The sequence below is a fragment of the Mustela nivalis genome (genome assembly GCF_964662115.1).
Source record: "Mustela nivalis genome assembly, chromosome: 13".
In the NCBI taxonomy this organism is placed as follows: Eukaryota; Metazoa; Chordata; class Mammalia; order Carnivora; family Mustelidae; genus Mustela; species Mustela nivalis.
Window position 1 is genome coordinate 13,236,442 of NC_139032.1, and position 144,179 is coordinate 13,380,620.

Consider the following 144,179-nt stretch of genomic DNA (forward strand, 5'->3'; position numbering starts at 1 on the left):
CACCTGGGTGGCTGGGTCAGTCAGTTGAGCATCTGACTGTGGCTTTGGCTCAGGTCGTGATCGCACTGTCCTGAGATGGAGCCCCAGGGTGGGTTCTGTGCTCAGTAGGGAGGAGTCTGCTTGTCCCTTTCCTCCTGCTCCTCCCCAATCCTGCTTTCTCTCTTACTTTCTCTCTCTCTTGCAAATAAGTAAATAAAATCTTAAAAAAAAAAATAAAATAAAATGGGGATAGTGACAAGATCCAGCTCACGTCATCTTTTGTTTGTATAATGTAACCCAGTAAAGCCCTTAGTACAGCAGTTGGTATGCAGTAAATGTTCGGTGAATGTTTGCTTTTATAAAAGGATTTTTCCTATACTCGTTTCCAATAACTTTTTTTTTAAGTGTCGAGACTTACCTCTTATGTGAGTCTGTTTAATACAATACTGACCAGGTTTTGTTTTGCAGGTTCCAAAATCCAAAAGACATCCATGGAAGGGCATTGAAAGGTTGCATAATCTACAAAGTATACCCCCAACATCTCCAAAGATGGGAGAAAAAAGAAGTAAGGGAAAATAGAAGTGAGACCAGCAAGAGAGAGAGAGAGAGAGAGAGAGAGTGATAATGGTGATTTTCAACTTAAAAAGGTAAGCAATATTTTAAAATTCTAAAAACTCATATAAATTATAATTATTTTTATTTTGAAAATGGGGGATATGTCAAAGTATATGCTATATTCATGAATTAGAAACCCCCAGAACAGATACTAATTAGGTATGAATTCAGGTGGTCTAAACAATTTAGTTGGTAAAAATTCACTGAGTTTGGGGCATCTGGGTGGCTCAGTGGGTTAAAGCCTCTGCCTTTGGCTCAGATCATGGTCCCAGGGTCTTGAGATTGAGCCCCACATCGGGCTGTCTGCCTAGCAGGGAGCCTGCTTCCCTTCCTCTCTCTCTGCCTGCCTCTCTGCCTACTTGTGATCTATCAAATAAATAAATAAAATCTTAAAAAAAATTTCACTGAGTTCTTCAGTGCCTAATTAAATCAAACCAGTTATTGAGGAAGAAAATTGAATTTCAGCCATGTACTACTAGGCCTTTACTTCAATGTCTAAAGCAGTACATTATATGTGGTTGATTGTGAATATTTATTGCCTGATTAATGTTTACATATTGATTATCTTCAACACTCAAATGTTAGTCATTTTGGTTACATGGAAATAGCAGAGATTCTTGAACTTAGTCAACACAGGTAAGATTGGAAGCTGTTATCTAGAAGATTGGTTTCCAAATTTGACTGTGCATCCCATTTATACAAGCAGTTAAAATAAACACAGATTCCCAGAGCCCCTATAACCTGAGTTAGAATCTGCAGGAGATGGGCCTCTGAAATGTGTCTTTTAGATACGAAGAAACAGCTGAGGGCATGTGATCAGTGTTTGAGAACCACTAGTTCCACTGAATTCAGAAATCTCCTTTGTACTGACTTCTGCAGGGAACCGTGGCTAGTGACTCATTCCCTTTAAAAACACCTCATATTGTTCAATGATTCTTCTAAAACTGAGACCAAATCTGTCTCATTGTTCATCATTCCCACCTTTCAACATAGGAAGATCATTGCTGTGTCATTCCTGTTCATCGATAACCCAAAAGAAGAGTTTAGACATTTTGTACATTGTATTTTCCATCTCCCTCTGCCTTACTCAGGGTTAGAAAATATCACTTTTAAGAGAAAACAATCTGGCTGATGAGGCTAATTAACCTCTGTTGACTATTCTTTACAAGTTCAGCCTCCTCTCAAGACACTGTGGAGATTTCATGTTGCTTCTTTCTCTGAGCGTGACAGACTTTCAATCCATAATCAACAGTCCATCAACAAGTACTTGTTTTTAAGAACTAAGCATATGCCAAAAAAGCACAAAAAAACAAAAACAACAAACCGACCAAAACCCAAAAAACATAACAAGAAACCCCCCACAAAAATACCTAAGCGCATGCCAGGGGCTCTGCTCAGCAATTTACATGCATTAGCTCAATCATTTCTCACAAGAGACCTTCCAGGCAGGTTTTAAAGCTGCTTACATTTCACAGAAAAGAAAACAAAGCCTCAAGATTTTAAGTAGCTTAAGCAAGTAACAGAGACAAGAGTTTGAAAAGGTCTGTTGCAATCTAAAGCCCTTGTTCTAAGCAAGCACACTGTGTCCCTAGGGCTGCCTGACTTCTTCCGATCCCTGATCTTGCCCTCTTCTTTCTGGATGTTTCGATTCTTACTAGCTTCTGGGTCCGTTGCCTGTCCAGAATAGTGGGGCTGCTTAGTTCTTGAAGACGTGCCTGAGAGAGTTTTCCTCTCATACTTAGGACATCTTAATCTCACCCCTTGCCCTCAGAGATCCACTGTGAGGCTCAGACCTTCGGTGCCAGTGGCCCCTCTGAGGTGGAGATCTCATAGGATTCTTGCTCTTTCTCTGCCTTGCCTGAGGCCCATGGACTGTTTTCCTAGGGGAGATCTGCTCTAGCTTCTTTCCCTCCCTCTTTAGATGGTCCTTGTCCTCCTGATCCTACACCCAGTATCCAGAACCTTCTTCCTAAAACCGTGGCTGTGACATAATTTATGGCTGAATATGATACCTTAATTTTCTTTTTTAAAGATTTCATTTATTTATTTAACAGAGATCACAAGTAGGCAGAGAGGCAGGCAGAGAGAGTGGAGGAAGCAGGCTCCCCGCTGAGCAGAGAGCCCGATGCGATGCGGGGCTCAATCCCAGGACCCTGAGATCATGACCTGAGTTGAAGGCAGAGGCTTTAAACCCACTGAGCCACCCAGGCACTCCCAATACCTTAATTTTTATGCTTTTTTGTTGACTGTATCTGTCCATTTGCCTGAGTATTTATAAATATGTTCTCAGATCTGATTTCCTTTCTTTCAGTGTCTTTTAAGTGAAAATTTATTCATGGTTTTATTAACATCAATATAGCATGATATGTTCTAATCTGACAACTGAATTTAAAGCTTCAGGCTATCTGTAAAATGTATTTTCTTGCATGATTAATTCTGAACTATACTATTCTATAACTTTGTTTATTAACAGGGAACATCCAATAAATTTTTTACATATAATTATTTAAAAGTATATTCTAAATCCTATCTAGTTATTTGAATATATATTATAAAATCATGATGAAGGTGATCTTTTTATTTTTGTTTTATTTTATTATTATTTTTAAAAAAGATTTTATTTTTATTTATTTGACAGAGAGAGATCACAAGTAGGCAGAGAGGCAGGTAGAGAGAGAGGAGGAAGCAGGCCCCCTGCTGAGCAGAGAGCCCAATGTGGGGCTCAATCCCAGGACCCTGGGATCATGACCTGAGCTGAAGGCAGAGGCTTTAACCCACTGAGCCACCCAGACACCCCATATTTTTATTTTATTTTTTAAAACATTTTATTTATTTATTTTAGGGAGAGAGGGAAAGAGAGCACAGATGTGAGGGGCAGAAGGAGATGGACAGAGAATATCAAACAGACTCCGTGCTGGTAGTGGAGCATGACACAGGGCTCCATCCCAGGACCCTGGGATCACGACCCGAGCTGAAACCAAGAGTCAGACACTTAACCCACTGAGCCACCCAGGCGCCTCAGACGGTGAGCTTTTTCAGTAACCACTCCTTACTTCATGGGCAGTCCTTGCTTCAAGGTTTCTCTTTATGCTGACTTTTCTTCTTTAACCCTCACATCCTCCCTGTGTGTCCAGCCAAATCAATGCACTCCCCTCCCTGAATCTTTTTTTTCATGATATTCAAGACACCAAAGATGTTCTTATTGTGATTTCCCACTTACTCACATGCTCCTCTCCACGGTTTTTCCGAGAAGCTGGTAGAAAGATGTACAACGCAGCTAAGACCTACGCTTTGCTGTGTGTTTCCCACTGCCTCTCTGTCGTGTGCTCTATTTAGGAATGAGGGTGGTGTGGGAGGCAAAGGTCACAGCCTGGTGGTCCAGGGGCCAGATTGGTTTTGTTTAACGTGCACAGAGCTTTCAAAAATTAGTTGTGAATATCAAAAAATGGGGAGAGTTTTCCTAAAAATGTGATTTCTGGTTTCTCTTGAAGAATCAGAAGGTTTGGTAATTGCTGGGCTCTCCTTTCTCCATGGTAGCACATGCGTGTAGCCAGATACCGGCTTCCCTGCTCTAACCCCAGTGACAGGAGCTGTCCAGGTGCTGGAGGCATTTCAGTTAGTGACCCCGGTCTTTGCTACTCGCAGTCTCCAAGTCTCAATATTAGAATTTTATTTATCTCTGGGATGCATTCTAGATTCTTCCTATTGAAATGTGGTGTCCAGACCAGCATATCTTCCATCACTTGGAAACTTGTTGGAAATGCAGACTCACCAACCTGTTGAATGAGACTCTGCATTTTAGCAAGATTCCCAGGTGACTTATTTGTTCATTAAATGTCATGATTCTAAGAGAACCCTGGGTTCAGCATGGAGTAACTGTCTTCATTATCATTTTACCACTTCCCTGAGAGGGAGAATTCCCATAGTGGTGCTTGAACATGCCTGTTTGGAGGTTTTACCTTCCTACATGTCTGTCTAGTAGGAAGGGCTTTAGGAATCCTATAAAAGGAATTGAAAGTGCCCTATTGTCTCCTTCATTGGTTCTTTTATAAATAAAGGAATGCTGGAGATGGTGGAGAAGAGTGCATTTAACAGGAAGAGTGCTAGAAGGCCTGTGTCTATGCTTATTTGATTTAATTCATTAGTTTTCTTTGCCATCTATTTTTTAAAGATTTTATTTGAGAGAGAGAGAGTATGCAAGAGAGAGATTGGGAGGAGCAGACGGAGAGGGACAAGCAGACTCTGTGCTGCTGAGCAGGGGGCCCAACATGGGGCTCAGTTTCATAACCTGAGATCACGACCCGAGTCAAAATCAGGAGTTGGACGCTTAACCGTCTGAGCCACCCAGGTGCCCCTCTTTGCCATATTTATAAGAGCTTCCAGACTCATTTGGTTAGTTCCAGCTTAGTGATAGCAATAACAAGTGGGCCACCACCTAGAATCTCAGTTTTCTCATCTATAAGATGGGAATAACAGGATTTAACTCATCACATGCAAATGTCGTGTTTAGATCAGTTCCTGGCATATAGTATATGCTCAGTAAATGTTAGCTTGTACTGCTTGTTTAAAAGTGCTTCCTTAGGGGGCGCCTGGGTGGCTCAGTGGATTAAGCCTCTGCCTTCAGCTCAGGTCACGATCCCAGGGTCCTGGGATCGAGCCTCACATTGGGCTCTCTGCTCAGCAGGGAGCCTACTTCCCCCTCTCTCTCTGCCTGCCTCTCTGCCTACTTATGATCTCTCTCTCTCTCTGTCAAATAAATAAATAAAATCTTAAAAAGAAAAGATTACTTATAAAAAAAGAAAAAAAAAATGACCCTTAAAAAAAAAAAAAGTGCTTCCTTAGGCCTTGCTATAAGCACCTTAATTTCGTTATTTAAGGTCCTCCTCCACTGATACTGTAATTCTGCAATCTCTTAGATAATTTTCCCTCTTTTTGATTTACGTTTTGTCAGTAACTTACCACTCAAGAGGTAGAGTAAGATAAAAACACCACAGAAGGCAATCCTTCTCATTCTTCCATTTCTAGCCAAAAAAAGAAAAGGAAAGGGAAGAAGCATCCCACTGTTAAATCTTCCTGTAGAAGAAATAATAAAGTTATATATTTATGCTGGTTATTATGAAGAGGGAAATAACTGCCTAAATTTGTTTTATTTCATTAAGAAAGTATAAATAAATTTAGTTTGTGAAAGAAATAAAAGAATTACTTGTCTTTATAAAAAATTCACCATAATACTTCTCCTAGCTCTGGAGTATTTTAAGTTTAGCTATCTTTTTTTACACCAAATACCAGTTCCTCCCGTACTTTCTTTCCTCAATTATAATTATTTAAAACAAAAAAAATGAAATTGGATTATGTTTCTAGAATAATATCTTGTTAAAAATCCTTTTAACTGTTAGCTTAAAGGAAAATATTTATGTAGGCTTTCTCATAAACTAATGCTTTTATTGCAAATGATCACTTTAATAAAGCATTATATGATAGTTAACAGTAGTTAATACTTCTTAAAGTTAAGGAAAAGAAATAGATTGCCCAAAATTTAATTATCTATGACCTACCTATTTGCCTTCTTGAAGGTTTTTGGGAATTTTCCTAGGTCTGAATTGCTTTAAAGGTTAAGAGCTAATAAAATTTCTGATGTAATGAAATCTGTTATAACTGAAACTAACCAAGCAAGTTCCCAATCCACTAGATTCCAAACAGTTTAAACAGTAAAACTTGTCCAAGTAAACAGACAGGAATTTATCACTTGTGCCCTCTGATGTATGTGGAACTTAAGCTCCTTACTCATGAAATTAATGAGACTAAATCAACACTTAAACTCATTAACTGTAAATCTGGCTAAAGATTTCTATGTTTGCTCTACGACATATGAGTTAGTTCAGATATACCTAGCCTTGTGGACATGTATCGCTTCATTATATAAATTAATTGGTTTTGATTTTAAAAAATACCTTATAATTTTTATAGCAGAACTTGGTGTATTCAGGAAGCAATTTCATTTTTAAAAATAATGTTTATTTCTAAATGAATATATAGTTCCAAATTAATGCATTCTTCTTGAAACAAAACACTTAGAAAATTAAAATCTCCTTTAACCATGTTCCCACCAAAACCAGTGTTTTCCTCAGATGTAACCACATTATAACAATGTTGGAAATCTTTTTTTTAGTTTCTATTTAAATTCCAGTTAACTAACATACAGTGTTATATTAGTTTCATGTGTCCAGTATAGTGATTTAAGACTCCATACAATACCTGGCGCTCCTCACAAGTGCTCTCCTTGTGAAATCACCTGTTTGACCCATCCCTCATCCGCCTCCCATGTGGTCACCATGTTAAACTCTGTTTTCTGGGTTTGCCTTCTCTCTTTTTTCCCCTTTGTTCATTTGTTTTGTTTCTCAATTTCCACATATGCGTGAAATTATACAGTATTTGTCTTTCACTGACTGACGTATTTGGCCTAGCATAATATTCTCTAACTTTATCCATATCATCACAAATTGCAAGATTTCATTCTTATTTTTATGGCTGAGTAATATTCCACGGTGTATGTGTGTGTATGTACACATACATACATATATATCTCACATCTTCTTTTGTCTATCCTTTTTATTTTGTGCATCTTCATAATACACTTGTAACTTGGGAATATGTGTAACATTGCTTTTTGCTTTATTTTTACAAAAAGTTTCATAGCCTGTATATTATTTTTCCCCTTGTATTTTACTTAAAAATATGTTGAAAATCTGGGGGTGCCTGGGTGGCTCAGTGGGTTAAAGCCTCTGCCTTTGGCTCTGGTCATGGTCTGAGGGTCCTTGGATTGAGCCCCAAATCAGGCTCTCCACTCAGCAGGGAGCCTGCTTCCTTCTCTTCCTCTCTGCCTCCCTCTTTGCCTTCTTGTGATCTCTGTCTGTCAAATAAATAAAAAAAATTAAAAAAAAAATGTTGAGGGGCGCCTGGGTGGCTCAGTGGGTTAAGCCTCTGCCTTCGGCTCAGGTCATGATCTCAGGATCCTGGGATCGAGCCCCGCATTGGGCTCTCTGCTCAGCGGGGAGCCTGCTTCCCTTCCTCTCTCTCTGCCTGCTTGTCTGCCTACTTGCGATCTCTGTCAATTAAATAAATAAAATCTTTAAAAATTTTTTTTTAAAATGTTGAAAATCTGTCTCTGTCAATCTTTAAAATGACTTTGTTATTTTTCATTGCTGTATAGTCTTTTTGGTATGTGATAAACCCTAATCCACCCCTTCTTTTTTTTTTTTTTTAATTGTATTTATTTATTTGACAGAGAGAGATCACAGGTAAGCAGAGAGGCAGGCAGAGAGAGAGGAAGGAAAGCAGGCTCCCTGCTGGGCAGAGAGCCCCATGTGGGGCTCCATCCCAGCACCCTGGGATCATGACCCGAGCCGAAGGCAGAGGCTTTAACCCACTCAGCCACCCCGGCACCCCTCTACCCCTTCTCTGGTTGATGAGGAGATAGGTTATTTTTGTTTTTTTATTATTGTGTTGCAGTGTTCATATATGTCCTTGGATATATATGTAAGTTGTTTCTCTATGACAGATCCTAAAAAGTGGAATTGCTTGTCATAGGGTATCTTCAAGTAACATTTTAATAGATGCTTTCAAATTGCTCCTGAAAGTAACTGTTAATTTTCCTACAACCAGCAGAGTATTAGTACTTTTACTGTCATATCCTCATTAATTCTGAGTCAAAGATTTGCAAAATATTTATTACTATCTAAAAACCCAAATTAAAATAACATTATATCTTGGCATATCCAGTTGGCAAAGATGAAACAGTAGATTACTACTGACAAAGTTATTCTGAAAAATGGACTTTTAGCTATAGTGTGGGAAAATGCAAATGGGTATATGTATTAATACATATATCCTATCAGCACAGGTACTCATGCATACACACACACATAATTTGTATCACACCAGCTTTTAAAAAAAAAAGTTAACTTCATGTTTTGAATATTTATTTTTTCACTAAATATATCTTAAGAGTATATTTTTAAAGGTTCTGTGTTACTCAACCATATTTACTCAGTACAATTTATTTAATAATTCCCACATATTTGGATATTTCTCATTGTATTTTTGTTCATGTTTGAATATATTTTTAGGATAAATTTATAGAAGTGGAGCTACTGGGACAAAGACATAAATTTTTTTATTTTATAATTTTATAATTTTTTAATTAACATATAACGTATTATTAGCCCCAGGGGTACAGGTCTGTGAATCTCCAGGTTTACACACTTCACAGCACTCACCATAGCACATACCCTCCCCAATGTCCATAACCCCACCACCCTCTCCCTACCCCCAGCCCCTGGCAACCCTCTGTTTTGTGAAATTAAGAGTCTCCTGTGGTTTGTCTCCCACCCGATCCCATCTTGTTTCATTTATTCTTTTCCTACCCCCACATCCCCCACGTTGCCTCTCAACTTCCTCATATCAGGGAGATCATACGATAATTGTCTTTCTCTGATTGACTTATTTCGCTCAGCATAATACCCTCAAATACCCTCAAGTTCCATCCACGTCGTCGCGATTGGCAAGATTTCACTTATTTAGATGGCTGCATAGTATTCCATTGTATCCACATCTTCTTTATCCATTAATCTGTTGATGGGCATCTATTTTCTTTCTATAGTTTGGCTATTGTGGACATTGCTGCTATAAATATTTGGGTGCACGTGCCCCTTCAGATCACTACATTTGTATCTCTAGGGTAAATACCCAGTGGTGCAATTGCTGGGTAGTAGGGTAGCTCTGTTTTCAACTCTTTGAGGAACCTCCATGCTGTTTTCCAGAGTGGCTGCACCAGCTTGCATTACTAGCAACAGTGTAGGAGGGTTCCCCTTTCTCCACATCCTCACCAGCATCTGTCATTTCCTGACTTGTTAATTTTAGCCATTCTTTTTTTTTTTTTAAGATTTTATTTATTTATTTGACAGACGGAGATCACAGGTAGGCAGAGAGGCAGGCAGAGAGAGAGGAAGGGAAGCAGACTCCCTGCCAAGCAGAGAGCCCTATGTGGGGCTCGATCCCAGGACCCTGGGATCATGACCTGAGCTGAAGGCAGAGGCTTTAACCCACTGAGCCACCCAGGTGCCCCAATTTTAGCCATTCTGACTGGTGTGAGGTGGAAACTCACTGTGGTTTTGATTTGTATTTCCCTGAGGCCAAGTGATGTGGAGCACTTTTCATGGGTCTGTTGGCCATCTGGATGTCTTCTTTGCAGAAATGTCTGTTCATGTCCTCTGCCCATTTCTTGATTAGATTATCTGTTCTTTGGGCATTGAGTTCGATAAGTTCTTTATAGATCTTGGATACTAGCCCTTTATCTGATATGTCATTTGCAAATATCTTCTCCCATTCTGACAGTAAAGACATAATTTTTTTTTTTAAAGTACTATCAGGGGCACCTGGGTGGCTCACTCAGTTAAGTGTTTGTCTTCGGCTCAGGTCATGATCCCAGGGTCCTAGGGTTGAGCTCTGCATTGGGCTTCCTATTTAGCACAGAGCTTGCTTCTCCTGTTCCCTCTGCAGCTCCTCCTGCTTATTCTCTCTCTCTCACTCTTCCCATCAAATAAAGAAACAAAATCTTAAAAAAGAGTAATACCAATTTAGAGCAATAGTGTGGCATATTCATTTTCAAATCCCCAGCACTTAGCTAGCACTTTACCTAGACTATGATAAGCTCTCAGTTAATGGTATTTTTTCATCCAGTCCTTCTGGATATTTTCCTTTTGCTCACATATATTGATGACAAATTTGCCTTTGGCTCTGACGGCCACTATTAAGCAATTAATTTCCTAAAATAAGGTGACATTATCTGATTAGTCAATCCTCAAACATATGTTTATACAGATAAAACTTCTTAGTTATAAATCATGAGGATATTTTCCTTGATATACATGATCTGTATCTTTTTTCCTTTAATGAGAATTTGTTTTTGAGATTCTTTCTAATTGATATCTATAGGAAATAGAAAAAAAAAAATCAGTATGGAGAGTGGGGCCCTGAGAGTGGCCACTAGGTGTCTTAGAGCTTGGGGATGGAAATTTCTATCTGAGATGTTCCAGAAAAGGTGACTGGCCAGGGTGCCTGGGTGGCTTAGTTGATTAAGCATCTGACTCTTGATTTTGGCTGAGGTCATGATCTCGGAATTGTAAGATTGAGCTCCGCGTCAGGTTCCACAGTCGGGGAAGTCTGTTTGAAATTCTCTTTCTCCATCTCTCTCTAGCCCCCTCCACTGATCTCTCTCTCCCTCTCTAAAATAAATAAATAAATAAATCTTAAAAAAAAAAAAAGAAGTGACCTGATATAAAATCATGATACTCCAGTAAATCACAGTATATACATATGATTGCATTGAACATATGAAGTTCAAAAATAGGCAACATGAATGTATAGTGATTGAAGATAGAACAGTGGTTAACTCTGAGGAGGAGGATTGACCTGAGAAGGAGCATGAGAACACATTTCTGGATGCAATGAAAATGTCCTATATTCGATCTGAGTGGTGGACATGTATTTATGCAAACATAAAATTTTACCGAGCTGTACATCTTACATTTGTGCATTGTACTGAATCATACCTTCAGGGATTTATTTGTTTTCTTTCCCCTTCTCAGTAGGGACAAATCATTGGGAACGTTTGCAAGCACTTCTCTGTAATTTAGGAACTTCCTGAATTGTGTTAAGCAGGGGAGTGACATTAATTATTCAATAGATATTTATGCGTTTCTATTATATTACAGATATGTTGATTTCAGTTAAAAAGATCATTCTGGTAGAAGAGTGAAAGTTAGGTTGGCAAAGGTGAGATTGGAAGCCGGGAGAAAGTTAGGAAGGTGTTAGAGTAGTTCAGTTAAGAGACACTAAAGCCTTGAGGGACGGAAGAAACGAAATGAGTGAGAGAAATGTTAGGACAGTATGTTCATTGTCTTAACACTTGTGATCTCTGTGTGAGGGAACAGCTTAGTCCTAACCTTTCTACTTTAGCACTTCACCTAACACCCTACTAAACAATTATCTCTCTGTGTTCTCTCTCACCATACTGTAACTCCTTGAGTGAAAAAATGGCGTCTTGCTATCTCCAGTTCTAACAGGATGCATGGCACATAATTGGTGCCAGATAAAGTTTGCCAATTAATGAGGGATCTTTCATTTTTATTTTATTTTTCAATTTTTTTATTATTGAAATATAGTCAACATGCAATATTAGTTTCAGGTGTATAGCATAGTAATTTGACATTTCTATACATTACTCAGTGCTTACTGCAATCAGTGTGATTACCATCTGTCCCATACACAATTATTACAAGATTATTAACCATATCCCTTATGTTGTCCTTTACACCTCTGTGATTTATTTATTTTGTAACTGGAAGTTTGTACTTTTTAATCACCTTTCCCTGTTTTATGCATTCTCTCCCCTCCCTCCTCTCTGTCAACTACTAGTTTATTCTCTATATTTAAGAGTCTATTTGGGTTTTTTTGTTTGTTAGTTCATTTGTTTTCCTTTTTGGATTCTACATATAAGTGAAAAATATGGTATTTATCTTTCTTTGTCTGACTTATGCCACTTAGCGTAATACCCTCTAGGTCCTTCCATATTGTCACGAATGGCAAGATCTTATTCTTTTTTAGGGCTGAGTAATATTCCACATTGTGTGTGTGTAGCACATCTTCTTTATCCATTCATCTATCGATGGACACTTGTGTTGCTTTTATACCTTGGCAATTGTAAATAATGCTTTAATAAACATAAGGGTGCTTATATCTTTTTCAAATTTCTGTTTTCATTTTCTTTGGGTAAATGCTCAGCAGTGAAATTACTGGATCCTATGGAATTTTCATTTTTAATTTTCAGTATGGAGGAACCTCCATACTGTTCTCTGTAGTGGTTGCACTAATTTATATTCCCACCAACAGTGCACAGGAATTCCCTTTTCTCCATATCCTCACCAACACTCATTATTTCTTGTCTTTTTGGTACTAGCCATTCTGAGTGGTATGAGGTGATATCTCGTTGTGGTTTTGATTTGCATTTCCTTGATGATTAGTGATGTTGAGCATCATTTCCTGTGTCTGGTGGCCATCTGTATGTGTTCTTTGGAAAAATGTCTCTTCAGAACCTCTGCCCATGTTTTAATTGGGTTTTTGCTCTTTTGGTGTTGAGTTGTATAAGTTCTTTATACATTTTGGGTATTAACCTTTTATCAGATATATAATTTGCAAATCTCTTCTCTCATTCAGTAGGCTGTCTTTTTGCTTTGTTGATAACTTCCTTTGCTAGGTAAAAACTTTTCATATGGAAAGTGATATATCTTTGATGGAAGGAAGATCAGGGGAAAGACTCCTGGAGTAGTATGCAGGTAAAAGGCTGTAGAAGGGTAAGTGAAGGATAAGTAGCAAGGACGAGCTATGAGATTGGACAGACTCTCCTTGGGCTGGTACAGGCTCAGTTCCCAGGTGACGTTTAAGGTCAAGGATATGACCAAACCCCAGTTTTTTCCTAAGGGTTGTTTTGCTGTCTTTTTAGGTAGTTCTCCCCTAAAGATTTGAAGGAAGAATTAGCTGGTCTCTAAGACACCACCTTCCAAATGAAATCCTAGAATTTAAGCTAGCTAGAAGTCCAGGGTCTTTAAAGTTGGATAGGCTGGAACACGTTGGGAGAGCTCGGGCAATTCAGGACAGAATTGTCCGCTTCCCTGGTGGTCACCTCTGGAGTAATACAAAGACCTCTTGTGATTTTTAAATAATTCATTTCATCACCCTGTGCCTTGATTTCCTCATTTCTGTTATAAAGGGACCTGATCGTAATATTCTGCAGTTCTATCAGCTCATAAACTTGGCAGCTTTATTGTAGTTCCCCAGTTGTTAGTGAGCAGAAGGAGGAACTCTAAACCCGCAGCTTAGATAAAACATTCTTAGTAGCAGCAAATGACATTTAGTATTTGACCAACCTTGATTTCTTCGCCAAAGTAAGAAGAACGTGTATGATATACGTGGGCTGGTGCCTGTCCTGTGGACATGCAGAAGCACACACTCCAGAGTGCCACTAGTGAGTCACATTTTGGAAGCTTCCCTCTGTTTTCTGGTAGATACTGTGATGAGGAAAAATGTGAAGGGGCATAATTTTAACTTTATGCCAGGACGACAAGAGCAGGGTTCAAAAGTGCTCTAATATTTATGGTAAGAGGAGGGATTTAATTGTGGAAACTCTGTCATCCTGTTCTTTGCTGACGACTAATGCTGAATTATATTCCTTTGGAGCTGGAAAACCCTGCTAGCCACATGTTGGCATCTAGAGCTAGAAAATTCTTTTCTTTTTCTACTTTTCGTTTAGAAGTCTACTATACTTTTTGTGTGCCTTTGACTTCTTTAGCTTAGACAGAACCCCTAATTCATCATTTCCCCATGCTTCACCCTATAAGATGGTTTGAATAGTGTTGCACGCTTAAGTTTGGAGAAAATGTTTATGATACTCACAGAAAATATAAATATACTTCAAAATGTTAAAAGTCATGAGAATTACTGAGTTGTTTTAACCTGATCTGGCCTGAATTTATTTGACTAGCCAGCTGCCTTTTCTTTCAATGTTTCTTAACATCCTTAAGAGCAAGTTGGGATCTGAATAGTATCCCCCTAGTAACCGTAATCGTGATAAAGATGATGATTGCTTATAATTCTTTCTCACTCCTCATTCTGCAAAGCTTGTTTGGGTCCATAGTTAGCTGATAAAAGCCTTCTGATATTTCTGGATAGAAAACATTTTTATTCTCATTTGGGGAGATTCGGGGTCAGAGAGGTTACAAGAGTTCCATAATGTGACACAAGAAGTAAACAGAGATCTGGAACAAAAAACAACCAAGTGTTCTCATTCCTCATGAGGCTTCTTTCTAAGACACCAATTAAATAGAGAGTCTGAACTTCTTTTATGGGAGATGGAGATGTTACAGTTGCATGAGAATATTGTAGTACCGATGAGAGCCTATAGCAATGTAAGATTCTAAACCAACGTTTAGCTATTGCCATTTATTCATTTATTCAATAAGTAGTTACTGGTCTCCTACTCTGTGTCAGATGCTCTACAGTTAACAGCAAAAAACAAGATAAACAACCGCCTGCCATGAAGTATACATTCTACTGAGAGAAAAAGAAAATCGGAAAGTAAATATACACACATGTAAAAAAAAATAAAAAAAATAACATAAAATAACGATAAGAAAATGAACAGGGAAATGTGATAGAGAGTGATGGTGGATAGGAAATATCTAGTAGAGCTCTAGCAGGTGTTATGGGTTGGATGGTGCCCCTCCAAAATTCATGTAAAGTCAGAACCCCTATACCCAGAATGGATTTGAGGTCATGGCAGATGTAGTTCATTAAGATGAGGTCATTAGGGTAATCCTAACCCAATATGACCAGTGTCTTTAGAAAAGGAGAAAGTTGTACACAGAGACGCACACACAGGGAGAATATCATGTGAGGAAGAAAGCAGAGTGCGATGATGCCCATAGAAGCAAGGAGTGCTGGAACCCAGGTTTCCAGGTTTCCAGCAGACCACCCTTACCTGGGGGACAGGCATGGAACAGATTCTTCCTCACAGCCCTCTCAGACGGAGCCAGCCTTGCTGACAACTTGATCTTGGGTATTTAGCCTCCAGAACTGTGAGGCCAGAAGTTTCTGTTGTTTAAGCCGTGCAGTTCGTGCTCCTTGATTGTGGCAGCCCAGGAAAACCGAACCACCAGGAAAGGATGGCATGCTCACGGAAAAAGAATTTAATGAAGGGAAACTAACAATGAGGCTGAAGCATTCCAGGCCCCCAAATAGGAATCAACAATTACACCTGAGCCTTGAGGGATAAGGGAAAGGAGCCATTAGTGGAACCTCATGGGAGTTTATAGCTATGAAAGCAGGCAGCTGTTAGGAACGTTGATAGAGGAACGTGGTGACCACCAACCACCAACCTAGCATGGAGAGAGCCAGGGAAATACATGCCCAGATCCTTCTTTCCTCCTGCCCTCCTGTTTTCCATCATTGCTTCCCATTGACAAAACCCAACGGAGGGACGCCTGGGTGGCTCAGTTGGTTAAGTGTCTGCCTTCAGCTCAGGTCATGATCTCAGGGTCCTGGGATTGAGTCCCACATCAGGCTCCCTGCTTGGCACAGAGCCTGCTTCTCCCTCTCCTGTCTGCTGCTCCCCCTGCTTGTGCTCTCTTTCTCTGTCAAATAAATAAATAAAATCTTAAAGGAGCAAACGAACAATGAAAAGAGAGATCAAGGAATCCTGGCTGATTTATCCCATGAAGGTCAGGTTTCTAGGGAACAGGGTAGAGTAGAGTCGGGTGGATGGTGTATTCAGAGGAACAAATGGGAAATATTTTGCAGTGGTTAGAAATAGTCTTTTGAGGAGATGACATTTGAGCTGAGACTTCAGTGAAACAGAAATCATGGGGAAGTGTGTTCCTGCAAAGGGAACAGCAAGAATAAAATCCTTGAGGTGGGAATGAACTAAGCATACTTGAGAAACAGAAAGACAGCCCGAGGGTGCATGGTATGGGGAGCTCAGGGCAGACGGACATCATCCGCTCAGAGAGGCGGACAATCATTGGAGCATCTAAAGCTTTGTGAAATGATAGTAAGACTTTTCTTGTAAGCGTAATGAGAAGCAAATGGAGAATTTTAAGTTATTGAGACGTTAGGTGAGGATCACTTTAGCTGATCTGTGGAGCCTTGTGGGAGTGTGAACGTTGAAGAAGGATCCCTGGTTAGGAGACAATAGAGGTGGCCAGATGAGACATGATGCTGGCCTGCACAAAGGTGGTAAAAAAAAGGAGGTGGAGAGAAGGGGACAGATTGAGGGCCTCTGTTTAAAATAGGGAAGACATGACTTGTTCTTGCCTTGCCTGTGGGAAGAAAGGAAAAACGAGGAATCAGAATTGATGTCTTGGATTTTTGGCTTGAGCGATTCAGCGGTTATTGTGATATTTACTGATATAGGTAAATGAAGGAACAGCAAATCTGGGAGAAAGACTATGAGTTCTGACTGGGATACGTTACATTTTAAATATTCTATAAACTTCCAAGTAACGATATCAAGTAGCAGCTGGCTATGAGTCCCAATCTCAGGAGGGAATTCAGGGCTGGGAATATAAATTTGATGTGTTATTTGAAGCATGTATATAAGATTGGATAGAATTGCCTACTGCAAGATTATACATAGAGAAGAGATGTCTTTTTCTGGAAATACGAAAAGCTAGAGATTCTGAAACTCATGTCTGCTACGTGACATCTAAAAATACTCAACAACAATAAAGAAAAGAAAACCTTTTGAAATAATCGGATGAGCCCTTTAGGAAACTAATGGAAATCCTCTGAGGTTAGGAATAAAGAGGTTCAGGAGAATCTGGAGATAAATGTTATGGACTGAATATTTGTGTCCCATACCACACCCCAAATTTTTATGTTCAAGCCCTAACCCCCAGCGTGGCTATATTTGGAAATGGGACCTTTGAGGAACTGTGAGGTTATAAGGTTAGTAACTTTGAGGTTAAATGAGGTTAAAATAGGATTCGGGTCTTTATAAGTAGGAAGACACCAGACCTCACTCCCCCCAACACCTGCTCCCACACACAGTTGTTGAGGGAAGGTCCACGTGAAAACATAGTGAGAATGAGGCCATCTACCATCCAGGAAGAGGTTTTTGTTTTGTTTTGTTTCTTTCTTTCTTTCTTTTTTTTTTTTAAACCAGAAACCAAATTTACTAAAATATTGATCTTAGACTTCCAGCCTCTATAATGTGAGAGAATAGGTTGTTTAAGCAACCTACTCGCTGATACTTTGTCCTGGCAGCCTGAGCAGACCAAGACAGTAAGTGAACCCTGACTCCCTTGCATATATTAAAGCCATTGGATGTGGGTGGCTTAGAGCTATGGAGCATAAGGGATATTGGAGGTAGAGTCTTGGGACGTAGGACGTACATTTACCACCTTACATCATAATCACCTTATACAAACCCAGGACATAGAAAGAGTTATGTTCTTGGACAAAGGGTGAACCAGAAAAAGAAAACTCACCTCTCAGAAGCAGACTGCAGTGTTGGCTGTGGCATTATTGGAAGGGGTTGAAAGAAAAATGCCTCCTCTTAAGAATCTTCCATAGATTTGGCTGAATTTATATGATCTCTGTGGTCCTAAGAACTACATGTTAAGAATTGTAGTTTATTTATTTATCTTTTTAAAAGATTTTATTTTTAAGTAATCGCTGTATTCAACATGGGGATCAAACTCATAACCCCGAGATCAAGAGTCACATGCTCCATGGACCAAACCAGCCAGGCACGCCTAGGGATTACAGTTTAAAGTAGACTCTGATGTCCTCAGGCACAGAGCAAAAGCAGCACAAATCCTCCTTGGAGGACTCTTCCTTCATTTCAGACCTCAAAAGCTTCCCGCAAAGTTAAAGCAAACTTAAAATACACGAGGAAACAAGCTACTTTGAATGAGGTTAGCAGAAACAATCTGCAGAACTAGAATTGCAAGATATTTAAATTTGGAATTATTAAACACAGAATCCAAAAGAGTTTTTTATGCTGCTTAACAAAATTAAAGGAAGAAATAAATCAAGAAATAAAAGACAACAAAAATGAGCAAATAGATCGGAGGAAAAAAAGCAAACTGAATATTCAGGAATATAACATGTAATAGTTTATCAGTAAATGTTTGTGGATGCTTGTCATGTATGCATTCCTCTAGCAGTTGGGTTTACTGTGGTGAACAAAATAAGCAAACCTGTTTGACTCTGTGGAACTTATTATCTAGATGGAGAAATAAATTAAATGTAAAACATAGTGTAAGGGTTAAAGGGCATATGATTCAAGCTTAGGTAAGACTTGGTGAAGTAGAAAATAAATCTAAGGAAGTAACAGAGAACGAAGAAATAAAACAAAAATACAACAATGAAATTAAGAAGCAACAGGATTCTGCAGAGAAGTACAAAGATATGAAAAATGTTACAGATTAAGGGATAGGAAGTGTGTAAAAAATAAAGTTACAAAAAGAGATAAGATAGAGAATGTGGGAAGAGCAACTTTCAAAAGTTTATGGTTGATAATTTCAGGAAAGTCGTGGTTTTTCAGATTTCTGTTACAGAAGTGAGATGTTAAAAGTAGCCCAAGAGAAATGACATTTCACAAACAAAGGACGGCATTGACACTGACACTTGACTTCGGAGCAGTAGAGCCCAGATGATGCAGAGGAGTGTCTAAAATGTGCTGAGATAAAATAACCAGCAACCTAGAATGTATATGCAGAAAAACTATATTTCAAGAATGGAGATTGGTGAAGGAACTTGCGGTAAAAGAAAAAATGGAGTTTACCACCACCTCCTCCCAAAAGAAATTTGCCCAAATGAAGTTCGAAAAGATAAATTTCAAGAAGAAGGAAAGTGGTCCCCGTAAGGGTTTGAGATACAGGACACAATAGTGAGCCTCTGCCTTGGGCTCGGGTCATGATCTTGGGGTCCTGGGATTGCGCCCCGCATTGGGCTCTCTGCTCGGCAGGGAGCCTGCTTCCCCCTCTCTTTCTGCCTGCCTCTCAGCCTACTTGTGATCTCTCATTCTCTCTCTCTCTCTCTCTCTCTCTGTGTCAAATAAATAAATAAATCTTTAAAACATGAATAATCCTTAAGTTGTGGAGTTAAAATTAAGATAGAGCGAAAATATAGGGTCACAATTGCATGTGAGGAAGCAAGGTATTTGCAGTTAAAGCATTTCAAAAGCTTTATATTTATGTGAGGTGAGTAAAGACTGTATTTTGTTAAGCTAAGTGTCCATTTATAGTCTAGTGACTAAGAATAGAAATAAGGTGTATATCTTCCAAACCAGTTAAGGGAAAAAATGGACTGAGAAAAAAATACCTATAGTCAGTTTAAATATAAGGAGAAAGGTGGACGGAGAGAGACAGAAACAGAGATAGAGACAGAGGCAGAGAGACAGAGGGAGGTGGGGGACGGAGGGAGAAACAAGCGCAGGAAAAATGAAAGCTTGAAATAAGACGGAAAAATAAATCCAAGTAAGTTAGTAATCACAATAAATGTAAATGGACTTAATTCTACTGTTAAGGATGATAGGTTATCAGGTAGCTTTTAAAAAAAGACATTTCTACATTGTTTATAAGTTATACACTTAAAACATAAGGACAAATAAAGTTAGGAGAAAGAGAATGGAAAAAGATATCAAGGTAGACATAACCGAAAGAAATCCAGTGCGTTTATATGTGTGCCTCACTAGAATTTAAAGAAAAAATATAATACTAGAGATCAAAGAGATTACTATATAATGAGACAGAGTTCAGTTTTTCAGACAAATAGTACTAAATTTGTGTATTTCTAATAATATAGGTTCCAAATACATAAAGTGTATGCAAACTAAAGCAGCGATAGACAAACACATATGCTATTTATTTATTTATTTATTTATTTATTTATTTGACAGTGATCACAAGTAGGCAGAGAGGCAGGCAGAGAGAGAGAAGAAGCAGCAGTCTCCCTGCGGAGCAGAGAGCCCAGTGCGGGGCTCGATCCTAGGACCCTGGGACCATGACCTGAGCCGAAGACAGAGGCTTTAACCCACTGAGCCACCCAGGCACCCCACAAATACATATGTTTGATAGATCAAAAAGAGAAATCACTCTAGATAAAGAGAATTTGAGGAATACCATGAATACTCTTTTTTTTTTTCTTTTTAAGGGAGACGGAGGATGGGGGGAGACATAGAGGAAGAATCTTAAGCAGACTCCACTCCAGCACAGAGCCCGACTCTGAGTGTGATCTCAAGACCTTGAAATCATGACCTGAGTTGAAATCCAGAGTTGGACGCTTAACCAACTGAGCCACCCAGGTGCCCCCACAATAAAGAATCTTGATCTAAAGAACAAATAGGTAGTACTTTGTACTTAGTAATTGGAGAATATATCTCTTTTCAAGAACACCCAGATCATTTTTAAATGTATACGTAGTCATGTATTTATTTTTTTCTCAGATTTTTTAACTTAAATTCTAGCTAGTTAACATACAGTGCAATATTGGTTTCAGGAGTAGAATTTAGTGATTCATCACTTATATACAATACCTGGTGCCTAACATAACAAGTACTCTCCTAATACCCATCATCCAACTAGCCCATCCCCCACACGCCTCCCTCCATCAACCCTCATTTTGTTCTCTGTCATTAAGAGTCTCTTATGGTTTGTTTCCCTCTCTTCCTACAGCCCATCTATTTATCTGTTTGTTTTTTAAATTTCACATATGAGTGAAATCATATGGTGTTTGTCTTTCTTTGAAGACTTATTTCACTTAACATAATACACTCTAGCTCCATCCATGTCATTGCAAATCACCCAGATCATTTTTAAAATGGACTACTTCTTAGACTATAAAGTAAATCTTGATACCCTTCAGAGAATCAGTATCATATAGAACTCATAATTAGAAACAAAGTGCTAACTTAAAAATATGTATTGGAACATTAAAAAATTAGACTTAGAGGGGCTCAGTGGGTTAAAGCCTCTGTCTTCAGCTCAGGTCAGGATCCCAGGGTCCTGGGATCGAGCCCCACATCAGGCTCTCTGCTCAGCAGGGAGCCTGCTTCCTCCTCTCTCTCTGCCTGCCTCTCTGCCTACTTGTGATCTCTGTCAAATAAAAAAAAGAATTAGACTTAGAAATATTTCAAGTATCAAAGAAGGTATTAAAATAGAAACCAGAGCTGACTGGTGTTGAGAATGCTACGTAACTACTGGTCTGCCTTTGAAGCTTTACTTGAGGAAATATATAGCCTAAGCTGGTTTGTTTAGAAAAGAGTAAAGACTGGAAATTAGATAAGAATTCAACTCAAGAAATGGGGAAGAGATTCCTGCCTCATGTTGAGGTCTTTTATCCATTTCAAGTTTATCTTTGTGTATGGTGTGAGAGAATGGTTGAGTTTCATTCTCCTACGTATAACTGTCCAATTTTCCCAGTACCATGCTGTCTTGGTGATCACAGCTTTGAAGTAAAGCTATACTTCAGGCAACGTGGGGCATAAGAAATAGCATGGAGGACATGGGGAGATGGAGAGGAGAAATTGGAAGGGGAGATGAACCATGAGAGACTATGGACTCTGAAAAACAACCTGAGGATTTTGAAGGGGTGGGGAGTGGGAAGTTGGGTGAGCCGGGTGGTGGGTATCATGGAGGGCACGGATTGCATGGAGCACTGGGTGTGGTGCATAAACAACAAATTCTGGTACACTGAAAATAAATTAAAGAAAAAAAAAGAAATGGGGATGAGAAAAACAGAGTAAATCCAAAGAAAGTAGAAGGAAGAAACTGTAAAGATGAGAACAGAAGTTAAATGAAGTAGAAAAGAAAGATACAATGATTCCTTCTTTTTTTTTTTCCCTAAATATTTTATTTATTTATTTGACACAGAGAGAGAGAGAGAGATTATAAGCAGGCAAAGAAACAGGCAGAGAAAGAGACTGGAAGGGAAGCAGGCTCCCCGCTGAGCAGAGAGCCTGATACGGGGGCTTGATCCCAGGACCCTGAGATCATGACCTGAGCCGAAGGCAGAGGCTTAACCCACTGAGCCACCCAGGTGTCCCAATGATCCCTTCTTTAAAAATACTAATGAAAGTGACAGACTTATAACAAAATTATTCAAGCAAAAACAAAATGCAAAGAATAATGGTTTGAGGAATGTGGATTTCTTATCGGAAAACCATAAAAGGCCAGAAGACGGTGAAACAGCATAAAGAACTAAGAGAAAAGAATTGTCAACCCTGAATTCTGCAACCAGAAGAAGGGAATACCCTTCGGGAACTTGTGTTCCTGAAGACATCCTTAGGTGAAAGAAAAGTAAGAGAATTTTTGACCATCAGAGCTGTTCTGGGAGTGTTGAGTTTCTAAGTTATTCAGGGAAATTATACCTGGGAAAACCTTGGATCTTCGTGTGTAAAGGAAGAATAACAGAAATGATAAATGTCTGGGTAAACAGGATAGACTGTTTTTCTTTTCTTAAATCCTTTAAAAGACATGTGACACTTGAAAGCAAAAAATACGACATTACTGGTGGGGTTTTCAATGTAGTACAAATGATGACTTTAATATAAAAAAGAAAGAGTGAAGGAACCAATGTGGTCATAAGGCTTTTACATTTTATTTGGGGTGGCAAAATATTAACTCTAAGAAGATTAAGAAAGTTTGGGTATTATAATAATGATAGCAACTACTGCAACAATTGCACCAAGAGGTATATCCTCTTGGTAATAAATAGAACAAGAAGACAGAAAATCAAGGATATAGAAAACCTGAAGTTCTTTCAAGTGCATGTGGAATATTCACTAAGACCACATAATGATTCATAAAATGAATCCTAAAATTTTTAAAAGAATACAATGCATACAAAGCAGGTTCTCTGTGGATACCTGGGTGGCTCATTTGGTTGACTGGCCAGCCCTTGATTTTGGCTCAGGTCATGATCTCAGGGTCCTGGAATGGAGCCCTGTGTTACACAGTAGGGAGTCTGCTTAAGGATGCTCTCTCTTCCTCACCCTCTGCCCCTCCCCCCCAAAATAAATAAATAAATCTTTAAAAACCAAAAAACTAAAGTAGGTTCTCTGTCCATAATGAAAGTAAATAGACCCACATGTGTGGCCAATAGATTTCTGAAAAAGCTCAAGATAGGATTTTTTTCCCAATAATTGTCAATGAAACAATTGTATATCCATGTGAAAAATTTTTTTGCCTGACCCAAACCTCACACTTTATACAAACATTAACTGAAAATACATTATAGAGCTAAGGCCGTGATCGTATAGTGGTTAGTACTCTGCATTGTGTGTGAAAATACATTTTAGAGCTAAATATAACATGTAAAACTATACATGTTCCAGGAGAAAATTTTTATTTTTGTGAATTAAGAGTTCTTAGATACCAAAAGCGTGATTCATAAAACACTGATAAATTGAACTTCATCAGAACTAAAAACCTTTGGCGTGAAAAAGAGATGTATGCTTTATTATTTCTTTTTTTTTTTTATGTTCAGTTAGCCAGCATACAGTATATCATTAGTTTTCGATGTCATGTTCAATGATTCATTAGTTGTGTATAACACCCAGTGCTTGTCACAACACGTGCCCTCCTCAATACCCACCACCAGGTTACCCCTTACCCCCACTCTTCTCCCTTCTGCAACCCTCAGTCTGTTTCCTAGAGTCCAGAGCCTCTCATGGTTTGTCTCCCTCTCTTATTTCTTCTTAATCAAAACTAAAAACCTTTGTTTTCCTAAGGATGGTTACAAGATAAAATGAAAAGTCATAAACTAGGAGAAGATATTTGTAAATCATATGTCTGAAAAAGGTGTTGTATAAAGAAAATACAAAGAACTCTCAAAAACTCAATGGTAAGAAAACAAACAGCCTGAGTAAACAAACAAACAAACAAACAAAAGCCAAAAAATAAAACCCAAAAAACTAGGCAAAGGATTTGAACAGCTCTTTCCCCAAAGGAAATGTGCAGATGGCAAATAAGCACATGAAAAGATGTTCACCATCATTAGTCATTAGGAAAATGCAAACGGCTGTCTTAATTAGATATCAGATTCACTATTAAAATGACTAAAATAAAAGGAAAAGAAGCCTGACAAAACCAAGTACCGGCAAGGATGCAGAACACCGGAATTCTCATTCATCGCTGGTGGGAATGCAAAGTGGCAGTGTCTTGGGAAAACGGTTTGGCACTTTCGTATAAAAGTAAACATACATTTACCATATGACACAGCCATCTAACTGCTACGCATTTACCGAAGAGAAATGAAAATGTGTGTTTACACAAAAATCTGTACATGAACGTTCATAACACCTTTATTCGTAATTGCCTCACACTGGAACCCATGCAGATGTCCTTCCGTTGGTGAATGGAAACAGACTGCCGTGCACCCATACAGTGGGGTCCTACTCAACTACGGAAAGCAATGTACTATTGATACACAAACAACATAAATGGATTTCTTTTTTTTTTAAAGATTTTATTTATTTGAGATAGAGTGAGAGTGAGCGAGAGGGAGAGAGCGTGGCAGGAGCAGGGGGAGGGGTAGAGGGAGAAGGACAGACACCCTGCTGAGCAGGGGGCCTGATGTGGGACTCAGTCCCAAGACCCTCAGATCGTGACCTGAGCCCCCAGAAGATGCTTCACCAGCTGAGCCATCCAGGTGCCCCAACATAAATGGATTTCAACTGCATAATGCTGAATGATAGAAATCATATCTATAATGCTTTATATTCTTTGGTACCATTTAAATGACCTTCTGGAAAAGGTAAATTTATAGTGCTTGACAGGGCTTAAGGGGGTGGGGACGGACAGATTGAAAAAATAGCACAAGGAAATTTTTCTTCCCTAAGTGATGGTTGCACATACACCTACTTTATTCATAAAATGGTATATATGTGTGTGTTTTCTTAAGAAATATTCTATTTATTTATTTATAGATTTATTTATTTATTTACTTGAGAGAGAGAATAAGTGGGAGGAAGGGCAAAGGGAGAGGAAGAGAGAGAATCTCAAGCAAACTCCCTACTGTGCCCAGAGCTTGACTCAGGGCTGCATCTCGGGACCCTGAGATCATGACCTGAGCCAAAATCAAGAGTCAGATATTTAATCCACTGAGCCATCCAGGTACCCCATCAAATTATTTAAAATTATTTAACTTAAAATTATTTAAACTGAAAAAAAAATAAAATAAAAAAACCTCTTCCCCTCTTTCTCCCATGCCCGGCCCCTCCTCTGGGAACCACCAATCTGTTCTCTGTATCTATGAGCTTGGTAATTCATTCGTTTGTTTACTTTCAGATTCCACCTGTAAGAGTGAGCAAATGCAATTTGTTTTTCTCTCTCTGACTCATCTCTCTTCCCATAAGGCTCTTGAGGTGTATCCATGTTGTTGCAAATGACAAGATTTCATTCTTTTTATTTTGTGGCTGAGTACATATTTCTTTAATAGTGTAACCATCGATGGACACATAGGTTGTTTCCATATCTTGGCTGTTGTAAATAATGCTGCAATGAACATGGGAGTACATGTATCTTTTCTAATTGGTATTTTCAGTTTCTTTGGATAAATACTCAGCAGCGGAATTACTGGATCATATGATGGTTCTACTTTTAATTTCTTTTTGAGAAACTTCTATACCATTTTCCTTAGTGGCTCACCAATTTACAGTCCTATGAACAGCGCACAAGGTATCTTTTTTTCTCCATATCCTCCCCAAAACTTACTACTTATTGTTTTGAGTCTAGCCATTCTGACAGGGGCAAAGTCATTATGGTTTTGAATTGCATTTTCCTGGTGATTAATGATGTACAGCATCATTTCATATACCTGTTGGCTGTGTGTATGTCTTCTTTGGACAAATGTCTTTTTGGATTTTCTGCCCATTTTTTAATCATATTATTTGTTTTTTTGCAATTGAGTTGTATGAGTTCTTTATATGTTTTAGAAATTAACCCTTTAACAGAGAAATGATTGATAGATATTTTATCTATTCAGTAGGTTGCCTTTTTATTTTGTTGGTTGTTTCCTTTGCGGTGTAGAAGCTTTTTAGTTTGATTTTGTCCCACTTGTTTATTTTTGCTGTTGTTGCTTTTGCTTATGGTGCCAGATTTTTAAAATCCTCAAAAAATAAAAATAAAAAGTCATCACCAAGATCTATGTCAAGGAGTTTACCATCTGTGTTTTTTTTTTTTTTTTCTAGGAGTTTTATGGCTTCAGGTCTTAAATTCAAGACCTTAGTTCAATCCGAGGTAATTTTTGTGTATAGTATATAATAGTGGTCTAGTTTAATTTGTGTGTGTGTGTGTGTGTGTGTGTGTGTGTGTGTGTGTGTGTGTAATTTTGGAGAGACTATCCGGTCTTCATTGTATATTCATGGCTCCGTTATTGTAAATTAACTGACCGTATATGTGTGGGTTTATTTCTGGGCTCCTTAGTCTGTTCCATTGATCTGTGTGTCAGTTTTTATTCTAGTATCCTACTGTTTTTCAATGACATTTTAATGACATTCTGGTAAAGGCAAAACTGCAGTGATTGCTGGGATTTGAGGGGGAGGGGAAGGACTGAAGATACAAAAAGATAGCACGAGGAAAATTTTGTGGTAATTATTATAAGACTATCTATTTGCGAATTTCAGTGAATATAAATTTAAAACTGAGTTAAAAAAATTAATAGAAAAGAATCCATGAGTGCTGGCAGGAGAGATACTGAGAGTTAACAGGAACAATAAAGAAGGGGTGGGGCGAATTGTCATTTATTATTTATATGGTAGAATCAGAGAAAACTCTGAGGACGTGACTTTAAGCTGAGCTATGAGGGATGGGGGGAGTTGGCTAGGAGAGAGATAAGGGAAAGAGGATTTCAGCTAGAGGAAATAGTTTATAGAAGTACTTGACAGATTGGGGCGCCTGGGTGGCTCAGTGGGTTAAGCCTCTACCTTCAGCTCAGGTCTAGATCCCAGGGTCCTGGGATGGAGCCCCGCATCAGGGTCCTGAGTGCTCAGTGGGGAGTCTTTTTTCCCTCTCCCTTTATCCCTCCCCACTGCTCCTGCTCTCTCTCTCTCTCAAATAAATGAATAAAAAATCTAAAAAAAAAAAAAAAAAAAAAAGAGAAAAGAACAAAGAAATACTTGACAGGCAAAGGAGCACTTGGATTCTCAGAAGCGAAGAGAAAACCAATGTGGTTGCAGCCCAGAGCACTAGGGCAAGAGAGATGAGAGGAAAGACTTTCAGAGGGAGGCCAAGCCCTGCAGGGCCTTATGGGCCATTTCAGAATTTTGGCTTCTTCCCAAAACACTGAGGTTTTTACTCATATTTAGGAATAGCATGATTAGATTTAGAATTTTGCCTTAAAGTTAGGACTATAGGTTAAGGCCAAATTGGAGATGAGGGCCAGTAGGAGTGGGAAGGTGTGCTTGGTAAAGTGACGAAGCCATCATAAGAGAAAAATGATCTGGGTTCTTTTCCGGCTGTAATTCACACCCTCCTTCTTGGAAAGGTTAGCATTTCTAATAAATTCTTATGTCAATTTCCGATAAATTTTGATGGAATGAAGACTTGTTCTGGGTAGCTAGTGAGTCATGCAGCTATCAGCTGACTGCCAGTGACCTTCAAATAGGCCGTTCTTTCTTTCTGTGTCTAATGTATTCTTTTTTCCTAGAAAATTTCCCTACCAGGAACAAATATCTTAATTGACTTGCAAAGAACAATTTTGTCTCGCTTGCATACAAGATTACAGTAAAATGTTGACACATGTTTATTAAAAAGAAAGATTTTAATGAAGTTTTTTGAAAGCAAAATCAACATCCAAAAATTAATTGCCTTCCTGAATATCATTAGTAAACCACAAATAAACATAAATTCCAAGAGATGCCATTTATAATAGCGATAAAAATAAGAAATTTGGGAATAAATACAACAAACAATATCATTGTGAAGAAATTATAACTTTATTAAAAGTTCATTAGTTTCCCATGACTGCCAAAACAAATTCCCACAAACTTGGTGGCTTAGAACAAGAGAAATTTAGTCTCTCACAGTTTTGTAGGGCAGAAATGCAAAACCAAGATGTTGGCAGGGCCTCCCTTCCTCTGCAGTGTCTAAGGGGTGATCATTCCTTATCTCTTCAAGCTTCTGGCAGCGTTAGGTGTTCCTTGGCTTGTGGCTGAATAACACCAATTTCTGCCCCGACCTTCACATGACCTTCTCTTCTGTGTCTTATGACACTTGCCATTAGATTGAAGGCCAGGGTGAAAGCAAAAACCCTTTTTCCAAACAAGGTCACATTCATAGGTTCCAGGGGTTATGAACTTATCCTTTCGAGGCCATCATTCATCCCCTACAGTAAAGAGCCAAATAAATGGAGGGATATGCCCTGTTCATCCTAATGAAGACAAATGTTCTAATGTCTAATTGATCTTGCCAGATTGATTTTGTATATACTAATTATACTGCCCCGGAATTTTTCAGTGGAACTGATGAACTCATCCTAAAGGGACAAATAGCCAGGATACTCTTTTTTTAAGAAGTTGGTAAAGAGATGAGATTATGACCCGCTAGAAACCAAGATTTACTTGAAAACTATCCTAAGTAAAACTGTCTGGCATTGACACAAAGATTAAAAAACTGACCAATGAAACATAAATTAACCTATAACACATATCAAAAACCTGTTACGTGGAAGATGTGGCATTGCAGATTGGTGGGGAAGGAATGTCTTTTTAGGAAATGTTCCTGGAGCAGTAAGTTACCCACGCCAAAAAGACTGAAATCAGAACCCTACTTCACATGACATCTAAAACATCAATTCCGGGCCTACATGGGAAAGCCAAAGCTGTAACACTATTTGAAGAAAATATAGAAAATTATGACAGAGCAGGAAATGCTTTTTTTTTTTTTTTAAGATTATTTATTTATTTGAGAGAGAGTGTATAAGAGAGAACACAAGCAGTGGGGGGGGGCTGAGGGAGAGGGACAAGCAGGCTCCCTCTGAGCAGGGAGCCCGATGTGGGACTCAATCCCAGGACCCTAGGATCATGATCTGAGCCGAAGGTAGACACTTAACCAACTGAGCCATGCAGGTGCCTCCAGGAAATGATTTTTAAAATTAATTAATTAATTAATTAATTAGACACAGAGAAAGAGGTCACAAGTAGGCAGAGAGGCAGGCAGAGAGAGAGGGGGAAGCAGGCTTCCTGCTGAGCAGAGAGCTCGAAGCGGGGTTCGATCCCAGGACCTTGAGATTATGACCTGGGCCGAAAGCAGAGGCTTAATCCACTGAACCACTCAGGCGCCCCAGGAAATGATTTTCTAAGTAAGAAGGAAAATATGCTGATAATACAAGATAAGAATGATACCTTTGACTACATTAAAATTAAGAATTTTTGCAAATGAAAAGCTATCATAAGGAGAGTAAAAAGACTAGTGAAGACTTTGGAATACTTAAAAGATTGATGGCTGGAGTATATATAGAATTTCTGAAAAAATTAAGGACCAACAAAACATACATATATACATACATATATATTGTATTCTATTACTATATATTATTATATCAGATTCTATTCCAAAATAGAATTGGGCAAGATATGTGGGCAGGCATTCTGAAAGAGGAACTATGAATCTTTGATGAGTGTATGAAAACATGCTCAATCAAGTTAACACCAATGGGGCATCGCTTACACCATCTAGATTAACAAAAGATTAAAAAGTTGTAAAAACTTGTCCTAGTCTCTTGGGCTTGAGGAACAACAAAAACTCTTGTTGGTGGAAATGGATGTTGGTATAAGCATTTTGGATCATAATATGGAATTATCTAGTAAATATCAACTTACATACCCCCTGTTGTTGTGGGGAACGAAGACAGAAGAAAAATTATTACATTTCCTTAATACTTACAGCCCACTACAAGTCCTTGAAACAGAGTGACATTCCTCTGGGGACACAACTGCTTGGGTGTTGATGCTTTGCTAAGGGCAAAAGGCAATCTTAGCCCGACCCCCAGGATCCTCTAGGTCTACTTCAACATATAAAAATTCCTTTGGAAAACTCCCCTGTCAACAACCCTCAAGACACATACTGGCAATCATCCCCCAAACATACGACCCACTAATATCCATCAAACTGTGGACAGCAGACACTGGAATGATCCCAGAAGTGAGCTTTATAATGACAAATAACTAGAAACAGCCCCAACATCTGTTAATTGGAACATGACAAAGATGGAGCCACAGGATTGAAAGGTGGAAAACCATAAATATGACTGATTTACAGCTCCTCTCATAAGCATTGAGAACTCTCTGAGACTTAAGAAAAAAGCACACCTCAGATTAATGAATTCAAGTTTTATGAAGTTTATATTTTAGTTTTATAAAGTTTACAAACAAGCAAAGCTGAAGGACATTTTCCATTTCATAAGTTGGGCAATGGGCAGGACCATGAAAGGCACAAATCTAAGGGGTACCTCAAAATTCAGTAATCAAGATAAATAATATTTTAATGCTATATTTAAAAAAATCAAATTGGCAAACCACAACCCTCTGGCTAGCCATCTGTTTTTTTTTGTTTTTTGTTTTTGTTTTAAATAAGAGTATTTTGGAACCAAGACTGGGATTGCAGTGAGCCCACTGAGGCAGTATTGTACAGGGTCAGATCCTGTATTCATGTAAAATTGTCATATTTGGGTTGCCAAGGGTTTTTTTCACATTAATCTTGATTTAAAAAATACTGCATGAAAATATTATTTATCCTGAGTATTGGGGGTTTTCTTGGTGCCCCTTAAATTTTGCACCCAAATGAGTGCCTCGACTTCCCCACTGTAGTCCTGGTGCTTGTTGGTTTTACTATTATGGTTCATAAATTGCAAAAATGTTATATGTGTTTTTTAAAAAAAATTCTCCAGTATTTCAAAATTTAGAAATTAAATAAAAAATCAACCATAAAGAAGAAAAGAGAGCTAATGAAAGAATTCTCGGGTTTCTTCAAATTTTAGTAATCTGAAAGAGGAGATGTTGCAAGTTAAAGGAACCAAGGAGAAGCCAGCAAATTAGGAGGAAACACAGACTGTGCCCTTTTCCAGGAGTGAAAATATTTGTAGGTCTATTGGTCAAGTCAGCTGCTGCTAAAAATAACTAGAGAATCACCTGTTAAAAATGCACCTTTTCAGTCACATAGACCTTGACTTCAGAAATCTTGCTTAGTTATTACCAGCTGTCAGAAGAAAACACGTTGTACATTTGTGCACATGGAACATAAAATATAATGTAAAATTATGCAAAGGTAGATTTTGGACAATCAAAGGTTTTAGCATTCCGAGTCCTTGACCTAGCACGCTGAGTTCCCGTGAGACTGCCATGCCTTCACCTGTGTGGCGTTGCTGGCTGGCCTCTTCTTTTTAAGCTTCAAGCCTCAGCTCAAGTGCAGTCTATACCTAGTCAGCTTCCTGGAGGTCAGTTTTTCTTCCATTTCCCCAAAACTCATAAAATCTTCTGTTTTTCATAATTGGCCTCTGGAACAGTGTAGGCAAAAAAATGTTGAGGCACGCTAGGGACAGGAGAAAGGGCCAAATTCGAAGTGCGGAGAATAGATACAGATACAGGATCTCGATGACTGAAGACAATGGGGCAAGAGCCCCTGGAGGCAAGAACTTGCGTGACGTCTGAGCTGGTTAGAGCAGAAGTGTTTGAGAATAGGAACCAGTATTTGGAATTTAAAAAAAGGAGAGGGAAGATGGTTATGTAGAGTTCTGAGCACTGTATTCAGATGCTGGACAAGTCAAGCTTTCCTTTCTTCCTCTCTCCCTCCACTTCCTTCCCTCCCTCCCCTTTTCTTCAGCACTTACTGAGTACCTACTGTATGCCAAATGCTGATTTAGACACAGAGGCTGCCGAGACTGAGACATGTCCAGACATGACAGCTTAGGGGTATGCCCATATTTTGTTGATTCTAATTTGTGCATTATATTTTTCACATTCTATCATCTGTGGAATTGGACTATTTCTTACAAGCGTATCGTAGTTCAGTAGCATCTTACTCTATTAGCTCTTTCAGTTTGCAAGTGACTTAGATTTGCTAAAAGACCGGAGAAGCTCTGTGCAATTTTACCTGACAGCCGGATGTTGGTATATATCCTCCTGCACAGCATCTTCTTGGAATCCCAAATAGGGTGACGGGAAACAAGCTCCTTGCTCATCACGATTGCCTCTGTTCATATCACTCCGTCCCTTTACACAGACAGAGTTTGGAGAGGTGAAGTCCTGACCACCACCCGACCACATCTTTCTCTTCTCTCTTTCTTCTACCTCTTCCAGCCTAAACCCAGGAAGAAAAAACATAAGTGGGCTTTTTCTTCCCTTATATCATATTGTCCTTAACCCGATTTAAGACCCATTGTTAAACCATAATGGTATCATTCGTATCTCCTGTACTCTATGGGAGGGACTCTGTACCCTTATTCATAGATATTGACTCTTTACAATGTTTAGTGGGAACACCAGGAATTTAGCAAAACTCATTTGACCACTGTCCTTTGCCCTGAATTTATGTCTCACAAGGGTGAAAGACTCTAACAAACATAAGCTAAGGTAGGAGGTGGGGAGGAATAAAATGTGCAAGTTTAATAGTTGTGAAAATAGGATCCCTTTTTTTTTTTTTTTTTAAAGATTTTATTTACTTATTTGACAGAGAAATCACAAGTAGGCAGAGAGGCAGGCAGAGAGAGAGAGAGAGAGGAGGAAGCAGGCTCCCTGCCGAGCAAAGAGCCCGACGCGGGACTCGATCCCAGGACCCTGAGATCATGACCTGAGCCGAAGGCAGCGGCTTAACCACTGAGCCACCCAGGCGCCCAAATAGGATCCCTTTTGAACTCATTCCTTTTATTCTCTTTTTTTTTTTTTTGTCTTACTGCTTATTGAGAACAATATTAAATATTCCATACTTCAGTGGAAGTACGTATAGGTTTAGCTTAACTATGGTTCCGCCGGCTTTTTTGAGAAAAAAGTCTTAATTGTATTAAGAAAATTAAGCTTCAAGTTTTTATCAAAAAATGATGTTGATTTTTATCAAATACCATTGATTCATATATGAAATCTATCAGAATTATGGTTTTTTTCTCGGATACATTAATACAATACTATGTATTTTCTAAGAGTGAATAATCCTTACATTACTGAAATAAGCATTGTTATATCATTTTATTTTAGTATGTGTTCAATTCTCTGGTATTTTATTTTTGCTTTTTCCATCTATTTAAAGGAAATAATCTACATGGGGTGTGTGTGTGTGTGTGTGTGTGTGTGTGTGTGTGTGTGTTTGCTATTTCAGTCAGGTTTGCTAACATTATGGGAGCTCTTAATATAAATTGGGAAGCTTTACATGTTTTTTTAAGATGCTGTGAAATTTCAAAATTATGCTCTGCCTCTTACAAGATGTATAATTTTGGGCAAGGTGCCTTAGTTGTTTTTAGGTTTCTTTTGTAAAGATTAAATACTCAAGTTTTCCCATGTTTGAAATAAATTTTTATAATTTATATTTATTTATTTTGTATGTATAGTTATAATTATATTTTCCTCTATGAATTTCAGATATGTCCACCAGATGTTTACAAAGAATTTTAAAATTATAACATATAGCAAATCAGTGGTAAATTTTGCATATAAATTTTGCAAGTCTGTTAATAGTAGTTTGTCTTTTTTTATCCTAGCCCCAGGTTAATTTATAAAATATTTACAGATTCTCCAGTATATTAATGTTACATTTTTATCTCTTAAACTGAGTTTGCCAGCTTTATTGTATACATATTATTTCTCCTGGTTTTATTGTCCACAGCTTTTATCTTTTCTTTTACCCTTTTTATTTCTTTATTATCTTCTCCAAGTTCTGGTAAGATTGCTTGGCGTCTGGGTCCTAATTCACTGATTTGCTTGAAACGTGATAATCAGTTTTTCTAATTTTTCAGTCTTTTTCAATGTCAGCTTTTTTTCTGTTCTTAGTTACTGCTTATTCTGTTGTACAATATGCAAAATACTCTTCATCTAATCAGAGAATTTCTGAAGTTGCATTTAGCAAAATTTAATCTCATTACTTAGACCATCACTCAGATTCCTTTTTTGACTTGTGCTCTTTTCATATTTTACCTTATTCAATGAGAGAAGGAGGTCTGAGTTGGTCCAGTGTTGGTGGTTTATGTTCTTTTAGAGATTGTGGGGATTTGAAGTTCTCAGATCAAGTAAGCCTGAGCTTGGCTGGACAGCAGCTCATTCTTTTTCTGACAGAATTGCCTTTATATGGAGAGAGAGCAATGGCAGCCTCTTTGGGCTTTTTTTCATCATGGTAGTCCGTGTTCAGTATAAGATAATTTGGAAGGTCCCCAAGATTCCTTCTCTTTGTGGCTCTGGCATGCAGTGCATTTGCTTGGGGCGGGGTGACTTATATGTGCCCCTTACAAGGTCACCAATGACTTACCATTACTTCTGGCCCTTGCTACTGCAATGAAGGTTATGGTCAGATTTTGCTGAGGTCTCTTTTCATATAATTTCCAGACTGCAAAGAAACCTGGAGTGATAGGCCTTTTCTTCATGGTCTCATCTTTATCATACTTAACAAAGATGCCTTCATTTCTAGTTACTGGCATTGCTATGTTTCTTGTTTATAATATCTATAGGCTAATTTCAAAAGAAAACTTGGATGAAATAAAGGGTAGTTAAATGTATCCTCGAGTCACCATTTTTAGCTGGAAGCCATCTCTGTTGTTCTGAAATCTGGGACAGCTACCAAATTAACACCCACATGTACTAGTAATGGCTGGCAGAGTAGGCAATTGGGGGCAGAAGATTTATGCTCTATACTTATTCCATTTCTAAGTCATCACCTACAAGCAGATGTCTTCCACAAGAACATCAATTCAATGGCCAAGAGTATCTTGAAAAGAGGAAGCCAAGATATTTTTTGTAGTGGTTGGTCTTACAAAATTTTTAATATCTTGAAGTCACCAGATCAATTAAATGTCCAGTTGCATTCTGCAATCTCATCTGTTGCTGCTGTCAAGACCCTTCAGGAACATAGGTGGCTGCCTCTATAATGTCTCTGTTTCACCCCCTGCAAGCCATTTCTTGTTCATAAAGTTTACCTTCCGGTGGGTAGAAATTCAGATCACTCCTCCCATATGTCAGTTTTCTTTTTCTAAATTTAGATTGTCAGCATCCCACTGCACACGCGCATCATACTAAACTAAGGAATTTTGACAAATGTGCCCGAGTTTAATAGTGATATCAAAGTCTCCTTTTAAAACCCTAGAAATACATACATAGCTTATAACTTTACATTTAGGTTCTATTGTCCATAGAGTTTTCTTCAGGTTCTGGATGGATTTCTTCTTACCTGCCCCCAACAACTGTATACTAGACAAGTGCTCAAATTCAGTGAATTAGGAGCAAAACTTCCAGAAGCTCAACATTTGGGCAAAGCCTCAAAATTTCAGCAAGAGGAAGAATGCCAAGATTTTGGTTATTTCTGGGAGTTACACTTGAAGATAAGACACTTGAGCAGAAAATGCTGTTTGTGGCTGCGATTTGGTATAAGCACTACTATGGGGACTCAGTAAAGGAATACCTAATGGTGTGACATGTCGTATGTCCTGTGGAGTGTACCCAGTCTTGCAGGAAGATTGCCAGGGGCTGTTATATGGTTAACATTTCTGAATAAAATCAGCAGCCTTCTAAACTTGTAGGTGACTAAACAAATTTGACCAGAGAAATAGACCATTGGTGCTAATGCTAGAAGTGATTATTACCATTCAGTAAACATGAGCAACTACTATGCGCCAGTCACTGTGTTAAGACCCAAGTATACCAAGATGCATGAGACCTGCCCACCAAAAGGCGAGTCCTTTAGGGAAGAGATTATAGTAAAAAGATGAGCTTATAGAATTCTGTCATTCTACCTATTGGGTTTCATCTAACTCCTTAATAAATATTGATGTTTTAAAATTTTTTATTTTAGAAAATTTCAAACATTCTAAAAGTAGAGAAAATGGTATAATGAGCCTGGTGTATTCATTACGTAGCTTCAAAAATTATTAATACACCGTCAAGCTCTTTTTGCCCATATTCCTTCAACTCTCCCCTCATTGAGGTTATTTTAAAGTCCTGAACATCATATAATTTCCTCTGTAAAAAAGTCCAGTTTGTATCTCCAGAAAATAAGCAGGTTCTCTTTTTTTTAACATACCTACAATACATTATCATTACATGTAAACAAATTTACAATAATTCATCAATATCATCACATCAAACTGATTATGTAAAAAAACTTTTTTAATAGTTTCTTTTTGAATTGCAATCCAAGTAAGGGCCATTGTTTGCCATTAGTTGATGGGTTTTCAAGGTCTCTTTTAAACTATAGGTTCCTCCTACATCTCTTTCTCTATCTCTCTCTTTTTTTTCCTTGAATTTTTTCTTGTTGCTTATTTTATGGCTTCCATAGTTTGGATTTTGTGAATTGTATCCCTATATTAATTTAAAAATATTCCTTTATTTGATGTATTTCCTATAAATTGGCAGATTTAGAAGCTCATTTTAAGTTAAAATTTTTTTCAACACTACTTCATAAATGGCATGTTTTTCCATCATGAGGCAAATAGTGTCTTAGTGTCTGTCTCTCGTTTTGAGACATTCATTGGGGGTTACAAAGTGGTGATACTCTAATTCTATTATTACTTTTTCACTTATTTCTATAAAGAGAAACTTACCCTTATCAACTACTTATTTGGTTATCCTGTAATACAGACTGATAGGAAGGTCAGGAGAGGCTTGATTTTTTTCCCCTGTATTTATTAGATTTCAAAGTAATGACCTTTCCCTGCATTTCCAAAGGTGACCAATTAGTTTAGTTTGAGAATAATTATCAGCTCATAGTTTTAACCATATTAAAGTATTTCTGGCCATTGAATCATGCTCATTGATGCTCAGATCTATTTCAGACCAGCAGGATTTATTTAGGTTGATGGTGGGGTACTTTTTTTTTTTTTTTTTAAGATTTTAAAAAAGCACCAGTAGGGAGTGGGCCAGAGGGAGAGCGGGGAGGAGGCTCCCCACTAAACAAGGAGCCTGATGTGGGACTCGGTCCCAGGGCCCTGGAATCATGACCTGAGCCAAAGGCAGGGGCTCAACCAACTGACCATCCAGGTGCCCCAGTGCCAGGGTACTTTTGACACTGCCCTAGTGGTACTCAATAGCTTCCTTCCTATTTTGAATAATGATGTTCCAGTATTTTTTTACATTTCTTACTCTAGACCCAGGCCTAATCATTTTTCCAAAGAGTTCTGTTGCTTTACGAGAAAAATGATATTTACAGATCACAGTTTGGGCACTAGGGTACTCATTGCTACCAGGTTCGTCATTAGTTCTTTGCTGTTTCAGTGGTTAGAGTTAGGGAATATGTTTGTTTTTTGTTGTTGTTAAGGTAAAACACATCATGAGTTAATACGTATACTATCAATTCTAAGTTAAAACTTGGTTTTTATTTAAGATCATCAAATGTATCTCTGTATCTTCTGGTAATGGCATGCACACAGATTTCAGTTCTCTGTGACACCAGCCTAATTAGATGTTTTATTTTTACCAGTCATTTCAGAAAGCAATTGTAACACTTACCACCTCCAATAAGATTACTGAAAATGGTTGAAGGTTTTCTTCCCCCCCAAAACCCCCCAGGTCTTCTTGTCCTTAGCATGTATCTCTAATGTACCTTCTTTTTTTTTTTTTTAAAGATTTTATTTATTTATTTGACAGAGAGAAAGAGATCAGAAGTAGGCATAGCAGCAGGCAGAGGTGGGGGGTGCTGGAGCAGACTCCCTGCTGGGCAGAGAGCCCGATGTGGGCTTTGATCCCAGGACCCTGATATCATGACCTGAGCTGAAGGCAGAGGCTTACCCCACTGAGCCACCCAGACACCTCTCTAATGTACCTTCTTCAGAATATACAGTTATTGCGGTGCCCGAGTGTCTCAGTCGGTTGAGCATCCAACTCTTGATTTTGGCTCAGGTCATGATCTTGGGGTCCTGGGATTGAGCCTCATGTTGGGCTCTGTGCTCACTGGGGAGCCTGCTTGAGAATTTGCTCTCTCCCTCTCCCTCTGTCCCTCCTCCTGCTCTGTCTCTCTCTTTTTCTCAAATAAATAAGTAAATACCAAAAAGAATATACAAGTATTGTGTTTTAAAGTTCTTTGTTGTAATTTCTCTCTCTATTCTATCAACGATAATACCTACAATGTAGTTAGGTTCATTTGTTTCCTATAACTTTTCAATTCAGAGGTTGCTTTTATTATTTACTTTTGTTTTAATTTTGATGTAAAATATTTAGGTAGTTCTAAATCCAAACACGCAAAACAAGATGTATTTGTAGAAGTTTTCTATTGCTGTCCTCTCTCCCATGTTCCCTCCCTCTTCCTATAACTAGCCATTTAAAAAGCATTTTATCTCATCTTTTAAAAAACATATAATTATATATATATAGTATATTATATGATAACATATATATGAAGTAATAATTTATTGACATTTGGACCCAGCTCAACTATAGATGAATATAGTTGAGTCAAAAACCCACATGGAACTGTTTAAAGCAAGATAATAGGCCCCAAATCAAGTTGCTTATGCTAGGCTTTATATTACCAAATCAAGACTTAGCTTTTGGTTCTCTCAGAAATGGAATCTTATGGTAACTAACTACAAATTAAATAAAAACTTGAAACAGCAACAACAAAAAAGAAAGAAATGGAATCTTAAACCGGAGATTCAGGAATCACTGATCAGCACTAGTCAGGTAATCTGCCTGGTAGACCCATGCCATGCCCTAAAGGAAAAATAGCTTTGTAGTAACTAATCAGCTTTATTGCCTACTAGGACTTCCTTGTTCCTACTCTCTTCTGCCTATAAAACCCTTTATTTTCTATAGCTCCTTGGAGCTCCCTTTTATCCACTAGATTGGATGCTCCACACTTTGAATCAGTCTTTGCTCAAAGTCTTTAAAATTTTAACATGCCTCGGTTTATCTTTAAACAGAAGAACTATCCAGCAGAGCCCTGCCTAAATCCCTATCCCACAGAATCATGAGAAATGATAAATAATTGTCTTAAGTAACTATGTTTTGGAGTGTTTTGTTGTTGTTGAAGATTATACAACATATATCCTGGGGTCAATACTATAATAATTTATAGAGATACGAATATTTATTTTTTTAATGTATATCAGAAAGTGGGTTTTCACTAGATGCAAAGGGTTCACTTCTTAGGTGCATCAGCCAATAAATCAGCCCTATTCCTTTTAGTTTGAGCAAATGGTTTTTATTACTTGCAGCAAGTAAGGAGATGGGGATCTAGCTCTCAAACACTTTCTCCCTATGGGGTTAGTGCGGGAAGCTTTTCTTCAGTGTATTATGCAGTGGAGGCAGGGAACTTGCATATACATTAAGGGACTTATGAATATTTTATTACTTAGGCATCTTGGTTTAATTGTGCATGCCTAGCATATCAACATGCTAATGCATACATTGTATGTTCAAAAAAATAGCGGAAAACCCCACCTGTAGGAGGAAATCTTAGTATCATAATGAGCTAAAGATAACTTCAGGATAACTCAGGGGGCTTTTGCACAGGTTCTCAGCTTCAATCTGGCTCACGTAAGGGGCTATTTGGTGAAACACCTAACTGGGGATCTCCTTCAGTGGAACTGTAAAAAACAACATTGCTTCCCTTCTTTTTTTCCTGTCTCACTCTTTCCTTCTCCTGATTAGCTTTCAGACCTCTGACTTAAGTAACTTCCTATTGCACCCTAGTTAACAGATTTTTAAAAATTTTCCTTTGGGAGTAACTGCTAGGCTAAAAAATCATCATCATTAGGCTGATTAGGCAGGAGGTATTAGTCCCATAATCAATTTCATCACAGAGATACTCTCCATAGAGGGGTACCTCAGTTGCTTAAGCTCAGTTGCTTAAGCCTCCAACTTTTAATTTTGGCCCAGATCATGATCTCAGGGTTGTGAGATCAAGCCCTGCATCGGGCTTCACACTGGTGGTGGAGCCTACTTAAGATTCTCTATCTCTCTCTCCCTCACTTTCCCTTAAAAAAAAAAAAAATACTCTTTATGGAGAAGTAACATGAAAATATACCATTTCCTGCTATAGGGGAGGAAAAAATATTCCCTGTATGCTTCTGAGTCCTTGGCTGAGACCCCTGTAAGAAAAGACAGATTAACAAGAGAAAACTAACACACAGATATATTAGCTTGTATATCTCATGTGTACATTGCAGATATCCAGGGAAACTGGATATCTGGAAACTCCCAAGATGGCCCAAACTACCCCCTTAAATACATTCTTTGGCTAATGACAAAAGGAAGATGGGTGTGTGGAGTGGGGAGGTCTACAATAGGAGGTTAATAGGAAAAGCAGAGTAAACAAGGGTCAGGTTTTTTACATAGATTTAAGTACCTTCTACATTGTTGAGTTTCTTATGATTTAGTCATTCTCTTCCTGCTACAGGGAAAGAGACACCCATGGAGACACAAACAGAGATTTTCTTTATAAATGTAAATTTCATTAAAAAGGGTGACTTCTATTCTCTTTTCAGAGCTTCTGTGCCTGCACTTTCTCAAAATAATCATCTCAAAATAATCCCTATGCCAAAGAGGCATATTCGGGGGTGGCACATTCTGCTACTTTTTACTGAATTTGTTTTATGGCCTAATAGAAATGCTGCTACAGTCTTTGGTTTACAGGCAAATTGGTATGTATGACCCCAGGAACATGATTAGACATCCCCCAAGGTATCATAATACAGGAGTGTTCTTATCATTCATTTAGAACAGATTATTTATTTCTGGCTTTTGGAAGTTCTTATTTAACATGTGTACTCATTTTCTAGGCCTGCTATAACAAATTACTACAAACTGTGTGGTTTAAAATCACACAAATTTATTGCTTTCCCATTCCGGAGGTTTGAAGTCTGAAATGAAGGTGTTGGCAGGGCCATCCTCTCTCTGAAGGCTCTAGAGGAGGATTCTTCCTTGCCTTTCTCTTTGTTTCTGGTCAGCAATCCATGGCATTTTTGGCTTGCAACAGTATCACCTCAAACTCTGCTTCTATCTGCACGTGGCCTTTGTCAGGGAAGAAAACAATTTTCCCTTTACTCTTGTAGGTTCTTGGCTGAAACACCTCTTAATAAAAGAGTTAGCAGAAAAAGAACAAACAAGTGTAATAACACATATACATAAGAGAGACTCAGGAAAACTGAGTAAATCCCAGAAACAGTCCAAGCCACCTCCTTAAATACTATACCTAACTAAAGACAAAAAATTTGGGGGGTAGGAGTGAGGCTAGTTATGGGAGGTAACCAGGAAAACACAGGAAGCAAGGGTATTGTTTTGATGCGGGCAGTGGGGTCTCAGGACCCAGAAGGGGGGTCCTGGAGGATCAGCTAAGAGTGTTCTTGGCTTCACAGAATGGAAAGCAAATGTGAGCCAACAGGAGGTGAAAGCAGAGTTTATTGAAGATAGAGAGTGAACAGATACAGACGGAGCATCTGGGAGACTCAGAAAGGAAAGGAGCATGAGTCTTGTCTTTGTTAAGGACCTGGGGTTTTTGAACTGGAGAAGATGGTCTGTTGTACATGTCCCCTCAGGCATTCAGGAACTGGTTAGAACAAAGAGGAGAGCCCAGGTGTTATTCTTTGGAGTCAGGGGGCCTTGGTATTGAGATGTCTAGTGCTGTTAGTCTGGAATACACATTTGATACCTTCACCAGGTCATTCTCACCTGGTCCTTCCTTAGATATATTCTATTCTAGAGAAGTCATTAACTCCTTGTCCCTTACAAGGAGGATATATGCCATTTCCATTACAAGGCAGTGTAAAGCAGTGTGGGGATGCAGGTCCTAGCAAGAGTAGAAGCAGGAAGAGGAGCAAAAAGCAGATCTTTACGGAGTCCTTCAGTTTCCCTGTCTCAGTGTGCAGATTTCAGTTCTTGCCTTCTCCACTGATGAGTTTCTTGGGATTTGGTCATCCTCCTCTTCCTGGCACGGAGAGGAAGACACCCGTACACATGTACAAATGGAGATTTCCCTCAAAAGTGTGAATTTCCCTTAGGAAAGATTAACTCCCACTTGAGTTTCAGAACTTTTCCTGTGTCTCTGTTTCTTAAAAGTAACCTGCACTAGGTAATCCCTATGCTAATGAGGCTAATGTTGGGCGACATATTTTTCTCTTCTTCACCTTCTCCCTTGTGTCTGTGTTCAATTTTTTTTTTCTCCTAAGGACACCTAAGTAATTGGTTAGGGCCCACTCTAATCCAGTATGATTTTGTCTTGACTTGGTAACATGTGTAAGGACCCTATTTCCAAATAAGGTCACATTCACAGATACTCGGGGTCAGAACTTGAGCATATCTTTTTGGGGCACATAAATTCAATTTGACCCACATCGTGCATTTATTATCTGTATAATATAGAACCTGGAAGTTTGAAATTAACAGGATACCCGGTGAGTGGAAGTACTTAAAACATTTGCCTCTCTTGTGTCTAGGGCAGAATCCCCAAGCCATCTGAGGAATCACAAGGTAATCTTTCAATTATGCAAATACAGGTGCTTCGTTAAAAATGTGTGTGAACAAATATTGCTTGCAAGTTGTTTCATTGGTCTTGTGTGGGTCCCAGGAATTTGCCTATCAAGTTCCCAGATGATTCTTGTGCAAGTGACCTAGGACCACATTTTGAGAATCATTACTTTTATAGAATTTAGATTCCAAAAAAGACTTTTTCAGGGAGGGATATTTCATCACCAACTTTGTTTAGAATCACCAGCTGGTTGTGATAATGAAAGATAAACTGCCTTCTAATCATTTGTATTATCGTTTTAAATGTTTTAGAGACCACAACCCCTCACTGGCAAAGTTGGACTCCTTGCAAAGCTCTGCCCATGGTATGGCATAAAATGAACCGTAATTCTAGGTGTCAATGGAGGATAGAGGATGGGGGGCCCTCTGGAGCAGCTTCAGCCTTCATCTAGGTCAGCAAGAGTATTTCTGGGGCGGTAGACAAGTGTTATCTCTTGAACTTTGTTGGACTGATATAAAACAATGACCCTGTGCCAGAAGCCATGACACTATTGAACTGATGAGAAGTCCTTTTTTTTGTTGTTTATTGTCTGCCTACCACCACCTCCATTTAGTTTGAATAGGCCTTCTTAGACAATATAGACAGAGAAAGTCCCAAGGGGCATACTGGACAGACGACAAATGTAGTAATTAATTAGAAAAAAAAAGGCAAAGCAAGAAAGTGATGTGAGCACAGTGTTGCTGAGTTGGTGGAAAAGGTGATAGTAATGATATATAGAGTATATTAGCCAGGAGCCAGGACACCAATAATGCACTTCCCTGTGTCTGATGAGGTAATTCACACATGAGAAGTATTTAAAGATATTGAATGGCTCCATGGCAGGTCTTTGTAAATGTAGAACCAGGACTCAGCTGCTGTAATCACCAGAGCAACTTTTAAAAAATACTGAAATTTAGGCTTGAACAGATCTACCGAACCAGAATTTTGGACATATGGAGTCTGTGAGTCTGTATTTTTTTAAAAAATATTTTATTTATTTTATTTGAGACAGAGAGAGAGAGAGAGAGAGAGAGAACACACTCTGAGGGGAGGGGCAGAGGAAGAGGAAAAGCAGACTCCACGACAAAGGTCCCAATTCCAACCCTCGCCCCACCCCGAGATCATGACCTGAGCCAAAGGCACATGCTTCACCAACTGAACCACCCAGGGCCCAGAGAATCTGTATTTTTATTTTTATTTATTTATTTTTTAAGATTTTTATTTATTTATTTGACAGATCACAAGTAGGCAGAGAGGCAGGCAGAGAGAGAGGGAAGTAGGCTCCCCACGGAGTGGAGAGCCTGACCTGGGGCTCGATCCCAGGACCTTGGGATCATGACCCGAGCTGAAGGCAGAGGCATTAACCCACTGAGCCACCCAGGCGCCCCAAGAATCTGTATTTTTAAAAAGTGCCTCAGGATGACTCTAACGCTCAGCCAGGATTGGACACCAGTAGTGTGTAATGAGAAATATAAAGGGAATCATTCTCACCCACAGGAGAAGTGATGGGCATCCTGTTCCTCAATGATGTAGTTTTGGAATGTCGGTGGGGTCCGGAGCCGACGGCCACGAAAGAACTCTTGAGACATCTGTGGTCCAAAATGGTGGTTTTGTTAAAGCACGGGGACGGCACCTGTGGGCGGAAAGAGTTGCTGCCCCAGAGTGTGAGGAGCAACTGATTAGAGACCTTGGGGTTGGGGGAAGTAGAGATAAGAGAAGTTCCAAAGGGATTTTCATCTGCTACAGAAGACTCGTGGGATACCAGAGGCCTTGCTATTGTCAAACCAAGGTTGTTTTTCCCTCTAGCAAGGCATTAACACTAAGACAGTTGCGAGCTGCTTGGAAGAAGGTAGTTCTCTGCCCGCCTCAAGTATTTGTCAATGGGCTGCAGGTTATAAGGACTTATTAGCTTTATCTACATTTTCTTCTGCCTTTAGTTTCCCACATCACCCGGCATCCTGGTTGGCGGTCCCAAATTTACCTTCTTTCCTTTGACTCTCCTAACACGAGATCCATAAACCAAAACTGAAAGCAAAAATATGACTGACCTCGTGGCTGTGTATCCTCCCGTTGACGTGCTTGAGAATGTTTCTGGATTCTTGTTGATCTTTGGTAGTCCTGCCAGCACATCCTAAATTAAATAAAGTAGCTACTTCTTCTAGCACGGCATTGGAATGACTCCAGTTAAGAATTGATCTAGTAACAAACAACTTAATTTATGATGGTATAAAAAGCCTCAGCCTCAGAATATCTGTAAAGAGGAAGAATCCAACTGAGATTGAAGTGTGCTGAAAGGAATATTCTCCTCCTTTCTTTGCATGCGGCACACACATGCACACCCACCTCTTGTTTTCATAGATTCTCACAGCCAGAATACTCAGTAAGAAATTGTTTGGGCTTTTAGGCTTCTTGAATAAATAAAATGCCCTGGAACTGTGATAATCTTAAAGGAATGAAGATGCCCCCACAATGATTCAAAGTGTAGAGGCGATCGAGAGAAGACAAAGTCGAGTCCTTTATAAAGACTTTTCACTGTACTGTCCATACTCTGATATCTTTCTAACCTGTAAAAGGGACTCAGTAATGGGAGTCAACCCTCCATTCCTGCTCCTGAGTCACCTGGCCCCCAAACTCCTGAATCAGTTAGGTAAGTTACCTTCAGCTATGAACGATACAGCTTCTCACAGACCAGTGGTTTAAACATGATAGAAACTTATTTATCTCCCACAAGGGAGTTCAAGGCTGGTGTGATGATGCCACCATTTTCATGGACCCTGATTTCTTTCTATTGCTGTGCTATTGTCAAAAATGGGGCTTTTCGCTCATGCTCCAAGTACGTGGCTTCAGGTCCGGGAAGGTCGGTGGTCTGTCTGGCAAGAAGTGAGAGAAGAGTACAACCCCTTTTATGGCCATAATTGAGCCACACTTGTTTGCAAAGAAAGCTAGGATACCTCATCTTTATTCTAGTTGGCCATGGAATTAGCTAAAGTCTGGAGTCTGTTACTAAGGAATGGAACCCATCTCTTTGAGCCCATCTCTTTATAGGCAACCATTGTTATTAGTTTCTTGTGTACCCTTTAAGAGATACTGTATATAAATATACAAGCATACATGCATGCATATATACACACTCCTGCTTTTTTTGTTTTGTTTTTAAACTTGAAGCCTACAAATTACATTTCATTGTTTCTGGTTGTTTGTTTTATGATTTTTTTGTTTCTGTATAAAATAGTTTTAGGAGATCTTCCCATATCTGTCATTATGATTTTGTTTTATCCCTTTTATTTTGTAATTTCTTAATTTTTTAAAGATTTTATTTATGTATTTGACAGAGAGAGATACAGTGAGAGAGGGAACACAAGCAGGGGGAGTGAGAGAGGGAGAAGCAGGCTTCCCACTGAGCAGGCAGCCTGATTTGGGGCTCGATCTGAACCACCCAGGCACCCCTATTTTGTCCCTTTTAAATGACTGGAGAGTTTCCCATGGAAATGATGCACTAACTAAAATCCTACTAGTGGCATTCAATTATGTCTTGGTCTGTTTCTACTATAAATATGCTGCAACGGCTATCATTTTAAGTTTATGTAAACAAGCCAGTAGGATATATTCCTAAAACTGATGGATCTAAATTTGGATGGTTATCAAATTGCCTTACACTTCCCCCAAAAATGTGTGATAATGTTGCAGGATTTCTCTGCCTTTAGTGCCCTCGATTCTTGGTCACGCTACTTTAAAGAATGAAGACATAGACCAGACGGAAGTGGTGGGCAGCACCACAAAGTTTATTGAGCAGTAGTATCAAAGCTCCTGGAGAGGGAGGGGGCCCCTGAGTGGGTTGTCCTTGGAGTTTCTAAGTTAAGGAGTTTTTATGAACTCTTTTGCAGAGCTTTCTTAAGCAATCAAGGCTTTGGTCACATATCTGTCTACTTACTAGGTTAATCTCAACATGCTGATGGCCTTTTTTTGCTGACATCTGGGGACTTATGTCTCAACTGCCCCTTGCCCATGATATTGACAAATGTTTTGTGATTAATTGCCTTATTTTAGGACATTTTGTAGAAGTCACTTCTGCAAAGGCTGCAAAGCAGAATATTAGTGCAATCCTATCTGAGCTGCGAAATAGTATAAGAGTGCTGTTTTATTCTAGCTGTCCTGGTACCATATTTTCTTGTTGGGGATCCTGGCCCTGACCATCTAACTGTCCAACTCACTCCTAGCAATAATGCTACTTCCTAGCATTTTCCTGTATAGTATACTATAAATATGCCCCCTCCACACCCATAGGTGAAACATACTGCCGTGTCGTTTTAGGTACTATTTTCATCTTTTCATTAGTTTTTAAAAACCATTTGTATTTTTTGTTCTGTGAACTGTCTTTATGTTATCCAATCATTTTTTCATCAGAATGTGAATTTTTCATTGGTTTGATCTCTTCAGGTATTGAGGAATTTCTCCTGGTTGGTTACTTCCAATTTCCTTTATGGTATTTTTTTCATGTTTTAATTTGTATGTTTTAAGTATATCAGTAGACTTTTTAATATCTTCTAGCTTTTGTTTTCTGCTTAGTGAGGTCACACCTACTCTACTCTTATCAAAACATTCTCCTTTATTTTCTTCTAGTACATTTATAATTTCATTTGTTAAGGTTTAATTCTTTTCTGTCTGCGATTTGTTTCCTTATAAGTAATAAGGAAGGAATCCAATTTTACTTTTGCCAGATGGTTAACCAGTTGTATTGTACTATTGTTATTTACTGAATAGCCTATCTTCTCTCACTGAATTTAAATGCCACCTTTATCTTATTCTAAGTTCCCATATGTATCTCAGCCTATTTCTGGGACCTTCATTTTGTTCCGTTGGTCTTTCTGTTCAGGTATTGTTACAAATTGTTTCAGGTACTTGGAGATTTATACTGTCATTTCATATACTATATAAACATTAATTTGCCTTTATCATTTATCTTTTTCAGAATTTTCCTAGCTATTTTAGCTTCCTCACTCCCCCAAACCTGGAATCTGCTTGTATAGTGCAAAGAAAAAGTTTATAGAGTTAGTGATGTTGTAAGGATTATAGGCCAAAGTGTTTATTAAAAGAACATAAGGGAAGAAGCAGAGATTAAGTGTGTAAGCTCTGGAGTTGGACTGATCACTTTACTTTCTGACACCGTATCTATAATGTCGACTTTTGGGGCCCATCATTGCACAGGCAGCATTTACTTAGTGCTTCGTAGATGCTAGTTACTGTGATACATCATCATAATAAATGCTCAGTAAGTGTTAGCTACCGTATTATTTAGAGCAGTACCCAGCACTTGGCAAACACATTATACATTTTAGCTCTCTGAAGACATGTTCAGATATAGATTATTTTAAATTTTTAAAAAAGTGGATTTAACATGTAACAATTTCCATCTTCTTTGTGGAACTTGGATCAAAGACACGCAGTGGAAGCGTGGGTATGAGTGTTAGGGAGAGCGATGGGGAGTGGGAAATCAGCACAGGGCAGTGCAGTATAGCATTGTTAAATAGCGGCGAAGGTCTGCTGAGACTGGGTACAATAACCAGCAGCAGCTCCATTCCTACATCATTAAGAAAATTAAATCATTTTCTCTAGCCATCCTCAGCATCCTGGAGGCAAATGTTCGGACTAATCCAGTTTAGAAATTGGAGGATGAATGGGATGTAGAAACAAGGGAATAAGAAAGGATGGCAAAATATAATGGTTGTAACACAAAGTCCCATGGACTCTTACTAAATGGGAAAGGAATTAAATCCAGGAGGGCACAATACAGGGGTCAAGGTGGACAAGAGGAAAAACTGTAGGCTTGACGAAGTATGGAGGGGAGAACACTGATACCTAAAATCTTGAGATGAGTCAGGGCTCAGGAATCCAGCCCTGAGCACAAAAGCTTTACCTCAGATCGAGAATTTAAGAGCTTTCCACTTGTGATGAGCACTGGGTGTTGTATGTCAGTGATGAATCATTAATTCTACGCATGAAACTAATATTACACTGTATATTAACTAACTGGAATTTAAATGAAAATATGCAAAAAAGAGAAAACTTATGTGTAGAAGTGTTAAGAATGAGTTGGACAAAATTAGGTAGTCAGGGCCAGGGTCCCCAACAAGAAAATAGGGTACCAGGACAGCTAGAATAAAACACCATTATTATACTGTTTTGCAGCTCGGATAGGATCGTACTAACATTCTGCTTTGCAGCCTTTGCAGAAGTGACTTCTACAAAATGTCTTAAAATAAGGCAGTTAATCACAAAACATTTGTCAATATCATGGGCAAGGGGCAGTTGAGACATAAGTCCCCAGATGTCAGCAAAAAAAGGCCATCAGCATGTTGACATTGACCTAATAAGTAGACAGATATGTGACCAAAGCCCTGATTGGCAGGACTCATCACATCCTGATTGCTTAACAAAGTTCTGCAAAAGAGATCATAAAAACCCCTCAACTTAGAAACTCCGAGGGCAGCCCTCTTGGGCCCCCTGTCCTCTGTGGGAACTTTATTCTTTTGCTCAATAAGCTTTGCTTTGCTCAGTTGTGATGACCATTGTTCATCTGATCTACCTCTTTATTCTTCGAAGCGGCATGACCAAGAACCACAGGCACTAAAGGCAGAGAAATCCTACAACAGAAGCAGAAAAAAGTTTTTAAGAGCTTTAAAAAAATTAATCTTTAAAGCTCTGTCACTTTCTCTACAGGCACAAAGCCATAAGAATGATCAGCCTGGTTTTCTTTGTTTAGGAGGAGTCATTTATATATAGAACAATTCTGTACTCTGAGTTCTTATTTATGATATGAAACACTCAAAAGACAAAAGTAACACAGGCACAGAAGCTTAAAAAGTGAATGTCTCCCCTTCTCCATTCCTAATTCCCAGGTGTAACCATTCTTAGTTTTTGTGTTCCCCCAAAAGCGTAGCCTAAGACAAGGACTTGGGTGCAGGTATGCTATTCCCACATTCATCAGTAAACAACTTTTGCCAAGACCACCAGGATCTTTAATAAGATGCCTTTAAGTCCAATTTCAAAATCTGTTTTTAGTTCTCTTCCCTTGCTGTCATTTTCTTTGATGTTCATATTATAATGGCTATATTCTGTCCTTCAAGTCACACCGATTTCAGATGTGATTTCAAAAGAATTAGCAAATGTGATGATAGATTCAAAGTCAAATCGTGAGAGAAGAATGAACAGGGTTTGTTTTTCTTGCCCTTTTATTTTTATTATTTTTTTTAACAAAAATGTTTTTTCTAAGCTGTTTGCTCCTGATTTTTCTGGAAGCAAGAAAAAACTCAAAAATGTTTGGCTTGATGTTTGAAGAAGATATCTGCTAATTATAGTTTGCAGGCATGCACAGCAAAATAACATGCATGTGGATTACAGCATTTTGTATTCTCTGCTGACACTGAGTGAAATAGGCTATTATTAGTTGAGAATTATGTGGGCAGGATATAGATTGGGGGATTCTAACAATTAAGTGAAAAGACATTTTTTTTCTTTTTTCAATGCCAGTACATTTTATTGTCTTTCAAAAGCCAGTCTTACTCAATTGAAATTATCTCAGGAGATTTAGGAGTATTTATGCTGAGCTTTTATGAACTCATTTAATTTGGGGGCTTAGATTACAAAAAGCATAGGAGCAAAAGGCATGGGTTCAGTCATCCTGGGTGTCTTAGTCCGTTCAGGCTGCTGTAACAAAATACCACACACTGGGTAGCTTTAAACAACAAACATTTGTTTCTCATAGTTCTGGAGGCAGAGAAGTCCAAAATCAGAGTGCCAGCAGGGTTGAGTTTTGATGAGGGCCCTCTTTCTGGCTTGCAAGCAGCCACCTTCTTGCTACATGCTTCTTCAGTGGAGGGAAAAAGCTCTGCTATGTCTTCTTCCTCTTATAATAGCACTAACCCCATGGGGGTGGCGCTATCCCCTCATGAATTAATTCAAACCCAACTACCCCCCAAAGGCCCACCTCCTAATACCATCGCATTGGGAGTTAGGACTTCAACATATGAATTTGTGTACATAAACGTGTAGATCATAAAACTGGGATAGTTATGTGTTTTGCCACTTATTGCCTGGGTGACCTTGGTCATGACGCTTAACCTTACAGTTTTCTTATCTGTAAAATGGGAGTATTCATTTATAATCTCATTCTCCTATAAGGATGGAAAGGGATAATGTTTTTAAAGTGTTTGCTGTAGTGCCTATTAATTTAGATAGTTATCATTAGGACTCTTTTACAAGTACAAAGTGTCAGTTTTTATAACCCTTTGGTACAGTGGTGTTCGGCTGTGTTGGAAGAGGAGGCTCTCAGTTAGACACAATGGATTGTGAAATTATTACCTGTGTCAGGAAGAACACCTACTTGGAAAGATAATTCATCAGTATTGAATCATCTACATGTGATGGATTTTGAAAAGGTTCAGGGATACCCTGCTAACTGGCCAGCAGGTAGACCAAATTCATGGACTTTGTCTCAGCGGCATTATACTCTAACCCCAGATGAAACTACAGAAATGCTAGAATCTGAGACCTTACGCAAGCTTTTAACTTAGTATCCCTTGGCATCCAAGATTGGAGGGAATGGACAGGCTTCAGATATATCCATGCCAATGGACCTTATCTGCAGAGAAGTCTAGAGTGTCCTCAAAGGGATCTCTGATTCTATAAACTATAAAGGTCTTGGACCATGAAGAAACAGTGTGTTTCACAGCATCCTCCTTAATTAAATTTGCTTTGTCCCCTCCTTTTGGATGAAAAACTTCTATTTCCCTTCCCTAAGAAAAGATTAAATTCTTTTGAAATTCTCAAGATCTAAAATTTGATAAGCTAATATATGTTTTTGGGGGGTGAGGAAAGGAGTTTTAAATTAAGGAACAGAAAAAAAGCTATCAGTAAATTAAAAAATATTGATGGAATGAGAAGCCGCAGTCTTTTTTTTTTTTTTTTTTAGTATCACAATGTAACCTGAATATTACCAGCTCACCAACCAGTGGGCATGGATGAAAAACATTAATAAGGCCTGAACTCAGCTTCCTAATAGCCCTCTCTACCATGTGTGAGGACCTCAGCTCATTTTCAGTTTTTTGGCAAAGTCATGAGATTCTCAACTGTACTCAGGACTAAGTCCACACATGTCCTAATTTTGTATCATTACTCAAGTCCATTGCCACTAGCTGCCATATTGTTGTTCTTTAGCGTAGCTGCTGGGGCTGGGCTCTTCAGTGGGAATGTTGCTTCCTGGCATATCTGCTCGCGACTGCCCCGAGATTCCTGCCAGGGTCACCCTGTGCTGTGCAGACACTGGGGACCTGCTCTTCTCTCTAAGTAGCAATTTGGTACCTAGTATACAGCATGTCTTAGAGTCTTTCATCATTATGCTTTAGCTTTCACTCATAATCCCTGCTTCTCTATAGGTAGCCCCCGAGAGTTGGGATGGAGAGCAGATACTTTTTATCCTTCTGTTCCATATCACTCTCTTCTCTATTCCTGATGAGCATGAAAATGCTCCGTGCCTTGTTTTTGTGTATGTGTTTGAGGGTGAGGTAGGGGATAAGTCCTGCGTACTGAGTGACACATGCAAATAAATCTGTGGGGTTGGGGATTTGAGGAAGTTATGCTCAGCTTAGATATTTCGATCATTTTTACAAATTGATTGATTGATTGATTTTTAAAAGTGGGCTCTGCACCCAACATGGGGCTTGAACTTAGGACCCTGAGGATAAGAGTCATGTGCTCTACCACTTGAGCCAGCTAGGTGCCCCCACTTTTCTTTCTTTTTTTTTTTTTTTAAGATTTATTTTAGAGAGAGAGAGTGCACGTGCATGTGAGAGAGAAAGAGAACTCGAGTGCATGAGGTCGGGGCGGGGGAGGAAAAAGGAGAGGGAGAAAAGCAAATTCTCTGCTGAGTGTGGAGCCTGATTTGAGGCTTGATCCCACAACCCCAAGATCATGGCCCAAGCAGGAATTTAAGTGTCAGACGCCCAACCGACTGAGCCACCCAGGTGCCCCACCCTTCACTTTTTACTATTAGTAATAATAAAACTTTTATTCATTTAGAATACTTCACTTTTATTCTTCACTTAGAATACTTCAGGCTGCAAGTAACAGTATTTTATTTACAGTGTCTTAAGCAATAGTGACACTAGTATCTTCTGCTTCCTAATATGCTCTGGTTGAATATCCAGTGTAAGACGGTTTTATTTACTAGTGTATCCCCAAAGCTTGGAACATCCAGCAATAGTAAGAGCTCAATAAATATTCAGTGAGTGAACAAATGAATGTCTGTGCAATTCTCCTTTCTTTTTCCCTCACAAGCACAAGATGACTGTAGCTGCTATAAGCATTATGTTGTCACATAGCAATGACAAAAAGCAAGAATAAAGGGTTTTGGGAGCAAAGACTCTATCCACATGTACTTTTCCTAGCAGGAGGAAAATCTCCAAGAAGACCTGAGCAAACTTCATATGTTTCAATGCCTAGAAACAGATTACCAGCACACCCCTGGACTAATCACTGTAAGAGAGGTATGGGATTGTCATACTTGACTTAAGCCAGTCTTGATTTCATCTGAGGAGGCTGAGCACTTTATAACCGAAGCAAAATTGGTAGCCAGAAAGGAGTCAAGCTCTGTTGGGTTGTTAACCAACGGTGTCTGCACACTCTTCCTGACTTTTCTAAACCCAGTTTTTATATTTGTTCCATTTCCTCACTTGTAGCACACGTTTGTCACTGGAATAAAGTCATTTGATCACGTCCTCATTTTAAAATCTTCCACTTGATAGGAATGGGAAGAATATCTGATCTCTGTATGATTTAAATGAAGAAAAAGCCCAGCAGTCCAGAGCCTTATTATCCTTAGAATTAGAATTTAGCAAGCGTCGCTAGGTTGGCCTCCATGCCTCCAGACTCTTGCACTAATCCACCTGCTTCACAGCCAACTGCATAATAATTCAGATTCCAGAAATGATAGCTTAATTTTTCTGCCTAAGAATTTCTGCTAGTTGCCACCACGCCTCATAGATGAACTCCTTAGTATCACAAACAACGCTCTTCTCAGTCTTGACTCACCCTATCTTTCCAGCGTCATCCTTAGGTGTTGGTTCTTAGACACCCCACTTTGCCATGACAGGCATTCTCACACATTTGTGTTTCCCTCTTTCTGGAGAATCTTCCCCACTTTGTCTGCCTGGTTGTCTCCATTTTATGAGCTTTCCTTGATGGCTCCAGGAGTCACAGGGGCAAGTATCTGTGGTTGTCAGGTCAATGAATGAGGTAGGGCAGACATAAGGGGAAAAAGTGATATTGATGATTGACCTCAGTATTTTGGAGAGAGTAGGAGGTCGTGGAGACAGGCAGACTGGAGAACATGTACTAAAGAAGGGCATTCACTTTCACCTTCAGCAAATTGTTGCCATCATGGAACGTGGGCCCCTCATTGCCAAATATTCTGACTATTCCAGAGAAGCCAGGAATCAGCATTTTATGGGAAATCTCCCAATTTTATGTATTTAGAGTTTCGATATTTCAGAATATTGTAGGCCTTAACCAAAAACAAGCGATAGAGTGAACTACCAGTTTTCCATCTCTGCCTTAGTCGTGCCCTTCTTGGGGCAACCATAGTATTAGATTGAACCACAGGAAATTGCTGAGTGGCAGTTTCATAGGCTTCAATTTGATACTTTGATCTTCCCAACAGTACAGCATGTAAAACATTGGAGAATGATTATTCGAGAATGGCTTGAGTTGTTTCATAAACCTTGGGTGCAGGATATCAGACTTCTTAAATTTTTGAAATAAAATTAATTTTGGCTTTTCCTTCCCAGAGTCTGCCCCAACCAGCATTGGTATGTATGACATACAGTGTCATTTACTTTTCCATCTTTCATCCCCTTCGCTTTCCTGTGGAGGAAAACACTCCAAATTTACCTAATCTATAGTGTGGGACAAGTCCTGTGATGCTCTGGTCCATTCAGAAGCAGACAGCTCTTTTGCTCTAAGCATATTCTTTCTCTCTGTCCTATTCAGTACCTGGGACATGGCTGTGGCTTTCAAGGATGTGATACCCAGTAAGGAGACATTCCATTTTGTGTGAGAGTGGAAAGAAGGGCCTCACACTGGTAGAACCCTACACTCTCTCCTCATAGTCTTGGGGAGTCCAGCTCTCCGCCAGGTTGGGCCACTGCCCTCTCCTTCAAACTTCAGAGCACTTTCCTTCTCAGACAATCTAAAGTTTTGTATCACAGGGCCAGGATTTTGAAAAGCAAAGAAGGAAGAGGAAAGTGAGTCTTCAAGGGTAGAAACTCACATCCAAGTTTTGAGCCTTCAGTCAAAAAGACATTACACAGTTTGAAGTTGCCTCTTCCATTCTCATACAGCACAAGGATATCAGTAAATCATGGTGCTACCTGTATTTACGCAAAACCCTCCCCGACTTACATTGTATAGCTCACACACTTAGCAGGGTGTCTGGCACATAGTAGACACCCCAAAATTGATCAGCGAATTAGCCTAAATATACCAGTTTTATACTGAGAAAGAAAGGGAAGGAGAGAGAAACAGAGTAGAGAAAGAGTTTAGAGGAGGAGGAAAAGCAGGAGGGAGAGAAATAAATAATTACTGAGTTCTGACTATTATTTCTTGTTATTGTCTTGCATTTCTTGTTACTGCAATTAATCCCACCCTCCCCAAATGAGTACACAGGCATTTTCATCTGCATTTTGTGTGACAGGAAGCTGAAGCTGAGTGAGAGGTTAAGTAAGTTACCCAACATCATGGAGCTTCGTAGTTGCCGAGTTGGGATTAGACCAATACATCTCTCACTCCAGTGTCCTGCCAAGTGCACACCTGTACCAAATATTCCCAACTAATCTGGTGATCCTTGGGACTCTGGTGAAAACTGCCTGCATTTGATGAATTCAAAGTAATATAAAATATCCTCCTGTTGTCTGGCCTGGGGTCCCCACAGAGTGAAATACAGGGAGGTGGAAGCCAACCCTGAGGGCTGGTTTCCACAGTGGCCAAATGTGATGCGGCACATCGCAACTTCCACTTTATTGTCTCTGGGAGAAGTTCCGTGCCCTCAGTTATCAAGTTCTGTGCATTCTTTTGTTTATTTGTTTTTTTCTTTCTTTTTTTTTTGGCATATTTGTTTATTTCTCAATGTGAAAATGTCCTTAATTTGTTAATGTAGCAAACAAATTTCAACTCTGATTGCTATGCAAAAGAACAGAAGATAATCTGCTTTGCAATGAACTTTAAAGTTCAACTGCACACAGGCAACATGCTATATATGAAAAAAATTACTAACCGAACTACAGGTATTAAATATTGAAAAGCGTTAACAGTTTGTTATAATTTATTTTATTTAAGAATCTAGAAAGTTCGCAGCCATCAGCAGTTCTAGTGCAATTTCAGGTGCAATTGGGAATTCAGGAATCTCTGTGGAGCTGTTAGTGTAGCGAACCTTGTTGGTAAGATACATGCATACTTTTTTGATAGCACATGTGAAGGGATCTCTCTAAAATTGACTTCCTTAGTTTCGTTCTCAGCAAACTGACCTGGGCCACTCAACATGGCTTTTATTGTTCCGGATGTTAGTGCATGTTCTCTTTTTACAATAAATTCATGACCATCCGACGATATCAATTTGACATACATGGCATCAGGGCCTTCACACCCACCACAGGTTTTCTCTTCTCCATCCATTATATTCTTATGAAATTCTGTTTTACTTCTATAGGAACTTTGGTAGTTTCCTGGTGAGGCAGGGACACTGTCCTGTTTTCTTCTTCTTCTTTTTTTTTTTAAATTTAAAATCAATTTAATTAACATATAGTATATTATCAGTTTCATAGGCAGAGTTTAGTGACTCATCAGCTGCTTATAACATACAGTGCTCATTACATCAAGTGTCTGGGGGATGCCCATCCCCCAGTTACCCCCTACCCCCAACCCCCTTCCAGCAACCCTCAGTTTGTTTGCTATAGTTAAGAGTCTCTTATGATTTGTCTCCTAGTTCTGTGCATTCTAATGGCTCTGAACACCCTTTTCTAAAGGGGAGTGCTCCCCTGCTACTCTATAAAAATCTTTTTCTGATACGAGGCCTTTTACTAATGCCAGTTGTTTTTTCATTGTAAGCTCCTAAGAGGACTAAGCATCAGGACACTCATGCTGTCCATGAAAAATTACATGTGATTATTCCTCTAGCTGAGAAAGAGTGCCTTGTGTCCCTAGAATATAAAGCTGAATGTTCCAGATGGACAAGAGCTTGTGGGGTTCCACACCACTCAGGGGACAGTTTGTTCCTTTCCTTTGCACTTTCTTTATTTTCAGTCCTCCTGATGTCTCTGCATCTACAGAAACTCCTTTAAAGGATTGCCTACTCCAGCTAAGGCAATTCTCTGTGTCTAAAAGTCTCTGATTAATTTCAGTCCAATAATGGTAGGATTTATTTTCCATAGAACCCAGATTAAGGAGATTGATTTGACACATTACTGGTGTATTAATAGAATATTAGTTCAGTGTTGAAAAAGAAAACCAAAACTGGTGGCATCACAATTCTGGACTTCAAGCTCTATTACAAAGCTGTAATCATCAAGCTCTATTACAAAGACAGTATGGTACTGGCACAAAGACACATAGATCTATGAAACAGAACAGAGAGCCCAGAAATAGACCCTCAACTCTATGGTCAGCTAATCTTTGACAAAGCAGGAAAGAAGAGCCAGTTGGAAAAAAGACAGTCTCTTCAACAAACAGTATTGGGAAATTTGGACAGGTATATACAGAAGAATGAAACTGGACCATTTCCTTACACCATACACAGGAATAGACTAAAAAATGGATGAAAGGCCTAAATATGAGACAGGAATCCATCAAAATTCTAGGAGAAAACACAGGCAGCAACTTCTGTGACCTCGGCTGCAGAAAGTTCTTGCTAGAGATGTCCCCAAAGGCAAGGGAAACAAAGGCAAAAATGACCTATTGGGACTTCATCAAGATAAAAAGCTTCTGCACAGCAAAGGAAATAGTCAACAAAACCAAAAGACAACTGACAGAATGGGAGAAGGTATTTGCAAATGACATATCAGATAAATGGCTACTATCCAAAGTCTATAAAGAACTTATCAAACTCAACATCAAAGAACAAATAATCTGATCAAGAAATGAGCAGAAGACATGAACGGACATTTCTCAAAAAAAGACATCTAAATGGCCAAGGGACCCATGAAAAAATGCTCAATATCGCTTGGCATCAGGGAAATACAAACCAAAACCACAGTGAGATACCACCTCACACCAGTCAGAATGGCTAAAATTAACAAGTCAGGAAACAACAGATGTTGGCAAGGATGCAGAGAAAGGGGAACCCTCCTACACTGTTGGTGGGAATGCAAGCTGGTGCAGCCACTTTGGAAAACAGTATGGAGGTTCTTCAAAAAGTTGAAAATAGAGCTACCCCATGACCCAGCAATTGCACTACTGTGTATTTACCCCAAAGATACAACAAATGTGATCTGAAGGGGCACTTCTACCCCAATGTTTATAGCAGCAGTGTCCACAATAGCCAAACTATGGAAAGAGCCCAGATGTCCATCAACAGATGAATGGATAAAGATGTGGCATATATACACACAATGGGATATTACTCAGCCATCAAAAATTGAAATCTTGCCATTTGCAGTGATGTGGATGGAACTGGAAAGTATTATGCTAAGTGAGATAAGTCAATCAGGGAAAGACAATTATCATATGATCTCACTGATATGTGGAATTTAAGAAACAAAACATAGGATCCTAAGGGGAAGAGAGGAAAAATAAAATGAGACAAAACCAGAGAAGGAGACAAACCATAAGAGTTCCCCATTTTGTTTTAAAGATTTTATTAGTTTATTTGTCAGAGAGAGAGAGAGAGAGAGCGCACAAGCAGGGGAGCGGCAAGCAGAGGGAGAAGCAGGCTTCCCACTAAACGAGCCCAGTGCCAGACACGATCCCAGGGTGATCTGATGCCAGGTGATGACAGAGCCTAAGGCAAATGCCTAACTGACTGAGCCACCCAGGCATCTCCCGTAAGAGAGTCTTAATCACAGGAAACAAACTGAGAGTTGCTGGAGGTGAGTAGAAGGATGGGGTAAGTGGGTGATGGACATTAAGGAGGGCATGTGATGTGATGAGCACTGGGTATTACACAAGACTGATAAATCATAGACCTATACCTCTGAAACCAATAATACATTATATGTTAATTAATTTAAAAATTTTTAAGTGTTAAAAAAAAGACTATCAATTCAACATAACTTACTCAAGCATCCCACAAAACACAGGACTTTTTGAATGCAGACTTCTTAATCTGCATTAACAAACTTAGGCTGCTTATGAAGGAAATCAACCAGAATTAATAAAAACTCGGAATTACAGTTTAATGCACTAGAAAGAACATTTTTTAAAAACTGCATCTAAGAAATAGAATTAATTCAGTCTAAAGTATTTCCAAGTCAAGATTCACCTAAATCTGCTTTTATATGTAGAAGCTGTGGGTCTAAAGTAAGATCACTGATTTATACTTCAAAAGATAATACTACATATTTTAAAAACAGAGGCAGTTCTTCTAAGATGTTGATCTTGAATGTGATATAAATGTGACAAAATCAGAAATTCATACAAATGCAAATCACAACTCCACCAGGCTGAACTGCTTGAAAATATTCAATAGATGACAGTAACAGCTGCTGTGTATTACATGCCCATGCTTCACCAGCAGCATAATCCTAAGAGGCAGTAATTATTATCCTAACTTTTCAGTTAAGTTATGTTGTCTAAGGAGGTTAAACAACTGCCCCAATACCCAATAGCTAGTAAGTAACAGAACCAGAGCTCAGCCTGAGAAAGGCTTAGTTGCAGACCCTTTTGTTCCTAGTGCCCAGTTAATACTGCTAAGAGAGAATTTAAGGGTTGATCTATTCCAATTCTCAAACTTGAGTGATGAGGCTCTCTTTTACAAAAAAACAAACAAAAAAAACCTCACATGGATTCACAGTGTTGGCATAAATTATTTGTATTATAAAAATCTTAAGTAGGTACAAAATGTTCCTTTTATGCCCTTATTTGTTATATAAGCTTAAAGTCAAACTAGATAACAAATTAAATACTAAGCAAATTAAAAAGCCAATAAAATTTTAATTAGTAGCATCAACATGATAGAAGATGCTTGTTTTGCTGAAACTAAATTGCCCAGATTAGTTTTAAAAATACCAAAAAATATCTACTAGTAATGGGGTGTTCATATAAATATAATGTTCAGAATGTTATTAATAATTTCAAGGCAGTGAGAAATGTTCAGATGCCAATTTTAATGGAGTCATTTAAAACTCTGTAAATGATCTTATTTACTTGAAGATAACATTAGCATTCTGCCTTTTTGGAAATCTACATTAAAGAATATCTAATTGAATTATCACTGGAATGTGAAACTAATATTTTCTCATTATGTTAATTGCTACACAAACCTATACTTCAGAAAGCGGATTTGACTAGGGTTCAGCAAGTCTAAAGTATCGCGATGATTTATGATGATGGTTCAATTCTCCATCTACTTTTCTGTTTCAAAGTTTTGGGTACAAGTGAAAGATAGTGTTAGCTCTTATAATATGTAAGCCTTGAGTTTTCAGTGGCCAACCCCAGTACAGTTCACTTCTTGCTCATGTCAATATCTGATCATCCAGCCTTCCACATTTCGCGATTCCTTCCATTTTGTGACCCCACCTGCCTTTTATCCTTAGTGGCCTTTATGTTGAGCTGACAGATGGGGAAAGAGAGCAAAGATTGTATGCACTGGTGGAAAGGTGGGGTAAGTTCTTTCATGGGCCTGACCTGGAAATTGCACACAACTTCTGCCCACATTCTAGTGGTCAGTATAGTCACCTGGCCCCATACAAATCAAGAGAGGCTAGTAAGTATAGTCTAGCTGTGTGTTGAAAAAGGAAAAGGAAACAGAAAACATATAGCAGAATAGTTCTCATTATGAAAAAAAGTCTCTCTCTCTCTCTCTTTTTTTTTTTTAGTGAACCAGAAGTTCTTCCATGAACCAGATCATAAATATGAATACCAGAATAGGTCCTGTAATGATGTAGCAGTGACTAGGTTTCAGGGGCCATCCGTGCGGGATCTACCTAAACTCACACTAATGTTTTAGATGATCCCTGAAATGAAAACATTAAATATAAAAATTGTCTTTGAAAACTCAAAGGCCTCTGAGAAGACATACACAATCCTGAAGGTCCGTAAGTCCTAATTTTAGGATCCATCTCCATAAACGAAATCTCCATCCTAGTCAGGCTGGAGTGCTCCCCCAGGCCTGTTCATTCACCATAATTATTCCTGGCCTTGGGCTTCTGTTTATGCAGCTTAGTGCCTAAAATGCTCTCTTTCTTTCTTTTTTTTTATTAATTAATTTATTTTCAGCATAATAGTATTCATTATTTTTTCACCACACCCAGTGCCCCATGCAATCTGTGCCCTCTATAATACCCACCACCTAGTACCCCAACCTCCCACCCCCCCACCACTTCAAACCCCTCAGATTGTTTTTCAGAGTCCATAGTCTCTCATGATTCACCTCCCCTTCTCTCTAACACACCTTGTCCTCCATGCTATTTGTTATGCTCCACAAATAAGTGAAACCACATGATAATTGACTCTCTCTGCTTGACTTATTTCACTCAGCATAATCTCTTCCAGTCCCGTCCATGTTGCAACAAAAGTTGGGTATTCATCCTTTCTGATGGAGGCATAATACTCCATAGTGTATATGAACCACATATTCCTTATCCATTCGTCCGTTGAAGGACATCTTGGTTCTTTCCATAGTTTGGCGACCGTGGCCATTGCTTTTATAAACATTGGGGTACAGATGGCTCTTCTTTTCACGACATCTGTATCTTTGGGGTAAATACCCAGGAGTGCAATTGCAGGGTCTTAGGGAAGTTCTATTTTTAATTTCTTGAGGAATCTCCACACTGTTCTCCAAAGCGGCTGCACCAACTTGCATTCCCACCAACAGTGTAAGAGGGTTCCTTTTTCTCCACATCCTCTCCAACACATGTTGTTTCCTGTCTTGTTAATTTTGGCCATTCTAACTGGTGTAAGGTGATATTTCAATGTGGTTTTAATTTGAATCTCCCTGAGGGCTAGTGATGATGAACATTTTTTCATGTGTCTGATAGCCATTTGTATGTCTTGATTGGAGAAGTGTCTGTTCATATCTTCTGCTCATTTTTTGATATGATTGCCTGTTTTGTGTGTGTTGAGTTTGAGGAGTTCATTATAGATCCTGGATATCAACCTTTTGTCTGTACTGTCATTTGCAAATATCTTCTCCCATTCCGTGGGTTGCCTCTTTGTTTGTTTGTTTGTTTTTTTTTTGTTTTTTTTTTTTTTTACTGTTTCCTTTGCTGTGCAGAAGCTTTTGATTTTGATGAAGTCCCAAAGTTTATTCTCGTTTTTGTTTCCTTTGCCTTTGGAGACATATCTTGAAAGAATTTGCTGTGGCTGATATCGAAGAGATTACTGCCTATGTTCTCCTCTAGGATTCTGATGGATTCCTGTCTCACATTGAGGTCTTTTATCCATTTTGAGTTTATCTTTGTGTACGGTGTAAGACAATGGTCGAGTTTCATTCTTCTACATATAGCTGCCCAGTTTTCCCAGCACCATTTATTGAAGAGACTTTTTTCCACTGTATATTTTTTCCTGTTTTGTCGAAGATTAATTGGCCATAGAGTTGAGGGTCCATATCTGGGCTCTCTACTCTCTTCCACTGGTCTATGTGTCTGTTTTTATGCCAATACCATGCTGTCTTAGTGATCACAGCTTTGTAGTAAAGCTTGAAATCAGGTAACGTGATGCCTCCAGTTTTATTTTTGTTTTTCAACATTTCCTTAGCAATTTGGGGTCTCTTCTGATTCCATACAAATTTTTGGATTATATGCTCCAACTCTTTGAAGAATACCGGTGGAATTTTGATTGGAATGGCATTAAAAGTATAGATTGCTCTAGGCAGTATAGACATTTTAACAATGGTTATTCTTCCGATCCAAGAGCATGGGATGGTCTTCCATCTTTTTGTGTCTTCTTCAATTTCTTTCATGAGTGTTCTGTAGTTCCTCAAGTACAGATCCTTTACCTCTTTGGTTAGGTTTATTCCCAGGTATCTTATGGTTCTTGGTGCTATAGTAAATGGAATCGATTCTCTAATTTGCCTTTCTGTATTTTCATTGTTAGTGTATAAGAAAGCCACTGATTTCTGCACATTGACTTTGTATCCTGCCACGTTGCTGAATTGCTATATGAGTTCTAGTAGTTTGGGGGTGGAGTCTTTTGGGTTTTCCATATAAAGAATCATGTCACCCGCGAATAGAGAGAGTTTGACTTCTTCATTGCCAATTTGGATACCTTTTATTTCTCTTTGTTGTCTGATTGCTGTTGCTAGGACTTCTAATATTATGTTGAACAAGAGTGGTGAAAGTGGGCATCCTTGTCTTGTTCCTGATCTCAACGGGAAGGCTGCAAGCTTTTTCCCATTGAGGATGATATTTGCTGTGTGTCTTTCATAGATAGATTTGATGAGGTTCAGGATTGTTCCCTCTATCCCTAAACTTCAAAGCGCTTTAATCAGGAATGGATGCTAGATTTTGTCCAATGCTTTTTCTGCATCAATTGAGAGGACCATGTGGCTCTTCTCTCTTCTCATATTAATTTGTTGTATCACATTGATTGGTTTGCGAATGTTGAACCATCCTAGTAGCTCTATTTCTTTCTTTTCAGAAATTGATCTAACTTCTACATGGCTAATGGCCTCACACTTCTGTTAATAAAGTTCTCCAGCCAGGGCACCTGGGTGGATTAAAGCCCCTGCCTTCGGCTCAGGTCATGATCCCAGAGTCCTGGGATCGAGCCCCACATTGGGCTCTCTGCTCGGCAGGGAGCCTGCTTCCTCCTCTCTGCCTGCCTCTTTGCCTACTTGAGATCTCTATCTGTAAAATAAATAAATAAAATCTTTAAAAATAAATAAAGTTCTCCAGCCTTCTCGTTTTCCATGATCTTTGACTTTTTAGAACTCTTATCTTTAAAAAGAACCAAAAATTTATTCATGCCATTATCTAGTTTGTGGATATATGACTTGTCTTATCAAATGATTTCCCAGCCAGAATCTAGAGGAATTTTTCACTCCACAAAGAAATGAGGAAAATAAAGATAGAACACTGTTTTTTTTTTAAAGGTTTAATTAATTTATCTTCCAAGACTTCTTTCCCCTGAGATCATATCTTTTCTATTTTTTAATATTAAAAAATGACTTGTTTTTATAAAATAATGGTTTGAGATATATAGAACAACTCTTTGTCCCTTTCTCCCTGCTTCTCTCTCTCTCTCAGTGAAGAACTTGAACTCAAAGAGGTGAATTAACAACCCTAAGTTTACCTTGTAAATTCAAAATAAAATATATTAGTCAGGATATTGTGGACAACAAGTAACTGGAAACTCAAATGAAACATCTTAAACAATGAAGACACATATGAAGTTGTCTTGAAGAAAGGCTCCTACGTAGGGCTGGATTTATTTATTGGCTCAATGATGACATCGAGGAACCAGATTCTTTCTGTATTTCCTGCTTAGCCATTCTCATTTGGGTAGCTTTGGTTACAAGGTAGCAGTAGTGGTCATAAGCAGACATGGAGTGTTTGACAAAGGGGAGGAGATGGTCTCTCTGAGGTTCTTATGTAAAGGTAAGGTAGGCTTTCTCCGAGGCTATCAGCAGATTTCTCCTTCATCTCATTGGCTGAAAATGTGTCACAGGCTGAGACCCAAGCCAATCACTGCAGCAATGGAAGGGGGGAGTCATGATTGGTTAGGATGTACCACTGAGCTGGGTTAAGGGTTACCTTCCCCCAGGAGTAGAAAACAGAACAAAATTGTGTTCGGTAAACATGGAAGAAGGGGGAGGGGAGAGTGGTTGTCAATAAACAATCACTACGGTCCACATCACAGACTGCTTTTAGGGGTCTTCTTCCTGAACAAGATACTGGCTGAATAAGTAGAAGTAAAAAGATACATGTGGGAGAAAGAGGATATGAATTCAGGCATCAAAAGGAAAATGAATTCCTCATTCCTTTCTTTAGAACCATCAAATAGTTTTATAATTTATGATAATGAGCACTTGTATGTGCAATATAAAAATTCCTCCTTCATTCTTCCTTCTGGTGTTATAAACGAGCTTTATCAAGTCAAACCCCAGAAATATAAGTTTTTATCACAATATTGATTATTTCAACTCTATTTCTACAGAGATGTAGAAATTTTATAAAATGAAAAATGAGATTTTAGGAGCTGCATAGAAAAGCCAAACAATTCCACAGATTTTTTAAAGCAGGACTTTCCCCCAAATATGTCAGAGCAGTATAAATACGTTTAAAACCAATCAACTTCACTAGTAATCAAAGAAATGCAAATTAGCATGGCAAACATCATCACTCGTCAAAGTGACATTTCTTTTTTTTAGGCTTAGTATTAAAAGTTGGTGTGTATGTAAGGAGATAGGTGTTCTTGTATACTGATGGTGGGTTTGTAACTTGGTGTATTTTTTCCTGATTGCCGTTTTAACAATATGTGACAAAGGATTGTTTACTTTCTGTCTCCACCAGATTTTAGGGCCATTGAGTGCCGAAACTATATTTGCTCTCCTCAGTATTCTTCTTGTTCAGACTACTACCTAATAATTCAATAAATGTGTATCTAATATTTATTGATAGTAACCATCTATTGCACTAATAAACAGATGTTTTAAAAAGTAAGCATGACTTTTAACCTGGCATTGAAGTCTCTAGGAATATATATGAAAGAAGTAACTGTTACATACCAAGAATTACCTATAAGCATGTTTATTTTATTGTAGCTGACAGCACTAACAAAAAAAAAATGTCAGTGGAGAAATGATGTTTAACACTAAGGGATTAGATTCTAAATGTTAGCACATTCAGATGACAACAGCTAATAAAAAAAAAATTGCTGGGTGCACCTGGGTGGCTTAGTCGGTTAAGCATCTGCCTTCTGCTTGGGTCATGATCCTAGGGTCCTGGGGTCAGCTCTGTGGCAAGCTCCCTGCTCAGTGGGGAGTCTGCTTCTCTCTCTTATGCTGCCCTTCCCCCTGCTGCTACTCTCTCTTGCTTCCTCTCTCTTACATAAATAAATAAATAAATAAAATCTTTATGAAAATTGTTCAGGGGAGCCTGGGTGGCTCAGTCATTAAGCATCTGCCTTTGGCTCGGTCATGATACCAGGGTCCTGGGATAGAGCCCCATGTCGGGCTCCCTGTTAGGCAGGGAGCCTGCTTTTCCCTCTCCCACTCCCCCTGCTTGTGTTTCCTCTCACTGTGTCTCTCTCTGTCAAATAAATAAATAAAATCTTTAAAAAAAATTGCTGAAGATTATTTAAGAATATTGAGTGCATACATAAATGGATATTATCAAACCAAACAAAATTTCAAAATAACATGATCTCTTGTTAAAAATGCAGAAAACATGCATATGGTTAGAAAAAAATGCTTGAAATACATACCAGAAAATGCAAACAGGTTATTTCATTATGATGGGAATACACCTGATTCTTTTCAGTGTTTTTTTAGAGCTATCATGTATTGCTTTTGTAATAAGGAAGAGAAGAATAAAAGGTTCTTTTGTTCAAGTGAGTAGCTTGAATAAAATAATCTCTATTTGATTATTCCCAATCAAGTGTCATTATTTTATTTAGGTAATGGTGGTGTGATAAGTGTATACACTTTATCAACCAAACTAAGCATAAAGAACCACTTACTGGTATTTTCGTGGGAGAAAATGGGCACAGACTGTGGGATGTTTTTCCCACTGTGATTCCTTCAGCAAAGATACATGTTTTTAAATGATATTTTAAAGATTACCAAAAAGAGTCACAAATGTCTGTGTAAAGTGTGGGCTCACATCCTTTAGTTCTGACCCTCAGAATTCAATGTCTTGTATTTGAAGTTAAGCTTCAACCTCGTATATTTCATACGCAAGAACAGCAGCTTAATGCTTTGCAAAGCTGCTCGCCTGCTTCTCTCTCTGTGCCAGTACCGTTTGGAGAGCAGGACGAGCCCACTTACCAATAGGATAGATGATTCATGTCAATAATTATGAACAACAACAATGCTTTTCTCAAAGCAGTGGATTTACTTTAAAAACGCTAAGCAAAGTGGTATCTTTATGCAAATGAATGATATTACCCGCTGTTGAAGCAGTGGGGTCTTTTCTTGGTTTCCATCAGCGCATATCATTGTTGGTGAGAAATCCGGTGATTCAGAGAACATAAAACATGGCATTTTTTAACATGACACATTTGAGGCGCATAGTATTGGGTGTAAACACGTCGTCCCTAAGACATGATTCAAATTCCCTAACAGGTTTTATATGGTCCACCATGTTTATCAGAAACCTCCAGGTTCTCCATGGTGGATATTTAAATTTTTTCCCCTTTTACCAAGCCTAGGCTTCTGCCATCTGCCCCTTCACACATGACTTCAACACTTGCATTGTTCAGAAAAAGGGAACACACAAGACAGAGAATGACTCTACTTGGCACCACTTAAGCTACAAACTTGCCTACCCTAGGACTTGCCAATCCACTCTCCTTTCGTGGTTAATTCCTCTGTCTGTGCTTTGGATTCTTCCCTGGCCGTCCCATAAATTGCACCCTATCAGTTAGACTCCTTTCCTATGTCTTCAGCTTCTGACTTCAACCATGGGCATTTCAGTATCCTCTTGAATGCTGTATGAACATTAATAAAACTGCACTTCCCATCTACTGAGCATTTCATCTGTACCAGGCACGGGACTAGACGCTTCTAAATCTCTTAACTTACTTTTTTCAGCCCCTCTTTAAGGTCAGTGTTGTTTTCCATATTGTGCAAAGGAGGGAACTGAACTGGAAGTTGAGGCCCTGGCTAAGATTATGCAACAAGTGTACGGCGGAGAGTAGGGGTTCAAACCTAATTCTGTCTGATTGCAAGACTGGGTCTTTTTTTTTTTTTTTTTAAAGATTTTATTTATTTATTTGACAGAGAGAGAGATCACAAGTAGGCAGAGAGGCAGACAGAGAGAGGGGGGGAAGTAGGCTCCCCGCTGAGCAGAGAGTCCGATGTGGGGCTCAATCCCAGGACCCTGGGATCATGACCTGAGCCCAAGGCAGAGGCTTTAACCCACTGAGCCACCCAGGCACCCCTGCAAGACTGTGTCTTAACCGTTTTGTTATTCTGTGTATGTTCGTAATTTCTATCTCATCGTAGACAAACTTCCTGGAAGACTTGTATTCGCTATCTCCACCTCCCACTCGTCAACCCACATGCAGCTTGGTACGTGTCTGATGTCACTGACGCCACTCCAAGCTACGTTAGCAAGTACCTTCTTGTTTCTAAAGCCAAAGAATATTCTGAGCCCCTTTCTGAACACCACTGTAGTAGCTTCTGACTCTGTTGACAGCTCTCTCCTTGTAACATTCTTCTTCCACGGACTCTCATAAAACACCCACTTTGCTCGTTTTTCTGCCATTTAATCAGTCTTTGGGGTTGTGAGTTCTTCTTTTTTTTCCTCTATCCCTTATGTGTTGAAATTCCTCAGATATGTCTTCTTCCTCTTACAAATCCAAATACTTTCATTACAAATACCATCCTGGGGATTTCATCCAGTCTATGGCTTTACCTCTAAGGGCTTCCAAGTCCTGCATTTCTTTCTGGAGCTCAGGTCTCTATCCTGACCTTCAGACCAAATATCTCCAGTCTGTTTGCAACTGACTTGACATGTCCCACAGGCCCAGAAGTGGGGTGGTGACATGTTGGGAGTTTCCTATCTAGATTCAGACCCCTGGGCTTGAATCCTGGCCCACTACCTAGAACCATGTACTTCTGGGCTTTTTTCTCTCTGGGCCTCCATTTCCTTACTTGTACTGAACTGACCACACACACAAACATAATTTTTCTCTTTTTAAGAGAAATTATACAAATGTAAAAAAAAAATGCATAGAAATAAAGACACTATTATACTATTGTAGGTTTTCATAATTATTATGCAGGCCACCTGCCACTTCATCAAATGAGAAAATAAGGTTATAGTCTTTAATATTCCAGGGTCCTATTTGTTATGGAGCAAAAACAAGAAAGGAGAGAGAGAGAGAACTAAAAGAGGAAATGAGGAGGAAGAATGATTGAAATAAAAAAAAAAAGCAAAGAAGTTGTGAATGTTCACAAAATTTTATGCATATTGCTATTCATTAATGGTATCACTCAAAATAATCATAAATTATTCGCTAACAGGGACTGGTTGCATTCAGACAGATCTGTACTCAGGAAAACAATACTCGAGTAGTGTTTCTCAAATCAAGTGATCATCAGAATCACTGCAGAAAATTTAAAATATATGTATGTGGGCTTCTCCCTAGACTTACTGTATCAGAATCTCTGGGGATGGAAGCTAGGAATGTGTGTGTGTGTGTGTGTGTGTGTGTGTGTGTGTGTGTGTGTATAATTTTTTAAATTACGTTATGTTAGTCCCCACACAGTACATCATTAGTTTTTGATATAGTGTTCTATGATTCATTGTCTGCATGTAACACTCAGTGCTCCATGCAATCCGTGCCCTCCTTAATACCCATCACTGGGCTAACCCATCCCCCCACCCCTCCCCTCTGAAAACCTCAGAGTCCATAGTCTCTCATGGTTTGTCTTTTCCTCTGATCTTTTCTGAGAGTATTTTTCTCACTTTGAGCAAACAGTCCGATCAATTCAAGGAGAGCATACAAAGTCAATCCTAGGAAATTTCGCAGGAAAAAAAATTCTCTGTGACCTTAACAATTCAGACTGGCCATCTGCATGGTTCAAAATCATTAGGAAATCTGTCACATTCTAAATTTCCATTTCTTTATGTTTGACTTAGCCTGATCTTTTGGGAACAGCATGATACTTGCTACATTCAATAGGCTGCTTAACTTGGAGTGGAATAAAATTATATGCTTTGAAAAAATAAGCATTTGAGAAACAACCTGAAGGTTTTGGAGGGGAGGAGGGTCCGGGGTTGGGTGAGCCTGGTGGTGGGTATTAAGGAGGGCACATATTGCATGGAGCACTGGGTGTGGTGCATAAACGATGAATTCTGGAACACTGAAAAGAGATCAAATAAAGTAAAATGAAAAAAAAAAAAAAAGCATTTGAACCAGGCTGAATCAAAGCCAGTTGTTAAATTCAAGTTAACTGATGGGAAAAGAAATCTCTTCGAAAAAGAAAATCTGAGAAAAGATAGGAAAGTAAATCTTTCCTGGGAGAATCTACAATAGTCTGTAGATCCAGTCATTCTTTCTTTTCCAGCGAGGGCTTGGAAAGGTGGACATTCTCTCATATAATCTGCCTACATCGTCATGGTGGGGATCAAATGAAATGATGTATGAGACTAAGCCGTGTATGTTCTACTGTTCCATGCCAAAATAAATTGTTAGTGCTCTCAACTCTCCATGACCTCTGAAGTCATTTCCTCCAAAAGAGGTTGGATGGTTTTCCCCATTCAGTTTTTGTTTTGTTTTGTTTAGATTTTTTTTTATTTATTCGATGGAGAGAGACAAAGCGAGAGAGGGAACACAAGCAGGGGGAGTGGGAGAGGGAGAAGCCGGCTTCCCGATGAGCAGGGAACCCAATGCAGGCTTCATTCCCAGGGCCCTGGGATCATGACCTGAGCCAAAGGCAGAGGTTTAATGGCTTAATGACTGAGCCACCAAGGTGCAACCCGCCCCTTCCCACCCCCCCCAAGCCCCCCCCCCCCCGCCATTCAGTTTTTATGTATCTGTTTATCTTCTGCTTCTGGCTTGTCTGTTCTTTTTCTTATCTCTGTGGGACTATAAACTATATATTAGAGAGGACTTTGAATCCTAGCTCAATTCCGTCAACTATTTTACTTGATGATTTCAGCTGACTTCCAGATTTTCCCATTTAGTGGTTTACTGGATTTTTGTCATTAGTTATCCATATCCCCAGAGAAAAGGGACTTCTGATAAATGGAAAATAATTTCATTATTAGGAGACGAACGTGATTGGCATAGAAATGAATAGGTACAATAAATGAGGGTTTATGGCTACTTCTGTCCCTGCCTATTAGCACCATATTATTTTTGATGTATTTACAAGGCTATCTCTAGAACTAAGTGAACGGCGAATGGCCAATGTGCCCATTCATCATTCTGTGTTCTCTTAAATAAGGGCTTCAGATACTGAGGTGGTGGAATGTGGTGGAGTGGATGTGTGTTAGGTGGCTTTCCTTCCATTCTTCTGAAAAATCTGCTTTACGCTGGCGATCTCTTTTCTAATGGTAGTAGTAATAATGATAATAATTTAAAAATAATTACTGTCACTTTTGACTGCTTGGCATGAGCTAGGTATTTTATATCCATTATCTTCACAATGGAAGATAGAAATATATATATATATTACACACACACACACACACACACACACACACACACAATGTTGATATGATTAGAGTGGATTGGTTATTTGCGTTAGGATTTTGACAACTCTATGTAGGAGTTCTTTACCAGTTTTCAAGCCAGCTTTAAACCCTCCTAGGATTCCTGTGAGACAGGCTGGCAGCCAGCATCTTAATTTAAGCAGGGTTTGAGCCTGATTCAGTTTTTTGCCTAGCACCTAACTTATTTTTGGAATGCAATACGTGGTAATAAAAACAAAGCAGTGAGCAATAATACAATCAGAGCAATATAAATTCACTCCTCAGACTGGGTGAGGTCTCATTGGTGTTTCTTAAAAGAAACACCTTTAGACACCTGAAGGGTGTCTGAAGTACGACCTTGATTGGCAACAAGAGATGAAATAAAATTACACCAATTTTAGCTTTCTTTTCATTAAAAAACTCTTCAAGCTTTTAAAAGAATGGGCCGGCAGCCTCTTTCCATGAATAAGCATGTCTGGAGTCGCCACTGATTGTTTCATTCCTGGCGTTTTGGCATTTTTTGCATTTTTGCATTTTGGTCCTGGCATAATGAGCTTGTCTTCCTTACTTTCCCTCCAGACCCTTGGGTATCTTCAAACTGTGTCTGCAGTTCTCAGGCAACATTAATTGCCACCTCCTTTCTTCTAGACCAAGTTAGGACTCACTGGCACATAGGAGGAAGTTAGGGAGTCACAGAAGAAACATTCCTGCTTGGGACCCACTCAGGGCTCATGGTATCTGCTGTGATCTATTTTTCACATCCCATATTCTGGCCTTCAGTCTTACGGCTCCAAATATTGCTAGAGTCCCAGAACTTTCCAGATATAGGGAGACAGATTCATGCTCACTTAGCTTAACAGACTCCATGGAAAACCGAAAATGCTGGAGTTAAATCGTGATAATAAGAAATGTAACTGCCAGAAAGAATCTCTGCTACTGAAGTCTATATGCAAAGCTAAATGTTCATCCTAGCGTTACTTGGTAAGCATGAGAGCAGGGCAGGAGAACTAGCAGAACAAGTTGACTCTTCTAATTATTTGGACCTGGACCAGGACATCTGCTACCCAGATGAGAAAAGCCAAATTCCTGAGCAACTTCTTGCCTTGGAGATGACATGGGGTGACACTAGAAATGTTTCCCTCTTCTCTGACCCCAGAAATATTTCCCCTCCCTACAGATCGCTCAGTCCACTTCACTGAGCAGGCACTAAAAGAAAGATAGTTATACACCAGCCCCTAGAGCACATAGACGCGGAGTTGCCCTAATTTTAATCTTACATTCATATTAGGAACTGATCATTTTTCTGAAATAAGATGCCAAGTAATTTTCTGTTCTTCATCTAGGAAGAGAATAGAGGTGGTAGATCAAAGTAAACAAAAACAAAAACCCAGAGGGGGTGGGGTGTGAGTGGGGGGTGCAGATCCCATATAGATATCTTTCAGTGCCATTTAATGGCACACCTATACAGGTAAGAGCTGTTTTAAAAAGAAGATACTCCCAGGAGGTTTGAATGTTCCGAATATTCATAGCTTAGTGCACTTAAATGAGTAATTTTTTGGTGAGATCTAATGCTTGATTTATAGAAAATGATGATTAAGAACTTTACATAAGAAGAAGCTGTGACCTACAGAGCTGAAGCCACACAGTTGGTTAGAGGCCAAGACAAAATCCACACTTGCTTTCTTAACCCTTGGCCAAAGTTTTTTACATAATTAAGTACAGCTTATTTTTCTCCTATTACCCAGTTGATTATAAACCAAATAAGGAAAGGGAATTCTGGTTTGGGAGAGAGGGAGGTGGAAAGGGGAGCTTTATTTGAGAACGAGACATTGATAGGGACCAGTGGACCTAAAAGGAATCCTGGTGGTAGGCCATAAGGTGCAGGGAACATGATGATGACAAACATCTCCACTTCCGCAAGTTTTCGAGAATTGGTTGGCAGCACCATGCTTTTGGTAGTTTGTTCTACTACTTTAACTACATCAGCTTTGTACAGCACAAAACCCTCATCATCTAGTCCTGGAAGGGAAAGCAGAGCCACAGGAAGTTAATGACGCTAAGACCTGGAGATTCTGGTTAATGGATAACTTTTGAGACTGGGGTAATCTCATTTTGTTTTGTTCTACATTTATTGAGTGGGCCTAACCCAGAGCACACAGAGGAATAGCACAAGGTCCCTGCCCTCAAGAAGCCACAGTCCAACTGAGGAGACCTTCTCTGAAGCAATTCTAGTACCGCATCTAATACCCATTGATCCAAGGGTGTATAAGGCACTGTGATAATGTAGAAATAGAATATAATTCTTGGGGCACCTGGGTGGCTCAGTGGGTTAAAGCCTCTTCCTTCAGCTCAGGTCACGATCCCAGGGTCCTGGGATCGAGCCCCACGTCGGGCTCTCTGCTCCGCAGGGAACCTGCTTTCTCCCCTCTCTCTGCCTGCTTGTGATTTCCCTCTCTATCAAATAAAATCTTTAAAAAAAAAAAAAAGAAAGAAATAGAATATAATTCTATTGGGAGTGGTCAAGGAGGGCTTAAAATTGTCTCCACGCATGGAGTCTAAACTCCTTATTGTGGCATTCTTGAGCTTCCACTTATTCCCTAATTCATCATCATTATTGAGCACCTACTATGGGCTGTTTGCTACAGATAAAAGACAAATTAGAGGGGTTATTTGCCCTGAAGGAACTCACAGTGTGATGCACTTATTCTCAAACCTGACTGCAGTTTAGAATCATGGGAGAGCTTTTAAAATATGAGTACCCACACTCTACTTCCAAATACACAGCTGAACTTGAAAACCACGGGGATAGTGAGTCAGATGTATATGTGAGCAGATGATTAGGTATGATTTTATATGACAAAAGGTCCTAAAGGGTTATAGGAATAACAAAACAGGCATTGAATCCAGGCTCAGGTTGAGGAGAGGGTCCTTGAAGGCTTTCCTGTGAAAATCGTTCTTGCTTAAATTGAGTGGTGAAGGACTAATATAATGTAATGTAGAGTTTACTTAGGCAAAGGACTAAATGTTGCAGGGAGACAAAAGTGCCTGGGTGTTGAAAAGAAACCATAGGCCCCAAATGCAATCACTTATGTTAAGCCCTACCAAGAATTAATACGTAAGTACAGTCTCAGCCTCTTCCATCAGTGGAATTTTAAGCCAATGAGCCTGGAATTTTCCAGATCCGTACTAGAGAGGTAACCTGCATGATGAGATCCTCTAGGAAGTAACCTTACCTGAAACAGTCTTTTCCTTTGCTAGTAACTTCCTTGTCCCATCCAGTTTCTGTCTTTAAAAGCCTTCCATTTCGCACAGCTCCTTGGAGCACCCTTTTGTTTGTTAGGTGGGGTGCTACCCAATTCATGAATTGTTTAATAAAGTCAATTAGATCTTTAAATTTGCTCAGTTGAATTTTTGTTCTTTAATATGGGTAAACACCCAGAGATTTCCCATTTTGTCATTCACCATCCTCACCTCTCATTCCCACTCGTAACCATGGCTCTAGTTGCACCATCTAAACCAGGAGTCAGAACACTACAGTCTGTGAGCCCAATCCAGCCCACCACCTGCTTTTGTAAATAAAGTTTTATTGGCACACAGCCATGTTCATTTGTTCAAGTATCGTCTGTGGCTGCTTTTGTGTTAAAACAGCAGAATCACGTAATTATTTCAAATTTAGAACACTCTCCAAAACTTAGTCTTCAGTAGAGATAATAGCTATTTAACCCTTCTGTGCTTCAGTTTCCTTGGAGTAACAGAACAATAAACACAAAAGCTGCAGCATGTTTTTACGGTGATTTAATAATCAAGTGCTCTGTATGTGGTGGATGCTGTGATTCCTCTTCAGAAGGAGGATTTCTTCTCTCAGGGCTATCTTGGAAGTGATGCCTCAGAAGATAGCACTTGGCTGGCGGCCTTCTGCCATCTTGGAAGAAGAATCACCTCAGGTCATGACTCTTCTGGGACAGCCTTCATCTCATGAGTTATTATTCTGGGAGGAATGAAGAACTGGACCCTTAATCTCCAGTTCGGACCTGAGGGGCCATCTCAGCACCAAAGCTTCCCATGGGTAATGGAAATTCAGCCTTTTCCTGTACCTAAGCCTGTTTTCTTCCACAGGTGTGGATCCCAAGAGCACTCATGAAGCTCCTTCTCAGGATTCGCATCTAGTGACTCCAACCCAAGATGGTAGGCACCGTGATGGGTCACAAGCACAACACTGAGATGGGATTTTGGAGCTGACCACCATCTCCTGGCTGCCGGTGAGGATGCTGTCCATGGTAGGTGGAAATACAGGGGAGACAGTAATCGTAATGACAGTAAATTATCTGGCTCTGCTGATGCCCTGGAAAAAGGTAGCAGAAAGCTGAAATAAATCAACAGTTAAATGCTGAGTGAGAAAGCCAGAGGGCCTCCCTGGAAACACACAAAGAGGCTCTCATCTCTTAAATTGGGAGGAGAAGGGTTCAAAAAGAAGACCAAGGATAGGCGTTTATTGTAAGAACAGTTGAGGCCGGTCTGTAATGCCAGGGTTGGGTGAATGAGCTCCTGACAGAAGGTATGGGTACATCTGTGTTGATGTCCCTTCAGTAATTTTATTTACTCACTTTATTTATTTATTTATTTATGATTTCCTTTATTCATTTGAGAAAAAGAAGGAGAGAGAGGGTGCACATGAGCCAGGGGAGGGGCAGAAGGGGAGGAAGAGGGACGAGCAGACCCCACGTGGGGTGATTCTGTGACCGTGAGATCATGACCTGAGCCAAAATCAAGAGTCAGCCACTGAGGCACCCAGGAGCCACTGTCCCTCCAAGAATTTTAAATCTCCAGGTTACCCTGAGTCCTCTGAGCCTGCACAAATGGACAAATAGGCTACTCGTCCTCTCTGTTAAGCACTAGACACCCACATGCTTGCTTGAATTTAGTCCAGAGGCCTCTCCTTTGCAAGCCATTATGTATTTTATTCAGAATCTCCCCATAGCTGCTCCTGATCACCAGGTTAATTACTGGGGTTAAGTTATGAAATAACTCTGCCAAGGACCTGCTTCGATGGCTAAGGGAGGAAAAGAACTATTACTCCTTGAGTCCAGTTTCAACACCAGTCAACTGGGACATTATGCCTGGGACTGGACTCTGAGGGGGCCTGACAAAGGTGGGTGGGAGATGAATTTGGATACAAGAGAATGTACCAATATGGGAGCATTCTCCTGCAATACAGGTTGTGATGATACCCTTGCAAGGGCCTGAGAGAGGGTGACTCCTAGAATTGTGGAAAAAGCACTGACCCGTGTTAAGTGAGGTAGAAGTGATGGAATTGTCATGACAGCGTTACACAATGAAGAAAGGGAAGAAGGTATTTGGCACCCGCCTTCCTTGCCTGGTTTGATGGTAAATGACTTGGGCAGCAATCTCAGTCTATTTTTTGTTATTGCTGTGTCATTCCAGAGATGTCCAAATCAATCAAGAGGATGCAAAGTGATGTCAGGAATAGTACCCCAAGAGTGTCTCATGGGGACCCAGCAGTCCAGACACACCAAGAGACTGCTGGGCCATTAATGGTTCTGCTGGACCTAAGTAATTATAGCTCCTGGAGTTCCCTCACCTCCCATCACCCCATCCCCAACCAGAACAGTATCCCTGTACCTGACCTCATGGTCCAGATTTGTGCCTCCGACTTATGAGACCCTATCAGGCAGGGCAGCCCTGGATATTTGCACTGGTGAGATAGGGCCTATCATTTCCAAGGACAAAGTGTAACAACAGGAAAGAAAGTCTGATAATCAATTTCAGGAGAACTATTCTCTGATAACAAGAAGTAGTTTTTGCTTAGGAAGCAATCTCTGGGCTTTCATTTTTCTGGCCTCAATCTATATTACCTATTGATTTTCAGGTTCCAGAACATCAGCTATTTACACAAATTCTGTTCTATTTTAAAAATCTGCAGTGGTGTATAGTTTGGATATTAGTTGGACATCCCTTATTTATATGAGCGTTGTATTTGGGAATGTGGAGCCGAGAATGCTTCCTTTTAGATTAACCAAGTGACCTTAGCCCGCATGGAAATTAGTCCCTAGTCCTGTATTTTTTTTTTAAGATTTTATTTATTTATTTGACAGACAGAGATAACAAGTAGGCAGAGAGGCAGGCAGAGGGAGAGGGAGAAGCAGGCTCCCTACTGAGCAGAGAGCCCGATGCGGGGCTCCATCCTAGGACCCTGGGATCATGACATGAGCTGAAGGCAGAGGCTTTAACCCACTGAACCACCCAGGTGCCCCTCTGATCCTGTATTTTTAAATTCTGTGACCTTCTATCATTCTGATTTCCAGTGGATATGGTAGACATTGACTCTGGTTACAATTTAAGGAGATACTTAGGAAAGCTCCCTCATTTCTTCTTATACTAGCTGGCTTCCTAGAAATAGTCTTCCAAACAGTGCTATAAATTTCACTATAATCAATCTATCAATCAATCACTGACATAGTTTATGAATGGGACTCAAAATAGTGCCATGTTGGCGCAAAGTTCAAGACGGAAGCCTGGCGATCCCGCTGTGAGGATGAGACCAATCCCCAGTTCCATTCAGGAATGCGTTACCAGGTTTTGCTTACCATTTAGCATTCTGGTCCTTAGCGCCACACATCGGACTCTCCCTGTGTTTCTCATTTATTGCGTAAGAACTTACCAGATTCTCTCTTTACTCCAAGTCAAGAGTGGATGCCATTGGCGTAACAGGGAGCAGACAGACTGTGAAAAAGAAAATATGTGAAGAGTAAAGGGGAAGAGGCCTCAGCAAATAGGGATACACACCACTTTTTGACTGCAGTAGTTTGCAAAAATGAAAGACCAAATGGGGTGCTAGAAAGAGCCTTGGACTAATTGCCAAACTCTGAGAATCTTTTTAAAGATTTTATGTATTGGGACGCCTGGGTGGCTCAGTTGGTTAAGCAGCTGCCTTCGGCTCAGGTCATGATCCCAGCGTCCTGGGATCGAGTCCCATATCGGGCTCCTTGCTCAGCAGGGAGCCTGCTTCTCCCTCTGCCTGCCATTCTGTCTGCCTGTGCTCACTCTCTCCCCTCTCTCCCTCTGATAAATAAAATCTTTAAAAAAAAAAAAGATTTTATGTATTTATTTGAGAGAGAGAGAGAGAAAGAGAGTGCACACACAATTTGAGGGGAGGGGCAGAGGAAGAAGCAGACTTCCTGCTGAGCAAGGAGCCCAATGTGGGGCTCAGTCCCAGGATATGAATATGCATAAGTAATGTATCAGGAAATGTTTCATCAAATCTTTGAAGGAGAGTTGTAGAAATGTCATGTAAATGACAGTATAATATGGAGAATTCAGAACTGATTGATCCTCTGTATCATTGCTGTTATTTTTTGAGCCCCCATGTTAAAATTTATTAACGAATGGTCAAGGTCAAGCTGGCATGAAGTTCAAGAGGTGAGCCACTGGGCTCTGTCATAGCCCTGACCTATTCATCTCTCTTAGCATCTCTCCCTTGGATCATTGATTTAGTTGGCATATAAAAATCTGTGAATGGCATAAGATGCTAAGAAATTACTGACACATTAGATTAAAACCAACAAGGCAATCATCATTAAAGATAATGTGAAGCCTTGGATTGGGTGCCTGGGTGGCTCAGTGGGTTAAGCCTCTGCCTTGGGCTCAGGTCATGATCTCAGGGTCCTGGGATCGAGTCCCGCATTGGGCTCTCTGCTCAGCAGGGAGCCTGCTTCCTCCTCTCTCTCTGCCTACCTCTCTGCCTACTTGTAATCTCTGTCTGTAAATAAATAAATAAAATCTTAAAAAAATGTTGTTTGCAGTAAAGCTGAGATTTGATCTCAGATTGATATAACTCCAAAGTTCATATCAGGCTCTTAGAGGATATTAGCCACTGAAGGAAACAATGTATGGGTGGGAATGCACTGATATGGGTAAGAGTAGAGAAGTAAATTAACATTTATTAGGCATTTACTATTTGCTAGATATTTAACATGCATTCCCTTGATTAATAATACAATAACTCAATGAAATAGGTGTTATCACATCCCCATTTTCATAGGAGGAAACTGAGGTTCACAGGGCTAAATAACTCACCCAAGATCATCTGATACACAAGTGGTAGAATCGGGATCAGGCTACGCATGTGTTTGATTCAGTGACCGAAGTTGGCCACTATTTCCCCAACTTCGGATACTCCACATGGCACCCATATTGATTTTGCCCCATTTGTAAATCTGTACTGTAATTCACTTATTTTTTTTAAAGTCTCCTTTTTAAAACTTTAACTACAGAACTGTATACAAAACCATAAATGAGAAACCAGCCAAATCTATAAAAGAGAAACCAGCACCCCTTATCATATGCAAGAAGAAGCCACAAACATAAAGACATTAATAGTGTTGGATTCCAGCTAGCTACTGTTGCCTGTGGGAATTTCTGGCTCTGCAGTCTCTCTCTCTTAAAAAAAGGAAATTTTTGAGGTTACTAAACCTTTTCATACTGAGAAGGTCTCCTTGACTTAAGGATTGAAAAATTCAAATAGAAGTAATTATCTCACTATAATTAAACATAATTCAAAGCTGTTTAATGCACTATCTGTGAGATAGCTAAAATAATCTCATGAACCATCATGTAAAGACATCTTACGTTCCACCAGTTGCTCAGATCCAGTACTTTTTTCACCTACTCTTTACGATTCTTTGTAATTGCCTTGAGGAGTAGTGGATGATGAATGTGGTAGAGAGAAAAGGCTTGGGACAATCACCAGCATTTTCAAATCCTGGAAGGCTAAGATGTAGAAAACAGAACTGATTTCTTCTCTTTTGCCCAAGGAAGTCACAGTAGGACAAATTGTGTGACATTTTGAAATGCAACTGTCAGCTCCATATGATATACACTTTGAATATTAAAACTAGCTATAGAAACCACCACTGCTCAAAACATTGAGCTTCTGCCCATGAGACTTGATAGCTGACCATCTTCCAAGTTTGATATTAAAGAGATTATTTTATTTGGGGGATTGGAGTCAACTCTAAGATCCTTTAGAACTTCAAGATCATTTTCAATTCCATCATTCTCTAAGACTCCATGATGCTTTTTGCTGCTTAAAGATCAGTAGACCTCTTCAGATCCTATGGCTGGGTGTTGCCTGGGTGGCTCAGTTGGTTAAGCATCTGCCTTTGGCTTGGGTCATGATCCCAGGGTCCTGGGATCGAGTCCCGTATTGGGCATCTTGCTCGGTGGGGAAACTGCTTCTCCTTCTGCCTTCAGCTCCCCCTGCTTGTGCTCTCTCTCTCTCTCTCTGACAAATATATAAATAAAATCATTAAAAAAAAAAAAAGAAGAAGAAGATTCTATGGCTGAGGATTTTATTCTAGGCAAAGATTTTCAACTTCAGAACTATTTTGGACTGGATAATTCTTTGTTGTTGGGAGGGGGCGCTGTCCTGTACATTGTAGGATGGTTGGCAGCATTCCTGGGCTCTACCCACACTAGAAGTTAGAAGAACCTCCCACTGTGTCTACTGTCCACTATGTCAACCAAAAGTGTCTTGAGACACTGCCAAATGCCCTGTAGGGAGCAGACCACTCTTGGTTAAGGATCACTGCTTGAGACCACTTCTCTCTTTGTATATTTACTCTTCTGAGACAGGAATCAGTAAGAAGTTTTCAGAATATTTATAGCTCATGCATACTTTTACCATTGTGCTTGATGCATCTAACAGACATCTGTTGAGTATCTACAATATGCCAGATGCCACATTAAGCTTTGTGGCTACAGTGGTAAGGGAGACAGACCCGGTCCTCACAGAGCTCGGTGATGGGTGGGTAGGATTCCAGGGGTTGAGGGGAGAAGAAGCAGCCTTGTATGGGGTTTATCATAGTTAACCCATGTGCTTATCTGTTTCCATCATTATCTTGTGAAATTCTTTTTTTTTAAAAAGATTTTATTTATTTATTTGACAGAGAGAGATCACAAGTAGGCAGAGAGGCAGGCATAGAGAGAGGAGGAAGCAGGCTCCCTGCTGAGCAGAGAGCCTGATGCGGGACTTGATCCCAGGACCCTGAGATCATGACCTGAGCCGAAGGCAGCGGCTTAACCCACTGAGCCACCCAGGCGCCCCTATCTTGTGAAATTCTTAAAGGTGAGAACCATATCTTTCTAATCTTTTGATTCCCAGAGCCTAGCTAAATGCCTGGGATATAGTAGGTGCTCTACAAATGTTTGCTGACTTAATGAATGAGAGGGTAGGGGATGGGGTAAGGGTAGGAAGTGGTAACTTACCCAGCACATTGAACAACAACAACAAAATCAACCATATTTATTGATTGGTGGAGGAGAGTTTATATAGGTAAGTTTTTGTTGAGTTTCTGATACATTAATATCATGGCATCTTTTCATGAGTTTCATCATAGGTTGTTTTTAACGAGTATAGCCGCCTATCCTAACACCCCTCGGTATAGGAAAAAAATATGAGCCAGGAATGGCCTGCCATTCCTCTTTCTATTACTCTACCTTAAGATTAACAGGAGGTAAAGTTTTGAGCCTCAGAAATGATCAAGCAGGGCTTTTTGTTGTGGCCCATTTGAACCAGGAATTCTGGTGCATTTGGTCAAACTGCAACTTTACTAGATTTTGTTACCAATTTTAGGATTGCATGAGGGATAGATAAAAACTGTGAAGATTGGGGCGTCTGGGTGGCTCAGTGGGTTAAGCCTCTGCCTGTGGCTCAGGCCATGATCTTAGGGTCCTGGGATCGAGCCCTACATCCGGATCTCTGCTAAGTGGGGAGCCTGCTTCCCCCTCTCTCTCTGCCTGCCTCTCTGCCTACTTCTGATCACTCTCTCTCTCTGTCAGGTAGATAAATAAAACCTTTAAAACAAAACAAAACAAAACTGTGAAGATTAATAATGAGATTGACATTGTAATGCTATGTGTTATAGCATTTGTGATGCAATGTTAAATGTTACAATGTTAATGTTAAATTAATCCATGTCTACTGCACCCAGTTACACTGCCCTCCTCTCTCTGTCTCAGTCTCTCATTGAACATCACAAATGTTCAATGTCTTTTCTCTGAGTCATACTGGCTGAACTCTGACCCAGATCTATGTGTTCATGTCCTTCTAAGGTAAGAGCAGTCTGTAAATAAAAATTAAAAGAGTAGTTCCACTACATACCTCATTTTAATTTTATTTTTTGTTTTTTAAAAGATTTTATTTTTACGGGCGCCTGGGTGGCTCAGTGGGTTAAGCCTCTATCTTCAGCTCAGGTCATGATCCCAGGGACCTGGGATCGAGTCCTGCATTGGGCTCTCTCTCTCCTCTCTCTCTGCCTGCCTCCCTGCCTACTTGTGATCTTTCTCTCTGTGTCAAATAAATAAATAAAATCTTTTTTTTTTTTCAAAGATTTTATTTATTTATTTGACAGAGAGAGATCACAAGTAGGCAGAGAGGCAGACAGAGAGAGAGGAGGAAGCAGGCTCCCTGCAGAGCAGAGAGCCCGATGCGGGACTCGATCCCAGGACCCCGAGATCATGACCCGAGCCGAAGGCAGCGGCCCAACCCACTGAGCCACCCAGGCACCCCAAATAAATAAAATCTTAAATTAAAAAAAAGATTTTATTTTTAAGTAATCTCTACACCCAACATGGGGCTTGAACTTACAACCCTGAGATCAAGAGTTGTGTACTTTTCCAACTGAGTCAGCCAGACGCCCCTATGCACATTATTTTTAAAAGGTCCCTTACACTTGGGATTCTTAGTGTGAGAGCAGGGACCACACCACACTTATTTTTATATCCTGCACAACACATACCATGTTATCTTCCCGGAAGTAGGCACAAACAAATTTTGTTGAGGGAAAAGAAAAAACATGTTATAATTATTTCATGTGCATCATGCATTCTGTTATACTTCAAGATTTATGCATTATATATTTCTAATTCTGTCTGCAGTTATCATTCTACTGAGTTAGGTCAATAACTTTGACTAGAGGAACTGGTACTCATCACACCCTGAAAAGTATCTGCTGTTTTTGCTACGCAGCATCCATTCACCTCCGTCTGGATAACCACCCTCTTCCCTACTCTCAGTTCTTGTGCGTGGTGAGCATGGGACTCAGGTCACGATACCACATTTTCTATCGGCCTGCTACCTGGCTTGTTTGAGAGGAAAAGACATTGGTTCAGAGGGGGGCAAATAAGGCGATGAATTTTTGTTTTTGTTTTCCTGGAATTTGGGAAGCACATTGCTTGGTTTTTCCCTCGCCCGAATTTGAGAGAATATGGAGTCTAGAGTTGTTGCCACCATCTCATAGCCATGAGGACAGAGATCCAGAAAACGGAGGGATGGAGGAGGGAAGAGAGAGAGAGAGGGAGACAGAGAATGAGAGAGAGACTGAGACAGAGAGAGGAGGGCAGCGTAACTGGGTGCAGTAGACATGGATTAATTTGCAGCTAAGCTGTGCCACAAGGTAGCGTGACCATGGTTTTTGTTTGTTTGCTTGTTTGTGGTTGTGTGGTTGTGTGAGACACTCTATTTTGGCTTAAACTGTTTAAGCCAGTCTTCTGCCACTTTCAACTCATAGTTCTACACATGCTCCAAACTCAAATTACATTTTCTTCATTTCATGGACCATTATAGTATTATGTACACTGCATCAGTTTTAATGCTCTGGGAGGAAGGAAATAGATGAATCTGAACTGGGCTTTTATGTATATAATTATCATTAATTCATCTAATATTTACTGAGCCTTTATTATGTGCCATTACCCAAAGAATTCTGAAAACACAAACCAAACTTATAAAAACAGCAGCAAAAATGTTTTTTCCCCCTCCCACTAGGGCTAGCTTTTTTTTTTTTATCATAAATATAATTATTAGTGGCTTTTGTTTGTCATTTGGAAGAGTATTCCATAAAGGATAAATTCTTTCATTTATACATAATATTAAAAATTATCCCTTTAGAGGAAGGAATTTTTAACATTTATAGTTTCTGAAATATGTTTAATTTTATATATCCAAAGAATACTATAAAAATTCCTCAAAACTTCTTGATATCCTTGACAAAAGTTCTTCACGGTCTCCAGAAGAGACCCTATGATCCTCTGGGTCTTACATGTTGATGTGGCATGTTAGATACGTGTAAACTCTTGTAGTTTAAGGCAGAAACATTGACAACTAGTTTCCAAATTACATGTGAAGTCATGTCCATGAGTCTCTACCCTGGTTTTTTATCAACCAACAGTCCTAGGATACTCAAGAAGATAATTCAACAAATTTACAACTGTGTTCCTTCAACACAAAACCCAAAAACCTTTTAAAAACCTTTAAAAAAGGTTTTAATTATTTGAGAGAAAGAGAGAGAGCATGGGGTAGAGAACAGGGAGAGGGACAACTAGACTCTGCGCTGAGCGCAGAGCCATCACAGGCCTCCAACTCAAGACCCTGAGATGATGACCCGACCTGAAACCGAGAGTTGGATGCTTAACTAACTGACTGAGCCACCCAGGCGCCTCTTAAGCTATTTATAGCAATTCACAAAACTTAATAGAATTTGTCCAACTTGAGATAGATTGCATGGGCTAAATAAAATGTTACATCTTGGGGTACCTGGGTGGTTTAGTCAGTTAAGCATCTGTTTTTCAAGGCAGGTCATAATCCTAGGGCCCAGGCATCGAGCTCTGGTGACTGCCTCCCCACTCAGAGGGGAATCTGCTTGTCCCTCTCCCTCTGTGACTCCCTGGCTGATACTTGCTCTCTCTCTCTCTCTCAAATAAATAAATAAATAAAGTCTTTAAAAGATAAAATAAAATGTTACCTTTGTTTTGGGTTTCAATTATATTAACTCAACATGGTGATATTGTACAGTTCATATGGATTAGAAGTTCTGATTGGTAGTCTTTAATTCATGAAAAAATGGGGAAATAATTCACTCAACCTTTACTTATATTATGTATCTCACCTTGATGGATGAAATGTTTTAAAACTTAAGGTGTAAGTAGGAGAAATTTTAAAAAAATGAGTCCTTGAGACTAAAATATTATGGAACCAGAGATAGTATGTGACCTCCTACCTTATAGAAAAAGAAACCAAGACCAGAAGAGGTAGAATGACTTTCCCAAGGCCTCATTGCCTAGTGGCTGTGCTGGATTGGGACCCTGAGATAATAATTCTATCTAGTACTTATACCTTCATATTAAATATTGGATAATAGAGTCCCTGTTAGGGCAGAAATGTAGACAAAGTAACAACAGTCAGTTGTATTTGCTTTGAGCTTGCTTTCGTGGTGGGAGTGTGCATGAAAAATCTTCCTGCACCAATTCATGAAAGAATTGTGTAAGTTACATATGGGCAGGACAGTGTCAGATCAGTGGTGCTTAGCATAATGCCTGTTCTAACTTAGATTTCCAATAAAGGTGGAATGGACAAACAGAAAAAAATATATAGGGGACTAGTGCAATATTCTCATAAAAATCAGCTAAATGAGGACTGAGCCATCTCTCTGTTGCCAGGAAATGCAGAAGTGAGATACAGGATAACTATTGTTGCATAGATAAAGTAGTGTTGTGGGGGGGCAAGAGTGCTCCTTTGATGGGAATGCAAAGCTGCGTTTCCACTTAAGAACTGGAAAATCAAGATCATTATGATTTTCTATCCATCAAGGCTTCCTACTCAGAAGAACACAGTTTTAAAAGGAATGCATTTATCCCATCTCAAATTTTTGGTGTGCTTTTTTTTTTTTTTTTCTTCTCTAAAGCATAACAAGCTTGTCAGAGTTTCCATGGTGAACATGGGGCACCATGGAAACTGATAGATTTAGCTACACAAGAAGAATAAATAAAATAGGCAGGCATTTATTTCCCTGTGCAATGACAACTTCTCTCCTGCCTCGAAGAGCAAAGTGGCTTCTCATCTAACCTGCCTGTCCCGCGTTCTTTGTGCCTCATGAAAACACGAGTTACTCCTTGCATAATGTTATGACCTCTGCCCCGCATCATTTCATTGACCTGCACTGATTGGATTGTTCTCCTTGAGGTCCATTGGTCCTACTTTGGTTTCACTTTGGGGCAGATCTGTGTGTCACTGGCAGCTGTTGGAAAACGATGTACAATGTGAAAGTTGTCAATGACAGCCCACGATGCACCGACATAGACGTGGCAAAATCGAGTGGAAAATTCTTCTCAGTCTATTGTGATGAGACAGTGTGTGAGAGCAACTGGAGTCAAGACCCGGGTCCATCCTATACCAACTAGATAGACAAACCAACCCCCCTGAGCCTCAGTTTCTCCATCTCTGAAATGGTTAAAATATATCCTGTACTTTATAAGATTGTTGTGAGGCTCAGAATAAGATAGTGGAAGAAGAAACCAGTAGTGGTAGAGTTTTGAGACCACTGGCTTCATCTAAAGTAGGGAGAAAGTAAGGAGAAATTTTGAGAAACGAAGCTGTTCAACTTTTCTGTGTATTTGAAAATTTTCATAAGAAAATGTTGGAAAACTAAGTGAAATGAAACTCTTTCTTAACTTTTAGTTCTAATGAATTGATCACCATTAGAACACACCTCTACAGATTTCTTTTCTCACTAAAATCTGTATTTTTCAATACAAGAGAAAAATTCAAGAGAGCCATCACTTGAAGTCCAACATGTATATAAGTCTGTGAGTATCTCCTGTTTGCCAGGCACTGTGTTAAGGGGATACAGAGAAAGAAAGGAAGGAGACGTGGTCCTTAAGTAGAACACAATCTTCTGGTGGAGACAGATAATAAAGGAACAATTTTAGCACCCCACAAGCTCAGAGAAGGAGCATTTAGTACCTGAGAGAGAGAGTGAGGAGGTGTAAAGATGTTCTGGAATGGGTTGGGAATGGGCAATTAAGCTGAAGGATTTAGCCAGGGGAGAGTGGGTAGTGAATTAAGGCAGGCGTGGAGTCAGGTGGCAGAAGGGCACTGCCGGCAGAGATCGTGAGCAAAGCAGGTGCACAGTATGTGGGATACTGGAGGGAGAAGAGCCTGAAGAAGCAGCGAGGGTTTCAGGAAGCCTCCGTACCAAGGAGCGTGTCTTTTCTTTGGAAGGAAGTGATACGTGGGTAGAGCACTGAAAGTGCATACCATTGTTGGATTTCCTTCTGAGAAACTGAGTTGGTGAGGGTTGAAAGGAGCCATTGGTGACGGAATAGGGGTACTAGGAAATAGCAGGGAAATGCACATTGAATATTATCTTCTTAGGTCCTTTCAGTTCTAATATTGCACAGCTATAAAAGTTGGCCAAAGAAAGAGCTGATGAATAGAAACTGTTACTTCCTCGAGACTTTGGAAGCACAGTACATACCACTGGTACATGCTTTGCTGGGTCAGAATAACCCTGCTAACCAGAAGCTGTCTGGTGATGTCCTCGGGCCATGCTTCAAAGGTAAATATAAAAGTGCCACACTCCTACCTTCCTCCAAACTTCGGTGGCCTTGAGAACATTTCCCTGGGGATACCAGGATGGAAGTCGAAACTGTAGGGCTACCAGCGAAGTAAAGGACCAGGATGGAGAACACATGAGAATAGTTGGGAAGCCATGATTTCCTGACACCTGGCTGAGCTGCGGCTACCGGATCCTAAGCGGGGTGCCTACAACTCAGCTGGGAATTGAAGTGGGAGAGAGCACTGCTTGGAAGAGCTAAACCCTGAGGAGTGCTAATGCTATGCTCCCCGGAAGCCCAGGACCATTCCTTCTGTTCAAGATGAACTTTATTTATTTATTTTTAAGATTTTATTTATTTATTTGACAGACAGAGATCATAAGTAGGCAGAGAGGCAGGCAGATAAAGAGAGAAGCAGGCTCCCCACTGAGCAGAGAGCCCGATTTGGGGCTCGATCCCAGGACCCTGAGATCATGACCTGAGCCGAAGGCAGAGGCTTAACTCACTGAGCCACCCAGGCACCCAAGATGAACTTTATTCAAACCGATACAATAATTACTTGTTGCATAAGCCACACATAACAACGTTAACAAACATCCACATTAAATTCCCTAGCAATTCCATTTCCTGTTTGGAAATGATGCCCTGTTTGGATCCACTTTGAAATTCTAGGCTCTATGCCTACAGGTTCTTCATGCTTTTAACCATAGCATAAATGACATTTTAAAAAACTTACCATTTCATCATATGCAATTCCCACCTGGCTACAGAGTTCCCCCATTTTTAACAACTGCATGATACCCTACTGAGTAACTAGATTCTAATGGACTAAACTAGTCTCCACTGTTCGGTCACTCAGGTTGCTTTCGTTAAAAGAGCTTTGGCTGCATCGTTTTAGGGAACCCAGTACCTCTTCTGGAAACATTTAATTGACTCCTTTTAAAAACTAAGACACGTATTTTCTTCACTTTTCACTCTGAGGTCTGTGGGTAGACAAGCCTGGGTCAAGAGGATGTTTTCACTGTTCTGGCCATGGGGACTACAAGGAGGGAGCAAAGTCTGCAGAATCAGGAGGAGATGACAGGGGAAGGGGCTGATGAGGCAACCCCAAGAGGCAAGTGCAATGCTCTCAGCTTCAAGGGCTCCTAATTCTGAGTCCTTGGTAGGGTGACCAGCCACCTCAGTGTGCCTAGGACTGCAGCATTTCCTTGAGGGGAAGGAGCTGAGAATGTAATGAATCATGTATGTAAACTCGCCTTGTGTTGTAGTGGTGACAATTCAGAGAAAGCCTGCTCATGCTCTGAAATGAGAAACCGTTATTCTGTAGGCAGGAGCCAGAAACATAGCTAGCTCAGGTTATTGCTCTGTTCCCCCCCAAAACGATTCATACATTTATTCAGTAAATATGTATGAAACATCAAGCACGTTTCTAGGCACAAGAGCCTGGTCTGTGGTGCTTCCCTTACAGTGTGTGTGTGTGTGTGTGTGTGTGTGTGTGTGTGTGTGTGTGTTTTGAGAGGAGAGAGGCAGAAATAAATGAAAACACATGAAATAAATGAGGAAAAATATGATAACTACGATGGCAGACATAAGATGGATGGATAGAATAAAAATTGGGGGGCTGGGGAGGCTGCTACAAGTTTGGTGGTGGAGGAAGTTTACCCTGAAGGGCTAGTACACTGGAGGCACGTGGGTGATGAGAAGAGCCAGTCCTGTGAAGGTCCACAGGGACCATTAGGGGCTAAAGGAGGGGAATGCGTGAGGCATGAGTGGAAACCAGGTGATCTCCCTGGGGGATCTTCGTAAAGGACTTGGAATGCAGTGCAGGAAGGAATGCCCAACTGGAAGCAGTCTTCACCACCACCCGATCTAAGTGCCATTTTCGCACATGAAGATACAGACTCCAAGGCCACTGCCTTGCCCACAGTCTTGATTCCTCACCCGGGGCTCCTTCCAGCACGCCATGCCACGCTGCCATTCCTAGCCGCTCGGCCGGAGAACTTAATCTTCTCCCCTGGCGCAAGTGGAATTGAAGCAACGAGACTCATTTATTCTAAGTGTGAGAACGATGGGAGATGGAATTATTTGTGGGTGTTGTGGAGGGACACAACGGCCAAAACACTGCCTCAAGCTGGAAGAGAGGGACTTTGAGGTACAGTCCAGCCTCTGCCGGTGGGGCCCCCTCGTAATTCCGTTACGAGATGCTTTCAGAACTCCAGATGAGGACCGATTCTGCAATCCGCAGGAACTGAAAATGAAACTAGTCAGTGAAGCAGGCAGCTCCAACGGGCCTTTCCACCTTTTCCCAAACTTGTGCGTGTTCAGACCTTGAGGGTGCCATAGGTTAAGAAAGTACAAGGTTTGGTCACAAAATAGCCCGAAGTTTGCAAGGCAAGAGAAAGCAGGCAGATGCAACTCTAGGTAAGCCAATCAAGGCTGGCGGAGGAGGCTGGGGGACAGGGAGCAATAGCAAATTTAGTGACCGGCTAAGGTACAGACAGGGCTGGGACCATCCGCTCCTCCTGCCCCTTCCTTTATCTCCCTCTCTTGTCTCCCCTGGGTCGGTCACTCGGCCCCCCGAGGTTAAAAGTACTGCGTTGCGAGCGGTGATTTCGGAAACAAAGAGTTAACCTATCAAAAACTAACACCGGGGTGGAGAGAGAGACCACACCCCGAGGGAGCGCGGAGCCAAGTCACAGGAGAAAAATCCTATTGGCATCGAGGAGGCAGGAAGCCCGCCCCTGGGCGCGGCCTGCAGGGGGCAGGCTGTCGCTCGGGAACGCGGGGGCAGTACGAGGCCTGAGTAGGTGCGCCCCGCAGCCGCCCGCAAGGTGCAGGGACCCCCGCGTCTCACCTCCGCCCCGTGCGCTCTCGCCGGCTCGCGAACCCCGCGCCGCGCTCCACCGCTGACATGTGTGCCGCCCCGATGCCGTCCCTGGCGCACATCTTCCGAGGGACATTCATCCACTCCACCTGGACTAGCCCCATGGAGGTGCTGCGGGATCACCTCCTCGGAGTGAGCGACAGCGGCAAAGTAAGCGGGCGCGGGGTCCGGGCGCACCCCGACGGGCGCGCGGACAGGTGGAAGGAATCGCGCGCGGTGCGCGGCCGAGCCGGGATTTGCTCGGCGCTGAGCGGGAGTCGCGGCTCCGGAGTTGAACTTGAGGGTTTGACTCTCGGAGAACGCCGGGAGAACCCTGGCGCTAGGTTCGTGGGCTGGCCTGGGAGTAACACGTTCCCAGAAGCTGGGAGCTGGGGAGTACGCACTCCCACGGGTGGTTAGACAGCCGTCCAGGCTGCAGTGGAAGGGAGAGCAAGGCTATGCCCTCGCAAATCTTAAGAAATCATTAAGAAACCGAAACTTGGCTTCATTCATCTTTGTGTCTGCGGCGCCTGGCACAGTGCCTGGCACAGGCTAGGCGCTCCGTAAATTTGATTGAATTTATTGTGGAAGAAATAAGAGAGGAGAGGGACACTTGGTTAATGTTGGTTAGCCCGTTCGGCGCACAGAATAAGCAAAGAACTGATTTCATTCACTTGCTCCCTCCACAGACAATGTACCTACGATTCCAGCTAGATAACTTATAATACTAGAAAGGGTAGTCTGCGAGAAATTATCCACGTGCCCCCTGCCTCCCCATAGCCATTTTCCCATTTGCATCAAAGTAAGCAGTTCCATTTCAAGGCTCAACATGTCTTCTATGAGTGTATCTTCTATACTTCTTTTTTCCAAAATCGGGATTTCCACAAACGACCTAGGTGACTTGATGTCTGATATTTACTGTTCATACACACGGTGGTAACAGCATCAGCAGTGGCTTGGCTGGTTTGATAAGTGGAGGCCATTCCATTTTTAGCCGAAAAAAATAAAGATGAGGTTGGGATATTTTTGAGCTTTTTCCCAACTACCAGTCTGGTTAGCAAAAGTACACCTATTTGTGACTTGTCAGCTTGAAGTTACTATTCCTGACTAAAGATGCTTCCCAGTCAGTGACAGTTTTGAATCGTGACTCTTACATTTGGGGATAAGTGAACCCTGTTTTCTTATGGTGCTTAAAAAATATTCTCTCTGTGCATATTCAGGGCGCCTGCTGCTGTGTTTCCAAGGTGATGGAATTCTCAGAGCTCCCCCAAATGGGGAGACTTCAGTAAACCCCCAGACTGTTTAATTATTGCCTTGTGTACTTGACCGTCAAGTTTGGGGGAACCTTAGGCTTGGGGCAAGTCCCAAGAAGCAAAGGAACAGAGACCTCTACACGGGGGAGAAATTAGAGAAGATTGCCTATCACAAGGAGCTGTTCAACTCTTGGGTATCTTTTTTTAAAAATTAATTTCCCATATCCAGAACTTTAATTGGTAAGAAGGCAGGCAAGAGGGTGGGTTTGAAGACTGTCTTCAACCAGTAGAGAGGAGTCAGAAAAGGAAATAATTTATCTAAAAAAAAAAAATTACCTCTTCTGGGGGTTGTACAGAAGGAAGTCATTGTCAGGGAGTCTATTTCCCACTGAGGAGCATACTGAATGAAGTTTTAAATTTAGAAAAATGCCATTCCCTCACAAGATAAAATTAGCTAGGAATTGGATACAAAGGTGAGTTAACCAAGTGCCTTGTAAACCATTGTAATCAGTGAATTGGTAACTGTTGATTTCTCTTCTAGCTGCAAGGCAGTTGATTGTGGACTTCATCTATGTGCCCCATATATTGCAAGATTTGATTTCTCCCATTTTGAAAGTGGGAATGCTTTGCCTTTCTAGTCATTGAGGTAATATTTCTTCAAAAAATGTCAAGATTCTTTTATCAAATGATCTCCCCATAAGATAAATAAGTGTGGAGTCATCATGACGTTTACATTTTTACTGAGCTCCTAAAGCTGTTTGCTCGAGATGATCAGATACATTGAGTGGGTGTTTTTTAAAATGCTGGTTCCTGGGGGGTCGTCCTTGGAGAATGTGAATCTATAGGCCTGGAGTGAGCCCCAGGAAATGGCATTTCAGCAAAGGTCCCAGGAGATTTGGAGGCAGGTAGCGGTGGGCTACATTTTGGGTGACCACAGTGTATATGTTGTGTGTTGGGACCAGTTGTGTGGGGTCTGGGGACCTAGTTCTTCATTTGGAGCTCCCGATTGGGGTTGCGTGAGAGAGAGAGGTGGCATGACCTCCTCTATCCTCTCCTTTTAGACCTCATCTCTCATGTCCTGTAACTTCATTTAGACCCAGAACATGATAATGACCAACTACTTTGAATTCATTAATTAAAGCTCACTCAAAATTAAGTTAGTTTTAAAAATGCTGTGGTCAACCTTTTAGTGTTGGTCTTTTTGAATTCAGAGTTAGTTTTTCCTACTTGAGAGGCATGTACCTTTTAAAAAGAAAGACTTCAGCACGACTAATTTATTTGCAGATACTTAATTAAGTCTGGAGATGCTCTGTGCTCTGATATTACCAAATACTTGATTCTTCCCACATAGAACAGGATCAGGTTGACTTTAAACTTGCCTAAAAGATGCCTTGGGTCTTTTAATGCACACTTAACCTGGAAGCAAGCACGAGGAAGAGACTCATTTTGGGGGTAGTGTCCTGGCGTGGCAGGAGCAAGTCCTATGGAGCTTGGGTTCAAGCTCGGTCTTCACCACTTACTTTTTCCGAGACTGTGAACGAGACTTTTAACTTGCCTGAACCTCCATTTCCTCATCTGTAGAATCAGATTTTCTATTGCTAAATATTAAATGAGATAATTTATGAAAATGCCTGGCACTTAGTGGATACTTAACACAACCCTGTTCATTCTGTCTTCTTCTTTCCTCTGCTCCTAGTGATGTGGTTTTTGAATGTTGGTGTGTTGATGTTGGTGGGGTGAGGTCCAGCACTAACAGCCAAGAAGGAATTCTTGAGATATCTTTGGTGCAAAATAGTGGTTTTATTAAAGCACAGGGACAGGACCCTTTGGCGGGAAGAACTTTTGCCTGCTGTTCCCTACTGCTCTGGGGTTGTGAGAGCAACCCTGGAGTTGGGAGAAGTAAAGATAAGGGAGCTTCTAAAAGGACTTTCATCTGCTAAAGAAGACTCAGGATCCTGGAGGAATATTGCAACCTGCTTATCTCAAGTATTTGTCAATGAGCTGTAGGTTATAAGGACATTTAATTTTATCTACCTTTCCTTCTGCCTTTAATTTCCCACATCACTAGCCAACCCTTAACCTCTTGCTCACTGTTGCTTTTTTTTTTTTTCTTTTTTTTTTTTTTGCGTGTTTCCACATGGTGGCACCATTGCAGACCAACAAGTAGAGAAGAAAGCCATGGTCTGCGAAGCACTATGTGGGAAGAGGGGGCCACAAGATCCAGCTCTGAAGCCTCACAGCTCATCTCACTGGCTGGCTGGGACACAGAGATGCATCTGGGAAGAAAGAGCTAACAAGCATTTATTGACAGATTCCCTAGTACATCATATTTAGTGTCCCACTGGGTCGTTATTCCCACTGATGGATGGGGAAGTTGAGTCGTGTCTTCAGTTCAGGTCATGATCCCAGGGTCCTGGGGTTGAGCCCCACTGGGAAGGGAGTCCACTTCTCCCTCTCCCTCTCCTGCCCCTTCCCCCACTCGTGCTCTCTCTCATCTGCCATCTCTCACTCTCAAATAAATAAAATCTTAAAAAAAAAAAAAGAGGCAGTGTAGTGTGTCAAGAAACAAATTTCTTTTTGTCCTTTTTTCCCCTTGAGTATGGTTGACACACAATGTTACCTTAGTTTTAGGTAAGATATGAACTCTTAAGAATGCTTCTGTCACTTACTACTTATGTGAATTTGATGAAGTTACTTAACATTTCTATTTCCCAGTATCCTCATGTATAAAATACTTAGTATAATCTACCTCATAGGGTTGGGTGGAAAGCTTATGTGAAGTAATGGTTGTGAAGTACATTGATTATGCCTAGTATGTAGCCAGTAGACGTCACGTATGTATGTATGCCCAGTAGACGTCCGTGGTTATCAGCAATGGAGAGGGAGAGAGGTGGACAGGATTGACAGTGACTTAGGTCAAGTCATCGAGATTTGATGACAGAGTAGAGAGATATATGTGACTGTATTGAATCATATGGTGGGACACTCATTTTCCCAGCTTCCTGGTGGTGACATTCTGACATGCGGGGGGTTGGCTAAGAGGCTTCTTGGAAATATTTTTCTCCTTAAGAAATGTGGGAAGAGAAGGTCTTCCTTTCTTGGACACTTTCATGCGAGGAGTGGGGCTGCTGCTGCCGCCATCATTTGAGACTCTGAGGAAAACATTAAGAGAACCTCAGAGACACGTACCTAGTCTGTCTTTGAACATCATCAGATATGTCCATGAATAACATCACTGGACAGTTAACTGTCCCTAGAACTTCCTGCTGCTCATTGCCCTCAGACTTCTGCGTGATAATGAAATGTCTTTTTTATCTACACCTCTGTTAATTGCAGCCCAGGGCACCTCCAATGACTGTACTGCTTTTTTCAAAGAATTGTATTATTTTTCAAAGGACTGTTCACTGCCTTCTGCTTTTCCCATTTCTGTCTTCTTATTGAACCAAAATGTCAGTGCCTTTTCAGGAACTCCTGTCAGTAGTCAAGCCTGTTCGGTTTACCTCTGGGTATCTTTGTATATATAATCCTTTCCATTGTCATTGACCTTGTTTAGCCTTTCATTGTCTCTGGTTAAATGAACAGAGGAGCCCCCTAGTTGTTTGCTGTCCCCCATTCCGATATTGCCTCCTCACGCCTGACGGTTCTGTTATTGGAGCATGGGTAGAATCACATATCTCCTCTGTTATAACCTCCCTCTGGCTCTCTGTTCTCTCTAAGATCCAAATGCCCCTGATGGACTTTCTAGGCATGATGTGATTTGGCCCTAGCCCGCTTTTCTAATACGTCCTCCTTCTCTCTGGCAAATAGGAGGAGGATTCCCATGACTGGTTTACACCACAAGGTATCCATGAGCTGAGGGGTATCTATCCCTGCCAATTTCTCACTGTTTTCCAGCACATCGTGTTCTTTTTTGCCTCCTTTGCGGGTGCCAATCTCAGAGCCTGGAATAGTCCTTCTTTTTATATCCTCCACTCCACCTCTTTTGAAATAAAATCTTGCTTTTCCTTCAAGATACCATTCTGATGTTGTCTTCTCCAGTTTTCCTGGCCATCATCCTTCAGGTGGAATAGGTTACCTTTTGTTCTGCCATAGATGTTGGCATGGATGGTGAAGCCAATGTCTTTCCAGTAGTCAGGAGCATGGCTTCTGGAGTCAGACTATGTGGATCAGAATCTCAGCTCTGCCTCTTACTTGGATGAATTTTCTATCGTAGCTGAGCTGTGACAGCCTCATTTACAAAATGTGGACAACGGCAGCACCTTGAGGGAATGGTAGCACAGACGAGATAGTGTATGTAAAGCATCTGGTACCTAGTAATTGCACAATAAATATTGGTCCCTGCTCTTATTTTTCTTTCACTAAAGTAATTATTGCATATTTACCTTTCATCATGCTGAACTTTATAGAACGTTCTCACTCACTGAGTTGATGTGAAGTTCTTTGACAAATGGGAGGTGAGCTAGAGAGAAGGTAACATACTGTGCATTGGACTCTGACAGATTCTTTGAATATCAACAATCCTGAGATGAGATAGCATCATCATCGTCTTTTTCTTCTTCGTCATCCCTCCTTTACAAATGAAGAATGGAGACTCAGCCGTCACAGCAAGGAAATGCCAAAGCCAAAGCCAAGATCCACACCCCTGCCGGTCTGATTTCCAAGGTCTCTGCTCTGTCCAGGAGTTCCTACTGCCTCCAATCATGAGGAGGACTGAACCTCTATCATCCCCAGGGCCCCTCAGCATTGTCCTATTGTTTCAGTACAAATTAGATGGTCAGTAAGTGTGTTGAATGTGGTGTGTCATACAAAGACTTTCATGTGTCATGTGTAAAAAAAAAAAGACATTTCTAATTCCAGAGATTTTTTTGTCAAATTGAATTGTCGTTGATGCACAATGTTACATTAATTTCAGATGTACAACAGTGATTCTACAAGTCTATATGCTGTGCTCACCACAAGCGTACCTACCATCTGCCACCATCCAACGTGACTACAATAGCACTGACTCTATTTCCTACACGGTACCTTTCATCCCCGTGAATTATTCTTTCCATCACTGGAAGCCTGGATTTCTCACTCTCCTTCACCTGTTTTGCCCATCCCCCTTCCTCCTGTCCTCTGGCAACCATTAGTTTGTTCTCTATATTTATGGGTCTGTTTCTACTTTTTGTTTGTTTATTCATTTGTTTTGTTTTTTAAGTTCCCCGTACAGGTAAAATCCTATGGTATTTGTCTTTCTCTGTCTGACTCATTTCACTTAACATAATAAATACCCTCTAGATACACCCATGTTGTCGCAAATGGCAAGATCGCATTTGTTTTTTAAGTTCGAGTAAGAGTCCGTCATATATTCACACCACATTCGTCCGTTGATGACTGCTGTTGACTCTTGGGCTGCTTCCCTATCGTGGCTGTGGTAAATAATGCTGCAGTAAACATTGGGGTGCATGTATCTTTTTCAAATGAGTGTTTTCATTTTCTTTGGGTAAATACCCAGTAGTAGAATTACTGGATCGTATGGTGGTTCTATTTTTAACTTTTTGCAGAATCTCCATACCGTTTTCCAGAGCAACAACACCAGTTTATATTCCCACCAACAATGCACAGGGGTTCCTTTTTCTCCACGTCCTTGCCACCACCTGTTATTTCTTATCTTTTTGACTCTTGTCATCCTGACAGGTGTAAGATGATTTCCCGGAGAGATTTTTTTTTTTTTGAAAATTTTAAAAGATCTTATTTATTTGAGAGAGAGAATGAGAGAGGGCAAGAGAGAGAGCATTCGAGTGGGGAGGGTCAGAGGGAGAAGCAGACTCCTCGCTGAGCAGGGAACCTGATGCAGGACTCCATCCTGGGACACCAGGATCGTGACCTGAGCCAAAGGCAGTTGCTTGACCACCTGAGCCACCCAGAGAGATTTTTAAAAAGCACAGTTGGACGTATTTGAGGCTTTCGAGCAACACTGCTGGGTGTAAACAGTTTGCTTCCCTTCTGCGTCTCTAACATTTCCTGTTCCTGGAATTTCTCAGCAATCATTTTTTAAGAGTGAGCAATAAAAGGTGATGATCTCTCAGGAGATCTTACCTCACACATGATTTTGACATTGTTTCCTACTTTTTAAAAAGCCATATCCTTTTCCTTTGTGAAGACATTTTTTGGTTAACCTTATTAAATTGATCTATTAATTCTAAATGATAAATCACATTAACTTTAAATTTAACTTCTAACTGAGATCTGGTTTTCAAAGTCTTTCAACTATTATATTAGGCGCTTCTGCTTGTGAAATGCTGATTCCCCCTCGCCCCCCCCCCCGGCATTATTTATTCAGGCACTATTACCTGAAACCATTTCACTGCAAATTACCCTCAAGTCTTTTCTTCCCCTCTTGGCCTGGCTCCATTTGATGCCCTCATGACTCCTGTTTCTATAGTCACAGTGCTCTGTCTCTTCTCAGCCTGTTACTGTTTTGTTTTGTTTTTTAAGATTTTATTTATTTATTTGACAGAGAGAGATCACAAGTAGGCAGACAGGCAGGCAGAGAGAGGTGGGGAAGCAGTCTCCCTGTGGAGCGGAGAGCCCTATGCGGGGCTCGATCCCAGGACCCTGAGATCATGACCTGAGCCGAAGGCGGAGTCTTAATCCACTGAGCTACCCAGGCGCCCCAATGTTACTGTGTTTTTAAAAATTATTTTGACAGAATGAACCTTTTTCAGTAAAAAACCACACCTGAAAACTCAACTGTATCTATCTTAATTTATCAAGAAGCTACTGATTGATGAGTAGTTAAAAAGAAACATCTTGGAGGGTGCCTGGGTGGCTCAGTGGGTTAAGCTGCTGCCTTCGGCTCAAGTCATGATCTCAGGGTCCTGGGATCGAATCCCGCATCGGGCTCTCTGCTCGGCAGGGAGCCTGCTTCCCTCTCTCTCTCTGCCTGCCTCTCTCTCCATCTACTTGTGATCTCTCTCTGTCAAATAAATAAATAAAATCTTAAAAAAAAAATCTTGGAAGGCTAAAGCAATGATATAGTAACTGATTAAAAGTAAGGCTTCTTCTAGACTTATGTATAATGCTCTAGAAATGTTAAAGGCCCAATGTTCCCCAGTAACTGAAATGGACAGAAAAAGGGTATCCTGTGATCACAGCCCCCCTCTATGCACCCACAGCCTTATATACAAAACACATTTCCAGAAGGCAATTTTAATATTACAAACCTAGATAATACTTTTGTAGGGCAGGAGTGGAGAGTTGGGAATGTGGAGGAGAACTTTTATGTTGTACCCCATAACTTTTTGTATTGTTAGTTTTTTGTTTCTGTTTCACTTTTATGATTTAACGTAAAGTTTATGATCTTAGAGTGCACACTTCAGTGTCATTTATGACCATCCCCATGTTCTGCAGCCACATCTTTTCCCTAGGTCCAGAAGGTGTTTGTCACCCCTAAGGGAAACCCATTAACCATGGAGCAGTCACTCCCTACTCTTCCTTTCCCCTCTCAGCAACCACAAATTCGCTTGCTTTCTCTAGGTTTGCGTAGTCCTGATGCTGCATATACATGGACACATACAGCATGTGACCTCTTGTGCCTGACTTTTTCACTGAGTTTAGTGTTTTCAAGGTTCACCCAGGTTGTAGCATGAGGCAAGTGCCATTCCTTTTAATGGCTGAATACTTAACTCTGTGGGTATATTTTGTTTATTCATTTGTTGATGGATGTTTGAATTGTTTCTACCTTTTGCCTACCATCAACAGTTCTGTTATCATAACCACTATCCTTGTGCAAGTTTTAAAAACCAGTTTAGGGGCGCCTGGGTGGCTCAGTTGGTTAAGTGGCTGTCTTCATCTCCGGTCATGATCTCAGGGTCCTAGAATGGAGTCCCGCATCGGGCTTCTTGCTCTGCGGGGAGCCTGCCTCTCCCTCTGCCTGCTGCTCCCCCTGCTTGGGGATGCTCTCTCTCTCTCTCTCTCTCCTCTCTCGCTCTCTGGCAAATAAATAAATAATCTTAAAAAAAAAAAAGAGTTTATTATTTAAAATCTTTTTATGGCTCCCCATTGCTTAACTGTGGAGGGAACCTACCCCTGGCCTCTTTGAGTATTTACGTAACTTTCCATATCGTTTATGCCTTTGTGTTTTTGTTTACATTTCTCCTTCGCCTTCCACCTGCTGGATGGATACACCCTTCAAGACTAGTTTAAGTGTCGCTTCCTCAGTGGTGTCATTGTTATCACTCCAGCCCTCCTGTTCCCAGGCCTAGATAATCTCTTTGTGCCCCACTTTTTGCTTGGCACTTCTTCTTCTTCTTCTTCTTTTTTTTTTTTTTTTCAAAGTATAAACTTAGATTCTGTAGGAAATGCTATATTACCAAAACAGTATCATATCCCCAGCATCCAACCCCCTCCTTTTAAAAAAAAATATTTTATTTATTTATTTGACAGAGAGAGAGAGAGAGATCACAAGTAGGCAGAGAGGCAGGCAGGGGTGGGGGGGAAGCAGGCTTCCTGCCGAGCAGAGAGCCTGCTGCAGGACTCGATCCCAGGACCCTAAGATCATGACCCAAGCCGAAGGCAGCGGCTTAACCCACTGAATCACCCAGGTGCCCCTGCTTGTCACTTTTTTTACAGCTTTCATTTTATCTCTTGAATATCCCCTGTAACCTCACCTGGGAGGCAGAGGCTATGCCTTTATCACTTTCGTATCCACAACTCTTAGCATACGGTAGGCACTCAGATGAATATTTGTTGGATAAATAAATGGTGTTTGGATTTTCTCATCACAAGATAACCAGGTTGGAAAAGTTCACTTTAGGAGTCAGCAAAATGCGCAGCTAGTTAAAAATATCTTCCAAATAACCAATTGTTTGAATAAGAACTCGGGGTTTTTCTAATCTCGACGCTTGATACAACGTATTTGGCCACTGGGAGTTGTAATTAGTTTCATGTCCTAGTGAATAATTAAGAACCTGGAAAAGTAGGTTTTAATTGGAACTCTGAGACCTCATAAAATTCTCAAATGTCTTTAACTCGGACTATGTTAAGGATCTGGAATATTGTAGATTATAGAGACCTGCTTATTCCCTTTGGTTTTATATTGTGGTTTGTGAAGTGTTCACTTCTTCATAAAATGGTAATTTCCTTAAAATATTGCTTGTAAATTGCCACTTACAATTTACAGTCCTGGAACATGGTAGGTCCTCAATGAATAATAGCTCTTATTATCCATCTTCTGTCCCTCCTAGTACCTAGAGTTTTAGCACAAATGGGTATTCGGTAAACGCTTGTGAATAAAAGAAAGGACAGAACAGACCACTGTGCTATGTATCCTATTCCTTTGGGAGCGCAGATGGGGCAGAGGTTTCCCTCCATACTATTCATCTAGAAGTTGTTTTCCTCCTGCCGTGTGTGGAGTCGTCTCATGGAAACCTTAACCCTTTTGGAAGTATAAAGCACAGAAAGAAGCCACTCTAGGTCCCCGGGCAGTAGGACCATGGGAACCTCCCCATGATGCAGCCTGTTGTGGCCTCCCCAGTCCTGTGGGGCTAGTACACTTGGGGCGCGTACAAACCGATAGCTGGTAAGGAAAGAGCAAAGACTTCAAGGAGTTGGGATAAAGGGGGGAGCCAAAGAGAGGCAGCTTTTGCCTTATTTGCGCTCAGAGTCAAAAATCAAATGAGCATGGAAAAGTATAAAATTTCTAGAAGAGAAAGCTGCCGAGTATCATGAAGTGTGAAGCCAGAGGACTTGGTTATTTTAAAGAGAGGCTTCATGAAGGCAACCCTAAGGAAGTGACCTTGGAATTGAGTTTTGAAGGTTCAAAGGGAGATCATTAGGCAAAGAAAGATAGAGGAAAAAACTGTGCAGAGACTCAATGGGGAGAAAGAACTGGGAATGCATTGGCAGAGGCTGGAGAAGGAAGGTTGGTGGAAATAGATGAGGCCAGAGCGAGAAGCATCAGGCTATTGTAGGCTTTTTCATTTATCCCAGGGCAATGCAGTGGGCAGCCAGGGAAGGATATTAGGTTAGGTAGAGGAAGATAGATCGGATTTGCATTGAAAAATGTATATGTAAACAAGGATTGCAGAGTAACAGAGTAAAACTGCAGGTAAACAGACTAGACTGTGGAGAAGGGCAAGAGTCATTGCTAGAGGAGATGAGTTGGAAGTCATTGCAGTGGACCAAAAAAGAGATACATAGGCGGTGGTAGAGTTGGAGAGAAATGGCAGATCTGTGACATAAGAGGGAGGCAAAAATCAGTGAGATTTGGTGACCAGTTGGATAGAAAGGACTAGGGACTATCTTCCCCTGGGTTGCAAGCTTATACAACTGGATGGATGTGTTCCCCATCACTGGTTGAGAGACCAGAAGAAGAGGTCCACCCAGGAAGGGCAGACTCAGAGGTCTGTTACGGTCATGCTCAGTTGGGATGCCCCTGTGACATCCACGTGGACATAGTAGGTGTTGGCTTGTAGGTCTGAAGCTCCGAGCAGATATCTGAGATCTGAGTGGGAGATGTAAAATGTGGAATAAGGGGTGAGAAGAGAACAGGGATATATTAACTGCAGTGGTTGAGTTTGGATTAAAAGAGAATGAGTAGGATGAGAAGAGCAACCCAAGGGTCAGAGGGTAATCATGGGAGGGTTGTGTTATAGAAGGCAAAGGATGGGGGACCACTTCAAGAAGGAGGGAACAGAGCAGGTGGTAGATGTTACAGAAGGAATAATACTGGGAAAATGTGCAATGGATTTAACAACCTGAGGTTATTGTTGACCTTAAGAAAACTTATTTTGCTGAAGAAAGAGGATGACAATCTGCTTGATTTGGGTTTTGGAATGGGCAGAAGATAAGAAAATGCAGATGGTGATCATAGACAACTCTTTTGAGAGAATAAATGTGTAATATTTTTGTTTATCCCACCAGAAAAATAATAGGGTACCTTTACTAGTAATAAAATACAAATAAATCACGTATGTTTTGTTCTCCAATTCTCAGGTTATGTGAGGACTCTTTATACAAATGTCTCACTTCCGTAAGTTATGTAAGCATGCTGGTATTGCCCACTTGCAAATGTTTGAGTAGATGCCAAGGCTTTGGCAAACATGTATATGCCACAGCTTAGAAGTAGCTGCAGCCTACTTAATAATCATTTTACTGTCTTATCTCAGAAATAAAATTTAGCATCTCATTGTTACTGGAAATCTTGGGGGTTCAGACAGTATTTTCATTTTCTAGTGCAGGTTTCTAGGAGTGAAATCATTCTCATGTTAGTAAGATCAAATGGGAGAGGCCTAATTTTTCCTTAGTTTCGAGATCTTTTTTAAATGATTAAACAAAAATAAACAAATGGAATGAGGAAAGACAAAAACCAGATGTTTTCCTTATTTCAAGATGCAGTTTGATTACAGGAAAGCATTTTGGGGCTTCCAGTTTCTCTAACGCCACTGAGAAAACCTCACTCCTTCCTTCCTTCCTGGTGGATTGCTTACAAAAGAAGATTTAATCCAGCTGAGAAAAACAACTATAAATGACTCATGCTAAGAAGGAGAAGGCAGTCCTTACGTGTATGAACACAGCCTTGTGCAATCATTCTCATTTTCCCTCTCTGTCCAGACACTCAAGTAGAAGAAGAAGGAAAATAGGAAAACTTGTGCTCGATTTATGCAAGTTGAAATTAGAATGAGGAGAATTATACCCAGAAACCTGGAGAGGACTGGATGCTTCCAAAATGCCCAGTCATTGGACAGATAGAGTAAGAAGTACAAGGAGAGGATGTAGAGATACAGTAAAGTGACCAATGGCAATAAAACTCACATCAGTTACATTGAGTCCTTTGTTTGGGCTTCTCCATCTTTTTGTCCAGAGCTTGAATACTCTTGTCTCTCATTCTCCCCTATGCATACCTTATCCATCACCTCCCCCTAAAAACAGCCAGATTTTTCTAGTTCTCCCTGATTTTTCCCTTCTGTGAGTTTTCTCAGCTCGGTCTGTAATGCCAATTTGGCCCGTGCAAACATGCTGCCATGCGTTGTTTTCAGTTTCCTATATGCGCCCATATTTTATTTCCTCAGCTAGAAGATAAACTCTTGAAAGGTGAGGATCATTTCTTACAGATCCCGGAATCCTTAGCAGTCTGATGGGCATATATGTGCCTTTCAACAGTGTGTGCTGCCTTGGATTGTTACCCATTGAAATGCATGGCACAATGTGACAAAAGGGAGGTCGAGAAGCATATTTTAAGCAACTTCCTGCCAAATCTTGGGATTTCTCCTCCCCAACTCTGTACGCGGTGATTTGATTGCCAGGCGCCCAGTCACAGGCTCTTGGCATGCACAGATGTGACTTTGACAGATGAACCTGAAGGTGTCTCCGATTTTATTGAGGTTTATGACTGAATTCCAGAAGCTGCGTGTTGGCCTACTAGTTGGTATCACTTGGCGAGCACACGAGCTGCCCTGGTTTGTCAGCACCTGCACCTCAATGTAATTCCCCATCCTGGGCATATATATATATATATATATATATATATATGCATTTGTGTGTGTTTGTGTGTATATATATATATATACATATGTATGTATATATATATATGCAGTAACTCTCATGAAACAGTTGGAAAACAACCCAAACTTGGCATTTTTAGAAAATGTTGGAATGTTCTTGAGAAAACTGATAAGCAAAGGAAGACGGACTGCCATGAAAGTAGTTTCTTTTCACTAGTGGTGCCGCTGCCGTGAGCTCCAAGCTCATCTAGTAAATAGAATGTGCTCAGCAAATATTTGGGGGGTGAATAACCAAGAAAATGATTATTTCTAATAAAGGCAAAAGATTTGTATAGCATTTCTTTTTTTTTTTTAAAGATTTTATTTATTTATTTGACAGAGAGAGGTGACAAGCAGGCAGAGAGTCAGGCAGAGAGAGAGGGGGAAGCAGGCTCCCCGCTGAGCAGAGAGCCCGATGCGGGGCTCGATCCCAGGACCCTGAGATCATGACCTGAGCGGCTTTAACCCACTGAGCCACCCAGGTGCCCCTTGTATAGCATTTCTGATGTATCAGCCACTGGTCTAAGTCTTTGATATATACTAACTAAATCTTTGCAAATCTTTGCAACAACCCTTGAGTACCATTATGTCTCCATTTTTCAGGTGAGGAAACTGAGTCATAACAATTTAAGGGACATTTGTTCAAGGTCACATAGCTGGTAACTAGCAGAGTTAGGATTTAAATCCATATGGTCTAGTTCTTAAGTCTGTACTTTGAGCTGCTCTGGCACCAATGAAAAACTACGCTGTTGCCCAGCTGTGCCGGGGGCGTTGCGGGGTGGGGGGATTCACGGCAGCCTTAGGGCATAGTCAGCACTTTCTGTGGTAAAATTTTTGCTTGCTTTTGGCTTTTTATCGCACAAAAGAAAACTCCTAAGGTGTTCTTACAGTTTGTCAGTGCTCCTTCCAAAGCGATTCTGTGTCCTTTCCGAGATCCACAATTAGCTAATTCTTAACCAGGTTTTCAACAACACTGTTGCGTTGTTACATGTGAGAGCTTTAGAAACAGTGAGTAGTTTGGCCTGGGAGTTGTGGGAAGTAAACTAGGATCAGTTCATAGCCGCCATCCATCTTCACCCAGGAAAGAAATTTGTAAGGCCAGGAGCTGGACTTCTGAGTCTCTTTCATGACTTTGGGAGTTGAGTTTGTGGAGTTCGGAGAAGCTTACAATACGTCGGACATGTGAAACCAGACGTTAGAAATTGATAAACAAACAAAACAAAGCATACAAACACACACACAAAGAACTCCAAAAATCCAAACTAACAAAAAAAGAAATTGAAAAACATTTGGTTTTCCAGGGGAAACTGGGGAAAGCTTTGTGATTAATGTGACCACTGAGACAAAGAAGTTTTCAATTTCACTATATATGATAGAAAAAAATAGAAATTTAAAAAAACGTGGGTTTGAGACCCAGGAATGGTGCCCTACATCTGAACCTCCAGGAGGAGGCAATTTTTATTATTTCTTACAACTGTGTCCCATCCAGGGAGCAAATGGGATGAAGAGAGGGGAGTTGTAAATCAAACAAACAGAAAGAAAGATAAAGCTTTTTTTTCTCCTTAAACTTAGAGAATATGACGTCAAATACCATTCTATAGTTGCCACAAAAATACAACAGGAAAGTTGGATTGGACCCACAGGTTTGACTAATGATGCTGTGTTCATGAAAACACATAATTATCCCAGAGCTCTTGAAATGAACCAGTTGCAGTAGTTTGGGAGGGGGAGGGAATTTGCACATAAGAATTTTAAGGATAGAATTCTTGTTAGCAAAAATGACTCTCCTGGAACTATATAAAGGATACAGCAAGAGGCAAGGAGTATTCATAAAGTCTGAGAACAAACAAAGCTTATTTTTGTCTTCGTCCAGTACAGATCTTTTTCAGACCTTAAAAACCGGACTTTTGTGGAGCTGTGTGTAAAGGGGACTTTATAAAATAATCAGTATTATGGGAAAATATATTAGTCTAGAAGTTAGGATACCTGAACTGGAGAAGGGATTATTCAGACGATTGTGTGTTCATGGGCTAGTCAGTATTCTTTGTGCATCTTCTCTGTGAAATGGGTACAGGGATGTGGTCCTCTCGAAAGGATTTTTATTTTCTTCTTTTGGGAGCTGGGGACCTCTGGGGCTGTTGTGCATTTCATCAGAGCTTACTGCTCACTGCTTCTCTTTCAGACTAGAAAAAAAGACCTTGATGCTTCCCCTCTGTTCTACAAGTGCTACCTAAAAACACTACTTAAAAGGTCTTAGGCAACATATAATTATTTTGTAACTAGAGGGCCCTTTGGAGTATCTTGCCCAGTCCATGGCCATACCGCCCTGAACACGCCCTATCCCGTCTGATCTCGGAAGCTAAGCAGGGCTGGGCCTGGTTAGTACTTGGATGGGAGAGTGTCTTGCCCAGCGGATTTATGGAAACCGGTAGCACTGGTGTTACTTTATACCAGGCAGACTTTGGAGCATTTTACTTGTGTTATCTCATCTAATGCTCATGCCCACTTTATGAGGGAGGTAGTCTTATTGCCATTTTATGGAGGAAACAAAGGTCTAGTGAGATTAAGTAATCAGTTGTCAATGTCAAACAGCTGATAACTGTTGGAACTGGGATTTTAAAAAAATATACCTGGAGAGAAAGTCCACAGACATGATAGGAAATCTCCAGTGCACAAAAGGAGATGGAGTGACTAGAGAGTGTCCTTCCTTGTTCCAGTAGCCTGGACATGGTATTGCCCTCTTCCAATAGGCAACTGGTTTCTGTTTCCAATTTCTTGTTTTGTTTTGTTTTTTAAAGATTTTATTTATTTATTTGACAGACAGAGATCACAAGAAGTAGGCAGAGAGGCAGGCAGAGAGGGGGTGGGGGAAGCAGGTCCCCTGCTGAGTAGAGAGTCTGACTTGGGGCTCCATCCCAGAACCCTGGGATCATGATCTGAGCCGAAGGCAGAGGCCTTAACCCACTGAGCGACCCAGGTGCCCCTCCGTTCCCAATTTCTTATGTATTTCTCTAAAGATCATGTACAAAACATACAAGCTAATATATATGTTATATATTAAAATATTGTTATGTGTTCTTTTCTTTCCCCAGCAAATAGTGGTACCCTAAATGTACTGTTAATGCTTTGTCTTGGACATTTGTTCTGTATTCTGGAAATGATGAGGAAATAGAAACATATTTATTGATTTACTTATTTATTTATATTTTTCACTAGATTACTGGCTTATTGTAAAAGGAAACAACTCAAGAGCAGCCAGATGGGAGAAATACTTAGCGAGGTGTGGGGAAAGGGCATGGAGTGCTCCAGTCTTGAAGCTCTCCAAACTGCACCCCTGTGGGCTTCTGTGAAGGCTCCGTTATGTAGGCAGGATGGGTTAAATCACTGACCATGGGTGTTCTATTTAACTTCCAGCCCCTTTCGCTTCCTGGAAGTCGGGGTGTAAGACTGAAAGCTCTAATCCTCCAGTCATGTGGTTGGTAGAAACGTTTTTCGGTAGATGAGTGACACGTGACCAGAGCTCTCTTTTCGAAGGATAGTCCCTGTGGCCTTAGGGAGCAGAGTGTAGATGGAGATGAGTTTGGAAGCAGGGAGGTTCTTTTTTTTTTTTTTAAGATTTTTTATTTTATTTATTTATTTGACAGAGAGAGAGATCACAAGTAGGCAGAGAGGCAGGCAGAGAGAGAGAGAGGAGGAAGCAGGCTCCCTGCTGAGCAGAGAGCCCGAGCGGGGCTCGATCCCAGGACCCTGAGATCATGACCTGAGCCGAAGGCAGCGGCTTAACCCACTGAGCCACCCAGGTGCCTGGGAGGTTCTTTTTTCAATAATGAACACAGATTCCCACTTCCCCGATTACCATGTAGACAATGTGACCTCCTACTTCTTCCACCTCTAGGGACCTCTGTTCTCTTTCCAGTGCAGCCACGGACCATGGCCTGCCCTGGAATCTTCGAGCTCTGACCAGGACCTGTTGTTCCTCGCCTTGTTTCCAGCCCCAGTTTTCATGGGACAGGGCCTTACCTGATGCTGTGCGGTCTGGCTTTGATAGAAACATAGAAATAAGAAAGCCAGAAAGTCACATTTCTTGAGTTCTTACCCCATGCCTGACGCGTCTCATTCATCATCTCGCTTAATCTTGGGAAGAATTATTCGTTTTCATTTTACAGGTGAGAAACTGAGCCTTACACAAGTTCAGTAACTCATCTAAGGCTTTTCAAATAGTAAGAAGCAGAGCTCGTATGCACACCCAGGTCTTTGTGGATCCTGAGCCTACACACTCAGATGATGCTACCTTTGGGTCTGTTTGGCCTAGGGCAAGGGTTAGAAATAAGGCTGGGGTTAGGATTCACCTTAGGATATACTGGTGTCATCAACCTGATCTCTGCCCTGATGTCCTAGAGATGGCCTGCTCCCAGTTTGCTTTGGGATTCCTGGCTTCTGGGGAGTGGAATGGAGGGTGTGAAGCTCAACCCTGCCCAAGTTCTGTGCACTTGAATTATCGGGTTCAAGTTTAAGAGTCGGCCTTTGTCAACCATCCCTCTATTTTGAAGCCCCCTCCCTCTCTCTTCTTCTTTTTCTGATTCTCTTTTTCCTTCCTTCTAGCCATTTTCCAAATATTTATTTGAGTGTCTTCGTGTGTCTGGTGCTCTGTTTGGTGCCAGGAATCCTAAGGTCTGCGAGCATCAGTGTCTTTTGAGGAGGTTATATATTAATGGAGAGACAGACACCCTCACTTAAAATGACAATGCAGTGAATGAAGAGCTTGTGTGAATTTCCTCTGGCTACTCTAACGAATCAGCTAGACCTGGTAGCCTAAAACAATACACTTTGATTCTCTGACATTTCTGGAGGTCAGAAGTCTGCAGGTAGTTTTACTGGGCCAAAATGAAGGACCCTGTCCCCTCTGAAAGTTCTAAGGAGGAATCTGTTTCTTGCCCTTCCCAGTTTCTAGAGCTGCCTTCCTGCTGTTCTTGGTTCCTGGACCCTCGCTTCATCTTCCAAACCAGCATCTGGCTTCAGTGGTCACCTTGGCTTCTGCTTCTGTGTCAAATCTCTATCTCCCCATTACTAAGGACCCATGATTACATTTAGGACCCACTCTGATCCTCCAGAATAATCTCCCCATGTTATGATTCTTAATTTAGCCACATATGCAGAATCTCTTTTGCTATATAAGATAACATTTACAGGTTACAAGGATTAGGAACCGGCTGTGACTGGCCATTTTTTAGCCCTCCACATTGCTGTTGGCAGATGCATGTAAACAGTGCCAAAGGAGCGCCTTGTCTTGCTTGAGGGCATAGGTCAAAAAGGTTGCAGGGAGTACGCGGTTGACCCTTCACCTGAATTCTAAAAGAGTGGGTGGAAATGAACTTCGATGTCATTACTCCCCAGTTCTGTCTCTCTGTCTTTCCCTTTCCCAGTTTGTTTCCTGGCTCCTTTCACCCTTCTGGGCTCATTAAATCAGCTGTAAACCCTAGGCTTCTCCTGTTGATCCTTTTCCACGATCTTGTCTTTCTTAGATGTCAGCCTCTTGCACAGGGTTCTCATTCACCTCTGTACAGATGACTCCAGTCTCTGTCTCCAGACCTGGATACCATCAGTGCTTCAGTCTTGTGGCCGCCCCTGTTTTAGGGGCAGCTCTGTCGGCAAGTCTTGTTCCTCCACCCTATCTGTTCTCCCTACCCACAAACCAACATCTCCTCCTGGCTTCCATACTTCCATAGTTCTGTCCTTCTGTCCTCGGTCTCTCATCCAGAGTCTTTAGTATATATATATACATGTATATGGACACACACACACACACACACACACACCCCATTTCCTTAACCGTTCCCCCACATCCGTGTACTATCATATTATGTGGGTCCTCTCTTAACATTCTACCCACATCCTGCTACTCTACACTGGCCATTGCCTTCACCCAAATGAACCATTCAAAGGGTAGAGTAAGACTTCTGTCACTAAACTCTTCTCCCAACTTACTTACCATCATTGTTCCATTAATTTTCACATGTGATTCTTGTTAAAGAAAACTTCTAGAGCATGAAGCCTAAACTTAATGTGACATCTCAAGGTTCTCCAGAGTCTAGGCACTACATCACATTCATGTGTTTATCCATCCAGGATTTAGCAATCACCGCTCATATGCTAAGACTGTGGCAGGAAATGGAAGTATGATAACGAGTAAAAACAGACATCTCCACCCTTGTGGAATTTGCCATTTAATGATAAAGACAGATATAAGTATAACATTAATTATGAATACACGTGAGATTATGAATTGCAACTGTAATTAAACCATAGTTCAGGCTTTCATGATGTCTATGATGTGTTGGCCACCATGCTAAACACTTTACGTGCGTTATCTTATTAAATTGCCACAAAGTGTTCATAACTATTATCCCTACTTTATAGATGAGAGAACAGCAGAGAGTTTCAGTAACTTGCTGAAAATTCACGCAACAGGAAAGGACTTAAGCCAGGCAGACTGGTTCTAGATTTTGTCCATTTAGTCACAATGTTGTATTTCCATAAAGAAAAGGTGTCTGGTGCTTTGAGAATCATTAATTGGGGATAGGGATGGGGAATTTGAGGTAGTCAGGAAAGGTGTCCTAAGGAAAGACAACTAAACTGAAATAAGAAAGAGGTATAGAGTTAATCGGGCAAAAGGAAACTAAAGGTGTTTATGCAGAGGGTAGGTTTATGTAAAGGCCCAATGGTGGGGAGAGTAGGGTGCTTCCAGGGTCTGAATGGGGTCAGTGTGGTGGAGCAGAAAGAGTAAGGGAGGTGTAGACAAGGCACTGGATTAGGCTGAAATTGGATTAGGCAACCATCCATCATCACCCTGTAGATCATGTTATAAACTTTTCTTCATCTTAAATGAATTGGGAAGCCATTGAGGGTTTAAGCAGAGGGTAAGAAAGAGATGTGAGAAAAGTTTCTGAATTGTATGCTGAATTGATGAGGTCCCATTCTCTAGAACAGGAACCCTGGAAAGGAACTAGGTTTGGGACTAAGATCATGGATTCCATTTTGGACATGTTGACTTTGAAGTCCCTTGTGAGAAATACTAATGAGCTATCAAGTAAAATGTCAAATACATCAATCTGGAGTTCTTAGAAGTCTAGGTTAGACCTTTAAGTTTGGTTCCTTTATGTATGAAGAGTAGAAAGGCTCAGCACTTGTTTAACTGACCATTTGCACCTGAGAGATGAACTATTGAAAGGCTTCATTCCTACTAAAGAGAACTTAAAGATCTAATTGTGAGGTCTGCATTTATCTTTCTCAGCAGATTTGAATGTGGGGTAATAATCAGGCAGAGTGGGAGGAATTAATTTTAGATTCCTTTTCTACTTTCTACTTTTACAACAGATTACCATTGTATAATCATGTATCCTTCAGTGATAGGAACTAATTTTTGGCAGTTGTGGTTTGGAGCTATTAAAAGAGAAGTGGGGGGGAAAAAAGAAAGAAAGAAAGAAAGGAAAGGAAAGGAAAGGAAAGGAAAGGAAAGGAAAGGAAAGGAAAGGAAAGGTTGTGTGAGCAGGCTTCTCGAGACTGCAACATACCCATAGTGCTTGGATCAAAAATGGATCATCTAGGTTAACTATTGCTGCATCACAGATTGCCTCAAAATGGAGGGGCTTGAAACAACTGTATTATCCTTACAGTATCTTTGGGTTAAGGATTCAGGAGCAGTTCAACTGAAAGACTCAGACTCAGGATCTCTCATGAGGCCTCTGTCAAGATGTTGGCCAAGACGAAAGGCTTGACTCAGGCTGAAGAATCCATTTCCAATGTTCAAGTTGATTTACATTACTATATGCTAGTGCTTACAGTGGTTGGCAGCAATCCATGGCATTTCCACACAAGAGCTTCTCCTAGAGCTACTTCAGTAAACTCATGGCATGGCTGGAGGCTTCCCCCAGAATAACAACCCAAGAGTGAAAGAGCCAGGTGAAAGCTAGAAGGCACATACCATCATACATGCTTCATGCCCAGTGTATCACTAAGTTTGGCCCACTGTAAGGTTGGGAAAGGAGACCAGACTCCACCTTTTGAAGAGAAGAGTGCTGAAGAATCTGTGGACATGTTTTTGAGCCACCACATGGGTGTTTGATATCTGAGTTGTGGAAGGAGCCTCCCCTCTCACCCTGTGTAGAAATTAATTTCTGCTACAACAAACCGAACAGATGGTCAGTCATCCTCTGTGTGGCACTTCCAACTAGGAGAAGTTCACTGTGTTGTGAGTCAGTGACTTCCATTTATACCCACTTTTAATTGTTAGAAGTTTCTTCTATTCATGAAATTGAAAAACTCTGTTGATGAATATTCTATTATTGAAGCTGCTTCAGCTGCTCTGGAGTGACACATTTATGTGATGGTGTATCCATTCTTTGTAAATATGGTAATCTTCTTGGCTTCTTTCTTCTTCGGAGAAATACTGTCATTTCCACTTAGAATTTCCTCTCATGTTTTGATGTCAGGGTTTTCCACAATCTGGTCACCTTCCTGAAAACATCTCAATTCAGTTCATCCCTCCACAACTGCAAACAAGCAACTAGTTCTGTACACAGTGCTTAAAAGGACTTGGCCAAAAAAAGCTGTCCTCACCTGGCACAATAGAGCAAGACTGGGAAAAAATGACTATGAAAACTGAAATCATGCAAAGTAATCTTAAGAATCAATGAGAAGGGACACTTGGGTCACTCAGTCAGTGAAACGACTGATTCCTGTTCTTGGTTCAGTTCCTGATCTCAGGGTTACAAGTTTGAAGTTCCATGTTGGGCCCAGCATGGAGCCTACTTGAAGAAGAAGAAGAAGAAGAAGGAGGAGGAGGAGGAGGAGGAGGGGGAGGGGGAGGGGGAGGGGGGAGGGGAGGGGGGAGGAGGAGGAGGAGAAGAAGAAGAAAGAAGGTGAAGAAGAAGAAGAAGAAGAATCAATGAGAAAATGATGATTATTGAGATCTTTAAAAGCTTTTGTTAAAACCTGAACGATTTTCTTTCCAATCTGAATACATGGGGAAATAAAATAAAAAAAAAAAAAACAGTAAAACAAGTATTCATTTACTACACTCTAATTTAAAACATTAGAAATAGGGAATTACAGTGTTTTATTTCTTCATTAAAAAGCAGTTAGCAAGAGTAGTTTGGACAGTGCTTACGTTTTTCATCTAATTTTATAATTTACTACACAGAGTGGATGTCTTTCGTTTGCCTTGGCAAACTGTCATCCAGCTTCTAGATCAGCTTCCAAGATTTTATCTCTTGAACTCTCAGTGTTATGAAATTTCTCTGAGATATTTCTCTAAGAGTTCCTTTAATAGGAAGTTTTTGCTGGTATCACTTCTTCTAAGACAATCACTGTTCTCCTTTACATTGATACATCCACTCTGCTAATTTCCTCTGGCTGTAGATCTAGAATTTTTCAAATGGTGTTACTGTCAAAATTCCCGTACTCAGCTATTTCTTCTCTAACTCCTTTTGTGTTAGATCCAAATTTCACTTTTGTGCTATGGCTTTTCACTTCTCTACTGAACTTTCATCTGTGTTAGTCAATTCACTCTTTTGATTCTTATTTTTGTAAAATGCCACATGAGTTTATTGCTAGAAGTCAAGGAGGGAACACAACTACACACTTTGCTGTCTGTGTGTGAACTGAGTAACAGATGATAGACCATAGTAACTGCTATTTGAACCACATCGTTGGGGAGCTGGTGTTGTTTAACTAAACTGTGTTATCTGAAATTGATGTGTATCAGATCCATGCAAAGCAAGGGTTGCCTATATTTCTACATATCTGACCTTAGTTAGAATCTGTTTGTATGGGTAGTTATTCCACATTGCTTATTTTGAACTCATGGTCCTTGTGGTTATCAAGTCTCAAACATCTTTACCTTGTGCATTTGATTTTTCTTACATATAAATGTCAGATTCTACTTACATTCTGGTTAAGCTTTCTCCTTTTAGTGTTAGCTTATGGATGTCTTTTTAAAAGTTGATTTTGCTATCTGGGGAATAAATTATCTTTTCCAAGTTGTTATCCTTTTCACATCTAAGCTGTGAAAAAGAACACAGCTGGGGCGAAGCTCAGTGATGTTTCTTGAGATCTCCAGACATGCGTCGGTCATTGTATTAATCAACTCTTTGAATAGAAATATATAACCAGATATGAAATCTCCAACTCTGTCGTCACCCAGTTGCCCTTCTCAGTCTTGTCCAACAAAGCTAACTGGTGCTATCAGATGCCTTTCTGAAATCAAGGCACACTGTGTCAGCAGTTGTCTCCTGAAATACTACTCTGGTTATTGTGTCAAAAATTAACACTACTGACAATACCTGATGTTTACAGAGAGCTTTAACACTTCATAGAGTGTTTTATATATATATCCATTTAAAACTATTTTGTCGGGTGCCTGGGTGGCTCAGTGGGTTAAGCCTCTGCCTTTCGCTTGGGTCACGATCTCGGGGTCCTGGGATCGAGCCCCGCATCGGGCTCTCTGCTCAGCGGGGAGCCTGCTTCTCCCTCTCTCTCTCTGCCTGCTTCTCTGCCTACTTGTGATCTCTGTCTGTCAAATAAATAAATAAAATCTTTAAAAAAAAAACTATTTTGTCTTTTAGGGTCGAAAAATGTGGCACATATATTATTACCACATTTTTGAGAGCAGTAAGTCAGAAAGGGTATGGGATTTGCCTTTTTTCACAGAACTCCTAAATAGCAGAATCTTGATTCTTCAGTATAGTGTTGTTTTTCTAAAAAAAGATTTATTTATTTATTTATTTATTTAAGTTGGAGAGCAGAAGAGGGAGAAGGAGAGAGAGAATCTCAAGCAGACTCCCTGCTGGGCATGGAGCCCAAGTTGAGGCTCAGTCTCCTGAGATCATGAACTGAGCTGAAATCAGGAGCCCAATGCTTGATCCACTGAGCCACCCAGGAACCCTAGTATTTTTTTAACTACCTCAAACTTCTCATATGAGGTGCCTAAGGAAAACAAAGAGAGTCTCTGCAGTGTTTTTCCTTTACTGATTAGACTAGTCTTCCAGTCCTTCCTCCTATAGAATCTGGTACCAGTTTACTAGGAGTACTGGAACAAAGTACTACAAACCAGTTGGTTTAAACAACAGAAATTCATTGTCTCCTAGTCTGGAGACTGAAAGTCTGAAATCACCCTGATATGAGGAAGTGGAGATTGCAACGTTGGAAGTTGGGGGGTAGGAAAGGAATAAATGAAACAAGATGGGATCGGGAGGGAGACAAACCATAAGAGACTCTCAATGTCACAAAACAAACTGAGGGGGGCCAGAGAGAGGGTGGTTAGGTTATGGACATTGGGGAAGGTATGTGCTATGGTGAGTGTTGTGAAGTGTGTAAACCTGGAGATTCACAGACCTGTACCCCTGGGGCTAATAATACATTATATGTTTATAAAAATTTTTTTTAAAAAGTCTGAGATCAAAGTATCAGCAGAGTTTGTTCTTTCTGAGAGATGTGAGGGAAGCATCTGTTCTAAGCCTCTCCCCCGGCTTGTTGATGGCATCTTCTCCCTGTTTTTGTTTTTAAGATTATTTATTTGACAGAGAGAGACACAGGGAGAGAGGGAACACAAGCAGGGGGAGTGGAAGAGGGAGAAGTCGGCTTCCCGCTGACCAGAGAGCCCTATATAGTGCCTAGTCTCAGTGCCCTGGGATCATGACCTGAGCCAAAGGCAGATCCTTAACAACAGAGCCACACAGGCGCTCCCCGACCCATGTTTTTTCCCTTTGTATAAGGACACAATTCCTATTGAATTCAGGCCCATCCTCATGACCTTAATTTTAACTTGATTACCTCTGGAAAGACATTATTTCCAAATACAGTCACATTCTGAGGTTTTGGAGGTTTAGGACTTCAACTTATGAATTTTAGGGAGACTGACTCCAACCTATAACAGGTCCCTAAGCAGATTTCACGTTTAAAAAAAACAAAGGAGTATATTTGTGTGGCCAGTACTTTCGTGCATGCCAGCATTTTCTTATCAGTATTTATGTGCCTGCTACAGTTTGTTGAAATAAACTTTGTAGACTATTGTTTTCACCTTTCAGTTTCCAAAAGAGAAAATGAATGCTTTTCCTAAATTCATGCTCAGGTGTCCGCTTGCTGAATTTGTTTCTGAAGATGTCTTTTGTGAGATAGCAACTGAAATTATTGGGTTGTTTAATGGGTTAATGATTCAAATGTGTTGTGTTTTTTTTTTTTCATTTATTTATTTTCAGCATAACAGTATCATTATTTTTTCACCACACCCAGTGCTCCATGCAATCCGTGCCCTCTATAATACCCACCACCTGGTACCCCGACCTCCCACCCCCCCGCCACTTCAAACCCCTCAGATTGTTTTTCAGAGTCCATAGTCTCTCATGATCACCTCCCCTTCCAGTTTACTCCAAGCCCCTTCTCTCTAACTCCCCATGTCCTCCATGCTTTTTGTTATGCTCCACAAATAAGTGAAACCATATGATAATTGACTCTCTCTGCTTGACTTACTTCACTCAGCATAATCTCTTCCAGTCCCATCCATGTTGCTACAAAAGTTGGGTTTTCATCCTTTCTGATGGAAGCATAATACTCCATAGTGTATATGGACCACATCTTCCTTATCCATTCGTCCATTGAAGGGCATCTTGGTTCTTTCCACAGTTTGGCTACCGTGGCCATTGCTGCTATAAACATTGGGGTACAGATGGCCCTTCTTTTCACTACATCTGTATCTTTGGGGTAAATACCTTGGTTTTGAGATTTGGGGTGAATTCGATTCAATGTTTGATGACAATACTGCCCCTATTCCAGAAACTGATTAAGGCCTCAAGGGATTTTGAATTTAGGAAATGAATAAATTTGGGTGTAACAATTTGTATCCAAAAGCCATTCACAAACTATCAGGGACATGTAGAGGTCATCTCCAATGTTACTGACTGCTTAAAGAGACATATATGATCTCACTTAATTCTTTTTTTAATTTTTAAAAAAGATTTATTTACTTATTTTTTTTTATTTTAGAAAGAGAGAGAGAGTGGGAGTGGGAGAGGGATAGAGACAGAGAAAGAGAGAGAGAGAGAGATTGAGTCCTCAAGCACATTTCCTACTGAGTGTAGAGCTTGACATGGGGTTTGATCCCTGGACCCTGAGGTCATGACCTCAGCCAACGCTAGAGTCCCAAAACAAGTGCCCCAGTATGACTTCACTTTAGATTGCTAGTTTAGGTGCTGTCAATATCAGATCTGTGTCATTCTGTTTTCCCACTGCCTCTACCCTACTCACAGTGTTTCCTGTTGGTGATTTGAGTGTTCCACAGATGCTAAGCATGAACATTTTGTGTGATATGATTTCGATGTTAAAAAATAACATTTATTACGAGCAGAGAACTTGTTTTTGCTCATATATTTGCTCGCATAAAAAATAAAAGTTGTAATGCCTGTGTGTGGGGTATGAATGAAGACATGGTGAACCATCAGCTTTCTTTGAAGCCTCCCAGATGCCCTTCCCGTCCCATTCCCTTCCCTTCCCCCTCTCAGGGAGCCATGATCCTAAATTTTCTGTTTATCATGTCCTTACTTGTGATGATACTTTCATTTGAATATTTGTATTTCTAAACAGTACACTGTTTGCTTTGTAGTTAAGATTTTAGGGGCGCCTGGGTGGCTCAGTTGGCTAAGCCTCTCCCTTTGGCTCAGGTCATGATCCCAGGGTCCTGGAACTGAGCTCCACATCTGGCTCCTCACTTCTCCCTCTGCCTGCCTCTCTCACTGCTTGTACTCTCTCTCTGACAAATCAGTAGACCAAAAAAAAATTTTTTAAAGATTTCTTTATTTTTAAATCATTGCAAAATTATTTTAAAAAGCTACAAGAATACTCTGACTAACTCTCATATAGCCTTCCCCCAGGTTCCCTACCATGAACATTTTACCACATTTGTTTCATGGTTCTTCCCCTGCCCCGGTACGCATATATACATGTTTTATATGTGTATATGTATTTTGTATGTATATAGACATATTTTTATTCTGAACTAACTGAGGGTAAGTTACAAACATCCTGTTCTAGTCTAAATACTTCAGTATGTATTTCCAAACAAAACAAAACAAAACAAAACAAAACAAAAATGAGGATGCTGTCTTACATAATCACGTACAATCGTCTAGATCAGGAAATTAATGTAGATCTAAATCTGCCGTATTGTCCACAGATCCTTCAAACTCTGCCTACTGACCCAGTAATGTCCCTAATAGCTTTTTCCTCCTCTGGGTCAGGATGCCCACAGACTTCACAGGTTGTTTATACCTACCATGAATTTTTAATTGCCTTTCACCTGGGACAGGTCTTCAAGTTTGTTTGTTTGTTTGTTTGTTTGTTTTAAAGATTTTATTTGTTTATTTGGCAGACAGAGATTACAAGTAGCCAGAGAGGCAGGCAGAGAGAGAGGAGGAAGCAGGCTCCCTGCTGAGCAGAGAACCCGTTGTAGGACTCGATCCCAGGACCCTGGGATCATGACCTGAGCCAAAGGCAGAGGCTTTAAACCACTGAACCACCCAGGCACCCCTGTTTGGTTTTTTTTGTTTGTTTGGGGTTTTTTTTTGTTTTGTTTTGTTTTGTTTTAGATCTTCAAGTTTTAACTGTCCTAAGTTCCAAGAAGACAGGACAGTTTGTTTGTTTTGTTTTAGGATGTCTTCCAGTTTGGGTTCACCGATGTTTCCTCATGATTAGACTCAGATTCTGTATTTTTTGGCAGGAATTCCACAGAAACTGGTGCTGTGCTCTTGATGCATCATAGCCCAGACGCATGATACTGGTTTATCCCATTATTCTTTTTTTTAAAATCCCATTATTCTTAATGTTAACTTTGTTCACTTGGTTCAGGTAGTGATTTCCTGAAGTATTTGTATGTAGTGATTTCAGGTAGTAGATTTTTCTACTGAGAAGTTATTATTTTCAATGTAGAATAAATTATGTGGAGAGATATTTTGAATTTATATAAATATCCTGTTCTCCTACAAAATTTTCTCTCACTAGTTTTTTTTCCATTTTATTTCTTTTCAGTGTTCCAGAGTTCATTATGTACCACATTCATTGATAATTTTTGCATGACTCATTTATTACAATGATGGTTGCCCAATGCTAACTTTCTATCATTCCTTCCACATGTGTTAGTTGGTATTCTACTGTAAGTGTCTGCATACAATAAGTACATTTATTAATATTTATTATTATTATTATCAGATGTCCCATCATTTTAGAACATGTTTTATTTTTCTAATAAAAAGTTACTAAATGCCAATGAATCACCAGTTGATGTCATTAGATCAGAAGAATTACTAAAATTACTTTTTTATCTATCAAAAATCACGTTTATTCTACAGCAAAATAAGGTTTTATAAGACAGCCAGGAAAAAAAAAATAAGACAGCCAAAAATACTACACTTTTCCAAGAGTATTTTTTTTTAAAGATTTTATTTATTTGACAGAGATCTCAAGTAGGCAGAGAGGCAGGCAGAGAGGAGGAAGCAGGCTCCCTGCTGAGCAGAGAGTCTTATGTGGGCTTGATCCCAGGATCCTGGGATCATGACCTAAGTCGAAGGCAGAGGCTTTAACCCACTGAGCCACCCAGGCGCCCCTCCAAGAGTATTTTATTAAACTCTAAAGTTAAAAGGAATAATTATTAAAAGCTATTGCCAAAAAAAAAAAAAAAAAGCTACTGCCAATCAAAAAACCAGTCATAAATAGGATAAAGTTTTTTGGACATGTTCGTGTAAGCCACTGGGGTGGTTTTCAAATTATACAGTTTTTTTTTTTAAAGATTTTATTTATTTATTTGACAGAGAGAGATCACAAGCAGGCAGAGAGGCAGGCAGAGAGAGAGGAGGAAGCAGGCTTCCCGCTGAGCAGAGAGCCCGATGCAGGACTTGATCCCAGGACCCTGAGATCATGACCTGAGCCGAAGGCAGCGTCTTAACCCACTGAGCCACCCAGGCACCCTCAAATTATACAGTTTTAACTTACATGAGTCTTTTTAGGAGTCTGTAGCAGAGTTTGGCAAACTTGTTTTGTTGGCTGACCCAGCTGTTTTGCAGTGACCCAAAGAGCAGTTTACTCTTCATAACAACAAACATCTTGCCCAAATTTGCCATCTGGTATTTGAAGCCTCTATCTTGCAGAGAGCTTTTTCATTAGCTGACAGTCATTACTCATCCGATATTGGCTTTAGTATTGCTGACATTCTCAGTACTGCTCATCCTAAACAGCACAGTTTCAAGTGATAGAGCACTTGGAGTGGTTTCCTTAACAGAAGGGATTCAATTTTCTCATCTGGAAAAAAAGGAACTCAGATGAGAAGGTTCTGGTCAGCTGGCACCATGTCTGATTTTTTGATTGTATGAAACCTGGTTTTTAATGATTTCTGTATGTGCCAGAGAGCCTACCTAAACTGTGACTTGTGGAGGAAGGTCGTGAGTCATAACAGGTACCATGAAATGGTGAAAGATGGAAAGAATGGCCCCATAAGCCCAGAGAAACTCAGGATCAAACAGCCATTATTGCCCTATAAAGAGAATATCAGCGATATATTAAAACTTTGCCATATTCATTTTCTAAAATAATTTTAGAGATTCCTTAAAAATAAATCTCAAGGCTGTACCATGATCTACAAAGCCCCTGGCTACCATCTCTATTCTTCTAGTCCTTGGGCCATATCCCTAACTGGTGTCTCAAAACTTGCCAAGCATTAATTTAAATTTAAGTAGACGTGTCAGAGCCTTTGTCCTGATTTGTTCCCTCTGCCTGGACTGTTCCTCCCAGAATATGCGAGCGTTTTACTACCTTCCTTTATGCAAGTCTGTGCTCAAGCGTCATTGCTCAGAGAGATCCAACACACACCACATTTTATCTCAACCATTTAGCTTGCTTTATCTTTCATCACAGCGCTCACTAATACAAGCCATATACCTCGTATTCACCTATCGATTTAATTGTTCCTACTCCCTGGAGTAGTGTTTGACATGCAGGTAGTGATTGTTGAGTGAATACATGAGCTGGAGCAAGAAAACCATCTAATAAGTCCTTGATTTGTGGATTCAAGTTCTCTCCAACCCAGTGTTACAATGGTATTTAAAGAAGACTCCTGTCTACGCTACGTCTTGTCTCACGTATCATCTGTCTTTGTGAATCTGAATTCCCCAACTATAGGCTCCATGAATGGAGATTACATTTATGTATTCTATTTTTTTTTTTTACTTTACATTTTCATGTACAATTCAAATGGAATTAACTTTGATGATTTTGTTACAAGAAACCACTTATTAACAATTTTGAATCCCGAAGAATGTCCTTTAAGGAAATGATCACTACAATCAACATTCAGACATGCCAACGCACACACCATATTCTTACCAAAAAATGTGATTAAAGAGCAGGGGGGGTGGGGAGGGAGAGACTAGTAAGGAAAAGCAAAATATTTTTTAAAATGTGATTATACCATACATGTTATCTAGTAACCTGCATTTTTAAAAACACTGTAAGATGGTATCATGGATAATATTCCATTAGGTAGATATTAAGCCTTCATTGTAACTTTTTTTTAAAGATCTATTTATTGATGAGAGAGAGAGAGAAGGAGAGAATCTTTCAAGCAGACTCCCCGCTGAGCTCGGAGCCTAACGCAGGGCTTATTTCCACGACCCATGAGATCATGAGCTGAGCCAAACCAAGAGGCACACTCCACCAACTAAGCCTCCCAGGCACCCCTTCACTCTTAGTTTTTGTTGCATTGTATTTAATCAACCTCTTATTGACTGACTTTGAAATTGTTTTCAGTTTTTCACTCTTGTGCCTGTGTAATGTATCCTTTTCTGGGTAAGTGCGGTGAGAAACTTGAAGAGGGGTTAGATTTCAAATCTTCATGATGGAGGGCTGGAATGAGTTGACTAGAGAAAGGCTGTTTACATTTTTCTTTTTAAACTAATGTGTTAAAGGAGTTTTAAAAATCTATTTGCTTTTACACTTTAAAAAGTTGATATGCATAGTTTTTATTAAACTCATAATTTTTGGCAGATTATAAATATGTATCTGTTAAAATTGAACTGTGACATTACTTTTAAAAATCTATCTGATAGAATAAAAATACAGTGACTTGATATCTACCTTAATCTATTTTTTAAAAAATCATGAACTAGCTTCTCTTTAATGATCTAAAATACTATATGGTCCCTTTTTCTTCTTGAACTACTAACTCTGTTCTACTTTCCTTACAGAGTCTATGCTAATGTGATATAGTTTTATATTGGAAAGTCTTTTATTAATCAAGCATTGCCGTCAAATTTATGTGGATAAATGTATTTAAAATTTCCTGGGACCATATGGTAATTTGTGAAATGTAAAATACAAAAAGCTGTTTTTTCCTCCAACTAGATAATATATGTATGGACAAGTGTTGCTTGTTGGTAGAATAAAATAAGAGCACCATCAATTTTTTTCTTATTTTCCATTTTTGTAGATGTAAGTGCTGAGAAACATTTTCACATAAATCAAGTAGATGTGACTGAGAGGATCTTTTTTTATAGCAATGTCTCTCAATTCTTTGAATTCCTTCTGAGTTATTTGATAACATTAATCTATTACTGAAAAAACATTTTTAATGATCTCTTGGTGTCTATACAATTAGGTTTTCTGTAAGTTTTACTGAGAGTAAAGACCGCAGTGCTAGAGAGAGGTCTTAGGGTGCCAGGCACAGGCCTTGGTAGGAGTATACTTGACCTTGATGATTATGGATATTCCCTCTGTCATGTCATGTGCTTTGCTCCAGCGCTGTCTGGGTCCACAGGTGTAGCCCAGAGAGGAGGAGAGTTGGATTCAGTTAAGGCTGAACTTCTACCAGATGTGTGTTGACTAAGACATAAGAAATATAAAATAATAGGTGGCAGAATCTGAGCCTGTCAGGGACACTGTGGAAGAAGACCACTGATGGACTGGGGAAGAGTGGAGAGGAGGGGGTAAAAGGAGGTTGTCCAGGTGGGAGACTGGTTGGAGTAGTTGAAATAGCAAACTGGAAGGAGAGGTCATTGTTGTCTGACGTGTGATGCAGGAGTTTTGGAGGTGGAGCAGTTGTGGGTCATGAGCTTGTCCGAGTTATGACTGTGATATGAAGTTCTTGAACTTCATTTTTTCATTTGTTTATGCAAAAGTCTCTGAAAATGAATTCATGGAAGTGGGTGGTCATGATGTCAAAAGTCTGCAGTGATTTTCAAAGGAATGAAGGCAGGGCTTGGAGTGGAGAGAAAGAATCCGAGCCAGGCATCAACAAATCTAGAAAATGAGAGAAAGGGGCTCTTGGAAGCTGGAAGGAGCAGGTCTTAAAAGAATTTAGTTTACAAGGAGCTTCAGGAGAAATGGTTTGGAAAGGATTGTGGTGGGTATGGAAGGAACCAATTCATTCCCTGACTCGGATGCGTGAACACCTACCATTTGAGAAGCACAGGAAAAACCATGTCCTCAGGGGAGAGGCTCAATTATTAGAAGGGAGGAATTTGTATTTGTGACAGGGATTTTAGTTCTATTAGCGTGTTTCTGAACCACAAGCTTACTTAATGTGTTAGTAAAATTTCTTCATGGAGTGCCTGAGTGGCTTGGTCGGTTAAGCAAATGACTCTTGATTTTGGCTCAGGTCATGATCTCATGGTCATGAGATCGAGTCCTGCATCAGGCTCTGCGCTCGGCAGGAGTGTACTTGAGATTCTCTCCTTCTGCCTCTGCCCCTCCACACCTGCTCGCACTCTCTCTCTTAAAGAACAGCAACAACAACAACAAAAAACCCAAAGAAACAACAAATAAACTTACTCAGTTTCTTCCAGAGTTACTAGTTCCTTCAGTTTCCCTGTCTCTCCAGAATAAGTTTTTTGATCATTTATATTTTCCTCAAAACCACTTATTTCAAATATATGTTCAAATGTGTGAATACAGGTGCTTTACAAACTGTTTTTATGTAGGTATGCATATATGTATTTATGTGTTTAACGGTAAATCGCCTCTGAGTTATAGAGATAAATTGTTTTTGTGTTTTTTAAATTAATTATGGATATGCTTTGATATTTATTGATTCCAGTCTGTTTTCAGGGTCATCAAATTATATTTTCTCATTTGTAGAAATTACATTTTCATTTTCTTTTCTGAGAATAAAAAAATCCCATTTAGGGGCACCTGGGTGGCTCAGTGGGTTAAAGCCTCTGCCTTCAGCTCAGACCATGATCCCGGGGTCCTGGGATCAAGCCCCACATTTGGCTCTCTGCTCAGCAGGGAGCCTGCTTCCTCCTCTCTCTCTGCCTGCCTCTCTGCCTACTTGTGATCTCGGTCTGTCAGATAAATAAATAAAATCTTTTTTAAAAATCCCATTTTAAAAAAAAGTGTATTGTCAATGAATAAAGAAATCAACATATTTTACTTTATTTTCAGTTCCACTGTTTTTTGCACAGTATAGTGCCTTGCTAATATAGTGCCTTGTATCTAATTAATTAGATACATTCTATTTAGCAGTCTTTTTTCAATATTTTATGTACCATAAAACATTTGTTTTTCTAATATTACATTGATAGATGAAATACAGGATATTTCCTGCATATATATTCCATTATCCCTTGTTTTTTTCTGGCTTTGCAGTCCACTTTTATAGAGAAGACAGTAATACTGTATTTAAAAAAGAATCAGCAATAGATACAATGTGTCTAGCATTTAATATATTTTAGGGATGTGCTAACATCTTTACCACAGTTACCATATTTAGTCTTTACAGTAACCCTGTGAAGTATGTACTGATGTTATCCCCAGGGTGCAGATGGGGAACCCAGACCAAGAGAGAATTAAGCGTCCCTCCAAAGTTCCCCAGCTGTTGCACATGTTGTTAGGGCTTTGTTAGAGTAAGAGATTGCTCTGTTAGCCTCTCATCCACAATACTAGAAAAACATAGCAAACTTCTTTATGGCAGATGGCCAGAACCAGAGCATCAACATAATTCATGCTAAGATTTGATTTTCGGGCAATTATTATGTGCAATTATATTCAGTGTTAATAGCTTTACCCATGATATACTACTACCATACTTTAACAGCTTAACAAAAGTCTTTTATTCATCTGCAGTGAGGTACACTTTCTATAAATAATTGTTTCCTTTAATCATTTTGGGATGTGGGGAGAAATAGATATCAATTAGCCTTTTTTAATACCCTGTGTCTTCAAATTAGAATTTTTTGAAGTCTTATGTGTATCTGTAGAAAGGCAGAAAAAGAAATTTCATGCACTTTGCTTCCTTGGTCAAGGAGAGGCAAACCCCTGTCCTTTTGTGTCTGAACTCTATCCCATTTGGTTATCAAACACCTTTTTAAAAAGATTTAGATATTTAACTACAACAAATGCCTATGGCTTATTGATCTGTGATTCTTCTTTCTTTCTTTTAAAGATAGTGTTTCTAGAAGAGGCATCCCAACAAGAAAAGCTGGCCAAAGAATGGTGCTTCAAGCCGTGTGAAGTAAGAGAACTAAGCAACCAGTAAGTACAGCCAACATCTTCCCTTTTGCTGTTAAATAATGCCCTTCACTAGTCTCAGGTGATTACAGACCTGCCTCGGAGTCAGAGAGGTTTTATTTTTTTCTTTGTGGGGCGAGGTGAGAACGAGAAGGGAATTCGAGAACAGGAAGCTGAAGGATGGATGCTTTGAGAACAGGAGGCTGCCATCATCCGTTTAATTCTCCAGCAGATCTTTGTGGAGTTCACTGTGTGCAACAACCAGGATCTGGAGAAAATGATGTGTAAAGTCTTCGCCCTCGCAGGGTTTATAACCCACGGGGATCTCAGAGAGCAAGCAGGTACGCAGATAGGGAAGCACGCCAGTGATAGGTTGTGCTACTTTCTGTGAAGGTATATAGGAAGGAAGGAAGGAAATAAAGAGGGAGGAAGAGAAACTGCCAGGGGTGAGGGGAGATGGAGGCTTGGGGAGCAGCAAGTGACAGCGCAGTTAGGGAACAGCCATCCCCCAAAGTGCATTTGAGCTGTGGTTTTATATTGTGGGTTTTAAAAAATATTTTATTCATTTTTTTGAGTAAGAGAGAGAGACAGAGGAGGGAGAGGGAATGGGCAGGGGGAAGGGGCAGAGGGAGAGAGAGAAAGCAGCAGACTCCCCGCTGAGCAGGGAGCTTGCGTACTCAGGGCTCCATTCCAGGACCTGGAGATCATGACCGAAGCCGAAGGCAGAGACTTAACCCATTGAGCCACTCAGGGGCCCCTACAGGCATTGTTATAACTTGGGAAGTGACTTCTGAGCCGTGTGGTGAGGACAGAGAACTAGGAACCAGAACATCTGGCTTGAATCCTCTTGCTACAGCTTGAAAGCAAATCACTTCCCTGTTCTCAGCGATGGTGGATGCCTCCTAAGGACCCTGCAGCAGCTCTGTGAACTGGGTTACCCGTAAGGCTTGGAGACAGAGGGGCTGGTCCCAGTCCTGACGGATGGGGCGACTGTTCATAATGAAGTTTGGTGCACCTGTGTCTGTGTTCAGGTTCCTACCTGCTGCCTCTCTGGGTTGGGAGGTCTTGGGCAGCGGGCCCGGAAGTGAATCCAGTGGGCAGGGAGGTAATTCTAGCCACTTCTGTGTGATTGTCTGCTTCGTCTTGCTAGATTGGTCTGAGGATGTATGTTGAGGAATGACTGACATTTAGTCTCCTGCTGGCAAGCCTTCAGGACAAGGGGGCAGAAGCTGTGGGAGTAGATGAGCTGAGGGGAGGGGGTGGAGTGGTTGAGGGTGGGGGGAGGGGCGAACACTGCTGTGGGTCTTCACATCCTTTAGCCCCTCTTCATGAGGCTGCTTTTGGAGGAAAGCCCATCGGACAAATACAGATTCTGGGGCCTCTGTAGGCACCACACACAGAGAAGTGGTAAGGTAAGAAAAAACATAAACCTTGGTGGAAGACTGAGGTCTTTGTAGAAAACCTTACACCAAGCACACAGATATGTGCGTTTGAATTTCCATAAGTCACAATGAAGATACCACAGAAGACGGTGTCTCTGATCGTGCGTTTAACTGTACCTGCAGGTCTATTTCAGCATGATGCAGATTTTCTTTTTCTTTTCTTTTTTTTAAGATTTTATTTATTGGAGAGAGTGCATGTGTAAGCACAAGCAAGGGGAGGGCCGGAGGGAGAAGCAGACTCCCTGCTGAACCAGGAGCCTGATGTAGGGCTTGATCCCAGGACCCTGGGATCACGACCTGAACTGAAGGCAGACTCAACTGACTGAGCCACCCGGGCGGCCCGGGATGTGGATTTTCTTAAATGAAAATTACAACCGGAGCACTCTGAGCAGAGCTTTAATGGAAGTGGATCAGATTGTGACCGTGGACCATAGAGAGGGTGGCAGGGCCAGGATTAGGCTGAAACAAGTGAGGCATTCACATTGGGCAAGGAATTTGAGGGTAGTTGGGAAGGAGAAAATCTCAGGAATGAAGATAAGTAATAGTTGGATGTGCCATTAAAAATCAAAATTAATGCAAAAAATCCGTAATGGACAAAATACTAAAATTTTAAGTAAAGACAGGATGTTATTGGTTGTTTTACACCTCTGCACTGTTGGACAAGGAAATGGTCATTTTCAAGCCCACAGGGCCATCACACCTCCCAGCTGGCTGGTGAATGAGGGTTGACGATGTTAAGCAAACAGCTTGGGCACCTCAGAACCTTCTAGATTGTTTTATGTTTTGATGGTAGAGCTTTCATGAACATTGTCAACTTGGTTAAAATATGAGTGGGTGCTTTGATAAGTGTATTTGGGGCAAACCGTCTTCTTTGTCCTCAGATTCTGATACAGACTGGCCAGCACTGCAGGTCTAGAATATGAAATTAATGATATTGATGGGGAAGTTGAGCTTTTCTAAGGCAACGAAGCTAGTGAATAAGGAAAATTGAAAAGAGTTTTTTCATCTCTGCCTCCTTAAGAGAATGCTCAACAAAACATAACTTTCCCTTTCCCACTACTTTCCCATTCTTCCACTACCGAATATTTTTTTTAAGTTGTTTTGTTTTCTTTAAAGATTTTATTTATTTGACAGAGAGAGATCACAAGTAGGCAGAGAGGCAGGCAGAGAGAGAGAGAAAGAGAGAGAGAGAGAGGAGGAAGCAGGCTCCCTGCCTAGCAGAGAGCCCGACGCAGGACTTGATCCCAGGACCCTGAGATCATGACCTGAGCTGAAGGCAGAGGCTTAACCCACTGAGCCACTCAGGCGCTCCTCACTACCAAATATTTTTAAAGGGATTTCTTCCTTTACGGTACTTTCTCTCAACGCTGATCTTCCATGTTCATGGGTTTCTTTTCCACATGTAGGACACAGTAACTAAACCATTCTAGAGATCTGGTAAGTATTTTACGGTATAGGACTGAATCCACATGAAATCAGGTGTCTCCCCAGTCACCGCATAGAAATGAGGGCTCTCCTTGCCTGAGACCACTTGCCCTTGACCCTTGCCCTTGACAATCTCTGTACTCTTTTCCCTTCACTGCTGTTCTTGTTACCCCTCTTTCCTGGGTCTCCCTCAGTCCTCCTGACAGCTCTGCCCAGAAGGAGTATGGCCTTGTGTTCCTCATTCTTACTCTTGTAAGTGGACGGTGCTGCTCAAGATTCAGTTTTGTTCTTTATACAGAAATCGTTGGCACCACCAAACACAAGGCTTACTTCCGCAGTGCAGACTCTCAGACCTGAATCTGTCACCTCTTATCCCATGTTTCTGATGCTCTTTGGACATCAGGAGATCACACGGACTCTAGACTTAATAACATTACCCTGCCCCCAATGTGGGAATTCCTCCTACATTCCCTGCACATCATGTCTTATAATCAGCTTCACATGCTCAAAAGCTCTCTTCTTGACTCATTCCTCTCCTCTGCTGCCCAGAGCTAATAAAATATCAAGCTTTTTCTTTTGTATTCATCTTTTCCTTTCTGTTCTTATCACCATAATCTTTATTCAGAAATGTCATGCTTGGGACATGCATGGAAGGAGTCTCCTAGCACATCCCTGCCACGGCCAAATTCACATCCTACAGCCGAGGTTCAGTATGTCACAGCTCTGCAAAAGAGAAGAAAAAACAAAGTAACAAGTATCCTCAGCATACCCTCCCTCCTGGCTAGAGAATAGCCAATACCAGTTAACTCACTGAGCTGATTATTCAAGACCCTTTCTAAGATGGGTTTTTTTGAGGGGGGGGGGGAGGCTGTTGTTTTGAAACTTTTTTTTAGTGTAGCACAGATCTTAGGTGTCTACATTGATAATTTTTGACAGACACATGTAACTATGTGACCAACATATACTGATCAAAATATGACACATTCCTATCAGCCTAGAAAGTTCCTTTCTGTCCCTCTCAGCCCCTTGTCCCCTGTTAAAGTTTTTTCTATCGCATAGATTACTTCTGCCTGCTCTTAAGTGTCATATGGCTGGAATAAATCAGTAATTCCTGTGTCTGGATTCTTCATTCTTCATAATGTTTCCTAGAGTCATCCATTTTGTTGTTTATATCAGTAGTTCTCTTTTTTTTATTGCCAAATAGTATCCCATTGTGTTGAAATATCACAGTTTGTTTATCTGTTTCCCTGGGATATTTGAACTGTTTCCATTTCGAGGCTAGAATACATAAACCCGCTCTAAATATTTTTGTCCGGTGCTTTTTCATAAGGGTCTGTTTTATTTCAGTTGGGTAGACCACTAGGAGTGAAATTGCCCACTAAGATCCTTTATATGTTGACCAGCTCTGCTTTTGTCTCTCTCTCCCTCTCTCGTGTCTCCCCACCCGGCCTAGACATAGCCTCACCCACCCCTAATCTGCTCAACAAGATTATAATCTCTTTGAAGACGTCTTATTTCTCGTGGGACCTCCCACAAGGTTTAGGAAAGTTTTAAAAATTTACCAGCTATTTGAGAAATGTTATTTGTTTGAACAATACAACAACATGAACAAATCACTCGGCCCTTTCATTTCGCGGTGTTAGAGACAGGAAAAGCCCCAGGACTGAGATGTCCTGAGAGGTCCGCAACTCCGACCTGAGAGGAATCCATGGTTCACCCCCTCGTGCTGCGTGCCCCCCACCTCGTAGGCTCACTTAATGCCACCCTCTTGCCATACAAGCTTGTCACGGCTCTTCCCAGCCAAAGCGGAGGACGAACTCTCCTCCGAAGGGTAGTGACCAAGAGTACTGAGCCTCCGGACAAACAGCCTGGATTGGAATCTAGGCTCCAAAGCTGACTAGTTGATTGATTTTTTTTTTTTTTAAGTTACTTACATTTCCCGAGCTTCAGTTTTCTCTTCTGTCAATGAGGATAACTTACTTCCTAAGTTTATTGTGAGCATTACATCATCATAACTACTATTTTTTTGAGTGCTTTATATTATCCAGGCAGTGTTTTTTACACTTGCTAACAATCCTCACAACAACCCTGTGGTGTAACTCCTATCTCTGTTGTACGTCAGGGGACACTGAGTCACAAGGAAGTTAAATAGCATGTCGGTGATCCCACTGCTTGTTGATGGTGGGGTCTGAATTCAAAATCAAGCAGTCTGAGTCAAGAATATATATATATATATATATATGTGTGTGTGTGTGTGTGTGTGTGTGTCTCTCTCTCTCTCTTTTTAAAATTTTATTTATTTATGTTGACAGAGAGAGATCACAAGTAGGCAGAGAGGCAGGCAGAGAGAGAAGGGGAAGCAGGCTCCCCCCTGAGCAGAGAGCCCGATGCGGGTCCCCATCCCAGGATCCTGAGACCCTGACCTGAGCTGAAGGCAGAGGCTTTAACCTACTGAGCCACCCAGGCACGCCTCTCTCTCTCTCTCTTTTTAAGATTTTGTTTATTTATTTCACAGAGAGAGTGACAGAGCACAAGCAGGGTGGACAGTGGAGAGAGGGAGAAGCAGACTCCCTGCCGAGCAGGGAGCCGGATATGAGGCTCCATCCCAGGTCCCTGGGATCATACCTGAGCTGAAAGCAGGTGCCTACCCATCTGAGCCACCCAGGTGCCCCAAGAATGCATATACTTAACCCCTGTAACAAACTGACTCCCACAAGTACGACAACACACACAGATGGTGTACCCAGTACACGTACCTCTTCAGTAAACATTATCCACTGTGGCCACCAACCACATTATGGCCACCATTCCTGGTTCCCATTTCTTTGAACATAATGCATTTTATAGATACCCCGGGCTTTGTCTGCCTTTCACTGAGGCGGTATACATTTGAATTGGTAGCATAAGGGATTCTTTGTTATGTCAGCTTTTGAGCTCAAGTTCTTCATGTTAAAATATAATCAGTATTTTCTTAGGGGGTGCTGGTGGTGGTACATACAGTCTTCTGACAGATATCTGTTTGGATGTGTGTAGACATTTAACAGACACCAGAGAACTGGATTCGTTCTAAGTGTCTATTAGTTTGGGGGCTGCCTCGAATCTGTGGGTAGTGCCCCTGAAAACCCTTCCAAACATCTTTCCAGGACTTTCTGTTACAAGAATCAGTGGAAATATGAAAATTAGTTGGTGGTCCAAGAGAGGAGCAGGAGGGATCAGCAGCACCCGGAGAAGGCTGTCCGAGCCTGGGGACTGTGTCTTCACTTACCCATCCCACACCCCCACCCAGGGGCAGTCTCGTCTCCCAAGATGGCCCGTCGCCAACCAGCCTCAGTTTGCTCCTGTTGCTTCATTTCAGAACCCAACCCCTACCTCACAGGGGAAAGGACCAGGTCTCTTGGAGTCAGCCAAAGTCTAGAGGACCCATGAGTCTAGCACTGCGGCCACTGTTTGTCATTGCCAGTCATCCTTAATGACTTGGGAGTAATTCCTCAGCATGGCTCTAAAACGTTTAAAGACCTTGTTTCTCATCTTTGCTCTCCATCCTACAACCTCCAGTTATGAGAACAAAGTCATCGATGTCTTGTTCCATGACTGCTTTGCTTCTTCTCCATGCGGTGCTTCTGCCTGCCTCGATCATCTTTGGTTAACCCCACACCAGCCATTCTGCCATTCCAGTGCACGAGGCATAGGTCTCCCAGCAAGCTTCACTTCTGTTTCTTGATCCGGAGATAAGAGGAGAATTTACAGTCATCTGATTGCATTAGCTCCAACCTACGTGGGGTGAACAATTAAATCACTGTGGAGAGAAAATGGGATTTAAAGATATGGAAAATGATTGAAGATGTTATTAAATTCTTTTCCCCTTGTATTTATTTCCAGTGAGTTCTTCATGCCCGGGCTGGTTGATACACACATCCATGCCCCTCAGTATTCTTTTGCTGGGAGTAATGTGGACCTGCCGCTTTTGGACTGGCTGACCACGTACACATTTCCTACAGAACTCAAATTCCAGAACATCGACTTCGCGGAAGAAGTATATACCAGAGTTGTCGTAAGTATATTCCTCGTGAGTAGCAGCGTGTTACGACCAAATCACCTGTAGACACGTCTATTTCTTGGGGCATATTTTAGTTACAAAGCATAGGCAGATGAGGCTAGAGTGGACTGTGGAGACATTTTCAGTTTTTTTTCACAGCCCCAGGAGTGTGTAGACCACCTACATCTTCTACACAAGCTAACCCCTAGCAGAGAGAAACTTGAATCCAAGTCCTCAAATCCCCTATCTGGTGGGCTCTCTTGACTCTCGATCTGTTACTTCTTGTGTTTCAAGTTACTAAATTTGAGTTCCATGCACGTGTGTGTTCCCTTACTCCTGCCAATCCACAGTGCTGTTCTGGGGACCATATGGAATAGCTGTGTAACCTTTGGAAAGTTCCGTGACTCATTTTCCCCATCTGTAATATAAAGTAGAGATCATGATAGTAACTTTATAGGATTGTTATGATAAGTTAATATTTGTGAAGTTCTCAGAATAGTGCCTGACACATGGTAAGCATTGTATATGTTTCCTTAAAAAAATGTAAGGAAATTTAAAATTAAAAGTTAAAATTACAGTTAAAGGGTTTCATGTTATTTTAGTAGCTTCCCAAAGGAGGGAAAAGAGGATGGTTTCCTATAGCGGGTAGTGGGAATGTGATGAACATTAACACCACTAGAGGGAGCAATGGAGCTGGTTCAAGTCATTGACCAGTGACTGCTGAGTTCCCCAACTGTGTAGTGAGGGCTCAGAAGATGTCTTTACTTCCACTCTCTCAGAGAAATCAGTCCCCTTCTTTCTACCCCAAACCCTGTGCCAAATCCACTCAGCAACCAGAAATAGCTTCTGCAATGGAGAATACCTTTTGCAAATACCTTCTTATCTGACCCTTACCCTTTGTCATGCAGTGCGCTTAGTCTGAACATTTCTGCCTTGTTGTTGGACCCATAGAGGGGTTTTCTTCTAAAGTGTTGGCGGTGTGATGGTAACAGTATTATAAGCCTTATACGGTTACCTAACCATTCTGCCATTTCCCCTGGTCTTGTATTATTCAAGCCTTGAGGAGTATAAGCGAGGACTAGCCTGTTTCCTTAATCATAAATTCAGTGTAATGGTGGTTCTTACCTAATTAGCCTGCATCCACCAGAAAAACTGAGAGGGACTAACACAGTGCATGAAATTGCTGGGCCACTGTGTTAATGAATTGTGTTAACCACACCAGATCTTTTCTCAAAATTTGTTTATCCCTCTCATTGTTCTTAAAAGGGTTGGAGATACCTTAAAATAACATAGTACACAGTGGAAGCAAATGAGTCATGAAAGCATGGCAGAGGGAAAAAGGGGGAAAGGAAAATAAAACTGAGAGGGAAACGTATACCATGGGGGTACGTGCAGTTGTTAGAATTTGCCACAAGTTCAGCTTTAAGTTTCTAGCCGCTGACCCAGGGAGGAAAATCAGTGATGTAATTTGCACTGTGTATATGATAAAAAAGAAGATATTTGTTAAGGTAAAGCATTTCTATTCCTTATACTGATTTTCTTAGAAATTAGTTTCAATAATATTTCATATAGATGCATGCTATGTTGTCAAAACATATATTATTAAGGTGCTATAGTATTTTAAAAAAACAATGTATCACTGTTTTATGTTTAGACATTTAGAGTATCTAGTACCATATATCCTTCAGGCAGTACTCCATAAATACTACTTCTTGTAGCAGAGAGTTAAGTATTTAATGTCAGTGAGTACAAAATAGATTTTATTCTTGACAGATACTTGCATTGCCTACTCCTGTGTTTCTGGTGGTGAGCAGGCAGGCCTGCATACTTTAATGTCAGATGAGCTGATGATATTGCTGAAATCTGTAGAAGTTGAGATTTGCTAACTAGAACCCATCCTTAGACTGAAGACTACACAGAGATGCTAAAACCATACATAGGAAGATATCCAAGCCATTTTTGTTTGTTCGTTTTATTTTCTCCCTCATAAAACAGTTCTAGATCTATACTTCAGCAAATGGGTAAATCAAGACCCTAGAGTTTTGCGCCATAGATGATGTTGATCATTTACTATGCAAGCAATTTAAAATATATATTAGCAAACATCTCCCAAGATTACTTAGGGAAAAAATCCCAGTAAAGCAAGCCTGGATTATCCTCCTTTAAGCATTGCAACCTGCTGGGCACCTGGGTGGCTCAGTGGGTTAAGCCTCTGCCTTCAGCACAGGACATGATCTCAGGGTCCTGGGATCAGGCCCCGCATTAGGCTCTCTGCTCAGCCTCCTTCCTTCTCTCTCTCTGCCTGCCTGTCTGCCTAATTGTGCTCTCTCTCTGTGTGTCAAATAAATAAAATCTTAAAAAAAAAAAAAAACATTGCAAATGGATGGGAAATTACAGTTTCTAACTACACTGGAATAAACTAAAAACACTAAAGGCTCAGGAATCGATACATCATATCATTTGCAGTCAAGGGATTGGAGAGTGAGATCCCTGGTAAAGGTGCCAAGATAAACTGGTTGCGAATATTCTGGGTGACAGAATGAATGTGCTTACTCTGTGGGGTTGTCAAAGATTCAACTGATGAATCCAGCTAATTCCAGAGAGCTGTCAAACCATGGAGGTATAAGATGAATCGAAAGAAAATAGGCCACTCTTTGCTCCCTCTTTCAGCCCAGTGGAAATGCAGATCATCTACTCTGTTAAGAAGCCAGCGCTACTCGTCTTGAAGTTTGTAGTCATCCTATGTTTGGCATCTATTTTGAGCTCAAAAAACTTGGTCTCAAAACCTTTCTTGTCAAGGACTGAAGGCTGGGGAAAGATTGAGAAACACTACCCACAGCCTGATGTTCTTGGTAGATTCTTATAAATGGGAAAAATACAAACTCGTCACTAACGGAAGAGCCCTCTTGAAAGCTTATGAGAAACTAGGGTGGCATTGGGTCCAGGATGCCCAAATATAGAACAAATGAAGACGGGAAGCGGCTGTATGTTAGGTGGCCTCCTCAGTTAGGATTTAAAGCCAAACTCCTTTCTTGCAATTACGTAAGTCGCACACATGTAGCTGCTTTGTTAAATGGGCTGAACTCAGTGGGGGCCAGTTAGGATAGTTTGGGGTTTCTTTCCTTTCTCTTCTCCCTCCTTTGTCTGCCCTTTTTCCTCTGTGGTTTCTCTCTGTCCTGTTCTTTAACTATAATTTGGGCAGGTTCTTGAACGTTTTATTTTGTCCCCGTCCAACGTGAAAGTACAATTTCTCATCCAGTAAAAAAACCCTCCTCCCCTGCCTTAGAAAGACTTAATGTCCTTGTCTGTGTGGTGCTTCCACTGTCCTCCTAAAGAGCCAACACTTTCTATTTTGAGTTCATCTTCAAGCCTCGATGTGTGTAAAATTTTGAGAGTATAGAAAACATTAGATTGCACTTCTGTGTTAATTTGGAGTTCACTTTAGTCTGGCTAGGGCATGCAGCCTGACTTGGGACTCTGTCTCATGACCCTGAGATCGTGACCTGAGCTGAAATCAAGAGTTGAACTCTTAACTGAGCCACCCAGGTGCCCGCATAGATTTTTTTTTTTTTAATCAAGCTTCCTTCTAGCCTTACAGATTGCCTCTTTCCTCTGGGATTTTTTTTTTCTCCAGATTCTTTTTGCCTCCTCTTTTTTTATACTAACTTTCCTCCAGTGTTTGTTGAACCTTGAGCGTACATTTCATATTTAAGTGCGATGCTCTAAAATACTGATTGGAAGTCTGGTTGGGGTGGCACTTGTTGATGAGGGAACTTTATTATAGGATAAACAGTGATGGTAGTGAACAGCCCTCTCAACTCTGGGCCCCAAATGCCTCTGTGAGGATATCTTCCTTCTAGAACCATTCATCTTCTCTAGGAAAGAGTTCCTTAGTCCTGCCGGGAATGGTGGGACTTGCATATGTGACATTTTGGGGGAAAAGTGACCAAGGATCCAGAGGGTCAACCAGATTATCCACTTAAAACTCCTTCCATTCCCTGCCGTACCTTGCCATAGTGGGTGTCCAGTCTTCAAATACGACTGCAAGTTTCTGCAAGAGCAATTCTCTCCTGCAAGTATCTGGTTGGGGTGGTTGGCTGATTTCAGCAAGGAGAAGGATCTTGCCAGGTTTAATCATCTGTATACAGACGGCTAGCCAATTCCCTATTAACAGCTCGACACTTCTTTCTCTCCTTCCAGAGTCACTTCCAGGTTTTCATTCTTTTCTTTTTTTTTTTTTTTTTTTGTCTTCTAAGAGGATGAAGAATTGCTTCCTTTGCTCGTGTCTCTTTCTTCTGGGTTAATACATTTTATACTCCTTTACTGTTAGGTTAGTGGAAATGTGCTACTAACCTGCTAGGTTAAACTAGAAATCTGGCTGAATAATGTTGCCGTCTTGTAGGAAATGGAAAAAAAAAATCTCATTTACTCATCCCTGGATGCAATAAAGTTTGGATATCCTTAAGTAATCCTAAAAACCAAGGAATTAATTGGTATTACATTTTGTGAACTCTGCAGCACGGAACGGTGTGAAATCTAGGAAATCAGAAGTACCAGCTTCTTCTCCAGCTCACACTTCCGGAATATAAATACTTTTGCCATTTACCTTAACCGCATTTCATATCAAGATGGCATACCTTTAAATAAAAACATTTTAAAATGAAAAACTAGAATTCTATTTCCTCTTTATTTGCCATGTGACTTTTCTGGGCACACGCGATTCATGGTTTTTTGTGATTTATTTTTAGAGGAGAACACTGAAGAATGGAACAACCACAGCTTGTTACTTTGGAACAATTCACACTGACTCATCTCTGCTCCTTGCAGAAATTACAGGTGAGGAAATGAAAGCGTGATTTATGGGCACATCAAGCCAAGACAGTCAGACCATGCCCAACGGTGACTTATACGTGTGGGCTGTCCTGCCTTTTAATTGCTAGAATTTGAGCGCTGCGTTTCTTGTGAGTAATTAGCTGTATGTGGATGGCCCTTGGATGCCTTTTATTGTGTACATAATTTGATTATTTATTTATGGTTTTGGTTCCAGAATGATGCGTATGGGTGTGAATTTTGTGTATTAGTTTAGGGCGCTTGGGAACAGGTTTACTAATTCTCACTGTGGCAACAGTTTATTACATTATAATCCGTAGACACGTCTTGGCTGTTGACTAGGCTCAGGGCACTGTGCTAAATGCTGGGAACACAATGAAATAGAAAATAGTCTCTGCCCTTGAGGAGCCAGATGGGATTAATGATTAATAATCACACACCTTGATTAGTAACTGTATTAACAGCGGCTGTACTCTTGCTAGATGCCTGGCTTCGCACAGAGCACTTGCCGTGGATTATCTCAGCTCAGTTGCAAATAGCCATTGGAAGTAGGCATTCATGCCCTTGTGTTATGGATGGATAAACTGATGCTCAGAGGCCATAATGCCCAAGTCACACGGCTAGTAAGCAGATTGGAGACTGACTTTAGATTAGTAATTCCAAAACTCGTACCTTGCACAGCCCCCAGAACGTAGCAGATGCTCAGTAAATACCACTGGCTGATGCGCTGATACTTCTGCTCGCTGGCCAAGGTAGTTTCTGCCAGAGGCTTAAAGGGTAGCACTGAAAATATGTATTGCTATTTTTGGAGGAGACAAAGAAGACTCAGAATCAGATAATCTGGAAAGAATTCAGAGAGGAGCCTTTGAATGAGCACATCAAGCCAAATTGGGGGAACATCAAATTCGGGGAGGAAAATGTCTTCCCAGCAGGGGAAATGACATAGACAAAGCTATGGGGACAGGGACGTCCATAGTGCATAGAGGAAGCAAGGAACAGAAAAGCTGAACTGGAGGACAGGATTCCCCGCATGGTGGGATGGCAGAGGAGGTTGGGCAGATGGGATGGTTCAGCCTATGGAGAGGTTTGAATATGCATCAGATACTCAAAGATTTTGAGCAAGATGAGGTATATGGTGAAGGTGATGGTTCAGGGAAGAGTCATCTAATGGCCAGGTATCACAGTGGATTACAGGGGAAAGAGAGAGGGAAAAAGACCTTTGCTAGAGTCTTATGACAGAGGCAGAGGCATCGGACAAACAGTATCTTCCATGTTCTAGCAGAAATAAAATTTTTCTAGGACCTCTAGTGAGGACCAGTTCCTTAGTGCTGAGAGCTGCTAGGGGACTAAGTCAAGTTCCCCACCGATGATCATATTGGCCTCGCTATGGTTAAGAAAAGTAGCTCTATCTTTTCTAATCCGTATGTGCCAGACACTTTATAGACGTTATTGGGTGTATTCCTCATAACCTTACACATAACAGAGGACACTGGGCACATATGGGTTGAGACCTTAATCCAATATTATCACCATCCTGGTAGTAATCCAAGGAATAGTCAGTGGAAAACCTTGACCTACTTACAGAATTTCGTGTGGTTTGTTGTCGTTGCTCCTGTTCTTTCATGCCGTGAGGACCTTTGACATTCTCCCTTGTGTTTTCGTGATGATTTTAATTTAAGTGTGTTTTCTAAAGGCTCGGGAGGGATATACTGTTGGGGTAAAAGCATAACTTCACATTCTTTTTGTGTGGCCTCTCACAGATAAATTTGGGCAGCGGGCGCTTGTGGGCAAGGTCTGCATGGATATGAACGCTACTGTTCCCGAGTACAAGGAAACCACCGAGGAGTCCATCAAGGAGACAGAGAGGTACATGGGTCTTGGGGCGGTCCCTCTGAGGCACTGATGGAGCGAGAGACGGAGAGAGGCAACTCTGTGAACCGGGCCCATGGGCACATACGCACTGTGTGGGTTTGCCCTTCTTTATGTAGATGGTCTAAAGAAAATGGTGCATGTCAATACCATTTTGAAGCCTCTGGGAACTTGCTATAGGAATCCTATGGTGAATCCCTTTGTGAAAGAAGGATTCTTTTTATTTTTTTTTTAATTTAAAAAAATTTTTTTTTAAGATTTTATTTATTTATTTAACAGACAGAGATCACATGTAGGCAGAGAAGCAGGCAGAGAGAGAGGAAGGGAAGCAGGCCCCCTGCTGAGCAGAGAGCCCAACATGGGACTCGATCCCAGGACCCTGAGATCATGACCTGAGCGGAAGGCAGCGGCTTAACCCACTGAGCCACCCAGGCGCCCCTGAAGGATTCTTTTTAAAAGTTAATGATTTACCTTTATTACAGGTGGAGGTTTCTCCTGCAAGTTGAACTTGCTTTTTTTTTTTTTTTAAAGGTTTTATTTATTTATTTGACAGACAGAGATCACAAGTAGGCAGAGAGGCAGGCAGAGAGAAGAGAGAGAGGAGGAAGCAGGCTCCCTGCTAAGCAGAGAGCTTGATGCAGGGCTCAATCCCAGGACCCTGGGATCATGACCTGAGCCGAAGGCAGAGGCTTTAACCCACTGAGCCACCTAGACGCCCGAATTAAACTTGCTCTAAGTGTATGGTCTGTGCTTCAGATTCCTTTTGGTGGCGGGATCATCCTCTTGCCTGAGATCATGAGCTTCTGTTATATTTTTTTAGGTTACATTGGGATAGTCTGTGGATCCCTAAAGTACCTTATCTACATTTATTTTTCTTGAATGGTTTTTCTTTAATGGCTTTAATTTCCTTTCTTTAATGGCTTTTCCATTGATTTGACAAGGAATTGCATTGTCTGACAGTTGACATCCAAGAGTAATAGAAGAACATTCTTTACTTGTAAATCTTCCCCAAGACCTAACCTGTCCTGATGCAACTTTTGGAAGCCCAACTTTCTACAATTCCAAACCTCCTTCACCTTAACTGTGTCCTCTGGAAAGGATGGCTTAGGAACCACCATGTGCTCACAGAAGGACCCAAGCATCACCTTCCTCTTACCGTTGGCCACATGCTGAACTTGTCTACGGATGTGTGTTTGTGGTCATAGCAAGCCTTAATCCACATTTTATTCTGAAACAAAGGACCACCACAACGCAGAAAGCTAGCTAGTAAATGTTTTCGTTTGGGGCACAAACCGCCGTTTCATATGCACTGCGGATACCACCATTTCTGATTGCCGCCCTCATCCCATCTGGTCTCGTTCCTCAACACCCACCCCAGCCCCCCGACCTGCCCTCTCCATTTCACAGCCATCTCTGGCCTCTTCCAACAGCCTTACTCCATCATCTGTGCTCATAGAGCCCTACGCTTCGAAATGCCTCCAGGTGCATAGGATGCCAGTGATCCAGTATCCACAGAGCATAGCATCCTGCAATATTTCCCCAAATAGAACTTAAGCCAGTGGAATGGCTTGAGTGATATGGGAATACTCATGAGCAGCCCAGCTGATGTTAGGGGGGTAAAATTGCATTTCCCTGTGATTTTGCACTCTATCTCTCTGGCTGCAAATGAGAAAGCCGAGTAATTACTACTCGTTAATCTTTAATTAGTGCTGGGGAAACATGTATGGCGTTAGAAATGTTTGCATGGAAATTAAGACATGTAAGGATCATGTTTTCACCCTTTTAAAAAATCTATTTAAAAATGCCAAAATTTTCTATCTTAGCCATTTGTTGCTTTATTTCAGATTTGTGTCACGGATGCTCCAAAAGAATGTAAGTAAGCTTGTTCCCAGCTTGGTTTTGGATTGCTTTTGTGTCATTTGTAAGATTGGCTATTAAGTTGTTTGGTAAAGATTAGTCTGTGTGTGTTTGGCTTACTCCATGCATGCAGAAATATTTCCCCGGAGCCTTCGACTATTTTTACATTGGATCCATCAACTCAGCTCTGTGCAATCAGGCTTCAGTGGTTTTTCCCTTCCTTTTCTCTGGAACCTTCTAATCACACAGGACTGGTCCCTGGGGAGGTGAGAGAGGCCTTCATGGATGTGGACAGATTGGGAGCAAGGGGAAGTTGGCTACATCAGCATTGGCTCTGGCCTCTTGTACAGCCTGATCTGGTCTAGAGCACGGGTGATGTCCACCGTGATGCCCCAGGCTTTGGCCGCCTTGGTCCCTAATGTGTGGTATGTCACATGGCCTGCAGACTCTCAGCCAGCCACTCCTCTCTGCATTGCCCTGGTGTTGGTGAGCCTACAGAGGCATTATCGGTTCCTCCCCCCACTCCCAGCAGGCCAGTTCGTAGCTCCGTTGTGCAATCTCTTAGATTGGCAAGCCAGACCCTTCCCTTCCCACCTTTTTTGAAGTCTCATTGGAAACTGTGAGAACCCTATTACTTTCAGTCTAATCTCGGGAGAACTAGGTGAAGCTTTGTGGGTCCTCACGCTCACCCTCTTTTGAGCCCTTCTGTCCTGCTCAGCCTTCACCTTGGGTGACACTAGAGCCAGTGCTACCCCCAAACATCCTGAAGGAGGCCATGGCCAGCACTCCTCCCTAAGATGTAGATGGGGAATAGGCCACCACTTCTCTCTGAGTCTCCCCATATCAGCCCCCTTTAGAAGTTCTTCTGCTTCCCATTTCTCTCCAGGAAGGCCACCCAGTCGAGGCCTCATCTGAACCTTACATGGATGTAGGACTGGGACTATCTGTCATTTGAGACAGGATCTTCTTCCACTGAACTTGGTGCTGTAGAATATTCTCTCTCTTGTCCTCAGCCAGGAGCTGTTTTCATGAGACCCGCTGCTTCCACTTACTCTTAGAATGGGGGACTATCCCCCTAAATGAAGATATGAAATTATCATGTTGTATGATCTGCATGTTGGGGTATGTCACACATTCACGATAGCTATAGTTTCCTTATCAGTTTTTTCTTTAAATTATTTCCAGTATTCTAGAGTGAAGCCCATAGTGACACCACGTTTTTCCCTTTCCTGCTCCGAGACTTTGTTGAGTAAACTGGGAAACATGGCGAAGACTCATAATTTGCATATTCAGGTGGGTGTTTTTCTCCTGTTTGTGCCCCTGTCCAGACCTGCAAGACTTTTTAGTACCCTAAATTCTGGCAGTCCTCTCTAGTTCTTCTTCTGAGATTTACTAGAGAAATAACATCATAAGATAGGAAGGGCTCTTACAGATGTCACCTAAATCCATTTCTTTAATTTCTCAGATAAGAAACTTAAAGTTCCTTTAACACCGCTGCTGCCTCCCCCCGCCCCCACACCTCTCTGATCAGACTTAGAGAGACAAGACAAGGACGTCATCTGTAACAAAGCCAGATCAATAACACACTGGTTACCTGTTCTCCCTGGGATAAATTTAATTTGTTTCTTTCCTACTTCTCTCTTTTATTTGATCCTTTCCTCAGTGTTCTAGTCTTTCATTTTTGGAGGAACCACCTATTATTTGAAAAGCAAAAAGAACCTAATTTCTACCTTACAGAAATGCATTTTAAAACCCTTTTGTTCTGAGTTTCTTAATTTAAAAATCAGGAACAAGAAAGTATATCTTACTTTGTCATTAAATGGTTGTGATTTGGGACTGAAACACTTTTTAAAGCTTCCAGCTGGGCTAAAATTGGAAGTTGCGGTCTCCCCTTTCCCCACCCAAGCTTCATGACGGATTGCACTAAAATTTTCCCTCTTAAGAGTTGACTATCTTGGGGCGCCTGGGTGGCTCCGTGGGTTAAAGCCTCTGCCTTCGGCTCAGGTCATGATCTCAGGGTCCTGGGATCGAGCCCCATATTGGGCTCTCTGCTTGGTGGGAGCCTGTTTCCTCCTCTCTCTCTTCCTGCCTGTCTGCCTACTTGTGATCTCTGTCTGTCAAATAAATAAAATCTTAAAAAAAAAAAAAAAGAGTTGACTATCTTACAACAAAGGGCAAGGTAGGGGAAAGGCAACACGTTGATTCTTTATCATGATGGAGGGTGTCTTGTTTTGTTTTCTTGATAAGATTTATTTTGTTGGGGCTCATTAACTATTCTTGTCATCCCCTCCCCCCTTTTGGGGGTACTGTGACATTTGGTGTGTTTTTTTGGTAAGACTTTATTTGTTTATTTCTCAGAGAGAGAGCACAAGCAGGGGGAACAGCAGGCAGAGGGAGAGGGAGAAGCAGGCTCCCTGCCAAGCAGAAAACCTGATGCGGGGCTCGATCCCAGCACCATAGGACCATGACCTGAGCAGAAGGCAGACGCCTAACCAGCTGAGCCACCCAGACGTCCCAACATTTGTATTTTTTATTCAATCCCACACAGTCATAGGGGAGGAAAAAGTTTCCCTGACTTACTTAGAGTCCCTGGCTGGGTCCGAACACTAACTTGACAAAGACCATAGGAGAAAAGCATACAAATGTATTTAATAGAAGTTTTACATGATAAGGAGCCTTCATAAGGAAATGAAGACCCAAAGAAAGACATAGGAGCATTTGTA

General features: G+C 40.6%; 1 protein-coding gene, 1 long non-coding RNA gene and 1 pseudogene across 3 annotated transcripts in view; 2 read left to right on the forward strand and 1 right to left on the reverse strand.

Moving 5' to 3' along the window:
* Window positions 1-447: 447 nt before the first annotated feature.
* Window positions 448-77,026, forward strand: LOC309846939. Its single transcript, XR_014302204.1, has 3 exons — window positions 448-626; window positions 3,437-3,619; window positions 75,521-77,026. It is a non-coding gene; the product is annotated as an uncharacterized lncRNA (long non-coding RNA).
* On the reverse strand, window positions 56,177-56,606 carry LOC309845827 (elongin-C pseudogene; annotated as a pseudogene). Its single transcript has one exon. The product of its transcript is annotated as an elongin-C pseudogene (transcript).
* Window positions 77,027-89,927: 12,901 nt separating the features above from the next.
* Window positions 89,928-144,179, forward strand: part of GDA (guanine deaminase) — a 75,386-nt gene continuing 21,134 nt past the window's right edge. The window contains exons 1-7 of the mRNA XM_082696597.1: window positions 89,928-90,848; window positions 125,933-126,021; window positions 132,744-132,915; window positions 137,649-137,736; window positions 139,491-139,596; window positions 141,444-141,471; window positions 142,642-142,749. Coding sequence (XP_082552723.1) covers window positions 90,726-90,848; window positions 125,933-126,021; window positions 132,744-132,915; window positions 137,649-137,736; window positions 139,491-139,596; window positions 141,444-141,471; window positions 142,642-142,749 — 714 coding nt within the window. The 5' untranslated portion in view covers window positions 89,928-90,725. The remainder of the gene's footprint in view (window positions 90,849-125,932; window positions 126,022-132,743; window positions 132,916-137,648; window positions 137,737-139,490; window positions 139,597-141,443; window positions 141,472-142,641; window positions 142,750-144,179) is intronic.